The following is a 144,179-nucleotide window of genomic DNA, read 5'->3' on the forward strand; positions in this document are numbered from 1 at the left end:
AAAAAAAACGGTCCGTTTGTCTTAATCGGGGGGAGGGGACTTTTGCCTTGTTTTTGCATTTTGGTTCTTTTTCAGCCAATAATCTCCATTCAAAATAATTAAATGATAAAAAATGATGACTCCTGAGCCTTAAATCACTTTTTAAAATGCTGCCCATTCCAGACAATTTATAAAAACAGAAAATGGAGTTTTGGTTTTCTCCTACTTTTGGAGGTTGGATGATGTCTGAGCCAGAATCCACAGTCAGGGAAGTTCGTAAGCATAAAAGGCTAGTCTGGGATTCACACTACTTATAGCTGTCACTGGGAAAACACATTTGGTGATGAATTTCTCTGAGAGAATTAGGAGGACAGCAGTATCCTTTTCCTATGCTGAAAGGGCTGGAAAATGCTTGATCACAATTTTTGGACTTGGCGGCTGGTGCAATAACAGCAGCTTAATTTATGCCATTGGAGCAATAAAGTACAACAATGGTAGTGTTTGAGATAATTAATATATACAGTATTCCAAAGTGGGTCACTGCTACTCCATCACACAAACACACACACACACACACACACACACACACACACACACACACACTAAACACACCACACAAACACCCCACATATATACTTATTCACTCTCCACCCAATCTGTATCTCTTATTTCTTACAGTCATGTAGATGACTGTAACAGTGTTCAAATATGAAATTAAATGGGGTAAGGGGGTAGAAGTAGAAATGAAGAAGGTACGTTGAAGGAAAATGTGTGCTTCAGATCTATTGAAGGAATGCCAGCAAAAGAGTAAGCACCTAGGAGAAGGGGAGTAATGACTCAGCCAACACCATCTTCCAATAGGACCTTGCTACGGGTGCCATGCATGGGGCAGCTTCTCAGAAGTTCTATTTCTAGGCACTTACGGCTCAAAGGTTTCTAGGCTCATAGGATGATAGGATCATAGATCAGGAGCTGGAAGGGCCCTCTGAAGTAATCTAGTCCAACCTATAAGCTCTTATTTCACATATCCATGTTCAAGTCAAAGCCATAACCCTACAGAGCTGTATCCTCCAAAGACCTCATCCATTTTACCACAAGATGCCCTTCAAAATAGCTTGAATCTCACATTGTTAAAGAGAAAATTGTACATTTTTTCCTCCTTTTTCTTGAGTTATTAAAACTACTTCCCTGTGGCATAAACAAGAAGAGGGGAATCATCAAATCACTAGTGCCATTTTGTCAAAGACCTGGATTTTTGTCCATATGGCTCCTCCCTCCAATAAAGCAGATTGTAACCTGTTAATTACACATAGTATTCTAAGACCATATGCATGTTGCCAGAGGCTCAGAGATGAAGTGACTTCTTTGCCCATGGTCATACAAACTAGTAAGAAGTGTCAGAGATGAGATTTGAAATCAGGTCTTGCAGATGCTTCAGAAGATAATGCATGTACCCTTTGACCCAACAATACCACTACTAGGTCTATATCCCAAAGAGATAATAAAAAAGGGAAAAGGACTCATATGTACAAAAATATTTATAGCTATTCTTTTTGTGGTAGCAAATAATTGGAAATTGAGGGGATGCCCATCAATTGGGGAATGGCTAAACAAGTTGTGGTATATGAATGTAATGGAATACTATTGTGCTGTAAGAAATGATAAGCAAATGGATTTCAGAAAAACCTGGAAAGACTTACGTGAATTGATACTGAGTGAAATGAGCAGAATGAAGAGAATATTGTACACAATATCAGCAACACCGTGTGATGATCAACTGTGAGAGACTTAGCTCTTCTCAGCAATAATAACGATCCAAGACAATGCTAAAAAACTGATGGTGGAAAATGTTCTCCACAACCAGAAAAAGAACTGTGGAATCTGAATACAGATTGAAGCATACAATTTTCACTTTTGCTGTTGCTTTGTTGTTGCTGCTGTTGTTTATTCTTTCTTGCTTTCCCCCCCCCCTTTTCTTCAGATTATTTTCTTACAACATGACTAATCTGGAAATATATTTAACATAAATGTAATGTATAACCTATATCAGATTGCTTGCTGACCTCAGGAGGGAGAGGGAAGGGAGGGTGGAAGAAAAATTTGAAACAAAAAAAAAATCTCTAAATTTAATTGAAAAAAATATTAAATAAAATAAAACTTTTAAAAAGATAATGCAGGGGCACCTAGGTGGCGCAGTGGATAGAGCACCGGCCCTGGAGTCAGGAGTACCTGGGTTCAAATCCGGCCTCAGACACTTAACACTTACTAGCTGTGTGACCCTGGGCAAGTCACTTAACCCCAATTGCCTCACTAAAAAAAAAAAAAAAGATAATGCAAATAAAGATTTTTGCAAATCTTAAAAAACTACCTACATGTGAGTTATTATTATTGTCATCCTGCTATACTGAAAACCCTCCAACAAAGTGAGATTACAAAAAAGGCAAAGACCATTATTTTCCAGTTCTATTAACTGAAAGTTACTTCATATGATTAAATGAATTCACCTTACAATCTATATTTTCCTCAGGTCTAGAGAAATTTAGTAAGGGTTGTTGCCTTCCAAATCAGTGCAGTCATCCACATAGTTCTCAAATGTTTGTTATGGATGTGTTATTACTAGTAAAGGTTACTGCTTGAAAATTATACAACATTCTCAGATCTAAATACACCATAATGACTAAGTATCAGAGAGCTATTGGCAGCTGAAACTGCCTTATCAAATCATGTGGTTTTCCCTAAGGTAGATCTATAGAAAGAAGAAAAAGTTTTCTATGAACTGAAATGTCAAAGTTAGACTCACACTAGGACAACTCAGGCAGTGACATTAATGCAAACCTGGCTACACTTCTGATCCTTGAACTCATCATGTTGAAAAATAATTACAAGCAAAAAACATTGATTCAAGGGGGGGGAAAAATCACACCCCAGAGCATAAATTATGATGGTACCACAGATTTTTCTAAGCTATTTAGAGTTTTTAAAAAATGGAATTGCCTTAAATGTAACCAGGATAATATTCAGAATCACAAATTCTTAGCAATGGAAAGGAACCACAAAAGTCATGGAAGAGGTGAACTTTTCTTGACAAGTTTGCAAGTGACCATTCAGTGTTGGTTGAAGACTTTTGGTGAGGGAGGGACATTTACTATCTCCCACAGCATTACATTCCATCTATGGGTGGCTCTAATCATTGGAAAGTTTTTGTTTTTTGGATTTTTTTCTTCATTACATCAAGCCTAAATCTGCCTCTCTGTAACTTCCACCCATAGCTGCTAATTCTCTCCATGGGCCAAGCAGACTAAGTCCAATCTTTTCTTCACATGACAATCCCTCCAATATTGAAAGACCTCTAATTTCCTATCTCAGTCTTCTCTAGGCTAACATCCCTCAATCATTGTACAGCATGATTTCTAGATCCTTTATTCTGTTATCAATCTAAATATGCTCTTAAAGCATGACCATGGGCCAAAAATTTTCCATTCTTCTACATAGGTCAACTGATAGATGAACTTCAAGTGTAGGAAGAAAAAATGAAATTATTTCTAATGATGATATATTAACTTCCTGTTTGGGGTGGAGGAACATTTCTTACCAATAAAAAAAAAAAAACGTAGCTAACTTTGGGTGGGAGAGAGCCCCATAAGTAAGTACTAGCTGTAAGGAAAGTCCAATCATTAATTTTTGTCATAACTAAAATCAACATTGCAAGAATTAAACAGAAAGACATTATATTCTAACATTTCCAGATGTATGGTTGCAAGGAAATTGATTCCCAGTGGAAATGCTCTTCCAAATATTGACACATTCTGTATTAAATTACATTAACAGTCACTTTTAAGAATTGTGATGTTATTGATTATACTGTATAACCTATATCAGATGGCTTACTGTCTTAAGGAGAGGGGAGGAAAGAAAGGGAAAAAATTCAGAACTCAAAAATCTTATAAACCTGAATGTTAAAAACTATCCTTACAAGTAATTGGGGAAAAATAAAATACTATTAATAAAAAAAAGAATTGTGATATTATAAATAAATGTTTTAACTAAAAAAAATACTGTTAAGGTAGGAAGTGTCATTTTTGTCTTTAACATAACAAAAATCTTTAAATATAAAGGAACGTAAACAAGAAATGGCAAGCAGAATAATGCCCACTCTATGCTACCTGACAAAGTATTTTTAGTCTAGGCTCTCAATGGTTAATCTCTCTGACATCAGAATCTAGGTGGTTGTTTGAATTTGTAAATAATGTCAGTAATAATAGATTGCACTTGATATATGATAGGTTGAGCCAAAGAGATAATTTTCACAAGTGTTATGCATCTCAAATTCTGAGTATGACTTTTTTTATTTAAACTAAGAAAAATGCTTTATATCCCTTTATATAGAACTACCACATAAGATATAACTAAAGCATAATTTCCTTCCTGATTATATGAAGAAAAGTTACTTAATTCATGATTGTCTCTTTAACATACCATTTGCAATCTTAAGAACTGTTGCAAATACCCCCCTAGAACTTGATCCTAATAGAAAAAAAAAAAAGAAAAATCAGAGAAACAATTTTACCAACTGTACCCAGCACAGAATTAAACTTTATGCATTCTTCTCATGAAGGTATTTAAAACCCCAGAGCCTCCATGTTCCTGAAAAACTGACATTGAAATATGTATACTCATTCACTATCTTCCATTTCCTCCTACTCTGACCTTAACTTTTATTTCTTTACATTGGCAGTGACTTAAGCACAAGGGATTATAGCAAAGGTTCTCTCCTCCTTAACATAACTCATCTGCAAATTAGGCCAAATAGTACTTCCTGATCACTACCCACAGTCTGTGAAGAATTTTCATTGAGTTATGTAATCTTCTCCACTTTAAGCTTTTTTCTAGTAGAACAGCTAGGGCTTGGGATAATCACTTTGGGTGTTACCAGACAAATCAAGATCAAGATAATCGCTTGCAAAATCCCATTTACAGGTAGGAAGGGAAAAAAAGCTACTATATTTTGCTAACAGATCTGCCTAATTCACTTTTACCATCATTACCCACTCAAAAAAAATAATACTAAATATTTAAGTTTAATAATGGAGTCTCACTATCTGCAGTAAGGGAAGAGCAGATTCTGCTTCCAAATGGTGAAATCTCAGTCTAACTAAGATGGAGCTATTGGAACTTGACCCAGGGTGCTGAAATTTAAAGGATAGGCTGAACTTGAAGTTTGTTGATTTTTTTTTTTCAAATAGCTAGAAATAGCTGAGCTTAGCATCTACTTAGTAAGAATTATTGAAATAGATAGCTACTCTTAGAGAGCTTTCCCCTCTCCTTGCTGGCCACTAGTATAACAGAGCCTCCTCATGGTCATGTATTTTGTCATACTTGCTCAAGAACATTTTGTATTTTCAGTCCTGAATGCAAAAATTGGTAGTTATGGCTCTGTCCCAAGTCAGCTATCATTTGTGGCCTCATTTGAGTAAAACAAAGATCTCATGAAAAAAAATGATTCTTTGAAATAGCAAGCAATGCATTAATTTTATTTTTATTTTTATTTTTTTGTGGGGCAATGAGGGTTAAGTGACTTGCCCAGGTCACACAGCTAGTAAGTGTCAAGTGACTGAGGCCAAAGCAATGCTTTATTAATAATTTCCCATAAATCTAAAAAGCATTTTAGTACACTTTAGCATATTTTATTTTAAAACTAAAAAATTTCATGACATTTACAAAATACCTTAACAAAGTAGGCATTTAAAGAATGTTTGTTAACTAAAGTTACTGAGATAAAAAAGATGTTTTAAATTCTCTACTCAAGAAAAAAAATTTACATTTTTTTTGGTGTTTTTTATTAATGTGCTAACCATAGTTACCATTTGCCTACTGTAAATTGCTATTATATACACATACATTTATATAGCTGTGCTTGTAACATTACAGTGCATGCAATAACAAATTTCTTTATGAAATAGATCAGTCAGAAAGCACAACTATTTGTCAGGAGGCAGAGCTAAAAGAGGGTTCCAGACACAATGTAACCTGTTGTCACCTAGACCCACAAGTTTTCTAAGGCATGGTCCTTCCTCTAGTGGGGGGGGGGGAGGATTAGTTTTCAAAACATTGTAAACCTTCATTGGATGGGAATCAGGAGAGTTGGAGAACCATTTCACTTTTCCATTTTCATTTCTTTAGTTGTAATTTTGTCACAATTAAATAATTTGCTATTTGAAAAATAAAATAGATGAATCAAAATTTTATTCAATATAAAATGATCTCCAAATAAAAACATATATTTCTGAATTAGGAAGACAAGATGTCAAAAATATCAGCAACAAAAACTGATCAATTTAAAAACAAACCCAAACCTCAGTTGCAAAATGTTTCCCCAAAGAAACAAAACTTTGAATAGCTGCCATAACTTTTAAAAATTGTCAACTGAACTAAAATATTTAGCCTAGATAAAATTACAATTGCATTCTTGCATATTCATTTTCTTAAAAATGAAGTATATTTAATGTTGGTTTTGCCAATAAAATTTTGCAATAATAGCATTCCAGCATGTTCATTTTTTTTTTTTAAAGGAAGGGGCAGCTAGGTGGTGCAGTGGATAAAGCACTGGCCCTTGATTCAGGAGGACCTGAGTTCAAATCCGGCATCAGACACTTGACACTACTAGCTGCGTGACCCTGGGCAAGTCACTTAACCCTCACTGCCCCACAATAAAGAAAAAAAAAAGGAAGTATATTTGATAGTGGTTTTATCCTTGTTACCAAAGTCAGCCGGTAATGAGACATTAATTTCTATGTGAAATATTAAGATTAATCTGATTTTGGTCAATATAGTAGAAGAAAACTAACATGGGGAAGAGATGAAGAAGGAGCATTGACCAAGCAGAAACTAAGCACGTTACACTAAGTAGTTCATTACCTATGGAAACAGGTAATCAGAGGGCACCTCAAAAGTTGCCTTAGTCCAAACTTGTCATTTTATGTTTACGTGACCTTGAGCACTTCCTCACTCTGGAACTCAGTTTCCACATCTGTAAAATGGGGTCTGCCAGAGCAAGCACTAGATAGAACTCTGGACCTTGATTTAGAGAGACCTGAGTTCAAATCTGACCTCAGATACTCAACTAGCTGTGTAACCCTGGGCAAGTCACTTAAACCTCTGTCTGCCTCAGTCTCCTCAATTGTAAAATGAAGATAATAATAGCACCTATCTCACAGGGTTATTGTGAGGATTGAATGAGGTGAGGTTTGTAAAGTACCTAAAACATTGTAGGCACTAGATAAATTGTAGCTATTATTTTCAATATCATGGAGACCATATAGAGTCTAAGAATCTGGCCACCACTAGAACTTTAATTAGATGTGTAACACGAAAGAGTTTGTTAACTTCATCACTGCTTTGATTCCATTTTTTAAAGCATTCTTTTTTTTTTTTTTTAAAGAAAATTTCCTTCTTTCATTCCTTCTTCCTCTCCTGGGGTACATGTATGCAACGTAATTACACACACATTCACATGCACACATGCTCAAATACATTTTTCTGTCATTCTCTTTTCAACTACACGTCACACACATTTTCTCTTCGTGAGTGAAATTGATCTCAATGTTGAAATTACTGACAATGTTGAGGAATAGTGCTGGAAATTCTTAAACAGAATGTAAGTCTTTAGTAACAGGGGTATTCCACAGCCCTTCCCCTCAGTCTTTCATGAAAATAGACATCTTTACTCAATCTGAACACACAGAATATAAATTTGGAGATGTTCACAATTCAGCCCTTCTATTTTACCAGAACCTTAACTAACACAGGGAAACCTGGGCTTTGCCCCACATCAACCAACATTTAAACGTTTGGATGGTACCAAGATACCATCATAAGGTGTACCTCTTCTCCCTGGTACTACTCCAAAGTGAATTCCTTCTACCCTTTCCCTCCCCTCCATCCTCTAATTCACAAGTTACAAAAATTCAGAGCTATATATCCGAATTTTAGATATGAAGCAACTGAGGCTTAGTGTGATAGTTATATGACCAAAGTCACCTAGCACATTTGCGGGAGACAGGTCTAAAATTAAGATCACTTAAATCTGAGTTAAATGTTCACTCAGTATAGCACACTATTTTACTCATCTGTTGTTAGTTTTCTTTTTCAATATTATTATGTATAAAAGACAGGGACACTAAAAAAATCTGAAATTTTATCACTTTATAAAATTATTGAAATACAAAAATCTCCTCTTAAGTTAGAAACAGTGCATACAGATATGAGTGCAAGGATGTAGTCTGAGCAATTTCCCCACTTTGGTGAATCATCTTTAATGATGATGTTGGTTCCAAGAAGATGCAAAAAAAAGGGGGGGGAGGTTGATATATTCAACAGGGACTTTATTCCAGGTGATATCAGGAGGTGAAAAAACCCAGCTCTGGGAACTCAGTTATTTTCTGTGAGGATTCAAAATCAAATGGACTCATTTGGAATGGGTGAAGACCTGGATCCTTTCCACTTCACCCACCTCTCAAGGAATAAAAGGACTTTTCCCAAAGGGTCCAATTCCCTACATGCCTCTGTGCTTAAAAATCTTGACAATAAATCCTCAGAGGTTTTCAGTTCAGCACATTTGCTGAGCAGTCCTGATAAACAATAGCCCCAAAGTTATTCTCTTTCAAAGCACTCGAGAAAATGAGCCACATCCCTTCCATCCCATCCCAAATGCCCTAGGACCAGTTTATTAAAAAAGGGAATAGTGATACCTAAGCTAGTGTGGTTGTACTTGGGGAAACTGATACAGTGCAAACAAAACAAGGAGGAAGGCATACAGATTAAAGCTGTAAAATTAAGGTGTTACCCCCTGTCACTCATTCTCACTTCAGAAGAGAGCTGAGTTGCCACGTCCAAACAGCAGAGAACACTTTTCACAGTATGTCTACCTACAGTATATAAAACCATTTTGTAAAACACATAATACAGAATACATCCCACGGCCTTCAATTTGAAGACCGTAGGACTCAGTAACATAACGTCACAGAGAAAGATCATTAGAGTGATTTATCATTCTCTGTCCTCCTTCCCCTACTCACAGAAAGTGTCTGCCCCTAAAAAGAGCAGTGTGCATGGTGGTAGAAAAGCTGGTTACCAGCTGTCTACACATGTACCTAAGGCACATCTAAAATGATTGACTGTAGGTTTGAACACTTAAGAAAATTACTGTTGGAGGTACTTGTTTCTGTGGAGATTTGAGCTGTAAGCCAGTCTTGTAGTCCTTTGGAATCCCAGGAAGCGGTTGCTCATTTTCCTTTTGCCTCAGATGGAAACAGGTACAAGGAGGACATCAACATAAATCGCCTTCTTTGGAAATCAATTGATCATGACTTATCATGGTCATCTGTGGGTACCACTTCCAGCAATATTTGCAGGGTTCTGGTTATTCTATCTATAAATAATAATTTTGGGGGGAAAAGGAAAAGGAAAAGTAAAATTAGAGATAAATTGAGAAGCAAGGCTCGATAAGACAAACCAGTACATTGACAGTGCCCTTTGACTAGGCCAGAATGGAGAAAACACATAAGTGGATCCATTTCTCATTTCACTTCATTTCATTCCTCATCACTCATATGTGGCTGAGCTACCTTGGGACTTCTCTGACTGACTTCTCTAACCCGCCCTGGGAAGCTCATTATTGGGATAAATTCATCACCCTGGTCCTCTTCCTGCATCACTACTCTCTGCCTCAATGATTAGAAAGTAGGGCCATGAACTCCACACCTCCCTTTCAGGGCTGTACTACCTTGAGACTCTCCCTGACTGAGTTCTCCACCATGCCCTACTGACAGTACTTTTTTCTTCTCTTTTCCCCATCTTGCTACTAAATTTCAGCTTCCTTTTTTGTCTTCCCGAATTAGATTGTAAGCTCCTTGAGGGTAAGGACATTTTTAATTTAATTTTTTTTTTTTGGCGGGGCAATGAGGGTTAAGTGACTTGCCCAGGGTCACAAAGCTAGTAAGTGTCAAGTGTCCAAGACCGGATTTGAACTCAGGTCCTCCTGAATCCAGGTCCGGTGCTTTATCCACTGTGCCACCTATCTGCCCCCCAGGGTAAGGACTTTAAAAAAAAATTGTATCTCCAGCACTTAGCACAATGCCTGACACGTAGTAGGAACTTAATACTTTTATTTATTGATTTATATAAGAATTTATTTCAAGAGGATCTTATATGAGGTTCAAATTAACATCACATTTGCCATTTCTCTCCCTAGTCTTTCTGGGCTCCTGTTTGTTGGCAAACTCTCATTTATGAATCAGACATGAAAATATCTTACAATATAAGATATAGGAAACTCAATGCTATAAAGTTCACTGCGAGTTTAAATGAACCATTTAGCCTGTCACTTTTAATAGGGTAAAATCACTTTATATTTCCCCAGTAATCTTTCTAACACTGATTCCAAGCTCTTGCTAGCTCATCTTCAACTTCTTGGACCACTCTTTCTTCTTAGTATCTCCCTGCTGGCTCCAGAGTATCAAGAGTTTTTGTCCTTATATTCCAGTCTTAATTAATCTCTCAGTAAGGCTGATATAACTCTTTCCCCTGGCTTGGGATTTCTTTGCCAAGAATACCAGCTCCATTAGTAATACTTAATGGTATAACCAAATTTTTTTTCCACTATTTTTTTCTAACCTATGCCACCTATGGATTGCTTTTTTTCAGGGGCAAGGGCCTAGACATGGAACAGAACTTAAGAGAGCGTGTAGTCTAATTTCATTTTACAGATGAAGAAACTGAAACCAAAAAAAAAGGTGAAGTGATTCATTCTCATTTTCCTAAGTAGGTGATTTTCTATTTACTTAAAAAACAGAAAAATCCTAATTATCAGATTCAAAACATTTTACTTGTCTCTTTCATCCTATCATACCTCAACTCCTCTCTCCTATAGTTTCCTGCTATCAGCAGATCAATACCCTCTGTTCAAATATACAAATTTATTCAAGGTTTACTTTGCCTTGTTATTTTAATCTCACATGTGAGTCTCCTTTTAAGCCAAACCCAATATCGGGGTTCAAGAAAAAAGAAGAAAATATGGCCTCACAAGATATGTAGTTGGAAGATGGGGGAATACTTAGTCATATAATATCTTAATAATAATGTGAAAATAGTTTTGACCTCACATACCTCCTAAAAAAGTCTTCAGGATTTCCAGAGACCATATCTTGAGGAATTCTACCTTAGATAAAAAGAGAACCTATACCTATCAGGAATAGTCCCAGGAGGACAAAACTAGTCTCCTTACCAAGAAGACTATATTAGGGCATAGTTTGACATGATTCTATTGAAAGGATTTAGGATTGATTACTTACTCCTCTCATGTTCTCTAAGTTGCAGCCAAATTGGCCTATTTGTTATTCATGACATTATTTCATCTCCCACCTCCATGCCTTTATCTAGACTGTGCCTGATGCCTGGAATGATCTCCCTCTTTCTGCTCCTCCACCTTCTGGAATCCCTAGCTCCCTTAAAGGATCATCTTAAGGGCCCCCTTCCACAAAGGACCTATTCTGATTCCCCTGGAATATAAAAGGGACTGAAAATTCCTTTTTAAATTAAATGACCTCAGGATCCTTGGTTCATGCCATTTCTACTATAAAGGCTTGTGTCAAACTATCCACACCCTCCCCCCAACCCCCCCACCAAGGCCACTACTACTCAATGCCCTGTTGTCTAAAGGGCAGAGGCATAAATAAGTTGAAGTAGCTCACAGTTTTGGTCACTTGTAATGGACCAGGAGGATATAAACAATGGGAATAGTAGATGAATTTAGGATCCTTGCATATTCAAAGGACTCAAAGAAGATGAAACTCTATCTTGGAAGAAAAGGAGAATCAGCTCCATAAGAAATGTGTCAAGCAGTGGGGTTCTAGGCTAAAGAGCCGCAGTGTGGATCAGGGTAGGATCAGGCTTAGGCAAGAAGCAGCATCTTTTGTACAAAGCAATTAACCTCTTTCTCTCCCTCAATTCTCAATTCAATGATTTCTAAATAGCCTAGACAACTTAGATCCATTCTGGGTGGAATGAGAAGTAGAGGAAAGGCTGTGTCTATGTGTGTAAAGGGTGGGGCAGAGGAAACAAATCTAGATGGCAGCAGCACATGGGAAAAAGGGAGAGAAGAGGAAGGCTTACAGATTTCCGTCTAAAAAAGACCCTAGAGGAGCATGGTTTCTCAACTTAATTTTAGGAAATTTATGAACTTGGATGGGAAAAAGATTTTTGATGACTGTATTTCTTTTTCTTTTCTTTTTTTCCCCTCAGGTCAATGAGGGTTAAGTGACTTGCCCAGGGTCACACAACTAGTAATTGTCAAGCGTCTGAGGCTGTATTTGAACTCAGGTCCTCCTGAAGACAGGGCCAGTGCTTTATCTACTGTACCACCTAGCTGCCCCCGATAACTATATTTCTAGGTAAATGGTTTCCTTCACAACCATATACATTTTATGTTTTAAAAACATCATTCTAAGAAAAATCCATAGGCTTCACCAGACTGAGGGGGGCCATGACTCACAAAAAATGTTATGAAAATTCTAGGTCATCTAATGCAGTCCTCTCATTTTACAGATTAAGAACTGGCCTGGACAGGTGAAGACAGCTTGTTTCACCTAAGCATCAGAGACAGGCTTTGATTCTGTGACTCTGCACTGTGGTGAACAGGTCAGCTGGCTAAGACAGCTGCCTAGGAGTTGTTGTGTGTGCAGGAGTCACTTATAATGCCATTAGTCTCCCAAGCAGTGAACAGGAAATTGTAGCACATACTATGACCACTTCCACCACCTCCAAAATCGAGGACTAAGAACAAATCCCTCCACATCTTTCACTGTGTCTTGTGTGATTAGACATGACAGTCATGTGCAGTCAGTCCTGTTCTTCCCTCTGGTCCTTCTGGTGTGGTTTTTTGTTTACACCATTGATTCACACCTGGGTACAAATCATGGACTTACTGAAAACAAGAATAAAGTATTGCCTTTCCCTTTAAAGTCCCCTTTCAACTGATAGGGCCTGCTTGCAGGGATGTGAAATCTGCAGGTGTCTTTATTCTGTTTAGGGCAACCGCAGAGTATTTGGAAACTAATCTCCAACACATCTGCTTTGATTCTACACTGTGGGTCTGAATGCAACAATAGGGTGTTGAGACAAAAAGAGCAATGATGTGGTTTGGAATGAGACAGAATGAATTAGTGGCCTTCCCTCCAATCCCCAAACATAGAAAGGCAGGAAGACTGAGATCCATGGTGTAGAAAACCACCATTTTGAGCTGGAGATGGAGGAGGCTTCTCAGTAGGAGAAACTAGTACAGTAAACGTGGGTGTTAGGTAAGTGATGGTAGAGTGAAGGAAAGTCTAAGTGGAATGATGCTGTCAGCTCTCATTTCTCTGACACAGAGCAGGTGCTCAATGTATGTTGGTTGGATTAGATTGGAAGGCCACATCATGTGCACAGACACACCAATCAAAGTACATCTAGAGTAATGGCAGTGGGGAAATCATGAAAGCCTCATAAAACAGGTGGTGTCTGAACTTAAGCCAGAAAGAAGTTAGAGGAAGAAGTGAAGAAGAAGAATAAAAACATGGAAGTTAGGGACTGCGTGCTCTCTATGGGGAATGGTTATCAGGACAGCTTGGCTGGAAGATATGTACACAAAGATATTTGGGAGGCTACTTTTGTTGGGCACATGGGGGATACAGTGGATAGAGTGCCAGGCCTGGAGTCAGGAAGACTCATCTCTCTGAGTTCAAATCTGGCTTCGAACACTTACTAGCTATATGACACTGGGCAGTTTCTTCATCTGTAAAATGAACTGGAGAAGGAAATGGCAAAATCACTCTAGTATGTTTGCCCCCCCAAAAAAAAACAAACAAAAAAACCAAAATGGGGTCATGAAGAGTCAGACATGACTAAAAATGACTCAACAAGAAGTCGGGAAATAGATTATAGAGTACTTTAATTGCTAGGATGAAAAATTTGCATTTTGTCTTAGAGGTAATAGGGAGCCACTGAATCTTTTTGAATAGGGAAGTGGCATGGTCATAGCTGTTTTTTGGAATGTCAATTTGTCAACTGTATGTGGGAGGGATTAGAGAGGAGAGAATAGAAAAAGATCAATTATGAGACTATTATAAGTCCAAGTGAGAAGTGAGGGGCACAGTGGATAGAGCACCAGCCCTGGAGTCAGGAGGGCCTGAGTTCAAACCTAGTCTCAGACACTTGACATTTACTAGCTGTGTGACCCTGGGCAAGTCACTTAACCCCAATTGCTTCACCAAAAAAAAAACCACACACAAAACAAGTGAGAAGTGAGGGTCTGGGAGAGAAGGGATGGATTAAGTAAGTATCTCTTCCTAAGGTTCCTCCTTTGGTCACTGACAATGCCACCAACCCACTTTCTAATTGTATATCAATTACCTCTCTCCAAATGCTGAACAAATACGTATTTCTTTCCCTTCAAAATAGTTATAGGCCCCAAATTCTTCTTCTCCTCACTTCTCCCACCTTCTATGCATCTTCCCAGTAGAGTAACTGTAATTTGGAGGTCCCTCATAAAGGTCAGAACAAGCCTTTTCTGGCTTGTAATATCAGAGGAGGCAACTAGGTAGAGTAAAATCCCATTTTTCAAGAACAAAGTTGGGAATAAGACCAATCGACTAAACAGAATTTTCCCAGGAACACAGCAAAACTGAGGCAGCTTCTGGGGCCTTTGTAGGCAAAGGCTAGTGGCAGAGAGATGACTGATGGGAACAGGCAGAGACAGATGAAGATCAAGAGACAGGTTGGGCTGCAATGACTGACCAAATGGCAACTGGGGCTGAGGAGCCATCCTCTACCTTCCACAGTGGTTCTCTAGAGAAAAGCAACCCCAGACTAGGTACCAGATCATCTGGAAACACAGGAGAATGCCTATTTGCCTTTGCCAACCCCTCACTCCATTTTGGAATTATGATATGCCTGTCAAAGTCTCTTTCTCTCAAAGCCATCCTTTCCTGTCCATGCCTGCCTCCCCAACTCCCCACTCCCACTTTCTGCTTTTCTTTATGCCTGACAAAAGAAGCCCTTTTACCCAGAAATGATATTTCTCATTCCAACAATTCCAGCAAACACTGCCTGGTCTATCTACCTTATTCCTGAAGTCACTCGAATTCTAAAGACTTAAACAGCAAGTTTGAGTCAACTCCTTTTCTAGTGTCCCTCGCTATTCTCAGCCACTTTAGTTTCTGATCCAGAAGGTGGGGAGATGGCTAGAGTGCTGGACCTGGGGTCACGAAGATCTAAGTTTGAATCCTGTCTCCAACACTTATCAAGCTGTGACCTTGGACAAATCCTTCCATCTCTCTGGGCCTTATTTTCCTCATCTGCAAAATAAAGCTATTTAACTAAAAAAAAATCACAGTGCAGGTCAGCTTGTACTGGTCTCTTAATCAGGCCTAAAGTTCTGAGGTACACTGAAGAAGAGGGACAACTGCTATTAGATCATCATTAGACTTGACTCTAGAAGATCAAGGGGAAAATATATATACCTCTCATCTAAGCTGAAAGATAGACTTTAGATCAGAAATGCAGCATAGGCTGTCAAATATGAATAATGTCTTAGTTAAATTCTGCTTAACTATATTTCTTTGTTATAAGGGAGGAGGTCATTAGGAAATAACTGGGGCATAGAGAAGTATCAATTAAATTCTTTTTTAATTTTTAATTTTTTAAAAAAATTTCTCATTAGGGTAAAGAGTTTTCAGCCTGTACAAGCCGGCCTCCACAGATGCTTGGTCCTTGCAAAGGCTCCATTTTAAACCATGAAGATGACCATCAATCCCCCCTGCTTGCAGTCATGCCCGTGGAGCATTCTGAGGGCCATAGATTACAGCTCCATGATACTGTTCTGGCTATTAATAGATAAAGTGGAGCAGATGAGGGAGCACGTGGTGGAGATTTTGTTATCTGTAAGCTGCAGCATAAAACAGCTATTTGGGTATTTTTAGCGATACCTTCTGTATTCAGTTTACCTTGGAAGACGCTGAAGCAGTAACAGGCCTAGCTGGTTCTGATTTGCCCAGCCACATATGGTAAGAGTGTGGGAACAGCAGCAGACAGCTAATACATGGGTGAAATATTAACTGCCAGGTGCAAGGTCAAGATCTCCCCCTCCCATTCTAGGAAAATGGGATTGTAATAATACTTTATATATGAAAAGCGCTTTAAGCGTTTTCAAAAGGCCCTCAAACCCGTGCTCTCACTTGATCCCCACAGCATGTGCAGTTTTGACCACTAAGGTAGTCTAGCCAGATGTTGAGAATGGCTAAACAAGCTTAATTAATTTACAAGCCAGGGTTAGTAAGAAAAATGTCACACTGTGGACTCCACTGAAAGTCTGTCAGACGCACCCTCCGGATTTCAGGTGAGGCTAAGAAACGGATCTATACCGACCCCTTCCTGAGGACAGGTGCTCTGGGGACCTTACAGAAGCACAACATCGTCCATCAGAACAGAGATTTTAATAATTCTGCCAGCACTGCTCTAGGCTGACATAGATAATTAAGGGTTTTATTTCAAGGCGAATCTGTTGTACAGGAAGCCGGGTCCCTGCATCCCCCAGATGTTTAGCCTAAGCATTCAATCTCTTGCTGGGAGATAGAGACCACCAATATAAAAAGATTACAGCTCCCGGCCCAGCCTGTACTTTGTCACTTTCCCTGCTACAACAGTTGGATTTGAATATGTCACAGAAGTATCTCCTCTCCCCCCCTCTCCCCACCCCCTTTTTCCCCCCCTTGCACAAGAAGCTCATGTTTTTAAAAAAGAAAAGAAAGAACAGAGGAATTAGCTACTCTGTCACAGCTGGCAAGGAAAAAAAAAAAACCTTTGCATGGAGCCCACAGCTCCCTTAAAGAGCACATTTTCTTTCCACCAGAGGAACGTTATCAAGCAAAAAGTGGTTCAACACTGGCATCCTGTGGCCGGAAAGATTAATCAAATCTCCGTTCTGCAGGAGTCTGTGCTTTCCAGGCTCTGAAGATTCTCACTCTCCAAGTCAATTGCAGCTCTCTGCTACTTCCTAATGGTGGTCAGTGAAATCTCCCCTCAGGCAGAGGTACATAAGGTATACTGGGTACAACCTAACTGGAAATTCTGTGTCCCTTTAAAGTGGCCGAACAGAGGATCAAACAATCTGTTGGTTTTAGAGATGCCCACATCCGGCCTAGAAATGAGAGCCTGCAGCAGGAAAGGGCTGTGTGCTAGCACAACAGGTAATGGTCAAAAACCCTCCAGGTACCTGAGCTCACATGGGTTTCCTCTCCAAAAGAGCTTTGCAACAAGTTTTATCCATGAGGCTCAGAATATATGTGCATGTATACATGTATATATTTACAGATACACATGCACGTGTGTCTGTTTATTTATATATATGAATGTGTGCACTATGTGTACATGTGTATTGTGTATATATGTATATATTATGTGTGTGTATACACACACACACACACACACACACACACTTTTTTATTAGACCAGCAATAAATATCATCAATTTCCTTTATTTTACTGCAAAGGCATTTCATGAGAGGGTGGGTAGAAAATGACACAAAATCAGGGGAAGTCATTACTTTTTGGTACTCTCAAAAGGAAGCTATAAAGATAATGACTGATAAGATCCTGGTTTAAAGTCAAAGAATCCGGAGATACTCAGGAGAATCCAGCACCATTTCCTTTTCCAAATCACCCACTACAGTATTGCTAGTAAAAGTCAGGAAGGATAAGAGCTAAATGTGGAGGTCATGCACACATTCAGAGATCAGTCAGGAGGAAAACAATGTTACAAAGAGCTTTGGAAGGGAGGAGCCAGCAAGAAGAGAGGAAATGAAAATCAACTGAGAGAACTGCAAAAGCTGGAATTAGAAAGGAAGAGGTGTGAAATGCAAAGGCAGCTGCAGAAGCAGAATAAAACAGGAGTGGGAGCAGGAAAGTCTGCATGGCTTACAGACTAAAGACCAGAATGGGGAACGCCTCCCAATGCTTAGCAGGGCATTGAGTTTCTCTTTTCATTTTCTCATCAAGAGATAAAATACATAAATAACTCTGTAAACGTTAAACCAGCCTATCAATGCCAGCTGTTTTCCCCCCATACTTCCTTTAAGACCAGGCATTCTTCATATACACACAGATGCATGCATGCATATATACAGAGAGAGAACAGAGACAGAAGAGAGAGAAAAGAAAAAAAAGAGAAACAGGAAGAAAGAGAAAGGACAGAGAGAAGAGAGACAGAAACACCAGGAATAAAAGCATTCTTTGGAGATAAAGATACACACACACACACACACACACACACATATACACATATACCCTTATTTTTTACATGAATTTATATACATATATGAATCTCTTGATCTTATATATACTATTACATATTATCATATATAACAATCAAGGGATTCTTCTATGTCTGTACACACACTTATACACATGCATATATGCATATGTGCATGAATTAACATGCTTATGCATGTCTATATACAATGTGCATGTATAGTTTGAGAACTATATTTTAATATAAGTGGTTTCCTGTATAGTCTTATGTATTTTATGTACTAAAACATTATTCTGGAAGGATTTCATAGGTTTCACCAGACTGCCAAAGGGGCCCAAAACACACACAGAAAAACCCTGCTGTAGGACAACTCCAAGGGCATTAATAGATTTCTTTCTAAATTAAAAACAGCAATAAAGAATTTATTTAGTACCTACCATATCCTTAAAATGAAAACTAGACCCTTCCTTCAAGAATGAGCATTACTTACTATCTTCATGTTTTTAGCTATGACTTTATACCTTATTTTGTGCTCAACAAGCCTTTATTCAGCACTTACTGTATGGCACTGGTTTGGGTGCTAGAAATGTCTTAGTTTTTCATAGTGCTCCAGGCTGCTTAGCAAGAGCTAAGCTGAGTGAGAGTACACTAAAGGTAGGTGATATCCTGCCACACCATCCTAATGTTGATTGTTCAACTAGACCTTTTCAAGAAGAGATAACTTTATGAACAGCCTAAAACATGTAATAAAATAAAATTTCAAGGGAAATATTTTGACTGTACCAAGAATACTTATTAACTAACCTGTTAGAGATTTTTTTAAAAATCTAATTCTTCACAATTTTTGGAAACAGATTCTATCAAAATATTATTCAGGAAGAAAACGAGTCATAAGTTCAGACTTAAATAGCAAAAATGGGGATAGGATAAAGGCGTACAAAGTTTAGCTTGAGGAGATGGTGGTACAGGGTCTCCAGTACTGACACATAACCACATTCCCCTAACAGCGGTTAGTGGTCTTCCCCAACCTTCCATATTACCTTATATTCATTTTATACATAGTTTAGATTTACTTATTGGTGTACATGATAGAATCTCCCAGTAGAATTTAAGCTCTTTGAGGCCAAAGGCTATCTCACTTTTGTCTTGATACCCTCAGGGCCCAGAACAATAACTACCTAGTACACAGTAGATACTGTTGCTGTGAACAGAATTGAAACTCTAAACATTAATGCAAAATTGAAGGAATCAAATCTGCTCGAAACAGCTAGATTCTGAAGAAGTTTCTATGATACCATTTAGGATCCACATTTTAGCCCATTTATCATCTTTACCAGATCCTCCAACTCCAAATTTAGCCCTTTTCCCACCATGCCACAATCTGGCATTGATACAAGACAGTACAACACACCTACCTGTCCCAGGGTATGCCCGTCTTCTACACATGGCTGTGATGATACAACAAACAATACCTCCTGTGCTAGGTACTGGGTTCAATGCAGAACATTGAGAAGACTGAGTCCCTGCTCTCAAGGAGTTATAATCACAATTGTTGCCAATTATGGTTAAAGAATTAAGCACAGGGGCAGCTAGGTGGCGCAGTGGATAGAGCAGCGGCCCTGGATTCAAGAGGACCTGAGTTCAAATCTGGCCTCAGACACTTAACACTTACTAGCTGTGTGACCCTGGGCAAGTCACTTAACCCCAACTGCCCCGCAAAAAAAAAAAAAAATTTAAATTAAATAATTAAGGTCAGAAGCCATAACTTTATAGTCTATGGTAAATAAAGAAGATCATGGGTTCTTCATTCCCTTCCTCCCAAATAATTCAAGTTTTGGGGGGTTTTTTTGAGGGGGGGGATGATTTTTGGTTTTTGTTTTGGAGGGGGGCGCAATTTCAGTCAATATTTATAGAATAGCCACCATGTACAAAACCCAACCTAGTCTTCTCTGAAATGCAGCATTTTGATTAAGCTGCCTTTATTCCCCATCCTGAACCACTGTAATTAAGTTACTTAAGGGATGAGAAAGTACAAGTAGGTCATTACATAGCTAATAATATTTTTTATCTAAAAATTCTTTAACAGGGTTTTGTTAAGGGGTAAAATTCTAGCTAAACTGTCTAAAATATCTAATGAGTGGTCGCCAATAAATTATAAGCTTTAGCAAGAGTTAGACTTTTAAGCATTTATTAAGGAGAATAAGAATTTGGTAAAGAGAGAGAGAAAGGCCTAGATTTCTATCTATTAAAGGGAGAGCACATTTTTAGCTCCCTTCTCCTCCAGCGTCCCCAGGAAAAAAAGAGCGAGCCTGAGCGCCAGTCTCTTCCTTCCTCCTCCCACTAGCCCGCGTCACTTCCTGACTCCTGGTCTTGCCCTCAAAGACCTTCCCTTCATGGGCAGAACTCTTCTACAGTAAGTATCCAGCAGGTGGCGTTATTCCAATCGTTACAGTTTAATAGCTTTAAAATCTTAAAGAGCTATTCTCTGCTTGAAGTAAGTGTCCTGACAAGGCTCTTCCAACAGCGGGATGGGCCTAGCCTGAAAAGGGCTCAGTGACTTGAAATCAAATGTTTCTTTTCCTTCCAAAAATTATTCACTTCCAATGGGAGAAGCCCCCGATTTAGAAACTGGTTGTTCTGCAAAAGGTTTGGGTTTGTTTTGTTTTGTTCTTAATGTAAATAGGTTGTTTATAACTCAGAATTGACTTATGGTTTCCAAACTCCCAGCCTAGCCCACAAAAACCCCATTAACCTATTATGCAGTACATGAAATGAAGTACAGGGAAACTGAACCACCATATGTAATGATTGTTCTTTGGGCAAATGCACAGACTTCTGGTTTGAGATGCCTGAAATACAATCTTCTGTCCCCCTCTTCCTGCACTGTTGTGGTTTTTGGTTTGAAGAATCTCTATGAAGGAGGTAAAGATTGGAACTCCAAAGGATAAGAAGTGGAAATTTGAGGGACTATGAAGAAAAACAACATCTCCTACCATTGTAAACTCCCTTTTCTGGCAGGTTCCAAGGAAGTCTTTTCCTTTTGTTCCATAGGCCCTAAGGATTAGCTCACTTTGTTATGTTCTCTACCAAATATACTAGACTACTTTCTACGGATCCCCTGAATAGATTCCATGCTTCTAGCCTCTGCCCCTTCCTTATATCAGAGCTACCAAACAAGCAGTAGGCACTCTGCAACAATCCTAAATGCTGCTGGAATCAGATTAAATGTAATGGGGAAATATTTAACAAAATAAATAAAAATACAATAAAGTACAGATAACAATACATTTTTAAACTAAGTCAGTATGCTCCCCATAAGGATCCTCACTCATATGGATAGGGTTTAGTGGCCCCTGCTCTATATGAGTTTGATATCAATGCTTTAAACAGCTCCCCATGCAAAGCACAAACTGAAACCCATCCTTTTCACTGCTTGATTTAAAACCCTTCCCCTCTTAGCCCAGTTTAAATACAATCTCCGTAAGGCAGCCATTTCTGTTAACACAGATTCTGACTCATGATAGGCTTAACAGAAAAATGGGGTGTAATTATTATTATTTTTTGAATGATTGGCCATAATGTGAAAAATCAACAAGAAGTAACCAGATTCAGTGCCAGGATACTGGCTAAACTAGTCAAATGGCAACTAGATGGTAATTATCTGTGTGGATCATAGGATCTTTTTTTTTTTTTTTTGGTGAGGCAATTGGGGTTAAGTGACTTGCCCACGGTCACACAGCTAGTAAGTGTTAAGTGTCTGAGGCTGGATTTGAACTCAGGTCCTCCTGAATCCAGGGCCAGTACTCTATCCACTGCGCCACCTAGCTGCCCCTCATAGGATCTTATAAAAGAAATTTAAGGCAGGCAAAGATCCTGATTTTACAGATGCAGAAGTTAAGGAAGTTAAGGGACTTGCCCACAGTCACACTGCTACTATGGAGCAGAGATAAGACTTAAGCCAAGTTAACAGAATCAGAAATTTAGAGTTGGAAGGGACTTCAGAAGCCACTGAGTCCATTTTTCCAGATAAGGAAACTGAAGTACTGGGAAGCTCATTGACTTGCACAACATCCTTGAAGCAATAAACATCACAGATGAGATTTGAATCCAGGTCCTTTGACTACAGAGCCAGTTTTCTTGCCACTGTACAACACTCTCTCTTAGATTTATTTGCTATTGTTCAGTTGTTACAGTCATGCCTGACATTTCATGACCTTATTTGGGGTTTTCTTAGCTAAGATACTAGAGTGGTTTGCCATTTCCTTCTCCAACTCATTTCAAAAATGAGGAAACTAATTCAAACTGGGATAAGTGACTTGTCCAAGGTCACACAGCTAGTGAATATCTGAGGCCAGATTTGAACTTAGGAAGATGAGTCTAGCACTTTATCCACTGTACTACCTAGCTGCCCCCCTACTTATAGATTAAATGCATGTGGTGGTTCACATGCTGTCTCCTTCATTAGAGCTTAAGCTCTCTGAGGGCAGGGGTGATGGCTTTACCTTTTTAATGCCATTTAATTGCCATTTTAACTTGTGTTACTGTTTTATAAGGAATACATAAATCCCTACCGGTGTGACTTTAACCATAGGCATGTCTATATCCACCTTTCTTAAGCACTGGCATGATGTCAAGAGCATTACCTGATATTCTCTGGAACCACTTTGGCTTCTTGTCCCAGACAATGAAGAAGTAGTATCCCGGGACACCAGTCAGCGTGATCCCAAAGCCTATCCCAGTACTGACTGGATCAGAATAAAGGGACAAGGCCACCATGAAAAAGCACGTGAAGGAAAATAGAGCTGGGATAAACAGTGGCACCTGAAACAGAAGACAAAGATCACTTTGAGCTGTCTTTGGATGACGAACCGCTCCAGAATGTAACTTCACAAACAAATGAAAGTTGAATGATTTTCTTATAGTAATGGAGTTGATCACAACTTATGGAAGGTACTTCCATAGTGACTGCTCAATAATGGGATCACAGAGTATGTATTGAAACACTTGTTTGAAACAGGTAGTGGCAGAAATCTTCACATCATATAAAATATAAAGTTGGGAATGCTATTCCTCTGCAGATGCCCTGTCTTATATTGGTTAAATATAATTGTTAGAGATGTAAATGGAAATTTTGGCACTCAGGACAAACTTTACCAAAACCAAAACAAAATGGAACAAAATGAAACAAAACATCAGGTAAGTCATATGTAAAGTATCCAGAAAACATTTTATGGGGAAAAAACATCCACTGGGGTGGAAGTTAGATATAAAGACTGGGAGATACAGTAAGGAGCTACTGGGAATAAGAATTTATATAGGTTTTAATAACTGAAAGGAGGAAGAGGACAGCTTCTGGAAGTTTGCTTCTTTTAACTAAATTAATCTCACTGACTAGATGTTAGATTCAGTTGTTTGTACCCTGCTGAAGGGCTAAAATGTTGACACCCTGGAGTAAAGACCCAGTTGTCCTGCTGTGGTTATGGCTGTTAGAAGCAAATTTTATATTTTTGTACTTCAAACACTGAATCTTTGAGAGTCACCAACATGATCCATTTTAATATGCTACAAGTGGTAATAGGACACTTGTTACACTTAAAAATGATTAAGTGTGCATCGATTTCTTTTCTGAGATATGCCACAAGGACTGACAAAGTATAGAAGAGGCAAACTCCCCTTTGACCACTGGTGGAGATGGTGCCCAGCACTAGGCAATGCATATAATTAAAAAGCTTTCTGATGACACCATCAGTATGCTTTTAAAATGGAATAGAGGATAAGATCCAATCAATTCTATAAAGGATTCAGAGAGGTTGTGTCCATAATATTTAGCTTTCCAAAGGAAAGGTGTGATGAACGAAATAGACATTCTTTAAAAATTCTCTATCCTCCTTGAAGTCTACCCCCAACTATGAATTTAATAATAGTCCTTTTTGGGGAGTATATCATTCAGAAAAAGAAACTATAAGATAATATCAAGTAGCTATATCAATGATATTAAAATGTGCAAAACATTTCATTTGTAAACTATTTCCAGGTGTAAGGAGGAAGGCCTTTATCACATATAAGAGGTGCTTTGGGCAGATTATCAAGATAACAATAATAATGAAAAATAATGATAACAATAATGATAACAATAAGGACTAGACTTATGATTTCTTTAGTATAGAGAACTCCTAATGAAAAACTCCCTCTACCAATATTGGTCAGCATCTCCTCTGCAATTTATAGCCATAGAAAGTTGCTTTAAGAAGAGGCATCAAACTCTTAGATCCACAGGCCTATGCATCCCATAAAACTCCCAAGTATGGTGAATCAGATTAAAATATAAGTGGAAAATATTTAACAAAATAAATAAAAATACAACCCACCATAGAGAATGTGAATTTGTGGTTTTTTAAGTCAATGTGAGGCCAGTAAGGGATCTACTTCTATTTGAGTTTAACATATTACATGTTGGCTTAGAGGCTATTGCCCAAGATCAATCAAACTCTGTGTGTGTGTGTGTGTGTGTGTGTGTGTGTGTGTGTGTGTGTGTGTGTGTATTCAAGATTCAAATTCAGGACTTTTTGATTCCAAGTTCAATACCCTTTCTACAACACCACCCAGCTGCCTCTAGTCCACGGAAGGTCCTGTATTGGATACTCAAGATACAAAGGTGAAATTCCCTCAATGCCATTGCATCTATGGAAGACAAGCGTGGCACTGAATGAGAAGGCAGACATGATCTGCAGTCTGCATCAATTGGAGGGAATAACGGGTGTGCTGAGCCAGTGCCTCTTGAGAGCTGATTACTCATTTTGGCTGTGAGCATTTAGACCTCGGGATTCAGTATATGCTACGAATCAGAGGATTTATTATTTTGTTGGTTGCCAAGACTTAAAGTGATGAATAAAATGTTAATCGTGTAGATTAAACTTAAAAGCATATCAGGTATATTCACTTTTTTTCCTGGGGAGCCAGTCATTAAACATTTACCAGCACACCCATGCAATAACCAGATAAAAGAGATCACAAATCCCATAGAATAGTGCAATAATGAGTAGCTTTTCATCAATCTCTGACTCCTTGAGAGTCTTTATACCTCTTGACAATCATAAGAACTTTCTTTTACAACTTGTCACAGAAGAAATCGGGAAGGAAGTTGTCTAAATCCTAAACCCTTCAAGTCAACAGGTGTGGTCATGAGAAATCAAACCAGGGAAAATAGCCTTGTATTGATTGGTTTGGTTTTGTTTGTTTCATTCTCAGTTAAAGGAAACCCACTGGGCATGCATTTGTCAGGAAGAGTTAAGCTCTGGATTCAAGATGAGGCTCCCATCATCAGGATCATCACTGAACTGGCTCAAGTGAAGAGCTATGCCTTGGGGAGAAAGATTTATGTAAAACCATTAGAATGACTGAGGTTACCTTGAAAGGACGATGCATATCTGGCCGTTTGTATCGGAGATAAATCAGCCCTGCAACTGCCAACCCAATAAAAAGCCACCTGGCAAAACTGAGGAAATTCAAAAGACTATCAAGGTCACCGAAGAAAAGCATTATCATCGTCAAAGGGTACTGTGGGTGGGGAAAAAAAGAGAAAAAAAAGATCCCAACTGAGTAGAACAAAATGGAACACACAAATAATGAGAGCACTACAGAGCATCAGCCTCTAATTAGATTTCAAATGGCCCCTTACACCAGTGAGACACCAGCATGTTGTGAGAAACAGTGAACTAACAGCATCATTTTGCAACATTGCTAAAAGCATGGCCATCATTATTACCCCACCCACCTGCAAACAGAATGACTAAGAGGACCAATGAATAGGGCCACTCTGCTTTAATATAAGCATCTGGTTGTGGGCTTGTTCCTCTCATCTTAGGGAGGAAAAAAAGAGAATATTTTTATACCAAGTCAAATAAATTAAACTTCGAAGACAGAGTACCTGGATTCTTAGCATATTTAGGACACTTGTTACAGTTGAAAATGGTGATCTCGTTATTGATTTTTTTTTTAGATCATAGTAACTTGAGTGCCCATGGTCTAGTTATTTGATTTCTCTCAGTATCTGTTTCCTATTCTCCATCAAATGCAGGGCTTGTATTAGATGACCTGCATGTCCCCTTAAAGTTCAAAATTCAATTCAATAAGCATTTGTAAAGCACCTACTATGTTCCAGGAAGTATGTGAGGCATTGGGGATACAAAGACAAAAATAAAACCATTCCTGGCCTCAAGAAGTTTACATTCTATTTGTATGTGTTTGTGTGTGTATATACACGCATGTATACATATACATATATATACATATATACACATATATACATATATATATATATATAATTTCTCATTCTATACAAAATAACATATACACAGAGGAGTAAACACACAATTAATTATAATTTCAAGGATTGGAAGTACTAAGAACTAGTAGAATCAGGAAAGGCTATTGAGATGGCTATTGAGCTGAATTTGGAAGGAAGTGAAGGTTTCTAAGAGGTTGAGATGAGGAAGGAAAGCAAACTAGGCATGGGAGACATCCTGTACAAAGATACAAAGGAGGGAGATAGAATGTCATTAATGGGAAGAGGCAAGCAGGTCTGTTTGGCTCAAATGTAGAACAGGAGAAGGAGCGATATACAGTCTAGAAACATAAGTTGATGTCACACTGAGAAAGACTTTTAAATGTCAAACAGGGGAGTTTGTATTTTAGTCTGAGAGCAAAAGAGAATCACTGGGACTTCCTGAACAGGGCTTCACGTGGTCCAACTGCCAGTTTGGGAATGACAATTTGGCAGTTAAATGGAAGATTGGGGGGGGGCGGGGAGGAAGTACAAGCAAACTAATTAGAAGCCTATTAAAATAACCCAGGCAAGAGGTAAATCTATGGTGCTCTAAGCCTGTTTCTTTTGTTTTGTTTTTGCAGTATGACTCTATATGAGGTGATAACTACTAATAATGGCATAAGGCAGTATGAAAACCAGTGGCTCTTTCTCTATTAAAGGCTGCCCAATAAATTCCTTGAGCTACATACCTTCCATGCAGGCATCTCTACATAACAGTACCTTTGCTCCTGAATACAAACCACTGACCTTTCTTTCCCTCCAAAGTTACTCTCACTATGTGCCTGCCTTGTCTGACCCTCAAGACAGTAGAAAATAAGGAAGAAGCAGAGATCAGCACAAAGTGTCTCTGCAGCTGCGCATACCAAGGACGACCTGAGTGACAGTCTGGGCTTTAAATGAAAGCCCTCTTCACAGAATAAATAATACATTCTGTTCTCACAAGGGAAGCTTACAGAGAACATGTACTTTAGAAAGAATTTTCAGGGAAACATTTTGAAACAAATTAAATGCATTTAAAAAAAACATCCAATGCCTTATCTGGCGTACCTCACAGCAGATGGAAGTGTTGCAAAATAATAGGTAAGAGTTTATATCACATCAGCAATATATGTCGGGAGCATTTTCCATCTCATACTAGCTATTATGCCCCATCTTTCCAAAATATATCATCCTAAATGAAAGAAAATGTTGCAACCCTAATTTTGGTTTTAGTATGCATATGTCCTTCCTTTCAGGTACTCACCAACTGTCTCACTTTTAATCACAGAATCATTCCCACAGCCCAAGTCTTCCTCCATTATCTTTGTGCGTAATTGTCTATGCTTTTCATTATAAGGTGTCTATGATGAGCCTGGGTGTTCTCAGTCTACAGCACTGAGCTTCACTTTCAATTAAGTGAATCTGAGCTTCATTACTCAGACAGCCTTTTCTACAAGGCTTTGAGTCAGTGACAGGGGTCAAGCTAATCATTTCCCTTCAAACCTTCAAATTCTTAGGAAAATCATAATGAGCTGGGCTTTAGTTACCTGCCTGGGAGAGTTAAATATGACTAGGAAGAAAGATGGAGTAAAGGGAGGCAGTGTACTACACTGAAAGGAACACCCAGAGGATCTGGGTTCAAATCCCACCACTAATACCTGTGTGACCCTGGAAAGTGCCCTTAACATCCTGGGGCCTCTGTTCCCTCCTATATGAAATGAGAGGGTTGCAGATAGCTTCTGAAGTCCTTTTCAGATCCAAAACTATATTCCCCATAAGGTGGTCAATAGAAACAACACTGTATAGTGCAGAGAGTGAACATAAACTAGGCACTGATTTTAATCCTACCTCCAATACTTAGTTGTGTGAAAAAAGGAAAGTCACTTAAAACTTTCTGATTCCTTGATTTCCTCATCTGTAAAAGGGGGCTGATAACCGTGGCAGTGTCTATCTTGTAGGTTTGTCGGGAGGCTCAAAGGAGTTTATGCATGTAAAGCCCCTCACAAACCTCATAGTGTGAGATAAATGTCAACAATGAAAAAGCAATCTATATGGATGGAATGCTATTCGTGCAAGCCCTCACATGCTTCAGCAAGAAAAGAGAAGAAAGCAGCCCCTAAGAAGTTTTCTTTGAATTCATCTTTGCGAGTCTATTATCCCCAGTTTTGTGGAGGAACACTTGTTAATATGCATTACCAAAACGATGACAGCTGGTAGAGGAGTGTGCTTGCGGACATGAATCATGGAGAGGATTTCTGGAAGGTGACCCTCACGGGAAGCAACATAAAACAACCTGATGGGAGAAAAATGTGGGTTGACTTTACAAATGTTCATTCCACAAAGGAAAACTTGAGAAAACAAGAATCTTTTCATATGGAATGGGTTCAGTTCTCCCAAGGTGAGTTTTTGCATTTGTCCTTTGAGGCTGGACTAGGTAAACAGTGAAAAAAAAAAAATTAGAGGTATACAAAATCTGCCAACCCTATGCTCTTGTTCATTAAGTAGATTGTCTCATTAACGATTACTTTAAGAAAAAAAAACAGTGGTAAATAATATTGACAATGGAAAAGCTGACAGTTTTAATCATTCCAAGTTTAAACCAAGAGAGACAGTAGGACATTGGGGATTACAGTGATGGCTGGGGTTCAAACATTAGTTCTTCCTCTCCCACATACTAGCTACATGACCCTACCTAAGTCCCTTAACCTCTCAGGCAACTGTTTAAGGCTTAAATTAGAGAGGCCTTATTGATCAGCATTGGTGAAGGGCCTTTTTCACACCAGTGAAGGCACTGACAACAATTAGTCTGGAAACAACAACAGTAATAAAGATAATAGTAATATTTTATGGTGATAACAACAACAAACGGCTTTTTTCAAGACAACAAAGGACTTTGATCTCTTTGTCTCTGTGTGTGTGTCTCTTTCTGTCTCTTTGCCCAAATAGGGTTTGTACCTACGGAACTTCCTCTATCAATTTAAATTTGACATCTCTGAAACTAACTATTAGTGAGCTTTCTAGGACACTTGGAAGTAACTTGCCCAGAGTCACACAGGGAGCATGTGTCTGAGGCAGGATTTGATTTCACATTCCTGGCTCTAAAAAAAATTAAAATAAAACAAACCAGAACAAGCAAACTCCATGTCCACTATGCTTCTCCATCGCTGTCTGTCTCTCACTCTGTCTCTGTCTCTCTCTGTTTTAGCAAATGAGGCTAAACAGTAATTTCTAGTGGCCCTTTCTAAGTCTAAGAGACTTTTCAACGTGAAATAAACCTATGGCAATGTACCTGCTATTCTGTTTTGTTTCGTTTGGGTTTTTTTTGCAGGCCAGTGAGGGTTAAGTGACTTGCCAAGGGTCACACAGCTAGTAACTATCAAGAGGTCGGATTTGAACTGAGGTTCTCCTGAATTCAGGGCCCATGCTTCATCCACTGCACCACCTAGCTGCCCCCATGTACCTGCTATTCTGACTACAAAAAGATACTAATCCTCACTCATCTCCAAAAGGATATCATAAAGTAGTAGGTAATGGCTCAAGCAAAAAGCATACCTGTAGTTCACAATAAAGGAAGGAGGTCTTAATGTCTCTTTCCCCATTTGGGAATGCCATAAAATCATAGGATCTAGAACTGGAAGGAATTGTGGAGATTCTCTAATGACTCATCATTCCCCTTTTAGATGCTTATTTTGGTTAGTTAGCTCAGCACAACCAAAGAGCAGTCATCTTTTGATTAGATAGACATTTATTCACTCACCTGGAGACAGCAAAAACGCCCCCATTCATGGAGCCGAAACAGGAAAGGGCAACAAAGACTGGGACGGCTAATGAGAATTTTCCCAAAAGCCTCTCTGCAAAGGTCTAGAGAAAGGCACAATAAAGGAGATATTCAAATTGTCAGAAAGTGGAAGAAAAATGTAGCACTTTTCAAAGAATAAAGCTAGAATTCTTAATAATTCTTACCAAAATTATTCTTATAAAGTAGACCATAGTAGATTAATTACCTATTTTAGACTCCGTTGGTGATACAAGAGTACATAAAAATGTGGTAAGGGAGGAAAGGAGTGGAAGAATGAGAGGAAGGAGTCATATCTTTCAACAATGCATAGGTAAAAGAGAGAAATAGCAGGATCAGGAGGATAAGAAAGCAATTACCAAACCATGTTTTTTTGTTTTTGTTTTGTGGTGTGTTTTGTTTTTGTTTTTGTTTTTTTTGCAGGGCAATGAGGGTTAAGTGACTTGCCCCGGGTCACACAGCTAGTAAGTGTCAAGTGTCTGAGGCCGGATTTGAACTCAGGTCCTCCTGCTTTATCCACTGTGCCACCTAGCTGCCCCCCAAACCAAGCATTTTTAAACTCTTATATTTGCTATCATTGTGCTAAGTGATGGGACTACCAAAAAAAAAAAAAAAAGACAAAACCATTGGTCCTTCCCTGAAGGAGCTTAAGTTCTATTGGAGAAGACAACATAGAAACCACTACATACATTGATCTATATCTGTGTAGATATTGATTAGGTGTCTAGTTATATACAGAAATATATTTTGTGTATAGGGAAGGAGAACATTCCAGGCACTGGAGACAGCCAGGAAAAAGTTAGGAGATAGTGTTATATACAAGGAACAGCAAGAAAGTGAGTGTTAATAGTCATAAAGTACATGAAGAGAATTAAAATAAGTGTATGGAGACTAGAAAGATAGGAAGGGGTCACGTTGCAAATAGGGTATTTTGTATTAGATATCAGAGTAATAGGGAGTCACTGAATTATTGAGTAGGAAGGGGACATGGTCTGACCTGTGCTCTAATAAAAATCATTTGGGCAGTTGAGTGAGGAATGGATGGGAGAGAGGAGAAACTTGAGGCAGAGTCAAACCATAAGACTGCTATAGAATTCCAGAAATGAGGTGATAAGAATGGGAATCAGGGCAGTCTCTTATGTGACTGGAGAGAAGGGAAAGTATAGAACAGATTTTGTAAAGGTAGGAATAACAAAATAACGAGTGAGGAGGCAATTATGGCACTAATGTTGTAAGCCAGGATAACTGGGAGGATGATGATGCCTTCAAAAGTAATAAGGAGTAGGGGCAGCTAGGTGGTGCAATGGGTAGAGCACCGGCCCTGAATTCAGGAGGACCTGAGTTCAAAGCCAGCCTCAGACACTTGATGCTTACTAGTTGTATGACCCTGGGCAAGTCACTTAACCCCAACTGCCTCACCAAAAAAAAAAAAAATATGTAATAAGGAAGTTTGGAAGGGAAAAAGATTTGGGGGGGGGGCGCAAAGAGGAGTTAAGAACCAAATTCCAGAGTTTGATGTCTAGTCACTCTAGACATAAGTTCAATTGTACATCTCCTCAATTCTCCTTAACAAGGTGATCATTTTTATTTCCTTGATACCTCTGCCCACAGAAAGTCAGTTTGGAACAATGAGATTCTAATCTCATTATTAAGTGAGCAGAAAACCACTTCCTCTTTCTAGCCCACACGTCATTTCAGATACTGCATCTCCAGATCAGTTGGGTCCTGCTCTTTGTCTATAACAGAAAACTGGCAACGTTATGACCCATTTGAGAACATCCCTATATATGCAGAAGCTAAACAGGAGGGAAAGAAAAAGGTTGCTTATCACCCTCTTCCTCATTCAAACAGTCAGACCTGTTTGAACTACTGTTCACAACACGCCCACCATGGGAAGAGCTGCGGACATAGTTTTAAGGCTTCAGTTATCCACATTACCAGTAGAGAGCTGGGATTCATCCTAATGCTTCTCTCATTACTGGGATGATGATCCTCTTTGTTACATTAGTAAGTATAAAAGGAACTCAGGACAGCCTATGACACCTCCTCCAACTCATTCCAAATCAATTTTACTACTACTTCTTCTTTTTTTTTAAGTGAGGCAATTGGGGTTAAGTGACTTGCCCAGGGTCATACAGCTAGTAAGTGTTAAGTGTCTGAGGCCGGATTTGAACTCAGGTCCTCCTGACTCCAGGGCCGGTGCTCTATCCACTGCGCCACCCAGCTGCCCCCAGTTTTACTACTTCTTAAACTTAGACTCTAAAGACACAAGAACATGTCTACAGAAAACTTACTCATTCTGCTCATCCAAAATTATATACCAAGTCCCATGGAAATTAGACAAAAGATAAACAAATATACACACACACACAAATGGTATATATACACACATACACATATATACATATATATATATACACATACACATATTTCTATATCTCTATCTAAACTTTTTTTTACATTACTCCCTCAAAATATGAACCATAGCATACTTTCCTCAGTGGTATGAATGAATGAATGAATGAATGAAGCAAGAATTAATTCAGCACTTACTTTGTGCACAACACTATGCTATGTGCTGGGGATACAAATATACACAAAGATTAAAAATATCTAGCATTGATTGATTGACTCTGACACAGATTATACCTTATTATCTTAGTCCATACTAGGACATAAAAAATGTTGACAACCTTTAAATGTTAAGATCATACTGCTGACTTGAAATGAGTAAAATACATATATAATTTGAGTTATTTGATATGACTAGCTGCAGGGTGCAAAATCATTCTTAGTGCATTAAACTGCTGCATGTGACCAAAAGAGATTAGGCAGCTTATTCTTAGTAAGTGATGCTGGCTGGGTAGGTACTCAGAAGGTAGTACTGCCTATTTAAAAAGCAAAATCAGCCAGAGCTGGGGGTTTACAAACTAATCTCTGTCTCTCCATTGCCAAAGGATAGGGACTAGATATGTGATTTCATTGATATAAGAACCTCTCAGGTAAGGAAAAGGCTTCTACTGATGTAGGTTGGACTTTATTTTCAACTTGTAATTTTAGAGAGTGGCCTGGAACACTGAGAAATCAAATGATTTGCCCAGGGTTACACAGTCATTATATATTCAAAGGCAGGAACTGTACCCAGCTGTGCCTAGTTTGTGTTTGTGTCTCTGTCTCTCCCTCCCTTCCTTCCATCCTCTCTGTCTCTGTCTCTCTGTCTCCTATACCAAGCTGAATTTCATTGCTTTGGGATTCCAACTAAATGGTTTGTTTTCTTCCTTCTTCTATAAGTAAATGGTTACTTTTAAAAAATAGCACCAGTATAATTTTTTATAGACCATGAGGTTAATATCTATAAGAAGTCTTTCCTAATCCCTTTTAATTTCCCAATTTCCTCTCTTGATTATCTCCAGCTTATCCTACTTTTATCTTGTTTGTACTTGGTTGACTATGTACCTTCAGATTGCTTCAGGAGGCAAGGACTGGTTCACATTTTTGTAAAATATACATCATTTAACACAGTGCCTGTTACAGAGTAGACCTGTTAATAAACACTTATTGACTGACTGTTTCTGAGGACAGTCAACAACGGTTACATCTACAATTTGGTCAACTCCAAAATCCTTAAAAAGAACTTCAGGAAAAAGTTAGGACACTTAGTTACAGATCCCATTAGCATTCAATGATCCCAGTTTAAAATTAATTTAAATGTCAAGGATACATTATCATTTGGATTCAATTACTGTCCATATAGTCTGAGTCCCCCAGTGGTAAGCCTCATTAAAAAAACAATATTCCCCCTCCAAACATCTCCAACACCGAAACTCTTCCAAGTTCCACATGGGGGCCTATTTTAGCTATTTAAAAAAACCCTAATGTAGAAAATGCATTAAACGATCATAAAAATAGCACTTGTTTTATAGAATTCTAGCTATATAAATTAAATGGGATATGGCAAGGAAAGATGCTATAAAAATGAAGTTGTTTATTTTAACATACTTCCATAAAAGCTGATGTCCAGGATCTTTTTCACTTCCTTCCTTGCCCAGACTCCTATATTCATAGACTTTCGACAACTTTCTGCCAGAGGAAACCATCATCAAATTGCATCAGCTCCATAACCCATTTTTCACATTTGCATTTTCCCTGACTTAGACTCACCACTGCCACAGCACTAGAGAGCAGCAACTCCTCAGCACTGATGGTAGTAAAGTAGGCCACATTCGTGAGGACATAGCCAACGGTGACTATGATCATTGATATACATATTGCAAGAGGAACGTTTCTGAAATATAGAAAACAGTTATTTGTTAGCCATCTGTTACTTGTCATTCACTTCCCCCAACCAAGGCAGGTAATTGTCTCCTTCAGAAGGATTATGGGTAAAAAGTAACTCCTTCTTTATTTTATTTTCTTCCAGAATGAAAGGTCCATTTCTTGGCTTATAAACATGCATTAGGAAGAGGTACCATATGTTCAAACCTAAGTTCAACCTTGTAAAGTAACCCCACACACACACACACACACACACACACACACACACCTCTCAAAATTAGAATTAGCTTAAACAGTACTGAAAACTCTTGAACCTTGACTGCTATAGAAGCTGATAATGGTTTCAAAGCTCCATTAGTGTACAATTCCTTTCCACACCAGGAATGTACACCTCACCTATTTTAGAAGGGTGATGCCAGTGTATCATTAAAAACAAGTGACAATATGCCCTACATATTTAAAGAAACATTTTTTGTGGTACTGACTGAAAAGAGGAGAAAAGGGGAAGAAAAAAGCAGCATCAACATAGTTATAAAATAATTTATAATATAGCTGACACCAATTTTGTTCACAAGTAGAACATCCCAGAAGAATTCCCAGTGATGTCTACATCCCCACTGTGAGTTTAGTAGATCCAAGGTCCCAAGGTCTCAAGGTCCTAGGTAAGTTATGAAGCTACAGCTAAGAATCCCATTCATTCACAGGTAGCCAGCTGTTAAATGCAGAGGCTGGCTAGTGCTAACCTAATGTAGCATCAAGATGTACACAGAACACAAGCAAAGCTGTATCTTCATTCAATATGCTGAAAAAGCCAGGAAGCTGCTGACCCTTGTAATTTGATGCCATGTTCTCTGTATACATTCCTCGCTTAACATAATCACCTCCTCAGACTTTTTTTTTTTCCAGTTGACAAAACTTGGACCTTTATCTCTCTGCACAAAGGCTGCCTGTTTTGTAACCATGGTGCTTATCAACCCCAAAGAAACCTTGATACTGTTGGATGCTTCTAATGAAGACCTCAGTATAATTTCCTCCAAGATGAAAATTCAGTTCCAGACAAGAAGAAAAGATTGTGTGCTTGGCCACTGACCTGCAGAACCTCCCTGGGTTTAGCACACAGAATCGCTGCCCATTATGTTGAGCAGTAATCATATTCCCCTTTGACAGTATCAAGATTAAAACAAAACAATACAAACAAACAAAAACAAGCTAGTCGGCAGTGACTGTTCATTATACAATTGAAGCCTAGAGCCATAATTGGGGTAGGTAAACTAGTGCTTTGTTCTAGGGTATCAAAATTTAGAGAGTTCTGACAAGATAATAGCAAAGCAGGATTAAAACATCATGGTGTCTTGGTATACTTTCTCTCTGATGATGCTTATCATAGAAGCTCCTTCCTAGTCTTACCCCACCCTTCCCCACATAGTATGGTGGTGGCCATAATAAAACCAGTCTACTGGTATCTCTTTCTCTCTCCTCGACACGTAGGGATACTTGCAGTGACCATAAGGAACTGATCATTTCAACTCTCTGAGAATAGGGCTTCTTAAACTTTTTTCTGCTCACAACCCCTTTTCTCCCAAGAAATTTTTATGTGACCTCGGGTATATAGGTATGTAAAACAGGTATACATAACCTTTTATTGTTGCTAAATTTTTGTGACCACCCCCACATTGTTACACAACCCTATATGGGGGGCATGACCCACAGTGTAAGAAGCTTTGTCCTAGAAGACAAAACTTCTCATGACCCCCCCAAATCTTGAACCTTGACTGAAACATTGGCCTCCAGATTCTGAATCTCCTAATATGAAAATAGTCAATGATGCCCTCTCACAGCTTGAACAGATTTCTGTGGATATTTTCATACCACTTCATGTACTGCTGCTTGCATGATTGCCAAACATCACATGTAAATAGAGGAAAGCACTGGCTCAACAAAGGGGTGTCAGCTCTGATTTCCCTTCAATACATATAGAAAATAAGAAAAGTAAGGTAGGTGTAATACAGTTAACCATCCAACCAACCAGCCAATGAATCAATCAATGAGCACGAATTCAATGCCTACTTGTGTCAAAGCCCTGGGTATATAAAAAAAGTCCCAGGCCTCAAGAAGTTTACATTTTAAAAGGAAAAATCACCCAACATGTAAATAAATGGGTTTATGTTAGTTTATATGTGTATATATATATATATATATATATATATATATATATAGAGAGAGAGAGAGAGAGAGAGAGAGAGAGAGAGAGAGAGAGAGAGAGTAGATGGAAAGTGATTTAAAAGGGGAAGGTTCTAGAACGTGGAAGAACAAGGAAAGATCTCCAGGAAGCCACTCAGTGAGCAACATAAACCTTTGTTACCAATGATCCTTTTCCTAGGTGTTCTTTTAGTCTTTTCTGCTTAGTCATTGTCTAAGTAAGTGGCCCTGCATTCAAGTTGTACCACTGCCACTTACTTAGACAATGATCTTTACTTCTTTGGGCCTCAGTTTCATATTTACATTTATCTGTAAATTGAGGGGTTGGACTAGATAATCTCTAAGGTTCCACCAGCTTTATGAATCTATGTCTATAGCTCTTGATCATAAGTTGTTTCCATTTGAATCAGGTGGAAAACAGATATAGAAAAGGTCCACTTTCTACCTTGATGTTAACAGTCAACACACTGGAATATAATTTTAAGCACAGCAGTTTAATTAATTAAAAGAGTTTAATACTTAATATGGCTTACCTCTGCATTTCAGGACTCAAATGGGCAAGAACAGATGGGCTAGCCCATAAAATCTTGCACCAAAGGGAATGATTAGCACAGGTTAACAACTTTAGATTAAAGGAAAATAGCTAGTGATAATAGAGGGAAATAATAAACAGTCAGGGCAACTTAGAATATCTAGGAATCTTTTTTTCCTTTCGTTCTTGCTTTCAGCTTACCTTCTATAAAGGTTTTATTGTCTGTATTTGTTGATATTTACACTAAGTGATTAATTTTATCTAATGAACAATTAGAAGAGAGTGAGGAGCTAGTGCATTACAGGAATTGCGAACAGACTTTGCAAAACACAGAGATAGGAGTGAAGGGGGAGTCAATTTCCCACCTATGGGTTAACGCAATGTGACATCTCAGCCCAATAGCCCATGAGACTTTTAGGTGCCCAGACTTGCCACAAAACACAGCAGAGTTGGTGTTCTCTGGGCTGTGTATGTCCATCTCAGAGGATAGCAGAAGCTGCTATCTGAGAACAGTTTTTCATTCTGAGCCATGAAAACCCCAGAAAACCCAGCTCGGTTCTCAGTTCTGCCACAGCTCAGGAGACTCCTTGAAGGTCAGACTAACAAGAGGTCTTTATGAGATTTGTACAAGCTTATGGGGAAGTGCTGCCAACCCAAACCCTTTTTAATCTGCAGAAAATCAGCCAATACTTTGCCACAAACCAAAGCTTCCATCCAAGGCACTAGAATCTAGAGCTCAAGCCAAGAACCAACACAGTGAATCTTCCAGGCCAAACTAGAATTAGTGTAGCTTTACCCAATGCATTTATAGTGACAGATCTATAATAAGTAAATACATATATGTATGTATGTGAAGCACATTCGGATCAATGAGTTCTACTGGGTTAAAACAAAGGTTTCCCTCTGTATTTCAAGAATCAAATAGGCAAGAACAGATGGGCCAACCCATAGAATCTTGAATCTGGGGAATGGCTAGCACAGGATATCAAGTCAAGATTAAAAGTAAATATGGCAGGGGCAGCTAGGTGGCACAGTGGATAAAGCACCGACCCTGGATTCAGGAGTACCTGAGTTCAAATCCGGCCTCAGACACTTGACACTTACTAGCTGTGTGACCCTGGGCAAGTCACTTAACCCCCATTGCCCCACAAAAAAAAAAAAAAGTAAATATGGCAGGGGCAGCTAGGTGGCACAATGGATAAACCACTGGCCCTGGATTCAGGAGGACCTGAGTTCAAATCCGGACTCAAACACTTGGTATTTCCTAGCTATGTGACCCTGGGAAAGTCACTTAACCCTCACTGCCCGGCAAAAACAAAAACAAAAACAAAAGTAAAGATAGCAGACCCAGGATGTGGATAATGGGCAGAACCTGCAAATGGGCCTATAATCAAATAGTATTAAGAAAAAGGGCTAGGATTTAGCGTGCCACTTATTGGGTAAGTTATAGTGAGTATTTCTTTGGTATAAGGGGTAGACTGGTTGGCAACTTAGATACCTTCCAATTCTCAGATTCTATAACTATAATTCTGTGGTTCAGGATTGCCTTTGGGAAAAGTTGTTTTAATGCCTCCACTCTTCTCGAGGGAAACAAAGGGGCATCCTTTTTCTTTTTTTTTAATGAACCAATGGTAATGTTCCATGACTGGGAGTCACAGAAAATCTCTGAATAAATCCAAACAAAGATGAGAATTACAAAAGGTCAATGGAGAGGCGCACGGTAAGCATGAACAGTCTGCAGTCAGCAGATGGGCTGATCCCATGGCGAAAATGAGGGATAACTGACGGATAGCTTACATGATCCATGGGTAGCCATGCTATGTCAAGAAAAGACAAGGAAAGTCTCCAGCAATTTGTAGATTTATGGGAGGATATGGATGGGTTGTGATTTGCATTGTTGGAGAGAGTACCCACATGTACATACTGATGAGATCACAGATTCAATGGAATGCTTGGGTATCATCATCATTAAATTTGGAGGGAGGAGTAGGTAGTATCATTCAAACAGTAAGTATTTATTGTTTGTATTTACTAATGTTCCAGGCACTGTGCCAAGGATACAAATACAAAGGATGAAATCATCCCTTCCTCAGTGAGCTTACTTTTTTTTTTTTTTGGGTGGGGCAATGAGGGTTAAGTTATTTGCCCAGGGTCACACAGCTAATAAGTGTCAAGTGTCTGAGGCCAGATTTGAACTCAGGTTCTCCTGAATCCAGAGCTGGTGCTTTATCCACTGTGCCACCTAGCTGCCCTGAGCTTACATTCTAATAATGGAATAAGAACCATTTTCAGAAACAGAAAGACTGGAATTCAAGTCCCAAATTTTGATATATAGTAGATGGATGATCCTAAATATGTACATCACTTGGTCTCTTGGTGTCCCTGGCAACTCTGTAGAAGAGGGAATTTTTGTGTCATGGCCATCTTTCAGAATCTGGTGAAACGTCTGGAACCCCCCCCTTTTTTTTGTTTTGGTGTGGCAATTGGGGGTGACTTGCCCAGGGTCACACAGCTAGTAAGTGTTAAGTGTTTGAGGCCGGACTTGAACTCAGGTCCTCCTGACTCCAGGGCCGGTGCTCTATCCACTGGGGCACCTAACTGCCCTGGACCCCTCTTAAAATAATGGTTGTACATGCTTAAAATAAAATACAGATGAAATTTAAAGAAAACCAATTATATTGACATACAATTATCAAAATATATTTTTCTTCAAATTTCATGGTCTCCAAATTAAGAATTCCCAAGATAGGACTATAAATTACTGTGTAGTTATAGATTTGTCTTGGCAGAGGGAGTTGTTTCCTACTGGACCTCACCCCCCCCCCCCGTAATAAATCAGTCATCATCCGTAAATAAATATTGCTTTGTTAGGAAGGAAGGAAGGAAGGAAGGAAGGAAGGAAGGAAGGAAGGAAGGGAGGGAGGGAGGGAGGAAGGAAGGAAAGAAGGAAAGAAGGAAGGGAGGAAGGAAGGAAGGGAGGGAGGGAGGGAGGGAGAGAGAGAGGGAGAGAGAGAGGGAGAGAGAGAGAGAAAGAAAGAAAGCCTTAAAGAGACAAAGCCAGAAGGACAAGGTTGTTGAGAGGAACAAAACAAAGGACAGGAGGAATGCATTTAATCAAGTTTGTTATGAACCCTCCAAGGTCCATGGTTCACAGTCCAGCTTCAGAACAAGGTTTAGGGCCAAGGAAGGGCATAATGCTGTGACCGACCTGTTCTCACTGACGTGTACATTGTGGCCCCAGTTGAATTCCAGGGTCAAGCTCCTGCCCTTTATTTCTGAGTGTTCCATGACAAGGCCATAAGACTTTTGCCTGAAATTTCAGTTACCCTGAAAATTTATCTGGCATTACTAATCGCCACAGAGGGAAAATTCTACAAAGAAAGAGAGAGATGCAAAAAAAAAAAAATGAACAGACACTGATGAGAAGATGAAAAAATGAATGAAGGACATAGAGAAAGACACAGAAATTCACAATAGGTGAAAGGAAAGCAGATACCAGGAAATGAAAATACAAGAAAATGCCAAGCCCAGACTCAGTGTATATGGACTGCTAAGTCATCCCAAATGTGTTTCAATGATCTGATCATTTCTAATACTTCACCCATTGCTCAAACCTTTCAGTGGAAAGGCTGAGTCGTTATCAATTTTAAAATGAGCAGAAAGACATCTGCTTTTATCCCACATTAGAGTAAATGAGTGTAAAGTACACAAGAAGAAAACCTTAGCCTTTGTAATAATATATTCCTAGCACAATTTCTATGGGCAGGTTACATTTGCTTCCATTTCAAATAAAACGCCCAAAAAATAAAACAACACAAAAAATTACAGTTCCTGCAATTCATTTTTTCTTACTTTCAGAAGCTTGTAAAAGCTCTCCTTCATCCAAACTGTTCTTAATGTATTACGACTATCTACAATTACCATGGAAAATCAATTTCCAAAGGTTATCTCCCATGCATATCATATCCATGGGTTACATCCAGAGATACTTCCCCAGCATGATGAGATTTTGGAGGAAGCCTTTCATGAAGAAGCTAAAGGTAAATGTGTATGCTTTAGTATTTCAAGGATCCACGATTGCCTTGTTGGCAACAGGAGTATTTCCTCCAATAAAGCAGCCTGTAACTCTTCCCACAATAATAATGTGCTTTGTTTCAAGCCTTTATAAGACTTGAAAATATATATATATATATAGATAGATATAGATATAGATAGATAGATAGATAGATAGATAGATAGATAGATAGATAGATAGATAGATAGATAGATAGATAGATATAGTAGCTGATATCTTCTCACTCACCTTTCTGGGGGCAAAAATGCTATAAGTGATAGTTTTCAGTCTTTTAGAATCTTCCATTCTTTGTGATATCTTGAAAAAAGGGTCCCTAAGGGCCTTTTAGGTTAGTCAAGCCATCAGCATGGATTTCTTCTTGTTTTAAGGTTAGGCCCTACCACTTTTATCAATGCCATCTTTTTAAGATATTTTGACATTTTGAGTGATTGGGGTACAAATATAGTGGTTATACTCTCAATAATGTGCAATTTTAAAAATTAGATTTTTACATGACCTTTTTATGGCTTTTTTGCAAAAATGCTTTTCTTTCTGTTTTGTTTAGTTACAATTTGTCCGAATGATACTCTATTTGACAAATCAGGAGAGCACAATCTTATGGCCCTATGCAATGTACATACCTCCTCCCCATGCCCACTTCTTGTCTAGACCAAAGCTTCTTAAACTGTGGGTTGTAATACCATATGGGGTCATGTAACTGAATAGGGGAAAATTTAGCAGCATATGTTTGAATTGTATACCTGTTTTATATATCTATATACTCAGGGTCGCAGAAAAAGGGGTCGAGAGTAGAAAAAGGTTAAGAAGCCTAGATCTCCTTTTTGCTCAGCTTTGTTCCCATCCCTCACTGATATCTGAATGGTCTATCTAGCATATGAAATCCATGGAGGATGTTTCCTTTATCTCAGAGTATAACAAAAGAGCTTATTTTATTCTACTCAATTCAGCAAACATTTAAGGGCCTACCATATGCGATGTATGGATATGATAGACAGCTATAAAATGTTAATAATAATTTATCACATTGATATAGCACGTTAGAGTATATGAAGTACTTCTCTCACAAAAGCTGTGTTACTTGTTTCTTTTTTTTTTTTTTTTGCTTTTTGTTTTCAATTGAGGCCTGAGATTTCCCTGGCATGGAGAAATCCTGATGTAGAAGCACTGGGGCAAATAAAAAATGTACCTATAAACTATTGTCCTTGAGAGTTGCCCAGTGCACTGTGAGTGTGACTTGTTCATAGTCACACAGCCAACAGGGGCAGAACCCAGATCATATCAGGATTTCCCCATGCCAGGGGAATCTCAGTTCCAGATTAAAACAAAAACAAAAACACTTGCACTATTTGCTTGATATGGCTTCTGTGAGGAAAAATATTTTGTACACTCTAAAGAACTATATTAATGTGAGTAATTCTTATTAATAGTCTGTGGCTATCCATCATAGTGTCTTGCATATGGTAGGTCTTAAGGTAATGCACATTTTTATCCCCAAGACATGGAATTTATCATCTCCAAATTTCTACCTTCTGAAATCTTCAAATCCCAACTTGAGTATGAGTTTGGGTCCTGCTTATTTCATGAAGACTTTCCAGTTTCCCCACTCCCAGGGCTTTTCATAATCAGATTCTCACATATAAATCTAGCCATTTTTCCTAGTACAACATGGTACTTCCAGTGGAAAGGGAGACCCGAGTAATCAAGATAGTTGAGTCCAACCACAAGGCTACCTTGTATTATGCTTCCCCCACTACCACCAGTTTTTTTAAAAGTACCTGAAAAAAAACATGTGCAATTTGAATTTGAATTTTGGTAAATAAAATCATATATACTGCTGAAAGGGACTATTTAAGGAACTCCAATGATTAACACTTGTTTTCTCTTAGCAAGATTTTTATGACAAAAACTATATACTACATATGGAACTGTTTAAGACACTTTGGAAAGATAGGGTTGTCTAAATAAATACCAGGCATACTGATTATAAGTAATCCTTATGGATTCTAATTGCTCCTACTTACTCTTAGAAGAGAAAAAAAAACTAAATCAGCCTTCTATTTCCTTAGAGCCTTTTAAAATGTCTTCAAACACTAAGCCTCATAAGATTTCCTCTCTCAATTATATTTCCCAAATATCCTCTTTTTGCCTTTCATATGTGAAGAGGTGAAAGCTTAAGGAAAGAGCTTTTTGAAAAGCAAGCACTTATGTTTTCATAAATCCTTTTGCCACCTGTAACTTGACACAGGGAGGCCTTCTCAAGTCTTTGACATTACTGATCTCCTTTTCCTTTTATCAACCTACTTCTTTTCCAGGACATCCCTCATAAGAGACCAAGCAATAAAAGCCAGGGAGGCAAGGGAGCCATGCTATGACTTGGGATTGCTCTAAAACAAACAAACAAACAAACAAAATAGCCCCTTTCCTGGGCAGATAAAGAAACTCAGAAAACTTATCAAGTTCAAGTCCCTTCGAGCCAAAAGCAATTACCAGTGATGGCTCTCCTTTTCTGCTTTCTCTTCCCTAGCCATGGGACACATCTGTGCAAACCTCCCCAAAGAAGACTTAAAATAAATAGAAAGAGGCAGTCGAGAGGAGGAAAGGGAGAGTTAAGTAAATTTTGCATGGGGTGGGTTGGGGAGGAAGAAAAAGAAATGTTTTATTCCACCATATCCTCATGTGAATTCTGAATTATTGAATCTCGGAGAGCACCTGATTTATGAACAGGGTAACACTGCCCCCAGCCAAAATCATTTTTAATAAAAAGCAAGAAAGCTTCTGAAGTTCATCTCAGATTTAATATCAAACACAGCAGCCACATATGAACATTTCCCCATAAAGCATGGAAACAGCACGGCATAAGCGGCTGGCGGCCACCAGCGGGGAGCTCCAAGGTACAAACAAACAAGGATGTCAGAGCCATGGAACAAATTCAGCCCCACGAACTCTTGAGGTACCAGCCAATGGAGACGGAACACAGTAGGACATTAATGTCATCACCAGGAACGAGGAGAGGGAGCGGAGGAGGCTCATTTATACAATAAATACATCATAGCATCCAGCTCAACACGCTTCCCCTGCTCCTTGCACCCAAAGGGCTTGGCTATTTTGTTAGAATATTTGGCTGAGATAGAAACAGGTGTGAAGATGGGGCTTATGAATGATATGGCATTGGGAACTCTGAGATGAAGAACGTCCCTCCACCAATGCAGGTTGCTGCCTCCTCTCTGCAACAACAGGCTTAGGCAGTTGTCTAGGAAAGAGGTATCCAACATGGGTTTGCGACACTCCCCAGGGCATTCCAAACCAGATTAGAATGTAATTGAGAAATATTTAACAAAAGAAATAAAAGTACAATAAAACACAGATAATGTTAATACGTAGTTTTCTAAGTCAGTATAACTACAAGGGATGGTTTAATGGTCCTTCTTTCTATTTGATTTTTTTTACAACACTGGCAGAGATCACTGACAATGGGCTTGTCCAGTCACACACATCAGAGACAGAACTTTCCTAATCTTGAGGCTAGCTGTTGTCCAGATGTACCTAAGTTTTTGTGATCCTATGGACCATAGCATGTTCATACTGCCCATGGAGCTGGCAAGGATCCTAGGGAGGTCTGCCATTTCCTTCACCAGTAGATTAAAGCAAAGAGAAATTAATTGACTTGCCCAGGACTTGAAGCCAGAAAGGTCACATTTGAACTCAGGTCTTCCTGACTCCAGGCCCAGTGCTCTAACCACTACTCCATGCCAGATTGAAAAAAGGGATAAATTCTAATTTTGTAGTGATTTGTCTTGGGTAAACTAAAGATATGTGACATTGTGATCTAATGTAGGGATTTTAAAAAAGTTAAAGAAATGATATAATATGGCATTTTTGATTTTTTAAGTGAATTGCTAAACAATCAGCCACTTCATGAAGATCATAACAAGGGCAAATGACCTCCTTTGTAATTCTGTGTTGTTGTTGTTTTATATGTTTAAAATTATTATTCTGAGAAGCTATGTATAGGTTCTACAAGACTGCAAAATGCAGGGGTCCTTCACACACACACACACACACACACACACACACACACACACAGATGAAGATTTTGGAATCCATAGAAATGTGGGTTAGATGTGGCTTTGAATTCATATGAATTCCCTCTATGAACCTCAGTTTCCTCAGCTGTAAAATGGGGATTATACTTCCTGCATTCCCTACATCAGAGGGTTATAAGGAAAATAAAATGAGATAACTGATATAAAATGTTTTACAAACTTTAAAGCACAGTATGTAAGTATTAGCTCTTTTAAATATATATATATTATATATATATATATATTTCTTTTAAATATATATATATATATTTCATTGAGAAAAAGAACTATATGTTATTTCAGCTTTGTATACTCATACTCCCCTGCATGTAGTAGTAAACACTAAATGCCTGCTGAATTTCACACTGTGTGGTATTTCATTCTTGTGAGTCTGATATTACAAGTAGAAAATCAAGAGAAGATTTAAGGAACTCAAGTACTGATCTGGGTGGCCAAGTTAGAATACATGGTCTCCAGTTCTCTGTGTACACAAAATACACACATGTCCAAAAGTTAAACACTCCTAACAATCATTGCCATCTCTTTCAAGGCTTACTTAAGCTATATGTCTCTCCACAAACATTTTTAGGAAGAATGGCTTAGCATATTTATAATCCATTTATAAATAAGCAAGGATTTTTTTCAGACTTGTAAGAACCAATAAATAAATATAAATAAATGATTCTCCACTAAATACATAATAATTAATTTCTTTGACATTTATTTCCTAACAGGAGAGTTTTCACAATGACAAGGATCATCAAGGAGCGATTTGCTGTTGTGCATTAGCAGTGATATTTCAGCAGGCATTGAAATGATACTATTCAAGGATGAATGGAGCAGCTACTTGTAACAAGAAGCGCCATGGAAACCAAAATATCATTTACCAACAAAAGGTACCCTATTGCTGTCATTTATTATTTTTTTAGAGTGGGATATAAAGACGGTGGCTAGGAGGGAAGAAGAGAAAATAGCAGTGGCAGGTGCCTGGAGGGACTTTAATTAGTTAAGCATTTTTAAAACTTGGAAAGATTAAAAAATGAATCAGAGCATCTCAACAGTATTGTATTACAATAAAGGAACTGATCTTGGATATAAATAGCTCTATCCCAGAGTCTAGAATTTGTTAGAATCATTGAAGCAAATGGGTTTGGCAGATAGGCCGATGGCTGCAGCTCCTAAGGATGCAGATAATTCTAATGTGATGCTAGAAACTCCAAATGAGCAAACTTAAGACTCTGCATGTCCTAGGGCATCCTGGCCTATTCCAGCATCTTTATGAAAGGCACACTTTCACTGACCTTGCAGGAAAACCAGGGACTGGCACCTGAATGTTGTTTTCAGGTCAATTCAAAATCGCCAGCTTCTCCACAAAAGTTGTGGAATAGGGTGTTCTTATTAAGAGGAGCAGCTGATATTTCTATTAGCTTCCAAAGCACTTTCCTGTGCTTTTATCTCAGTTGTTCCTCACTGCAACCCAAGGAAGGTGGTCAGAGCAGGTATGACTAGCCTCTTTTCATAGAGGATGAAATGTAGCATCAGAGAGGTTATACTACTTGACTAAGGTTGAATAGCTAACAAGGAACAGAATTGTGACTCGGACCCAGGTTTTAGCACCCCAGGATTCATTGTTCTTTCCATCATGCCACATTCCCCTTTTGAGATTCTCATCTATTTGATGGCTATGCATTGATAATTTAAATAAATTGTAAGATATTAAAATAAACTATAAGCACATTAGAGAGGAAGCCTTACATAGTAGATAAAGGACCAACCCTAGAGACAAGGTGACCTGGGTTCATGTTGTCAATCTACACTGGAGGAAAGAAAGGTAAAATCACAGGTCAGGACCAAATATAATCACATTCTGTGTAACAGGAACTATCTTTTATGATTTCAAAGTCACTTTGGGATTTTGTTATGTATTAAGTCAGAGAAGAGTGCAACTGCTTTTATGTTTAGGCCTAGCACTGTATTTTTGAACCTAGAAAGCTCTGAGTATTGAATTGAACAGAAACTTCCTAGAATATGTAGACTTCCTATAAATGTAGACAGATGGAAGAGACTGTGAGAAGCTTCTCCTGTTGGTCTGGGGTAACAAATCCCTTATACCATTGGACTTGCTAAATGTTTAGATTCTGAATCAACAATAGTTCATCCTGAACTATTGGGGATTTGCAGTATAGGAAATATTGCTAACTCTGATGGATAATTCCCAATTACAAAAGAATGAAAAATTCGCAAACCTATAACCCACGTTAGTTATAAAACTTTGGATCTAAAGGGACCTTGAAGGGATCTCAATTTTCTGCATCTCAGATGCAGAAACTGTGGCTCAGAGAAGTAAAATAACTTGCCCAAAGGTCACGCAGTTATTAAATGTGGAAAGTAAAGGGAGAACTAGGGCTATTTCCTTTTTGTCTCTGAATCCCCAGGGCTTCACAGAGTTCCTGGTAAATAATAGGCTCTTAATAAATACTTGTTGAATTGAACTGTATTGAATTCAAAGCATTGTTATGATCTCAAGGTTTTATTTCCTCTTTTTTTTCCCCCAGGAGAGCATAGCATCATGGTAAACAACACAGCTCTGCTTTCAGGGTTATGTGCTTGGTTCACTTGGCTAAAATTACTAGCTGGCAATCTGGACTTCAGCCATATTTAAAGGGAAGAAATGGGATTAGCTGGTTAGGAGAAACACTAGAATATAATAGCAGGGTTACCTGGTGTCACTTGGTGCACCTCGGACAACAGGAGGCAAACAGGAAGCAATCAAAATGAAACTATGTGAGCCCAGGTAGGGGATTTATCATCAGTTGCCCCATGGGCATTCAAACTACAAAACACCCAGGACATTGGGAAGGCTTGCCTTTTAGAGACAGGAAACTCCAGCTGATTCTATATACACATTTCTATCACCAATGGCCTATTTCCCAACTCCCCTACTCTAAAGGGGAGTCCTTCTCTTCATTTGGTGACTTGTCATATCACCACTGGCTCAGAGAGTACAGATTCTAGACTGTCTATGCTCTGGCCTTTCTCTCTCAACATTTGCTATCTGATCCCCTTCCCTTGGCAAGAATACTTGAAAGTGGGGGCAGCTAGGTGATGCAGTGGATAAAACACTGGCCCTGGATTCAGGAGGACCTGAGTTCAAATCCAGATTCAGATACTTGACACTTACTAGCTGCGTGACTCTGGCCAAGTCATTCATTCCCGCCAAAAAAACAAAAAACAAAAAACTTGAAATTTCATGGAAATGGAAGAAAAAAATTAACATATACATTTCAAAACACCTCTAACCTCCATTTCACAAAATCTCAGTTGGCTCTGACTCACAGTTTGGTAGCTGTGAATTACAGTTTGGAGGCAGAGAGTCTGGCTTGTCATTTTTCTGTCCCTAATAAAGCTTAATTATCAGCTCTCATGTCAGTTTATCTCTGAATCCGCTCCACATCGGCCAAGATATACGAAGAAACAAACTTGGTTTTGGGGGGTTTGTGGGTTTGTTTGAACACTATCAGTGGGAAGTCAGTATAATGTCTTGGAAAGAGAAAATGGGACAAGGAATCCAGAAACCTAGGTTCTAGTCCTGGCTCTGCTACAAACACTTAATGTGATCTTAGGCAAGTTAATTATCCAATCTGGGCCTCAGTTTACTTATTTGTAAAATAAGTAGGCTGGACCTCTAAGATCCCTTGTGGCTCAAAAATCTTGTCAACTGAGGAATATTCAAGGGTACTCTCAAAAGAAAAGCCAAAGCATTCTTGAGAGTTTATTTAAACAGACCACACAGGAATAATTTTCATAAAAGCTGGCAATTTATGTGGTGCTTTCAGAATAGAAATGTACTTTACTAATGTTTATATATATATATATATATATATGTGTGTGTGTGTGTGTGTGTGTGTGTATGTCTATATTTCTATCTATATATACAGACATCTATGTCTGCATAGAGATGTATACATATACACATACATGTAAGTGCATGTTATATACATGCATGACAATGGAGATATTATAACACTACAATACACATGTGTAGACACGTGTATATATATAAAAGCATTGTACTGTGTGTATGCATATATACACAGACAGACAATACACTTACATACACATACATATACATATACACATACACATACACAAACATTCTGGCTCCTTACAACAACCCTGTATGGAAGGCATTATTTACTATCCCTTTGTACAGATAGGGAAACTGAGGCTGAGAGAGGTTAAATGATTTGCCTAGGGCCACACAGCTAGTAAATGCCTTTCAAAGATTCAAACACAGGCATTCCTCACTACCTCACTAATATTCTATTCAGTATACCACCTAGCTGCCTCACCTTATGGCTGAATTTAAAAAGAAAGCCTTTATTATAATGTGGGACCTTCTAAGTAGCAATGCTAATCCTGTAAAACCCTGATAAAAAAGAATTTTGATGACTTTACTAAGCAACAAAGCAATTAAGTTTTGATATAAGTGACATAACCCTGTCTTCAATAAGCTTATCTTCTTTTTGTTGTTGTTATTGGGGTGGGGGAGATGAGTAAATTGGGACCTGGGCAGATTAAGTGATGCCCATCATCATACATGCAATAAGTGGCAGAGCTGTGGTCTGAATTCAGACCCCGTGAGTTCAAGTTCAGTGCTCTTTCAACTGGAACATATTATAATAGACTTCTCCCCTTTAGGCATCCCCTAAAGAAACTCTGCCTCGTGAACAGACAGTTTCATTTTTGTCTTAGTATCTCATACTACTAGCACATAGTAGGCAATTAACAAATACTGACTGAATTGAATTGAATTATTAGAGGTTCTCCTTTACTGGTTCATCAATACACCACCCACCTACCCCTAAACTAGACCTGCTCGTTCCAGGAGTCTCCTGTGCCACCTCCCAGCGCTCCTCACTGCCTTGCACCTATGTCATTAAACCTTCTTTAGCCTCTGGCATGTATTTTGGGAACCAGCTTCTTAGTGCCATTCACTGTGACAATTAGCTTAGTTAATAAAGGGGAAAGGGGAAAGGGTAGAGGAAACCCTCAGTTCCTCCCACCCCAACTAACACGTTGAGTAATAATCTGAGCACACAAGCAAATGGTAAGAATTTAAAGGCAAGATATTAGGGTGGGGGGCAGCTAGGTGGCGCAGTGGATAGAGCACCGGCCCTGGAGTCAGGAGTACCTGAGTTCAAATCCGGCCTCAGACACTTAACACTTACTAGCTGTGTGACCCTGGGCAAGTCACTTAACCCCAATTGCCTCACTAAAAAAAAAAAAAAAAAAAAAGATATTAGGGTGGAGGAAGGGGATAGGGAAGAATGCCATGGGAGGAGACCAATAAGAGGGTAGGACTTTGTGATTACTCCCCTGGATCTGTGTAGCATAGGCAGCTTCCTATCCTGCATATAAAACGAACACACGGTGCTCATAAAAATACACGGGGTAAATGATGGTCCCTTTCTGATTTGAGAGTACACAAGAGGCTCACCCCTCAATAGCTGATTGATGCCAGGTCCCCTGGTTTATCATCAGTGAGGGTCTGCAAATACACTTCACATTTTAGTCACCAGCAGTCCTGGATGATAAACATCAGTATTGATCAGCACATCAACTGAATCTTTATCAAGACTGTCTCTGTCATTCCCCCATCTGTTAAAAAAGCACTTCCAACTCCTATAATTTTCACATTAAAAGAGAGACAGGAAGCAGTAGAAGCAATAGTCGGCAGGCCAGGGAAGCTTCTGATTGTAAAGTAGCATGAGGTTGTTTTCTTAAAAAGCCATTTCAGAAATATGAGAGGTTTTAAGAAAATAGCATCCAATGGCAAAGATTACCGATTATAATGGCTAAAGTGGCAATGAGAGAGAATGCCTGTTTCCCATGACCTGGAATTATAGCCAGGGGTGTTCCATCTTTGAGGACAGTATAGATTGGCTGAGAAGGCAAGGCACTCTAGGGATGAGAGAGGGGGGCAGAGACTTCGGTCCTCCTTTCTCTTCTCTAAGCTAAATGCACACCCCAGGCTAGCCGGCTTTCTAGTATAGAATTGTAGTGTGGACTTCATATAAATTGGATCCTGATAGTGCTCTGAGTCAGAGACTTCTGTTTAAATATATATATATATATAAATACACACACACACACACACACACACACAAATTGACACATGGCTACATGTGCTGCAGTACTCCCGTAAGTTCTTGGGCCACTCAGAAGAAGCTACCATAAAAACAAGGTCCAATATTGTAAATATGCCACTAGATTTATCTCCCCAAATGCTTTAGGTCCTCAGTTAGAATTTTGAAGCATCCTTTGAACATCCAAAAATATGGCTTTCCATTTTTGTATGGCAGGAGTTCTTCAGCTTTGTTGTATCATGGAGCCCTTCTCAGAAGAACATTTTTAAATTCACAAAGGTACTATATTAAAGTACTAGACTGCAAAAATGCTGTATTACATTAAAGTACTGGATTATTGGAATAGTTATCAAAGTACTTAAAAACAATTCGCAAACCCCAGGTAAAAAAAAAAGTTTGCCATGGATGTGTAAGAGTTTGGCCCTGCAATGGAATGGATGTGCCTAGAGCTACTTCAGTTTGCCCACAATCCCTGCCTGGATGCAAGGACTGCATCAGCAGGGCAGCCTGAACTCGGATTGGATGGGTGATAGATGAGGATCGTTGAAGGAGAGAAGAAAGAAACGCGGAGGGGAAGCGACAGGAGAAGAAGAGAGGGGAGAAGAGAAGAGAGGATAGGAGGGGAAGAGAAAAGAAAAGACCAACATAGAGACAGAGAGGGATAGAAACATCAGAGACATCTACTGGGCTGCTACAGTCAGGGTTGGTAGGAGACTTCCCTGCAGTTCAGGAAGAAGTAGAAAGTAGCTGATGCAGTGGAATGAGTGGGAGACAAAGTGTCAGAAAGATCTGAGTTCAAATCTCCCTCTGCCACTTATTAGCTCTCTGCCTCAGGCAAGTCACTGAACATTTCTGACCCTCAGGCCATTTTGTAGGCCTTACTTTGAGTCCTAGACACTTAGAAATCTGTGTTGGAGTGAGTTCCTATAGCAAAATTCTCCAGATCCCCTTCACATTCACTTATTCCCAAGAGGAAGCAACAAGGCACCATTGCCTCATTATAGGTAATTCAGGCTTCAGTGAAGAGGTGTTTTACCTTCCTAGATCGTAGGCCAGCAAACCAAACAGTTTAAAAGCCCTGTGTGTTATTTAAACATTCAATGCCCTTTTGCAATCTGACCCCTACCTACCAGTTCAAATTCACACGATACCATGCCTATCAATAAACCATCCAGTATGGCCAAACTCACTGCTTCCTAAACAAACCTTTTGAGCCATACCTCCAAATCTGTGCTCCTGTCATTTTCTTATTTTCCACACCGCCTTGGGCAATTCACTTCCTTCTCAGAAGCGTCTCTTTACTTCCCTATTAAATGAAGGTGGTTTGACTAAACGATGATTAATATTCCTTCCCACCCTAAAACTCTCATCCTATAGTCCTAACCCCTTGAAATCTATTTTGAAATACTACTCTTTCTTCAAGAACCAGCCAATGAATCAGCTAACATACCACCTCCATGAGGAAGCTTTCTATCATGCCCCCGCCCCCACATGAATTCCCTTTCTGCAAACTTCTAAATAGCCAGAAAGATTTTACTTTATAAAGTTTGGTGGAAATTAAAAACAGGCCCTGGAGCCTAGAAGTACTAGGTACAAATCCATGCTGTGTAACCCTGCTCAAGAGATTTTACCTCTCAGTCTTCAAGACACTCTCTAGAACACTGAATTGCAAAGATCTTGGAGTAGTTTGCCATTTCCTTCTCTAGCTCATTTGACAGGTGAAGAACCTGAGGTAGACAGGGTTAAGTGACTTGTACAAGGTCACATAGCTAGTAAGTATCTGAGGTTGATTTAAACTTAGGTCTTCCCGACTCCAGGACCAGTGCTCTACCCAGTGCACTACCTAGCTGCCTGCTTGTGAGCGCCTATAGTCTCTGTTAATGGAAAGGTTGAGGCTAGTGGATCACTTCTCAGGAGTTCTCAGCAACAGTAGGGCTAAAGACAATGAGGTGTCCACACTAAGTTTGGTGTAAATATGGCAGGCTCCCTGGAACAGAGGTCCATTAGGTTACCTAAGGAGGGGCCAACTAGCCTAGGTCAGAAAAATGGGTATTGAGTCCAAGAATAGTCCTTGTACTTCCAGCATCAGTAAGACAGGGACATCTAGTCATGAAAAATAAATAAAATAAAATAAAATAAAATAAAATAAAATAAAATAAAATAAAATAAAATATACTTACTTACAAAACAGATGCTGGCCTACATTGATAGAGGGAGTTTCCTTAGCCAGAAGCTCCTTATTACATATCTGGGCCCTATCCCTATCCTTTCTTTATTTAAAAAAAATAATTATTATTAAAAAAAAGACTGGTAAGAATTCCAAAATGGACTCTAAAATGATTGAAAACATATCATTTTTTTTTGTTTTCTCCTTTTCAAAGAATTGAAAATAAAATCTGAGAGGAAAACAAATCAGTCACCCAGATGGACACCCTGTTTACCAAGTTTCATAAAGGAGTTTCTTGGTAAGATATCGAATCCTAAAAATAGATGATTCAATGGAAATACAAACAGACCATTAATTACAATAGCCAGATCAGCCAACAGGGTGATGGCATGGGTGTGGGCAAGCAAATGCTTGGTTCTAAAAAGAAAAATGCTCCACCAGGAAATGTAATCTGATTAGGTTGAGTGAGTAAATTAAAACTCTAAGGACCTCTGAGACTTTTAAAGCAAGTGTTTTTATATCATGCACATTTTAATAACTACTGCAAGAGTTTATTTATGAGTGTTTCAACCTAACCAATGTCATATATTAAAAAAATAATAATAGCTCTGCTCCTAAAACACTTTCAGTTCACAGATTATGAAAAGTTCTAATCTTTTAAAAAATACAAGCTAATCTTCCTTGGTTAGAGATGTGCATTAATTTCAAGCTACCTTCATACTTTCTCATTTGGCATAGTTTATGCTCATACCCCAGCTTGGATGGCAGCACAAACTTCCTAATAGTGAGAGATTTCCAAAAGTAGAGAAGCCTGCTGTGCGATCTAGTGGGTACAGAAGCAAAAACTGGATGATCAGGTGTTTGGAAATGTTCCCAACGGGATTCTTCTTCACCAATGGGTTGGACTGGACAGCCTCTGAGGTCCTTTCAGACTACTAAATCGTGCAATTCTGGGATGGCAGAACAACAGCTTTAGCCCCATTTACAGATGTGTAAGTAGATAGAGAGTTTGTCAGCCTCTGAGCACAGAATGACTAGGTGAATCTGGACTAGTCACTCAAACTCTCAGTGCCTTCTGGCAACTTTTTATCACCCTGAATTGCATTACAAGATAAAGTTACTCACTGGGAATTCCCTAAACCAATGAAATAATAAGAGTTAGCATTTTGTGTAATGACATAAAAGCTAGCAAAGCACTTTACTTATGTCAATCAATCAATCAACAAAAAAACATTCAGCAAACATCTACTATGTGCTAGGCACTGTGCTAAGCCCTGTGAGCATATCTGGTCCTCACAACCACCTTGAGAGGTAGGTGCTATTATGAGCTCTATATTACAGATGAACAAACTGAAACCCATAGAGTGACTTGTCCAAGGTCACACAGCTGGGGCTGGATTTGAACTCAGGTCTTCCTGACTCCAAGTAAACTACTGTGTGAGTCAAAAAAAGAAAAAAAAATCAGAGTGTGCCATAATAAGGTTGATTATATAAGTCACTAAATATCTAGCATCAAATAGCTAGTTAGTGAGAGTGGGGAATCAAATCCTGATCTGTTTCTTAGCACATTGCTCCTGTCACTAAGAGGGAATCTTCTCTGCAATTAGAAATAGCACTGAAAGAACACTTTGCTCAGCTCCCTTTGGATTTATCTTGGTTATTTATATTAGTAATTACTTTGGAACATGTGTTGACAAGAAGTCAGAATTTGCTCAGAATTCCAGAGTTACTGGAATAGTCAAGTGCATCATAAATCCAAGATGGCTGGCTAAAATTGGCAAACCATTTCAGAGTCTGATTGGGCCTGCTGCAGATGTGTCTAGAAACATGTTTTCTCTGATAATAATGAAAAACACAGGGCACTGATCCTAATACAGGCAGCCTCAATCAAATCTAAGTTTAAATAAATGGCCTAGCTATTAGTCCTGACCTGGACCCCTCACTAGGGTAAAGACATTCAGAATGGTTCATAGTACATCAGGCATCAGAGCATAACTCTTTGTTCTTCTAACCCAGGACCCCTGGAAGAGTGTGAGAATGACTGTCACTTCTCAATCTCCCCAAGGCAAAATCGAACAATTAAGGAATATGGGTGAGGGTGACAGAAGGCTCTAGAATCAAGATGTGGGGGGGGGGCAGTGGGGGAGACGAGAGAAGGGAAGAGAATATGAATGTTTTACTGACTACTTCTAGGTGGTGAAAGGTAAATTCCCTTCCCAGCGGGTGTTGAGTCTGCCAACTCTAATCGGAACCCTCCAACGGTCCCCTAAGTCTGGCCTCCTAGGAAACACCTTGGGATAGCCACTCCACCCTACTTCTGTAACTAAACTATTCATACCATTCATTTACTACAGCAACAAGGTAAATAAATTTAAATGATGGCAGATCAAATCAAAATAATACAGTGAGTCATCCATTTGTTTTCTGAATTTAGGGGGAAAATATATATTTCCAAACAATTTCATCTCCTTCCCAGCAGGATGTAAACTCTACCTTAGTTTTGTTTGTTTTTGCAGGGCAATGAGGGTTAAGTGACTTGCCCAGGGTCACACTGCTAGTAAGTGCCAAGTGTCTAAGGCCGAATTTGAACTCAGATCCTCCTGAATCCAGGGCCAGTGCTTTATCCACTGCACCACCTAGCTGCCCCTCTACCTTAGTTTTAACCTTATCTTGCCCTTGACCAGGCCTTCACATCATTCTCTGGACCCTCCCTTCCTCACCCCCCACCCCCATTTCTTTCTAGCTTCTTTTTTTATGAACTGCCTCCCTCTCTTAGGATGTAAGCTCACTGTGGTCAAGAACCATGTTGCTTGCTCGGTATCCCCAGTGCCTGGCACACAGTAAAAGTTTAGTAAATGCTTTATCAGCAGCAGCCTTTTGTTCCATTCATTGCTTTGCAATTACTTAGCCTCTTGAAGTATTTTAAAAAGGGAACTGGATTTGCAGATTTGCCTGAAGGAGACATTGTCACTGTCCATAAAGTGTATGTGAGGACTAGAGAACCTAGAATAAAAACTTCAATAAAATTGAAATTGAAATTTGGAAAAAAAACTAAAATGAAGTAGAATATCCAAAAGTATTATTCTTCAAACTGTGCTTTATATCTAACTGAAAACCCTTATTTTTTTTTTCTTAAGCCAAATATCTTCTGGAAAGCATTTGAAGGATTAATACCTGTCCTTTTTGATCACCATATGATAAAATATTATAATATAATCCTATAATTTCTGCACCACTTGTTTGACATTTCGGCCTTACACGAACAAACTGTCTTTGAGCCAAATGTATTTTTTATGCATATGGGAAGCTGAGAAATGCAAGAGGAATTCTGATCCCAAGGTACATCTACCACGTGTTCCATTAGGCAGAGACTCTAAGTCTGAACACAGGCAAGAAAGAGTAGCTGGGGTGACCTTGCTTCCCACAGACAAAGGCGGTTCTCCCGTGACCTTGGGTCCAGTCCTTTGCCTCTCGGTGGTAGCTTATTCCTACCTGTAACATCATTCTCTCACTTCCCGAAAAGGACACTTGTGCTTCATTAGGAGAAAAACAGACGTGGAGCTGGTATGACAGCTAACTCTCAGGTATCTGAGATAAGCCTGCCTACAGTGGTTTTTATACCTTGATTACGGATTGCAAGGTGGAAAGAGGGCAGCCTTGAGGTCAGGGGGGCCAGGCTTCAAGTACAGCCTATGAGAAAGGTGAGGCAATAATTGTGTACCTAAGGCAACTCAGGAAAAGGATGACAGCTGCAGATCCGCAGGAGGAAAGGCAGTTTCTACATCAGGAATTCCTTACGCTGATGAAATCCTTGGTCAAAGCCCTCCCCAAAAGCTGTTATTAAATTTAATACAGGTATGCCGCCTTACTTAAAACAAGATGTATTCTTCAAAAATTCTGTGCAAACTGAAATTCTGCAAGAAAGCAGAAATATTAGAATCTAGTTCCAGCACTGCCACTCCTTTGAGTCTGAGTTACCACATGGGCTAACTGAGGTAAATGTGGGGCACAGCTCATTGGAGCTGTTTGTTGTTTCAGTCACTTGTCAGTCGTTTCTGACTCTTCATGACAGCATTTGGGGTTTTCTTGGTAAAGATACTAGAGTGGTTTGCTATTTCCTTTTGCAACTCATTTGACAGATCAGGAAACTGAGGCAGACAGGTCACACAGCTGGTAAGTATCTGAAGCCAGATATGGACTCACAAAGTCACTGGAGTCTTCCTGGCTCCAGGCCCAGTACTCTATCCACTGCACTGCCTAGCTGCCCCATTTGAGCTATATCCCTTCCCTATTTCCCTCTCTTCTCCCCTTCCTACTGTGTTCTTTACAACTCCCGACCCTCCAATCCAACTCTTTTGCTAACAAACTTCTCTTTATATTAGTTCTCTTTCTCTCTCGTATTCTTCCTAACTCCTTGCAACAAGTTAATCTGGGTCTCCTCAGACAACATTTTAAAAGGAGGGGTTAGATATTGCAACTTCAAATTAATTGTTCTTTCCCAGTACAATTGCACAACTGAGAACCCATGACACCCTTATGATATCATTCATGCAAAGAACACTGGCCCGAGAGTCAGCAGACTGGGAACTGCCTTTGCTTTTGCCTCTGCCAGTAAATTGCTGTGTGACCTTGGGGAAATCACTTTCCTTCTCTGGGTCTTGGTTTTTTCCCCTCACAAAATGAGGGATTTGACTAGTTGATCTTTAGCTCTGTGGTTATGTGGCAATCTCTTCTAAAATTAATCATTGGATCATAGATTTAGAACTGTAAAGGAGTCTCAAAGATCATCAATTCTAGCTCCCTTGTTTTACAAATGGTGAAATGGAGGGCAAAAGAGATGAAGCAACTTGCTTTATATTTCCATCAGAGGTTGCCAGGCAGAAGCTTGCCACCCTGGTCTTCACCAACCCCAGCTCCCTTAGACCCATCAATTTGAGCTATATCCCTCCCCTAACTTATTTTCCCCTTTTCTGCCCATTGTGCTCTTTACAAACACTCCCCTTAACAAACTTTCTCTTTTGATTATAAAGAAATGTCTTTATAATCTAAAGAGATCTCTTCCTCCCTCCCATTCCTTCCAAATCCCTGCAATCAAGGAAAACTGGCTCTCTGCAGAAGATACTCTGGAGGGTCACTAATAACCTCTTTACTGATAAATCTATTGGTTGTTTTTCTCAGTCTTCATTCTTCTTGTCCTCTCTGCAACATTCGACACTCCCTCTTCCTGGATCTTTTCTCCTTCCAAGGCTTTCCTTACATGACTGTTATAGCTCACTTTTTGCCCATCTGATCCACCCCTGTATCCTCTGCAGGATCATTGTCCCTGTGGGGACCAATTTTTAATTGGGGAGTGCTAGCTAAGCAGCTCGCCGCAGTATTGGGGCAAGGAAGGAGACCGGCAGCCTCCCTCAAAACAGAACAAGATTTATTTTAACAAGAACGAACTTAAAAAACAAACGAACCACAGACAGGATCAGTAGGATCAAGGGAAAGGAAATAAAATGGGGAGAGGGAAATTATAATACCTGAAAAAATGCCACCGCCCAGGAATCAGCTGAAAATACACAGCAGAACGCCTGTCGCTTTCCAGCTTCCAAATAGAATGCCCAATTCTCCTCCCCCAAACCTAGAAACACCCCACACAGCCCCAGCCAATGAGATGGCCGGTCTGACAGTCACATGACTGCCCTCACTAGGCTTCCAATCATTATAATTTTGCCAGGCCCATGTAGGCGTTGAGTGGTGATGACGTGAGGTGCCAGAGCCCTGGCAATGGCTACAACCAGTGGGTGGAGCAACGTGTGGTTTGCGAAACCCCAGGCCAGTGCGTGCTGAGGCTTAAAAACCTCAAATAACAATTAATTCTTTACATCCCTATCTTACCCTCTATATATGGCTGGATCTTTGTACTGTATACTGGACTCTTTTTTTTCCCCTTAGCCCTCTACACTGTCTCTCAGAGATCTCATCAGTTCATATGTATTCAACTATCATATCTATGCTGATGACCCCCAAATTTATGTAGCTAGATCATATCCATTCTTATCTCTCATCCTGATCTCTAGACATTTCCACCTGTATGTCCCATAGACATTTCAAACTCAACACGTCCAATGAGATGGCCGGTCTGACAGTCACATGACTGCCCTCACTAGGCTTCCAATCATTATAATTTTGCCAGGCCCATGTAGGCGTTGGCGAGTGGTGATGACGTGAGGTGCCAGAGCCCTGGCACTCTATCTTTACCCATAAACCTTCTCCTATCTTCCGTATATCTTCCAAGGTCATCACCATTCTTTCAGTCACTCACATTCACAACCTAGGAGTCAACCTCAAATCTTCCTTGTCCCTCATCCCTCCTCTCCAATCAGCAGTTAAGCCTTGTCTACTTGCCTTCTCTAAATCTTTCACATCGGTCCCCTTCCTTCCATTCATACCACAATCACCTCTATTGCAATAATCTCCTAACTGGTCTCTCCACGCCTACTCTGAACTCCTAATCTATTCTCCACCCAGCTACCAAGTTGGTGATTCTAAGGTGCAAAGGTAAAGATGTCACTTCTCCCCCTAGAAGCTTCAGTAGCTCCTTTGTTGACTTGAGGATGAAACAAAGCTCCTCTGCTTCACCATTTGGTTTCAGCATATATTTTTAATTTTTTTCACACATTACTTGCCTTTGTGTCCTCTATGCTCCAGCCAAACTGATTTATTATTCTCTATAAATATTATTTCATCTCCCACATGCATAACCTTACATAAGATGTTCCCCATGCCTGAAAAGGGTTTTTTTTTTTTTAATTTTTCTCCACCTCTGCCTCCTGAAACTTCTAATGCCTTTTAGAGCTCATTTTATGTTCCCTCTCTTTTAGGGGAACTTTTCTGATTCCCCCAGATATTAGTATCTCTTTAAAGGGGAAAAAAGCACTTTGTATTTATTAGTGTTTATTTTTTGTGCTTATCTGTGACTACAGTTGTACTGCCATTTTGCCACTGCCCAAGCCACCCTCACATCAACAGAATGTAATCTTCTGAGAATGGTAACTGTTTTAATTTTATGTTGGTACTTCTGGAACCTACCGTGATGCCTGGCACACAGTAAGTACTTCACACTTTAATTGACTGACTAAATACCCAAGCTAACACAGATTGACTGTCTGAGGTAACAAAGCTAGGAAGTAATATAGTCAGAATATCAACCCAGGTCCACTGACAATGTATATAAAACCAACCCTAATTTATGTTTAGCCAATCCATAGTTTTAAGTATGAGGGTCACTGAAGCAGACTTTTCTTGAAATTAGTTAAAATATTTTAAGTTCTGTGAAAAGTGAAAATATAAAGCTTTCTGGATAGTTGGATGTTGCCCTGGGATTTTTTTTTTTAATAGGCACAGATTAACCAAATTGAGAATAGTTTGTGCATTGGTAATAAATACTTGACTATAATATAAATTGGTACCTGTTCAGCCTGTTGGGATTCTAAAGCAGATTTTCTAGTTAAAAAAAAAAATATCACTTAATATAAGCAAGGCAGAAGAAGAGAAATCTCATGGTCCCTTAGTTTCTCAATTGTTCACCACACACTTAGCTGGTTTAAAAAAACTGGGGTGACAATTTTATGTTTCTCTAAATAGGAATGAATAGGTGAAAAACACTTATTAAGTGGTTATTATATGTCAAGCATCATGGTGATCCCAAACACAAAGGCAATTTAGAGGCAAAATAACTTTTCACTTAAGTGCAGGTTATAGGATATCAAAACTAGGAATCAAATGGGAAATACAGAGCTGGAACTGCTTTGGGGTGAGTGGGAGATAGGCACTAATATATGGGGAGATGCTTCTCCCTAGAATGGTGAAGGGTATCAACACTTATTCGCTTATATGCCTCCCTTAATAGCAATCCCAGGTTGTTTCCAAACCACTGCCCAGCCAGGAAATGCATGCCACATGTGTAAGGGGCCTGGGATGAGTACAGGATAGAGCAGGGGACAGGCTCAGAGGACAAAGCCGGTCATTCCTCCACAGTAAATTTAGTCCCAACCCTCCTCAGTCTATATCTTCTCCTTCAATCCTTTTTTTAAAACTGTGCCCTCTAGAACTCTCCTCGAATGTTATTGTACATTTTTTTCCTCTCACATTCTGTCCTCTGATGCTCAATGAAATCCAGTCTTCTCCTAAAAATACTCCATAAGGACTGTGAGCCAGGTAGTTTACCTATAGGGAAAAGGGAAATTGATCCGGAGATCCACAGATTACAGTGACAAGAATATGGTCAAGTTGGAGTGAAGTTTTAAAGAAGAGAGGCAGTTGTTGAACGATGGTAAGAGAGGGAGGGTCCAGAAAGTGGCATTGAGGAAAAATTAAGCCAACTCCCTTTCCTTGCCCTCTCTGTTTGGGGTTTGATAAAGAGTAGCCAGCCTTTGTAAGGGTGCCAAGAGCTGTAGGTGTATTCAGGAGATCGCTAGATTTCTTTGAGCATCAGAAAGGTACAAAAAATGTGATAGAGATCTAAGATAAAGGGGGTTTAACCCTAGATTTCCAGAAGGCACAACAGAAGACTAGGTAAAGCCGGCTTAGCTGAAGCAGCAAGGTAAATTAGGGCAGAGAGAGGAAGCAGCATGTGCACGGTGAGTCAAGCCACTACCAGTACCATACCCATCTCTCCCCAGATCCTGGTAGGGATAGTCCAAGACCTGAACCTAAGATCCCTGGGAAGAGTGATATTAAATAATGACATTGACGTAGAGATATTAACAATTTCGGTCTTGTCACTTCATCCTAAGGACCATGGGACATTTATATCCAACTTGCCTTTCATATGTGCTGTCTCCCCCAATAGAATGTAAACTTCTTGAGAGCAGGGTGGAACTGGCCTACTTTTCTTTTCATATCAGTCAGCTTTTCACATAATAAAAGTGCTTGATCCCTTTTTCATTCACTCATCTCTTACCCCCCTCTCTAAGACTGGCTGCTTCCCTCCCACCCTCCCCCAAGCCTCCTGACACAAAAGGGCCACTAGGAGCAGTCAGAATACTCTTTACTCTGTGTCACTTTTCCACTTCATCTTAGGGTACGAACACTCAGCTGCCTGTTCTTTTCATTCACAATTTACCCCATCTTGTCCTTAACCTTGTCATTATCATCCCTAGATTTGTACTTCCCTCATCCTACTCTCCCATGGGTTGTGCCTGGCTCATAACCTTCTTCTCCCCACCTATCCCAAGTCCAAACACCAGCAACCCTTAAGTTCCCCAACTCCCTCCAATTGTCCTGACTTCTGTATCCGGTCTATGTCATTCCTTAAGCTCCGCCTACCCTTCCCCACTGCTGCTCCAAATGCCAGAAGTCTTACTTGTAGTTCTGAGGATGCCCCTGAAAATTCTAATGCCATTTAACCTACTTGGCTGTCTTCCCTTCCCAATTGTCTCCAATCCCAGTGGCCCTTTGGACATCTTCTTAAAACCAAGTTTTTCCTTTTCAGATCTCATTGAGACAAGGTGTGGTGACTTTCAGGCCCTAATTAATATAAATTGGTGCTGGGCAAAGTATTAATTAAACATGACACTGAGATTATTTAAACCTGATATTAAAGTCCATTATTCAGAGCATGTGGCTGCCCTGGTTCTTCCATGACTGATGATATCAAACCTTAGGAACTTGCTGCCAGTCCACTATTTGCTGGCTCTTTAAAACAGAGGGAATAAATGAAGTGAGAAGAACACTGGAAAAGTCTAATAGACAAACTGACTGATCTCGGACCCCAAGGTCATCGCAAAGCAATTCATTTGTGGGCTTTCCAGCAGCCTCAGGTATGATTTATCAATCCCAGAGCAGGTTTACAAACACTATACATCTCAATGATACGTTCTTTGCACTGGGTAACTGCTTAAACAATGATGGATAGCTCCATCTGTACCAAACCTACTTTATAATCCAAAGTCTGAATATTTGCAAAAATAAAAGAGCTCAATTAAAGAAAATAATAAATACCTGGATAATTGTTAATCATGGCATCTTATGGAGCAGAGATTCTTACCCATTTTTTTTCATGGTCTCCTTTGGAGCTGGTAAAGCCCGTGGGCCCCTTCTCAAAATAATGTTTTTAAATAATCAGAAGAAATGCTCAATTTCAATTAGAGGTTACTGGGTATAAGATGCATTTTTTCCCCCACGCAAGTTCATGGAGTTCCTGAGCTTTACCCATGGAACGGCCCCTGAGGGTTAGGGCTGTAAAGTCCAGGTTAAGAATGTCTATTTATAGAAAGTGTTTAGGGGACCTGGGTTTTTTGTGTTGGTTTATTTGTTCTTTAAGCACAGGTGTTTCTTGAGATTGCTTTCAAGGACCATATGTTAGCCTTGCATTTATTTCTCAAAAATGTTACCCTAGCTTTCCTGAAACCAAAGTCTGGTGCTTTAATATCAGGGAAGCATAGTGCAGTGAGAACCTCTGAGTTAGGAAGTCCTGGATTCATGTTCTATCCCTTATGCACACACACACACACACACACACACACATATATATATATATATATATATATTTTTTTTTTTTGCGGGGCAATGGGGGTTAAGTGACTTGCCCAGGGTCACACAGCTAGTGTCAAGTGTCTGAGGCCGGATTTGAACTCAGGTACTCCTAAATCCAGGGCCGGTGCTTTATCCACTGCACCACCTAGCTGCCCCCCCCCCTTATGCATATTGACTGCATGACCATAGGCTATGCACCTAACATCTCTGTTCACAAAGCAACTTTCTAAGATTTTGTAAATTACAAAAGAGTTGCCATTCTTCATTGTTACATGTTATTTCCTTAGAGGGAATTTCCAATACCAATAAAGTAACAGATCCAAATAAAACAAACTAACCAATGGGGGGAAAAAAGGAAGGGAGGGAGGGAGGAAGGAAAGAAGAAACAAAGAAACAAGAAACAAACAAGGAAAGAAACAAAGAAAAGAAAAGAAAGGAGGCTGCAGAATTGGAAAGACCCTTAGAAGTCATCTAGCCCAAAGCTTCACAAACAAGGAAAGGCCTAGAGAAAGTAAAAGAGGTGTGTGTGTGTGTGTGTGTGTGTGTGTGTGTGTTTTGTTTTGTTTTGTTTTTTGTCCAAGGTGACCTAAGCAATGAGTGACAAAGCTGGTCTTTGAACCCAGGTCCACAGAGGGGATTCCATTATTGATGCAGCATACCATATACTTAGAACACTCAAAGATGACACTTTAGGAATCCAAAATATAACTACTCAATCAAGAATTTGCCCAGAATGGTGTGGCTGTTCCTTCACAAGCTTCCAGGAACCTCAAGGTGATCTTTAATAGCTAGTAAGGAAATAACGACTTTGACTCCATTAACCTTTATATTAATGTCCTAATTGGTCTCCTTGCCTCAAGTTTCTCCCCTCTCCAGTCTATTATATACACTACTACCAGAGTAATTTTTTTTTAAGTGAGGCAATTGGGGTTAAGTGACTTGCCCAGGGTCACAAAGCTAGTAAGTGTTAAGTGTCTGGGGCTGGATTTGAACTCAGGTCCTCCTGACTCCAGGGCCGGTACTCTATCCACTGCGCCACCTAGCTGCCCCCAAAGTCATTTTTTAAAGTACAGATCTGACCATGCCATTCTTACTCAATAACTCCCCAGTATCTTTCTATTATTTCTAGAATAAAACATAAAACTCCTCAGTTTAGTTCTGGAACACTTACACCACCTGGGCTCCTGCTTATCTTCTCGCCTCATTGGACATTAGTATCCCTCCTCCATTTCTCACATATGGCATCCGGTCTCCTGTTTCCAAACTGGTCAACCCCCATCCCTGTGAGGCATTCCTGCCTTAGCTCTACCTCCCAGAATCCTTCACTTCTTTCAAGGCATGGCTCAAACAATTATCTCCATAAAGCCTTTCCTGATCCCCTCTCCCATTAGAGCCATCCCTTTTAAAACTACCTTGCTTTTAATTTGTATTTATTCTCCTTCCATTTATACTATCTATACTTGTGTTTGTCCTTGTTGTTTCCTCTGTTGGAATGTAAACTCTTTTCAAGTAGGGATCATTATATTCAGGGGGCAGCTAGGTTGCACAGTGGATAAATCACTGTCCCTAAAACTGGGAGGACCTGAGTTCAAATCTCACCTAAGGCACTTACTAGCTGTGTGACCCTGGGCAAGTAACTTAATCCTAATTGCCTTATTCATCCAGGGCCATCTCCAGTCATCCTGATATCTATCTTGCCACCAGACCCAGATGGCTCTAGAGGAGAGTGAGGTTGGTGACCTTCCACAGCCCTCCCGCACTTAAATCCAATTCACTGCAAGTCATGACATCACCCTGATGTCATGGTCCTCTTTGAGAACAAAGGACTAACAACAACAATTATATTCAGTGTATTTGTACATGCAATGTCTAGCAAAGTGCCCAGCATATAATAGGTCTTTAATAAATACTTCCTGATTGATTGATTATGTCTATTACCTATATCTTCTGAGGGGATTTGGCTACGTTTTATCCATACAGGAAGGCCAAGCATTGTAGATAGCTAGGTGGAACGGTAGATAGGGCACTGGCCTGCGATCAGGAAGACCTGAGTTCAAAACCAGTCTCAGATGCTTCCTAGCTATCTGAGCCTGGACAAGTTGTTTAACCACTATCTGCTTCAGTTTCCCCACCTATAAATTGGGGATAATAACAATCCCTTCCTGCAGGGTTGTTATGAAGATCAAATGAGATTATATTTGTAAAGTACAAAAGAAAATTTCAAATATTATACCACTCTCCCTTTTATAGACACAAATATGCCTATTATTCAGTGATGCTACTTTTACAATATCACTCATATCTCCTCACAGAGCTACCTCTGTAGTTCAAGCCTTCATAATCACTTATCGGGTGCCTATGGGTGCACAGTGGTACTTAATCGATGCCTATTCTCTTCCCTTCTTTACTTTAGTATAATTTAATCTGAGAGATTTTGATTGGAGTGAAGTTAGGTTGAAAGTACAAAGAGCAGGACCAGCTAGGTGGTATAGAGGATAGAGCACCAGCCCTGGATTCAGGAGGACCTGAGTTCAAATACGGCCTCAGACACTTAACATTTACTAGCTGTGTGACCCTGGGCAAGTCCCTTAACCCCAATTGCCAGAAAGAAAGAAAGAAAGAAAGAAAGAAAGAAAGAAAGAAAGAAAGAAGGAAGGAAGGAAGGAAGGAAGGAAGGAAGGAAGGAAGGAAGGAAGGAAGGAAGGAAGGAAGGAAGGAAGGAAGGAAGGAAGGAAGGAAAGAAAGAAAGAAAGAAAGAAAGAAAGAAAGAAAGAAAGAAAAGGAAGGAAGGAAGAAAGAAAGAACAAAGAGCACTGGTTTCACTTGGGGACTTTTCATTTTGATGTCTAATTATGCAATGAACCTTGTCATTATAAATAACACACCTTATTTCCTAGGGTAAATCCCAGTTGTATTTCCTGTATATTTTGAACCCTCTCCCCTCCGCCTTACCACCATAGTTGCCATCAAGTATCCTTTTAAAGAACACCTTCTCCCCACCAAGGAGGTGGAGGAGGCTAGTTAAAGGTATTGAGTCATTCCACCCTGGGGCCAGATGCATGTTGCAGCATACCTGGAAATGCACAATTGTGACTCATTGTGAAACACATTTGCCCCAGCAAGTCACAATGAGGAAGGAATCATCATTATTCTCCCTTGTTCCCAAATGCAACTTGGACCTATCTCATTATAAAATATTACAAATTATACATCTGGACTAGATCCAGACACCTCTGTCATTTGTTCTAGACTCCAAACCTTAAATATTTCCAAAAGCACAATGTATACTTTTTAAAGGCAGAATTTTTCTTTAAATAAGTTATTATCCTTAGCATTTCAGAGCAGATTAAATAAATGTCAAAATAAATGTAAGATCTAGAAAAGAAAAAAATGAGACCTTTTATGCCTGTTGTTGTGTAACACATTCTATGAGAAATTAAAATGATTTCACTGTTCATTAAGTAGTTTCTTGTACAAACTTCTCTATATTTATATTGTGAATTTGCAAATACAACTACCATAGTCAAGTTTTACTTGTGGCTATAAAAGTCAACAAGAAATAAATGAATCCAAATATTCATGAATGTACTGTGATTTTCTCAATGTGGGGAACTCTCTCCAACAACTTCTTAATGACAATGGAGATGTCCTTTTAGAGGGCCCTGATTCCATTCCCAGAATTCCATACATTATGCCACACTACGTTTTATTGTTGCAAATATACCTAATGTTTTAAATAAACCAGATTTCAGTGGTTACAGCTTCATTGTTTCCACAACATTCATCTCATTCCCTATAGTCACCTCTGTAGTTCAGACCTTCATCACCCCTTATGCAGACTATTGCAATGATCTCCTAACATAACAGTTCTCCTTGACTCCAGTCTCCAATCCATCTTCCACAATACTACAAAACTGATAGTATTAAGGTTCCAGTCTGACCACATAACTGCCTTACTCACTAAGCTCCAGTGGTTTTCTATTACCTGGTTTCCTAGGATAAAATGCAAACTCATTTATTTGGTGTTTAAAACTCCTTACTGTATGTCTCCATCCTATATTTCTAGACTTACCTCCCATTGCTTTCCCTCACATACTGTATTCAGACAGTCTGCCCTACTTCTTCTTCAGAGACATCATTCTATCCTCAAATGTCTTTGACGAAGTTGTCCACCATGTCTACCCTTCCCAAGTCTTCCTTGTAGCATCCCTAGCATTCCCCTATGCTTAGCCTACATGAGGTCTTTCCTGATCTTCCTGATTTCCCCAGTTTTTTGTGCTCTTTTGTTATGCCCCAAATTACTTTATATTTACTCTGTGTCTATTTTGTGTACTCTTACCAGTGTGCATGTTGTTTTTCCCTAGACTAATGGGATCACCTTGAGGTTCTTTTCTGTTTGTCTTTGCTAGTGTCTGGCACAAATTTGAACATTCTGCAGAATATTAATTTTTATTAGTATTAAATCAAATATTGCCTTTTAAGATTTTTAAATGTAGGGGGCAGCTAGGTGGTGCAGTGGATAAAGCACTGGTCCTGGATTCAGGAGGAGCTGAGTTCAAATCCGATCTCAGACACTTACATTTCCTAGCTGTGTGACCCTGGGCAAGTTACCTAGCCCTCACTGCCCCATAAAAAAAAAAAAAATTTTAATGTAATTTAGCTAATTATGGCATACTTAAAATAATGTGCTGATAATATCTATCTCTTTCACTTGTTAAAACTATACTGAAAGCTCTGTGAAAACAGGGATCCTGCATCTTCTATAGTGCCTCAAAAAATATTCTGCATACAGTGGGCATGCAGTAAATGTTTGATGAATAGAATTGTTAAGGGCTAAAATTCTAGCTAGTCTGTCTAAAATATCTAATGAGTGGTCGCCAATAAATTATAAGCTTTAGCAAGAGTTAGGCTTTTAAGCATTTATTAAGGAGAATAAGAGTTTGGTAAAGAGAGAGATAAAGGCCTAGATTCCTATCTATTAAAGGGAGAGCACATTTCTAGCTCCCTTCTCCGCCAGCGTCCTCAGGAAAGAGCCCCAGACTGAGCGCCAGTCTCTTCCTTCCTCCTCCCACTAGTCCGCGTCACTTCCTGACTCCTGGTCTTGCCCTCAAAGACCTTCCCTTCATGGGCAGAACTCTTCTACAGTAAGTATACAGCAGGTGGCGTTATTCCAATCGTTACAGAATGTACAAGTGAAGAGGTACCAGCCGAGCCCTTCCTTCAACATCACCCTTGCCAGTTTGTTCATTTCTATGTCCCCCAAATCCCAGAGATTTCACATCTGAACTTCTATATTAACATCATTAATCAATGCCCCCTAAATATTCACTTTGAATGGAAGGTATTCCAAGGTTATCTGATGAAGTTTCAAATCTTGATTTACTGGAAATACAAATGTCCCACTTTGCCTAACCATTAATGGTTTATCTAGTGCAAATCAGTAGGGATAGAATAATTTGTTGAATTGGTTTGGAGTCATCATTATTAAACAATTTAACTGGAAAATCCATGTTCCCATTTCTTTCCTCAAAAATATACCTGACACATAATCATGTAATTCAAAGATCTAAGAAAGCCTCAGTATAAAGTAATTGATTCAACTAAGGAGATTTCACTAAGGTGAGCAATAATAAACCTCGAAATGATACCTATTTTTAAAATTCCAGATAGTGGAACCTACTATTGATAAGGTTCTCCAAATGCTCCTAGCCATAAATGACATTGTACTAATTGTGTCAAACCCTAGAACTTTAAAAGCAACCTTGCTGAATATTAATTATTCTCATAAAAATTTTATAGATGACTCAATGATCCTGCTACTGGGCATGTACCCCAAGGAGGTCAAAGATAGAAACAAAAGTCCAATATATAACACAATATTCATAGCAGAACTCTGTGAAAGCAAAGGAATAGAAACAAACTGGTGATGGTGAATGGTTGGGAAAATATTTATGATACAGCATATGAATAAATTGAATATTATTTTGTAAAACATAACAGAGATGATGAATTTAGAGATGCATGGAGAGATTTATATGAAAAAAGCTAAAACAAAAGGGAAAAAAAAATACCTACCTGACTGGATGACTACAACAATGTAAATGAAAAGAATAGTGGCTCAGTGGTTATTTAGGGGCATAAAAAGTCTGTGGGGGACAAAAAGGTTTCCACATGGAGGCTGTGGGCTTCAGATTTGGTGGATATATATCAGAGTTGACATGAGTCTCTACATGAGGTATTTCCATATGGAGATGAAAGGGGTTGCATCTGCCAGAGCTAAGGGCTACTGTATATCCTTTCTCTGTTAGAGCTAAGTATACTTCCTTTTGTTAATTGCTCAATAACCTATGAAGGTTTTATTTCATTCCAACATTCAGCCTAAACTCACAGGTACAAGCATCAGGCCTGCCTCTAAGAGTATGATTACTTCAAAGGGGCTCCAGGGGAAAAAGGCCTTTGTAAATCTTTAAGCATGGCACAGGAGCAGGCACAAATGTGAGATCTTTTATCAGGAGTGCTGAATTTAGAGTCAGAGAATCTGAGTTTGAACCCCAGCTCTATCACTTTCTATCTCTGTGACCTTGGACAAAGCATTTAACCTCTTGGTGTCTCAATTTCCTTATCTGAAAAATGACGTGGTTGGACTAGACAGCCTCTAAAATCATCCATCTCTAAATCTATGCTGACATGAGATTTTGGAAAAGTTGTGCTAAAAGTTTTTATTTGCTGGTGTTATTTGACCTTCTATTAAACACCATTTAAATTCCCTTGGATTGGTTAAAATCACCTGAGAAAAATTGGTTGACACTGTTTTGGCTTGTTTGTTTATAATTATGATATTCCAGGGCTTTCTCATCCTATAATCTAAGTTAGACTAGTTTTTTTTTTTTTCCTAAAAGCTTTCCCCACTAAGCTTTAATTGGGCTGGAGGAGCAAAATTCAAGCCACCAGACTGTAGAGACATTCTCTCTAGGGGCCTTCATGTGACTTCCCAGTTCGTTAAAGGGGGATAAAGATGCTTGGCAATGGGAGGGAGTTAGCCCCTTACAACTTGTTGGATGTCCCAAGGTACCACACAGAGTCCTGCTTATCACGTGCATTTTCCTATGGAATGAAAAATTACCACATCTACCCAAGCTGGAAGCTGTGTCCTTGGTTGTCTTTTCTATGAAATCTTCTTTTGTTAAATAACGAATGACCTGTAAGTGTCTCATTTTATTCCAATGTTGGAAGTAAACTACTTGAGAAATAGCCTGAGAGAAGTCCAGCTCACCAAAATACTTAATTGTCTTTGTCACATTTGGGTTCCTGATATCTTGGGCAATGTATAATCTTATCTTAAAAGAATAGGAATCAGGGGGCGGCTAGGTGGCGCAGTGAATAGAGCACTGGCCCTGGATTCAGGAGGACCTGAGTTCAAATCCGGCCTCAGACACTTGACACTTACTAGCTGTGTGACCCTAGGCAAGTCACTTAACCCCCATTGCCCCACAAAAAAAAAAAAGAATAGGAATCAATTAATAAGAAGTCCATATGTATTTTGTATAATATGTATAATAATGTATGATACAATTTTTTTTTAAATTTTTGCAAGGAAAACAGTGCAATGCTACTACTCAAGAATTACTACACGGGGGCAGCTAGGTGGCGCAGTGGATAAAGCACTGGCCTTGGATTCAGGAGGATCTGAGTTCAAATCCAGCCTCAGACACTTGACACTAGCTGTGTGACCTTGGGCAAGTCACTTAACCCTCATTGCCCCGCAAAAAATTAAAAAATTAAATTAAATTAAAAAAAAAAGAATTACTACAGAGAAAAAAGTTATCTTTTGGGGGGAGCTGTTTTTAGTAAATATAAAAACACAGTAAGAATTATAAAAAATGGGAGGCAGCTGTGTGGCACAGTGGATAAAGCACCAGCCCTGGATTCAGGAGGACCTGAGTTCAAATCCAGCCTCAAAGACTTGACACTTACTAGCTGTGTGACCCTGGGCAAGTCACTTAACCCTCATTGCCCCCCCCCCCCCGAAAAATTATAAAAAATGGGGAAGGAAAGAGTAGATAATTCAGGTCAGCATCAGAAGTTTGAAAAATAATTTCTCCCAATATAGAGTTTTTTTCTATTCTTTTCAAAAGCTTAAAGAAGTGAAGAATATATTAGGAGAAAAGGGTTTGGAAAATGCTACTGTTCAGATTATTCACTTTGCTATAGAAGTAATGGCAGACTGTTCCTTAGTTACTGTTGTTCCAGTGCCTCACTAGTGTTTGGTTAACCTGAGTCATGGGAAGTAATATTCTGAGTAAAACAGATACAAAAAACAATGTGAAAAACAATCCATTAAACCTTACTTCATTGCCTCATGGTGGCAAGAGGTTGTTCTGGCTTCTCAAGTGCTATGCCAATAGAAAGCAACATCTTACTATTCTGGCTTTGTATCCATGCTAAGTGATGGACTATTTCTTGTCTGAGAACCATTCTTGCTAAGTTTAAAGAAATTCACCACCAGCCTGGACTCAGAGGCAGTGAGTTTGTCATCAACAGCAACTCCCAAAATGTATCTACTCATTGTTGGTAGAAGGGATACAAATACAGACACAATTACCAATCCTTGAAATATTGAACTGAAGAAATGGAGTATTATAATGGAGAGAACACTAGTTATAGGCAGTAGACCTGGGCTTTGTTATCTACTATTAGTGTTAGCTTGGAGAAATTATTTCACTTCTCTAGAGCTCAGCTGATTCATCTATAAAATAATGGGGTAAGGGGTTGGACAAGATGATCTTTTAGACATCTTCCATCACAAAAGACCATTAACTGAATCTAGGCCATTCTGTACACCCCTAGACTAGAGGAAGACAATTCATTTCAAAAGAATCTAACAGCTCACATTTGTATAGTATTTTTAAGGTTTACAAAGCCCTTTCCATACCTAATTTCATTCAATCCAAAGTTCAAACTAAGATAAAGTTCCTAGAACACAAGAGTTTTCACAGTTAACTATTCTCCTAAAGTCTTTTCCCAGTTCAAATCAGTACCTGACATTTTCAAATGTAGTTATTTCCACAACCTTAGAACACGTTACAATACTTCTTACCAAAGGCAGTGGGTGAATCTACCTTTTCTACCATACCCCAAATCATGAATCTATCAGTCCACTCATACATTTACTTCAGTCAAGGTAGTGCCATGCCACATTATTTCAAATATAAATGGATCTAAATGGAAGTCAGTTCAGACGATGTGAAATTTATAACACTATCCAGGTCTTCTGGTTGAGTTGTTCTTGTGAATTGCATATATATAATAATTTTAGTAAGAATGTCTCTAAGGAGTCAGAGATTTGTGTGTCTACAACCAAAAACTAACTGGATGATTGTACTTCAGTCATAAGCATACCACTGGACCTGGAGTCAAAAGACCAAAGATTTCTCGCTCCATTATTTAGTGTGACTTTGGATAAGCACCATAAGCTTCAGTTTCTTCCTTTATAAAATGGAGATAATAATATTTATGCTACCTATTTTATCAGATTGGCTGTGAGGATCAAATGAGATAATGTATAAAAGGTACTTTGTATCTGTAAAATGCTATGTAAATATTAAGTATTATTAATGTACCACTGTGGTGAAGGCAATTCAGGGGGAAAATGTTAACATTTGTTTCCCCACATTATATATTACAATTTTTAGGTCATGTCATTTAAAAATTTTTAAAAAGCTATAATAGCTATAAAATAAGGTGAATTGGTATTTTACACTTCTAATAATAAAAAAAAATGATTTGAGGAAATGATTTGAAGTAATCATTTAAAAGCAAACCCTTAACTTTGTTGTCATTAAAACTCATACATGAATGATCCGTTAAACCCTTAAGGAAAGAACAGATGACTGAATGATTAAGGATTAAGAGGACAAGGCAGCTCCTAGAGATATTGAAGAGGAAGAGCAGGTAGTGATGCTGTCTGGCAGTGAAGAATTCTTCTCCAAGCCATTCAAAACCACAAATCTATCAATCTATTGAGCAAGGCATGTACTTTTATCAGCTCTTCAGGCACTATGCCCTGGTCTTCAAAAATCAGTATATCTGAATGAAAACTAGTTTAGACCATGTGAAACTGTTAATGTAAACCAAGCCCTCTAGGTTGAGTTGTTTGAAAACATTGGCAAACTGTCCTTTGCCAGATTTCTTTACTAGCTCATAATATAACATGTCAAAATTGTATAATTTGCCTTCTTTGGATTGAGAAACCACAGGCACTCAAGCTTTTGATCCAGCTTTTCACTGAATCTCAAATTTAGACAAGACCTCAAGAGCCATCCAGTCCAAAAAATATCTGAACAAGGATCTGTTCTACAAAATGCCCAACAAGTGGTCACCCAGCCTTTACCCAAAGACCTCTAGTAAAAGGAACCCTAATCACCACCCCCGCACACACACACCAAGGAAGTTCATTTTCTTTTCTTTTTCTTTCTTTTTTTGGGGGGGAGGGATAATCTTAGTTGCTAGGAAGTTCTTCCTTATGTTAAACCTAAATCTAGCTCTCTACTATTTCCACTGAGTCATCATAGTATAATAGAGAGAACACTGGACTTGGGAGGTAAGGAAGGAATGTTATAAGACCTTTTACCAATATAGCATTTGATCCTTATTACAACCCTGGGAAGTAGGTGCACTTTGGGGGTATTAGTCACATTTTACATTTGAGGAAAATGAGGAAGGCAGTGACTAAGTGACTTATCCAGAGTCACACAACTTGTAAGCCTCTGAGGCTAAATTTTTGTTTGTTTGTTTGTTTTGCGGGGCAATGGGGGTTAAGTGACTTGCCCAGGGTCACACAGCTAGAAAGTGTCAGATGTCTGAGGCTGGATTTGAACTCAGGAACTCCTGAATCCAGGGCCGGTGCTTTATCCACTGTGCCACCTAGCTGCCCTTGAGGCTAAATTTTAACTCAAGTCTTTCTTATTCTAGGTCCAGTACTTTATCCACAATCCTCTTCCTTGTCATCTTACCACCAGCTGCTGGGTTCAGTTCCCAACTTTGATATTTACTATGTGATCCCCAGGTCAATCACTTAATCCGAGTTTCAGCTGTCTTCTTTGTAAAACGGAGGCCAAAAGGGTTAATAATATCTCATTACCTCACAGGGTTATTTTAAGAAAGTGTTTGGCAAATCTTAAAATCCTATAAGAAATGTGAGTTATTATTATCATTCAACTAATTGATTCTAGTTCTGCCTTACAGAGCCAAGCAGACTGTCTAATCCTTTTTTTTTCCAATTGAAAACCCTTCAGAAGCCTAAAGATAGATTTCTAATGATCCCTAAGGCTTCTCTTCTCTCTGCTAAACACATCCTGTTTCTCCAACTGACCAGCATGCAGCACAGTCCAAACTGAATATGGTATTCCAAATGCAATCCTACAAGGCAACTAATGTAAAATCTCAACAATGCTTTAATACATTCCATTAGATAAAGCTTAAACTCAACAAGGCCAAAACAGAATTCATTTTCCTCATGAATTCTTCTCTCTTTCAAACTTCCCTGTTGCTTTTCAAGGTCCTGCCCTCTCTTCCAAGTCATCCAAGCTCAAATATTGTTATTATCCTCAGCATGTGGTTCCCAATCATCCCACATCTCCATTTCTTGCCAGGACTTTTTGTCTCTCATTTCATAACATATCTCACACATGTCATCTCTCCTCTCCTCACTCATACTGCTTCCATCCTGGTGTAGACCCTCATCACTTCACTATTGTAATGCCCTTTTGATCATTCTCCGTGCCTCAAGTTTGTCCCCACTTCATTCCATTCTCCACTCAGCTGCCAAAGTTATCTTCCTAAAAGCACAAGACTGACTGACCCTCCCTCTTGCCTCCAGGACCAAATATAAAAAACTTCTTTTGGGCTATTAGAAGCCCTTACAACTTGGCCTCTTCTTACCTTACCAATTATCCTATATTTTCTTCTCCTCCGTGTATTCTACAATCCAAAGACACTTTTTTTGGTATTCCTTGCAGAAGACATTTCATGTCTTTTCACTGGTTGAACCCTATGCCTACAGTGTTCTTCCTTCTCATCTAAGCCTCTTAGCTTCTCTGGATTTCTTCAGATTCAGCTCAAATCCCACTTTCTTCAAGAGGCCTTCACTTGTCACACATATACATACATACATACATACATACATACATACATACATACATACATACATACACATATACATAGAAAACCCCATCTTGTACTTGTTCTGTGCTCTCATATACCATTAGTCATTGTAATGACCCCAATTTACTGAAAAAGACTAATTTTCCATAAACACTCTCAATAATTGAAATCACTATCTGTAGGAACTCTCCTTGCCTACTGGGTTATTTTGGTGGTAGGGGGCCCACAACTAGACATGATATTGCACACATAGGAGCCATTGGTCAATATTATAGCGACATAAAATAGACCTCTGTCCATTTGGGTTTTGCTCCTTCCAGAGCCAGGCAGGAAAGTAGAATACACAATGAGGTTACTTTATTCCAAAAATAACAAATCTCCCAGGCCAAATTCAAATAGATCTCATTTACCTTGGGGATGGAGGGAGGGGAGAGGGTTGGAGGGAGAGATAAGCAGCATACAGAATTGCCTGTGGTCTAAGCTGGCATGCTAGCTTTAATAAATGTTTTTAAATGAAAGTAAATATAGGTACTTACCTTTCAGGATTTTCTACTTCTTCAGTAACAAAGTTGAGATAAAACCTATCAAAGAAGAATTCAATGAGTGGGGAAGAGCAACTAATGATATTTATATACCAATGTAAAGTCTACAAAGTAATTATAAACTCCTCTAGTAGAACTTAATCTCCTTGAAGGCAAGGACTGTTTCATTTTTCTCTTTGTATTTGTCTCTGTATCCCCAGCCCCTAATACAGCCCCCAGTGGAGAAAGTTGCTTAATAAATGTTTGTGGAAGTGAATTTATTTGAATCGGATTAAATTGAAGACAAAGCATTATCATTTGAACCTCACTCCAAACAGTGTTGCAGTTACTATGTGGATTAAGACTTACTTTGAAAATGTATTTAAAGTGAAAAGTCACCTTTTCTGTACATACTATTTTGCTCATTGCAATTCCTTACAACCAAAGGCTTGACAAGATGAAATAACCATTAACTGGGTGAATGAATGTGGCTACAAATTCTGGGTATGTGGAGGTGAAAAATGTCTTGAATTTCTGCTTGTGAGGGCTCAATGTGCTTATAGCCTTCCATTAGCCTAGGACAAAAATCATCAGACTTGTCGCACTCCATCTCTGTTAAATGTCGAACTTGATTCTGCAACAAGCAAGCAACGTTCAAAGATCCAAGGGCTAAACATTTGGCAAGCTCTGCTTGGAGATGTGACTTTGATGTAAGGACATTGAATGGGTGAGTCAAAAGGGACAATGAGTCAATTTTAAAAGTTAGTGCCGAAAGTGGCATCTGTTCATTTTAATGACTAAAAAGCAAGTTTCAGAAACTGAAGTTCTAGCCAGATAAGGAAAGCGAAGTGTGATAAATACTTCTCCATGGGATATATCCTCAGAAGGATGTGATGCAATGGTTATGGACTACAGAAACTAGAAAAAAGTGGATGAAAGGGGAAGCAACAGTTTAAACTTCACATGTTTGAAAAAAGTAGTCAGTTCCTACTTTATCTTTGTTTTTTGAAGATGACCTTTACTTTACTAATATGAAGAACTCAAAAAAAATTGGAAAGACTAGCATGAAGTACTATAAAGCCATCTACGAATTCCAGCACTCTAATAAATATCTGGTGGTCCTACTCCAGTTATTTTCTTTTTTTAATAAATAATTCCTGATGCTAGCTTATCATCATCATCATTATCTTCATTTTTTTCATCATTATCTTTAAACTAAGGCTTCTAAATTTCAGTCCCATTTCTAGTCTATTCCAAAACTTATGGGAAGGATGGATTATTCTAAGAGATATATCTTCACTCAATCCTCTAATTTAATTTATCATCCAGTTCCTTATTTCATACACCTTTACTTCTGATCTCAGAAACCAAAGACTTCCTCTCTGATCTGGTTATAACATATGTTCTTTTCTCAATTATTGAAAGCCACAGCCTACTGGCCCTGAGTCTTAGGAGTCATGGGCGGACCATATTTTGCCCAAAGTACCTTCAGTTCTGACAAAATTCTGTAGTACTTAATGTCCTCTAAATTCCCTTTCAATTTTAAGTTTGGTATTATATTCTATGTATCAACAAGTCAGGGAATATGCTTCAGGGAATCCAGAGAAACATTGGGCTAAAAGTAAGCCGAAATCTGTAAAGGATCAAAGAAAAGTTTTACACTTGAGTTCAAAAGATCAACTTTACAAGTATAAGATTGGATTGGCTTGACCAGAATAGTTATTCACCCAAAACAGATGTGGAGGTTTTAGTGGACAAAAGCTCGATAAGCCAATTGTGGATTATTGTAGCCAAGAAAACTACTGTAATCTCAGGCTACATTGAGAGTCAGTGTCTGGGACTAGGAAGGTTGATACTTATAGAACCAAAGAATTATAGATACAGAGCCGGAAGGGACCTTGGAGACCATCTCATTCAAACCTATCCTTTTGTGAGACATGCAAATTTAGAGACATCTCTAGTCCAAATGTTCATGTGGTAGAGCCCTCTGAGCTCATATTGGTCTGCAAGCAGCCACAATCAGATGCACTGTAAATGACCCTGACACTATGATGTCATTTGGTTCCCTCTAAGAAGGACAACAACCAACCATCCTTTTATAGAACAGGAAACTGAGTGGAGGGGAAATTGAAACTAACCCAAAATCACACAGGTGGTAACTGGCAGTGAGGGACACATTCCTAAACCCCAAGGAAAACTCTGTAGGGTTCAAATTACACAATGTCTTTCCAGAGCTTTTCCTACAAACTAGCACCCCTGTACCTAGGAGAAAGGGAGAAAAAAAGACTAGTAAGCAGATTCTTTAAAAGGCTCAAAATTCTGACAGTGATGCCAATCTAAGACTTGGGAGTCTCAGAGCTTAATAGGATATCCATCTCAGGTAGGATTGGGATGGGGCTGATTCTTAGAAGCAGCTAGGTGGCCCAGTGGGAAGAGTGCTAGGTATAGAGTGAGGAAGACCTGAGTTCAACTCCTGACTCTGATATTTACTAGCTCTGTGAACCTGGGTGAATATCTAGACTTCTCTGTACCTCAGTTGCCTCAGCTGCAAAAAGAGAAGACAATGTTTTATCAGGTCCCTTTCACTTTTAAATCTATTCTCCAATGACTCTAGGGACAAGAACAGTAACAACAACGACAACAAAGCCAATTAAGGAGCAGAGGAAGCAAAATCCTTTAGACCATGAACACTTCACAGAAGGATGAGGGAGCAACTAGAAAGAAGACCTCTACAGATTCCTTCCATTGCTTTTTATTTTATGATCTGCCAAGTCTCTTTTGGGTAAGGACAACAGAAAGCTTAAAATCCCTGAGGAGAGTTGGATGCTTATTTCAGAGACAGCATGGTCAGGGCAGAAAATGGAAACTGGCATGGAGATCTGGAGGAAAGGAATTTTAGGGGGAAAAAGGCTGTGTAACAAGGAAGGCAAGTAAGAAAGATCTGCATTCATGGAGGGAAGCAGGTAGAACATGGAAAGGAATCAGGAACTAAATATAATGTCCAGGGATTTAATACTGAAAGGAGAGCCATTTTGGCAACTGACCTAATGACCAAAGTTATAGTTTCCCTTCCCACAAGGAGTATTTAATGCCCACTTGATCATGGGAGTTAATAATAATGATAACAATAGTTTAAGAAATCCTGACCTAGAGAATGTGAACTTTTTGTAATTTTGTTTTGTTTGGGGTTTTTTTTTGGGGGGGGGGTTGTTTTTCTGGGGCAATGAGGGTTAAGTGACTTGCCCAGGGTCACACAGCTAGTAAGTGTCAAGTATCTGAGGCCGGATTTGAACTCAGGTACTCCTGAATCCAGGGCCAGTGCTCTATCCACTGCACCACCTAGCTGCCCCCAATAATGATAACAATAATAGTGAGCTGTTGGTGAGCAGGTGGAGACTGCCATTTTGAACATTTCCATTCTTGTGTAAACTACTCTACCCAAGTAATTCTACTTTCCATGGATCTGGCATAATATGACATGGATTCAAATCCTAGTTCTTTCTACTAATGACTTGTATAAATCTGGTAGACTCTCAGTCTCAGTCTTGTCATCTATAAAATGAGGAGAGGTGGATAAGGTGACTTTCCTTCCCATTCTAAACCTATGGAGCTATTACTCCACATGGACACTATCCCAGAAGTAAAAGAAATAAATAAATAAAAGAGGCATTTCTGTTTAAACAAGACAGAAGTCAAACGTTCAGACACTTTTGATGCATCGAGCAAGAATGTAAAGCCTGAAAAAGTTACAGCAGCGAGACAGGATTGCTTAGAACATTGCAGGTGACATGAGAATGTGTCAGGAAAGGAGATTGCTTCAAGGCTAATGCACATACTTGAATAGCAATGAAAAAAATGCCCTCAGAATATACAAGCCAATATTTCACATGGCTTCCTTGGGAGCTTGACAGTATTCTTCCAATATATTATAGTACTTCTGTTAGGAGACCTTCCCATTGCAAACCCAAATTAAGTAAGGAAAGCTTTTTTCAGTGCATTCTGCCTAGAGAGGATTAAAAATTTTTGCAACCAGCTATAAACCTCAAAAGGCATTCCTAAAGCCCCTAGAGTCAGCTATTAAAGCCAGAAGGAAATTTAAGGATCTGCATTCGAGTCTCTGCATTGTGTAAAAGGGGAAACTGAGACCCAGAGAAAGGAAATGGCTAACCCAGAATCTGACAATGAACCAGTACCCCCACCATTCCTGTCATTAACCCAGACATGGAGAAGAGCTAGATTTTAAAACCAGATCTCCTGACCACAAGATCCATGGTTTTCCCCCATGCCCCATTGTAGCTGGAGTGGACTGTTCTGCCCTCCTCTCGGGCCTCAGCCTCCCCCTCACCACAAACACACACCACCACCGCCACCGCCACCACAAAGTGTCCCTATTACAAATATTCCACATTGATAAGTTATTATCTACCATTGTACCTCGTTCTTTTATTCCTCTAACATGTGATTTTCCTATTTCCAAGATATCTGTATTACACTTTCCATTTATTTGTCCAGTCATCTCCTGAAGGGACAGTGTTTGCCCCCTCAGGAAAGGGTGGAAAGAGGTACTAGATTTGAAGTCAGGAGGTCTGGATTCAAATTCTGCCTTTGCTACTACTAACTGTATGACTTTGGATGAGTCACAATCTCTCTTGGCCTCAATTTCTGCATTTATTAGGCAAGATGAACTTTTTAGGTCCTTTCCAGCTATCTATGACCCCACCTATGAAAAGTGCTCCACAAACTTTGATGCATTATAAAAATGTCAGTTGTTATTACTACCTACACACCTGTTGTATCTCCCCCCACCTATGAAAACAAACAAAAAAAATTCTCCATGTCAAATATTAAAATTAGTTTGGACATTACAAATGCCAATGGAGACAGGCTGCCCAATAGGAGGGGTGGGGCAGGGGAAACCAAACTCAGTGTAAATTTTTTGGCCGTGGTCAAAGTCCATCCAGCTCAGTGGGGAGTTCACAATAATGGCTTTTATGTTTACAGTCTCTTGTGTGATCTGCTGGGCTCACCTGGCACTCTCCTAGAAATACACAATCATTTTTCCTATGCGTCCTAGTACAGCAAAATAGAAAGGGATTTTATCTGTGATACTTGTTATTCAACTCTCAACTAATAAAGTAATAAACACAAAGTCCCATGTCTTTAGCCACATTGTTGTCCTTGTGGGAAGCGCATGAAAGGCAACATCTCTGTGATAAATAAAGACTCTAATCAGTTTTTGTGCATATTTCTATTTCCAGGCATTTAAGAAACTTAAGAAACTTGTAATGGTGCTTTGAAGTAGAATTGGTCTGTCCTACACGACTGAGCTTATTATCTCGGTTTCCAGTCCCTGTCTTTGAATGTCATCTTACCTCTTGGGAGTCTGACTGATTTCTTAATCTGAAATATTTTTTCCTTTCTCATGGGAACGTGAAGAGAATTAATCAGTATCAAAGACTCTTGAGAACCTCAGATAAAAGATATTTTTGACAAGCAAGGTATTAATATCTATTAAGAATAGTCACAGGTAGCATACTGGACTTTGAGTCAGGAAAGTCTGAGATCAAACTCTGTGTCTGATACTTAATACCAGAGTCATCCCAAGCAACTACTCAGAACCTTTTTGAGCCACATAGAGCTCGTTAAGACTCTCTCTGTGTGATCTATATGAGTGATGGAAATTCTTCTACTGACAAAATTAGAGGTTCTTGGCCTTGATGAAGGAGCTGTTGCTCCTTCCCTGCCCCCATCTTGTCTTACCATTTACACAGATAGGGATTTACACAGAAGGTAAACAAAAGGGGCAACTAAGTGGCACAGTGGATAGAGCATGGACCCTGTAGTCAGGAGGAGCTGAGTTCAAATCTGGCTTCTGACACTTACTAGCTATATAACACTGGGCAAGTCATTTAATCTCAATTGCCTTCAAATAAATAAACAAACAAGCAAGTAGATAGATAGATAGATAGATGAATAAATACATAAATAAAATAGGAACAAATACACACATTGGATGCAACCTACAAATCATAGAGAAATCAACTTACCAGCCAGCATATGCATACATTCCATAATAAAAAGCCAATGGTAATCTCATAATACTGGCATCATTTCCTGAAAAGGCATCTTTAAAGTGCTGGGTTTGACCTAGAAAAATCAAATAAAAATAAATATGTGAAAAATTTTTTTAGAGAGATAGATCGGCACAATGGATAGAAAGAAGGCCAGCCTTTGGAGGAGCCAGGAAGGTTTGATACTACCTATATGACCCCTGAATAAGTGACACAACCTCCCAGGGACTATCAGAGAACAAGTTAGAATTCTGTATTAGCAAAGGGAGTTTCCAAACAACACCAGAGGTCCCCGAACTAATGAAATCATACGCCCAGAACAACACTAACAATGAAAATATGATTCAATCATTGTGGCTGAAGCACAGATGTTTCATATTTTAAGGAATATTAGAAAAAAAAAGTAATATCCCTAAGTAGTAGTTCTCAAGGCACCTGGGTTAAGTATTTCACCCTGCTTGAATATATTGAATGAGGTCACAGAGTGCAGTGGAACAAAGATTTGAAGGTAAATCCTAAGACCTGGGTGTGAGTCTCACCTCTGTGAACTACTATAGGCTTAGCATTGCAAAATAAGTTACTTCATCTCTCTGGACCTCATTCTCCTCATCTGTAAAATTAAAGAGGCTATAATGGATGACTTCTGGAATTTCTTCCATCTCTAAGTCTATGGTTCTATGATACCTGTTGACACTATAAATTACCCTGTTTGGCAAAAACATACACCCCACCCCCCACTCCTACCCCCAGACCCCATGTTAGGAAATGATAGCCAAATCTGAACTGAACTGACCACTAGATGTCATAGTCTCATAGATCTAGAGCTGCAAGGGATCTCAGAGGTCATCTGGTCCATAGAGGTCAAACACACAAGACTCAGAAACACTCCTGAGTACAGCCAGAACCAGATTAAAATGTAACTGGGAAATATTTAACAAAATAAATCAAAATTCGAAAGAACATAATGCTAACATGTAGCTTTCCAAGCCAATGAGTCCTAAAGGAATCTTTATGTATGTATGGTTTAATGGCCCCATTGTACCCAGTGGCCTATTTCTATTTTATTTTGGCACCACTGATCTAGTCCAGTGACCACATTTTGCAGATGAGGTAACCAAGGCCTATGGAAATTCAATGACTTATCCAAGGTAATACAGGTAGCAAAAGTCAGAGGCAGGACTTGAACCTAGGTCCTATGGCACCTGCTCATCTCAGATGGAGAAAACTTAGTAGCAGATAGCCAATATTTTCCCCACAAAGGCAAAATTCTTGCTCATATTATATTTTGAAAGGTTTCAAAATGAAAAAGTATCACTAATGTTATTCTCTCTCCTCACCCTTGGAAATTACTTTTTTAATATATTGTATATTTATTTCAATGTGTGCCCATCCCTCACTTCCCTTTCCCTCCTGTGTTCCCGCTCAGAAGAGAATTTAAGCTCCTTGAAATCAAGTGCTGTTTTGTTTTGTTTTTATTTTAATCATTATCTATTTAATGGGCATAATAATAGCACCTAGTTCTTATTGTTATGATCAGATGAGATAGTAGTCATAAAAGTGCTTAGCACAGTGCCTGGCACATAGCAAGTGCTAAATAAATATTAGCTCTCATTGTCACCATCATTTATTTGTGTTTGTTCATTTCTAATCCCCAGTGTCTTATATGTTGTAAAAATTTAATAAATGTTTGTTGAATGAATTTTTGAATTGAATGAAGTTAATCAAGACATCCCTGAGTATGTATATATTAATATATAAAATTCTTCTGGGGTATTTTAAGCAATTCAGTCTAGCTCTGGCCTACCTTTCCTGGCTCATTACTTTTTGTTCCTTTGCATATACTCAACATTCTGGCCAAACTTGTTACTCGCACACAACATTTCATCACCCATGTCCGTGATTTGGCACAGTTTGTCCCTCATGTTTGGAATAGACTGCTGCTTCTTCTCCACCCTCTAGAATCCCTAACTTCCCTCAGAGCTCTGATCAAGGATAATTCCTGGATGATGCATTTTCTGATCCCTCGAGCTGCAGTGGCTCTACCCATTCACACCCCTCTCAAAAAAAGACCCAAAATCCAACTCAGCCTCATATTTATTGAGGTATAAAAATATATATTCATATATATATATATATATATATATATACACACATATATATATACACACATATATATATACACACATATATATATACACACATATATATATACACACATATATATATACACACACATATATATACACATATGTAGAGAGAGTTTGTTTTTATACTTATGCCTGCATATTGTTTTATAGATATAATATAAACTCCTTGAGGCAAGAACTATTTCATTACTGTTTTTGCACTGCCCCCAGACATCCCCTCCCCTCTGCCTAGAATAGTGTATGAAACATAGTATATATTTAAGAAATATTTTTTGAATTAAATTCTGTTAATTAGGATCTTATGTGAGTCAGATCCTATAGAGTAGACTTCTGCATTTAATAAAACTAAACAAGAAAGGTCCCAGACTATGCTTCACATGCCCATCTTGCCATCTGCCATGAAATCATTATGTATCCAGTTTAGGCATCTAGACTTTTTTAAAAAGTTTATTTGTGGGCAGCTAGGTGGCACAGGAGATAAAGCACTGGCCCTGGATTCAGGAGGACCTGAGTTCAAATCCAGCCTCAGACACTTGACACTTACTAGCTGTGTGACCCTGGGCAAGTCACTTAACCCCTATTGCCCCGCCCCCCCAAAAGTTTATTTGTGATATATAATTAAATTTTATACATATGTCAAACACAGATAATATATATATACATATATGACATATATAATAGTTTCTACGTTACTATATTTAGATATACTTAGATATATTCTAATCTTACTACCACATTGTGTGTCCCACAACACATTCCCCAACCCCTTTTAACTTCTTGCAGACCTAGAAGTGGTCTGCCAAATCAGTGCTACCATTCCTATGGCAAAAGTTTTGATGGAAAAGAAGAGGGGACAACATAGCTGCTGGTTTGGTGGGAAATGGCTAAACAAAGTGCTATACATGACAATGGGATATCTTTGCATTAGAGAAACAACAGTTAGGTGAAATTCAGAGAAATGTAGGAAAAATGTGAACTGATGAAGAGCAAAGTAAGCAGAACCAGGAGGATAATATATACACTGCTAACAAGAAATGTAAAGAAATAAGAAGAAACAAAATGCTCTATTTTGAGAAGGCAGGAAGCATCAATAAAATGCACAATACAAGCCCACTTGAATTCATCTTAAAGGATCTTACAGGTACTAAAATTCTATGACCCCTTAGAGAAGTTTCATTCCAAACATTTTCCCCTGGGAGAATCCAGCATGGCTTCGTTTTCAGCGCAGGGTCCATGCTTCATCTTCTTGTTATAGACTACAGCTGTAAATACATCTCACCCCCCTCCCCTTTCAAATCAACTAGATCATGGTACAGAGCTTAAGTTTCCCAAACAGAGTCTAATTGAGAGATTCTGCAAGTGCTAGCTTAGATTTGATGGGAGAAGACAAAAGCAAATAAGTAGTTAAAAAGAATTTACTTTCCAGTACCTACCTTTAATTAGCTGCATAATTCCAGGGACTATAATTATCATAATTGCTGTGAGCTTGCAAAAGGTTAAGAAAATCTGGATGCGGGCACTCCAACTGACACTCATGCTATTCAGGACCATGACTGTGGCTGTAAGGAAAGAGGAGGAAGAGTTATGTGAAGGAAGTTGTTATCAGAATGGAAATATATACCTCCTAGTTGTGTGTGTGTGTGTGTGTGTGTGTACACGCGCACGCGCGTGTGCGTGTGCTGCAAACATGTACACAGAAGCAATCTTTTTTTGGGGGGGGAGCAGGACAATGAGAGTTAAGTGACTTGCCCAAGGTCACTCAGCTAGTAAATGTCAAGTGTCTGAGGCCAGATTTGAACTCAGGTCTTCCTGAATCCAGGACCGCTGCTTTATCCACCCTGCCACCTAGCTGTCCCCGAGAGTGATACTCTTGCTCAAACAAGACACTTCAGACATTTTTGCTAGTTGTCCTCATGTCTGCAATTCTCCCCTCCTTATCTCCACCTCCCAGTTCCCCTGGCTTCCAAGTTTCAACTAAAATCTCACCTTCTACAAGAAACCTTTCCTGATCCCTCTTAATACCAGCTCCTGTCCTCTGCTGATTATTTCTAATTTACCCCGCCATGCCTATAATGTACCCCCAAAATATTGTTTGTATACAATTATTTTCATGCTGCCTCCACTATCAGACTGTGAGTTTGATTGTCAAGGACTGTCTTTTGCCTTTCTTTGTTTTTCTGGGCCTTAGCACAGAGCCCTGGCCAGGCTCTGGCCTCCTGGTCACTTAATAAGTGCTTATTGACTGGCTATATGACAGTCCTAAAAACAATTGCTGATATGAAGAAGTGGAGTTTCTATACTAGGAGATCCCCCACAATGAGGAAGTACAACCTTAGATTTAAAGCTGAAAGGGACTTGAAAACTAGTCTGTTTCATTTTATAATGAGAGGTTGACTTGTCCAATGTCACACAAGTAGCCAGTGGCAGAGCTGAGATCAGTAGTCTCGGCCAAAACAAACAAATAAACAAATTAATTTATGCTTGGAAAAAACCTTAATGGTAACCTTATCCAACTCCCTCATTTTATAGATGAAGAAAGAAGGCCCAGTAATTTAAGTGTTTGTCAATTTCCTTCTGCATTCATAGAGCACCAAATGACCTATCCTTTTAGATGAAATCTTTGCTCTACTCTGGTCCTACTTTGGTCCTGGGGCACCAAAGATTGTCTTTCCTCTTCCCTCCCAGAGCTAGGCTGCTGTATGTCAATGATGAGAGTGATCTGGTATACCCCACAGAACATGTACAGGGATAAGCTTTCAGGGGTCATCAAACCAACCAGTGTGGACTTAACGTTAATGAGTAGGGACCCCCCTTGCTAAAGGAAATGCACATCCAGAGGTTTCTAACTGGTCCCCTCTATGAGCCTTAATCTACTATCATACCTGGAGAGAAGGGAAACTGCTAAGGGAAGACTAACTGACGACTGAGTAACAAGAGCTGCCCGCACAGTAAACTGAAAAGGGAAAAGCAATTTTCACTCTCACTCTCACTCTCTCTTCTTTTCTGGGACTGTACGTCCTTGGATTACTCATGAGCTATAGTGTTTATCATGGCTTCTGCTCACAAATTGCAACAAGCCCATGGGCCAGCCTATGTGGCTCTAATTAAGACAGAATCTCAAAGCTCTAACAACCACTTTTGCTCAATGTTCCTTTTCCTGAGCACAGGTAAACCAAACCACAACTGTGAAGACTGAACTTTTGGAACCCAGGGGCTACCTCAGGAATTGGGAGCTCCAAGATTCCTTAGATGGTCCCGGACCATCAACAGAAGTTTTCTACAACCCTAGAAAACATGTTCTCCAAACAGGCTTTCTCAGAGTAGAATGTTTCCAACAGTTTTTTTTTTTTTTTAAATAGCCATTCTTGGGGGCAGCTAGGTGGTGCAGTGGATAAATCACCAGCCCTGGATTCAGGAAGACCTGAGTTCAAATCTGACCAAAGACACTTGATACTAGCTGTGTGACCCTGGGCAAGTCACTTAATCCTCATTGCCTCCCCCCAAAAAAATCCCCCCCCAAAAATAGCCATTCATCTCCACTGCAGATGGAGAAAACAGAGGATGACATTTCAAACTGTATATCCCAGAGACATCTCAAACTTAACAAGTTAAAAATCATAATTATTTTTCCCTTGAACCTTCCCTTCTTCCAAACTTCAGTCTTTCCAAGGTTTCCAGTCTCCTAGGTTTGTAACGCTGGCATTATTCCCAATCCCTTATTCTTCTTTACCCTACATATCTAATATACTGCCAAATCTTTCCATTTTCCCCTCCATCTCATCTCTCCCACCTGACCCCTTTTCACCATTCTCCATTATCACCTGAGTTCAGGACCTCATCATCTCTTGCCTAATTATTGAAACAGATTCCTAATTAGTGTCCCTGCCTCCAGTCTCTCATCATCCCAATATATCCTACACACTGCTGACAAAGTAATTTTCCTAAAGGACAGATCTAATCATGTGATTCTTCCACTCAACCAACTCTAGTTACTTTCTATTATCTATAGGATAAAACAAATTCCTCTTTAGCTTTTAAAGCCCTATACAAGCTAGCTCCAAACATTTTTTTAAAGCCTCAATGGACATCAGTCCCCCTCCTGTGGTCTGTGATCCAGCCAAAATGACCTTCTCTTGAGATCCCTCAGGTATGGCCATTCCTCTTTACCTCTGCCTCATAGTCCCTCTTCTTTCAAGAAGCAGCTCAGGCACACTTCTGCATGAAGCTTTTCCTGATCTCTTCTCAAATTCAAGTGTCCCCTCCCAGTTCAAACTACCTTGTTCTTAACTACTCTGTATACGTTTATATTTGTTCACTATGTATGTATGTATATATGTGTGTATATATATATATATATATGTATATATATATATATTTATATTTACACATATTATATGTGTGCATTTATAATATATATTCATGGGAGGGGGGGAGAGAAAGAGAGAATAAGTCCTTGTTATCTCCCCCTTTAGAATGTAAGCTTACATTCCTCCTTTGTATCTGACTCTAACAATCAGCACAGTGCCTGGCACTTAAAAACTTGTTTAGGCACTTATTAAGTAGGCACTTAATAATTGCTTACTGATTGATTGGATAGGTAAAAAGCACATTTCCAAGATTGTTTTTCCATGCTTAGGTGGACATGATCTGCCATTATTCACCTGGGAAGGGAGAACCTCATTCTAGTGAGAATTAATCTTGGTTCCTTGAGTGAAATTAACCGACCTTGGTCAAGGTCGATCAGGCTCTTCCATTGGGAGTGGTGCCCTTTAACAGAATGCCTGTTTAGGAGCACTGGTACTTAGTACTCACCTGTAGTTGCCTATAATGTATCGAGCCATCCCAAATTCCCCTTCCTGAAATGGGTGATTTTCACCCCATAGTCCTTTTGGAACTGGAATTACAGTAGAGAACTATATACACTACCAGTTACTCCAAGTTTCCACTGTGGCAAGTGGTCTGCCTTTTTTTAAACAACCATCCAAAATGTTATCTGGCCCTTTGCTGAAAAGGGAATGCTTTAATAAGAAACAAAAAAGTGCACATGGGAAATATTTAAGGCAACTAGGTAGTACAATGAATATAGTCCTTGGATAGAGTTAGGAAGATCTGAGTTTCAATCCTACCTCAGACATTTGATCTGGGACCAAGTCACCCAACCTTCTTCACCCCAATTTTCTCATCTATAAAGTGGGGATAATAATAGCACCTTCCTAAGAGGATTGTTTTAAGGATCAAAGGAGATGACATATGTGAAATACTTGGTAAACCTTAAAACACTATGCAGATTGCTTACTATTATGTTTTTGATAAAGTCTTAGATTTAAAATCAGGTTCAAATCTTTACTTGGAATACTATGGTAATCAAATAATATAATGTCTATAAAGGACTTTGCAAGCATTAAAAGGACATAAAAGTGTCCCTTTTTGTTTGGTTCTTATGTTTACTTTAACAACAATAAAGGCTCACCCCTCAGAGTTTATACAGGGCTGCTGTTTGTTTGGGCAGACCTTATGGCATTATGATTTTGTTTTGTTTTGTTTTTGTTTTTTTGCAGGGCAATGAGGGTTAAGTGACTTGTCCAGGGTCACACAGCTAGTAAGTGTCAAGCATCTGAGGCCAGATTTGAACTCAGGTCCTCCTAAATCCAGGGCTGGTGCTTTATCCACTGTGCCACCTAGCTGCCCCTTTTATGATTTATTTTTATGAAAGAACTATTGTGTGGAACTCTGGGAAGAAGAAAAGCAATAAGACAGTCCAGAAGATCTAAATCATGATTTTGAGGGAAGGGGTTGAGGTGGGGGGAAGGGTTAGGGGCCTCAAGGGAAGAGACTTAGTTCTTCCTAAATAGAAGGCAAGCCCATGTTGCTGACTAAAAGAGGAAAAAAAGTTATTTCTGTGTGTCTGGGATTGGCTTTAGGTTGTTTTTGTTTGTTTGCTTTTTAGCTTTCTAGTAAAAAAAAGTAGGATCCCACAATTCCATGAATTGGTCCTCTCTTCTTCCTGGGAAATAAATAAGGAAGGATTCACAAGGTAAAAGCTGGTTCATTTCAAAAGATTTTTAATTCTTTGATGATAATGAATAATATTAATTATTAAATGAATAATTTTAAATTTAATTAATAATAAAAGTATTGGTTTATCTGTACTTCTCTGTCTTTGTTTCTGTCTCTCCTCCCCCCATCTCTTCCTCACTATTAGCTATACAAAACTTTAGTTTGAAAAAGCCTGTATAGAATATGTAGCTCATAACTTAACAAGTAGGAAGGAAGGCAGCCCACAGGCCCAATGGAGTGCCTCCAGTGGATATAACTGCTATTTTATCAGGCATCTTTGTAGTCAGATTGAGTCCTAGGAATGATACAGCCATAGATGCTGATTTAGAGCAACAGAGATTTATCTGAGTCACGGATTGCCTTTTTCTCTAGCTGCAAACATGGTAAAAACCCAAATAAGCCAATTCAGACATGGCTCTAATTTAATGAGTCATGGATGAGGTAAGAGAGCCAGTTCACAGTGATCTTTCTTCGCTGTAATAATTTCTGATTTTATGTATGATGGCTACTATGTTTTGATTGTGGCCAGGCTTGAAAGAAGTTAACCTTTGCTGAAGTGAAAATTAAGACTGACCCAGCTTTGGTTTTCTCATATGCTATTCAGTTATCTCCTTACTTCAAGTGATAAAGGCATGATAACAAATATGGGGAAATGGTGAGAACTAATATAGAAAACACAGGTCATTTCCCAGGATGCTGCTGAGTTCAGCAGCCATCTATGATGAGTGAGTAGGATTTGGATCGGGGGAAAAATGTTCTTTCTATGCTGGGCCCAAGTCTGTCCCCTGGGTTTACAAGTATCATGTGTGTGCTTGGAACTTTGCTTAAAAGTTTTGTTCTTCATGATGATCCTCCAAAATATAAACTAAAAAAATCCACCACACTTTTGGTTGCTTATTGTCAATCTGGGTTTGCCATGGATGCCTGCAATGCCCACCGTTCCCTGTCACGCCAACTAAATTCAAATCCAATCTTTTATCACTTCTCCAGTTCTACCGGTTTAGAACAACTTCTCCTCCACTTTGAACCTTCTGACGTTTTGTTTTGTTTTGTTTCTCTCTGTGCGTGTATCTTAGCTCTCTATTAGACTTCAAGCTCTATGAGGGAAGGAATTGGGTTTTATCTAAAGTTGGTATCTTTCCCAGGGCCTAGGACCATATCCTGGTCAAACTAGTCCCTTAATAGATCTTTTTTTTTTCTTCACTGAAATGAATTTAATTTCTGTGTAGCTTATGAGCAACCATAAAGAAATAGTTAATAAACATAGATGTAGCTTCTATAGCAAACACAAGCCGACCACACCTCTGCAAATCTTCATTTTGATCTTGGCTTTTATGCAACATTGACCCTATGTACTATGTAACATTCTCCTGAAGGATATGGCAGCTTTAGTGGGATTGTTTTCTGCTTCCATAGCAATTCAGTAAATAGTGGGTTTCCAACACAATTTAGTTAACATGAGAAAAGGGCAGGTAGAAACAGAATGCAGTAGGAAAAAAATATTTCTATTATTATTCCCAGTCCTGAATAACACATCTTAGGTGTTAGTGCCAAACTAGTGCAAGTGCAGAGAAGGGAAAGGAAAGAAATCAACATTTATATGGTGTCAACTACATGTAGGCTGTGCAGAGTACTTTTTACAAGTCTTATCTTATTTGACCCTCGCAACAACCCTGGAAGGTAGATGGTATAGTAATTTTACAGATAAGGAAACTGAAGCAATCCACAGTTAAGTGACTTGCTCAGGTCACACAGCTAGTAGGTATTCAAGTACTGGCCTCAGGGGGCAGATTTGAAATCAGGTCTTCCAGATTTCAGACCTAACACTCTATTAACAATGCCACTAGCTATTTCCCGAAATGTAACCAGTATGTTGTAGTTACCAGAAATCATGGTTTTCGTGTCATCTTTGATGGAAATGAGGATGTTTAGTTTTAAGAAAAAGAAGTCTTTGCCAATACAACTCAAATATTTAGAGAGCTGTCATGTGGAAGGAGATTAGACTTGTCTGGTCTCATATAGAAGAACTAGAAGGGTGTTAGATTTCACTTGGACCTAAAGAAAAGCTTTGTTCCAATGAGAACTCCCACATAAAGGAAGGGCAGCCAAAAGAGGAAGATGAATTCCCTATCATTAGAAGTCTTCAATCAGAGCTTAGATGAGCCCTTATCAAGAAACAAGGGATTCCTGCTTGAGTACAGATAGGTTAGGCTAGATGACTTCCCTTTCAACACAAAAGACCCTGTGATGCCAAGGACTCTAATAATTGTTGTTACTGTCCCAGAGTAGTTTTTAATTTATTTCCCTTCACAATTACTTTTTTTTTTTTTCTGGCAAGGCCATTGGGGTTAACCCAGTGACTTGCCCAGGATCACACAGCCAGTAAGTGTCAAATGTCTGAGGCTGGATTTGAATTCAGGTCCTACTGACTCCGGGGCCCATTCTCTAAACATTGTGCCACCTAGCTGTCCCACCTTATCTATTACTTAATGCTACTAAGGAAGGTCACTTTATACTTCAAAAAGACCCAGTTTAAGTAGTTCAATTAAAAAATAAAAGTAATATATATCATGTGATTCTAAATGTTAAATTGCCTCCTTCATATATTTACTAATAACAACAGTGAGGTATGAGATTAGAAATCACTGGTTTCGGGGCAGCTAGGTGGTGCAGTGGATAGAGCACCGGCCTTGGATTCAGGAGGACCTGAGTTCAAATCTGGACTCAGACATTTGACACTAGCTGTATGACCCTGGGCAAGTCACTTAACCCCAATTGCCTCACCAAAAAAAAAAAAAGTCACTGGTTTCCCCCAAGTTTAAGCCAAGGAAGGGGGGAAAGGGAAAGGGGGAAGAAATCATCCACACACAGCATACTAAGAGAGAGCCCCCAGAATGCACACCTATAGAACATCCAAAGAAATCATTTCTAGAATAAGCCTGGAAAGGGGCCTGATGTAGGTTCCCAATCCAGGGCTAATGTATCTTGTCAGCCTCACCCCCAACACCATCCTTCTCAGAGGTGATTCCTTTCTATAGAATAAGCAGGTTTTCAGGGAAGCAGGAGCCTTTAATCTTGGCTGAGTTCTGCTTGGGATGTAGTGACATTTTCTAAAGCAAGAGCTGGCAAGACTAGGTTCCCCCCTCCCCCGTTTCATTTCTGGAAGCTGTTAGCATTATAAGGGCCAGTTCTCCATTCCTTTACCCTCTTCCTATGAGTATTCTAGAAACTCCCCCCATGGCCTTAATTCCCATGGGCTCACTAGGAAGCATTTTTTTCTCTATTTTCTGTATCTCAACAACCTTGTGCCCCCAGCAGGCATGAAATCACCCACACTACCTTAGAAGAATGAATGATCTTCCAACTAAAACCTGCAGTCAAAAAGGTATTTACCTTCAGGTACCATGATCCTTTTCATTCAACTCTTCCAGCCTTAGGCATAAATTTTCCTCTTAAGATATGTGCTCGCTTTTCCCTACAGATCACGTTTTAAAAGAACCATCTGATACCAGGTTTGGGTTGGTTTGGTTTTGTTTTCCTTCCAATTCGGTTAAAATTTCCCTTGCATTCTCAAGTTTGTAGAAGGAACACTAGAATTTGTGAACCTGTGTTTTAAGTCAATACCAATAATATCTCTATCCAAACCAAAACAAAAATCTCTAGCTTTATCCAAGTTCATGCTCTCTACAAGGTTTTATCTACCTCCCTCCTGAGAGTATCATTGTTTCAGAGCAACTCCACCTCCTTGAACTAATACCTCACTGTTCATTCCTTCAGTGAAATTCTGATTTGTTGCCCAGTGTGTCCAACTCAACTTTATTCTGGCTTCCTATTTTTAACAAGGAGATCTACTTGAAGAGGTCTTTGGAATAGATGGGAAAGAAACCACTTAGATTTTCCAAAAAATTAAATCAATTATCCAGACCCTTTCCATTTCCAATTCCAGAACCAACACCACAATTATTTCTGGACTGGTGGTACTCATCTAGATAGAGCCTAATTTAAGCCTCCTGTTTCTAGCTCCTATTCAGCAGGGGCCATTGCTGAATGCTTCCCCTCCCCCCCCACCCCCAACTCTATGACTAGTCACTGTCCCTCCCTCCCTCCCTTGATTAGAATGTTCTCCCTCTTCACCTTGCCTCTGAGATCCCCTGGCTTCCTTTGAGACTCAGTATGACTCTCACCTTCTGTAAGAGATTCCAGGTCCCCCCACTGCTATTACCTTCTCTCAAGATTCTCTTCCACTCACTCTGTATCTATCTGTAAATATTTGTTTGCATATTGTCTTCTGCTTTAGAACGTGAGCCTCCTGAGGACAGGGACAAGTATTTTTAGCCTTTCTCTGTACCCCCAGAACTTGGCACAGTGCTTGACATATAATAGGTGCTTATTAAATTATTGCTGACCTGAGTTCACAGACTCAAGTGCTGCAAGCTTGCAGATCTCCTTGTAGGATAGTCCATCTCTACTTGCATGGAGGAGCATTAACCCTGTCTCAAATACACCCTTTCTAGATCATAGACTTCAGGTACCATTTCCTACCTAGGGCATTTCGTGACCCTATTACTAATTGTTAGTGGTTCCTCCTTATATAACCTTCAAGACTGCAAGGGTTCTTATCCTGGGTTCCATGAATGTTTTTTTTTAAATATTTTGATAACTGTGCGGGTTTTTTTTTAATTTATGGAATAAAACAAAAATTTCCTGTATTTCGACATAATTGGCTTCCTTCGCAATCAAGCATATTTTATTTGTGCATTTATAAAAGTTATTCTAAGAAAGGGTTAATGAGTTTCACCCAGCTGTCAAAGGGATCCATAGCACAGAAAAAATTATGAAGCTCTGCTCTAATGTCTCCAGGAGTACTACGCTCTCTTCCATCCAAGTCAACGAAAACTATGCAATTTCCTATTGTGGTCTTTGAACATAAGGCCCTGGATGATTTAGCAAGGCAGTCTATGGCAATAACTACACCACACTAACTTCCAGGATGGTGACTAAGTAGAGGATGTAGTGGCACTCATCCCTCCAAAGACGATTTTCCTACCAACTCTGAATCCAAAACATCTGTTTACCCACAACCATGCACAGGCAATGTGGTGAGGAACAAACTCCCTAAACCATTAAAGTTCTTATTACTATGAAGCTCCATGAGAAGCAACCAAAGAAAGTCTGTTCCACAAGCCTGTTTGCACAAGGTACTTCCCAAGTATGTTTCATATATAGAAAATTATGGGCATTCAAAAACGTCACCACATGTCTACAGTAATAAACAGGGAACTTGGAAAGAGTGACGACTGAAACAATCATACGGTAAGTGGCCACAAAACATTTTCCTAGTTGGGTTAGGGCTGGGGTTGGGGTTGGGGAGTGGAGGGGATTTTTTATGCTTTGTCGTCTTCTCAGTATATTTATATATACTGAGATTGTTTTATTTGGGGAATTTTTTTTTGTTTGGTTATTTTCACCAATCAATCTATAAGTATTTATTAAGCATGTACGTATGTATGTGTGTGTGTGTGTGTGTGTGTGTACACACACACGTGCTGTATTAGGCACTGGAGATACAAGTACAAAGTATCAAATAATTCCTACTCTGAAGGAATTTACACTCTAATGGGAAAGACAAAAAATACATACAAAAGTAAATGTAAAAATTAATATAAAAGGATGAATACAAACTAATTAAATATCATGAGGTAGTTTGGGGCAGCTACTTGGCACAGTGGAAAGAGTGCTGGACCTGCAGTCAGGAAGACTCTTCTTCCTGAGTTCAAATCTGCCTTCAAAAGCTTACTAGCTGTGTGACCTTGGCCAAGTCACTTAACTCTGTTGGCCTCAGTTTCCTCATCTATAAAATGAGCAGGAGAAGGAAAATGCAAATAGCTCTAGTATCTTTACCAAGAAAATAAGGTCACAAAGAGTCAGATATGATTCAAAACCCACTGAACAAGAAGTTGGGGGTGAGAGAAAGCTGGCAGTTCTGAGGAATAAGTAATGGCTTTATGTAAATCAGGAGTTCTTAATCTGGTCCATAGACCCCATAAGAGTACATGAAGAGATATTGGGAGTCTCTCTTTTTCTTTTAAGCATTATGTTAACCTTACTTAAATATAAATGATTTTGTTTGTAATCCTAAACATTTCATTTCATGTTTTTAAAAATAGTATCCTGGGGGCAGCTAGGTGGTACAGTGGATAAAGCACAGGTCGTAGATTCAGGAGGACCTGAGTTCAAATCCAGCCTCAGACACTTGACACTTACTAGCTGTGTGACCCTGGGCAAGTCACTTAACCCTCATTGCCCCACCAAAAAAAAAATCGTATCCTTAGAAGGGGTCCTTAGGCTTCACCAAACTGCCAACAAAAGGCTAAGGATCCATGATGTAGAAAATGATACTTGAGCTGCATGTTGAAGGAAATAAATGCTTCTTGAAGGAAGAGGATTTTGTAAGGCAAAGGTGAGGAAGAAGGTCATTAGTGACATGGAGTATGGACAAATCAGGGCACAGAGGAGAGAGAAAAGCAAGCAGAAGAACAGCACAGAAATGCATCCCTGTTTCACATAGCTGGATTCTTCATTCTCTACTATTAATATTCAGATTCTCCAGTGTAATTATGACATCCCAGATTCTGATTCTCCTGACAACAGTACAGACCACAATCCAACCATTCTTGCCCAACCTTACCTATGTACTTCTGTAAGTTCTCACTTGGTGAATCCAATATGACCCATAACCCCATCTACTGAATCTCTACTATTAACACCATGAAATCCACACATCTTCATCTGGAAGCTCCCAGGTGTTCTCTTCAACAAGACAATTACCCAGGGGGCAGCTAGGTGTCATAGTGGATAGAGCACTGGTCCTGGAGTTAGGAGGACCTGAGTTTAAATCCAGCCTCAGATACGTGACACTTACTGTGTGACAATGGGCAGGTCACTTAACCCTGACCCCTCCCTGCTTTCAAATGTAGGTTTTTTTCCCCTTATCATTCACCAAATTTAAAAATAAATGTCCCATCTTATTGTTTGTTGTTCTTCAGCCATGTATGACTTTTCATGACCCTATTTGAGGGTTTTTTTTAAATTGAGGGGCAATAAGGGTTAAGTGACTTGCCCAGGGTCACACAACTAGTGTCAAGTGTCTGAGGCCAGATTTGAACTCAAGTCCTCCTGAATCCAAGGCCTATGCTTTATCCACTGCACCACCTAGCTTCCCCCCTTGAGGTTTTCTTGACAAAGAAACTGGAGTGGTTGACCAGTTCCTTTCCCAACTCATTTTACAGATGAGGAAACTGAGGCAAACAAAGTTAAGTGATTTGCCCAGGGTGACACAGCTAGTAAGTGTCTGTCTGAGGCCAGATTTGAACTTATGAAGATGAGTCTTCCTGACTCCATGCCTTCCACTCTATCCATTGCACCACCTAGCTGCCCATTATCCACCATATTTCCTATCAAATGCAACAGAGGAAAGTAGGTAACTAGCAACAAATCCTAGCAATGCCTGGCATTTCATGAGCTCATTGATTCAGAGCTAGAAGGGACCTGAGAGACTATAGAGTCCAACCCTCCTATCAAAGATCAAACAACTACTAAGTGTTGTATCTGAGGTTGAATTTGAACCCAGTCCTGACTCCCAAGTCTAGTTCCCTCTCCATTACTTCATACTGCCTCTAATTTCAACTTTTCTTCTTAACAAATCTGATAGAACCAGTATGAAAGGAAGAGACTTGTGTGAGTAGAGGTCTATGGTGAAAAGATACTGAACATGGGTTAAGCTAATGACTTCTACTATTACTTTATGCACCATTCATGCTAATGCCTGTGATACTTACTGATGCCCACGGCTGTAATTAGCTTGATTGAAAGTTCTGGGATTTCACACTGAATAAAAAATGGTTCCAGGATATAGCGTCCAAATGCCAAGGATATCACAGCAGTGGCAGCAGGGCTAGATAACATAGAGAAAACGGTCACAATAGGAAAGGGCAGAGAGTATTTGCATTTAAGTTGTGTTGCTTTGATTCACCATTCATTAAGATAGGAAACACTTGTTTCTTTTTATGTTGGAAATCTTTGTTGTACCTCATAAAATCATGGTAATAATGGGAGCTGGCATTTCTGTGACTGTTTAAGGTTTGCAAAAGACTTTTCCAAGTTATGCCATTTCATCCTCACATGAAAACTGTGAAGCATTACTGTCCCCATCTTACAGATGAAGAAATTGAGGTTTAGAAAGAATTAGGGACCAGCTTGTGGTCCTGACAAAAATCACAAAATTTGAGAGTTAAAGGGGATTTTAGTGGCCATATAGTCTAACCCACATGTAAAAGAAGTCCCTAAGCCATTATTGTTGTTGAGTCATTTCCAACTTATTATAACCCCATTTGGAGTTTTCTTGGCCAACACACTGTAGTGGCTTGCCAATTCCTTCTCCAGCTCTGATGAAGGAACTGAGGCAAACAGAGTTAAGTGTCTTGCCTGGCTAGGAAGTGTCTGAGGCTAGATTTGAACCCAAGTCCTCTAGATTCCAGGCCCTGCTTTCTATCCCCTCAGCCACCTACCTGCCTACTACTAAAACACCCATCAGGTATTCATCCATGCTTGAAAACATCAAGGAGAGGAAACCCATCACTGCCCACAGTGGCCCATTCAACTTTTGTACAGTTCTAATTGTCATAAAGGTTTTCCTAAGATCAAATCACAGAGTATGCATGTGTATGTCTGTATTTAGAGATCTATTTGTAAACAACACACATGTGTATGTGAATATGTTGTATGTGTATCACAGTACTTAGTAATAATAATTATATCTATCATTTTATAACATTTTTTAAGATTTTCAAAGAGCTTTACAACAATTTCATTTTATCCTTACAACCACCCTGGAATGTAGGTGCTATTATTATTCCCATTTCACATATGAGAAAACTGAGGTAGACAGTGTTGCTTCAGTGACTTGCCCAGGGTCACAGAGCATATAAGTGTCTACAACTGGAATAGAATTCAGGTCTTCCTGGCTCCAAGTCCATTGCTCTGTCTGGTAGACTACCTAGCTGCCTGCATGTACACATGCCCATGCATAAATGTGAATATGTACATTTATATTATATTATATTATATTATATTAAAGTGTTTTACGTACTTGCAAATACATACACACATGAGCAGAAATGTGAAGTAGGTGAAATTTACCTCCTTCTCCTCCCCCACAGTACTAACATTCAACCTTCCCCTTTCAGCATCTTTCCCCCATTTTGGTGCCTCTCTCAAACAGTTACCTCTGAGAGGTCCAAGAGAGGCACTACAAAATCTATCCATCTCCTTTCTGATTATCCTCCTAATAAGTAAACGTATTTATTCCTTGTCTTACTTCTGCTACACCCTACTATGATTCCAGGAAACAGTTTGGCATGTCAACTAATTTATGCTATTATTTAGAAGGTTCTAATACAATAAGAGGAGGCAGCTAGGTGGCTCAGTGGATAGAGCACTGGGTCTGGAGTCAGGAAGACCTGAGTTCAAATCCAGCCTCAGACACTCACTAGATGTATGACCCTGGGCACTACTTAAGTGACTACTTAACCTCTGTTTTCCTTCCACTGGAGAAGGAAATGACAAACCATTCCAGTATCTTTGCCAAAGAAAGCCCAGGGAACATCCAGTCAGGAAGAGTCAGAAGGTTGAATGACTAAGCAATATAACCAGATATTAAAGGCCAGCTTTTGTAACCTATTTGCATTTTAAGGATAACCAACAATCATGATAGTCTGGCACAGAGGAGTGGTTAAAGGTTGAGGCCTGAAGACCTGGGGTAGAACCCCAGTTTGCTACTTCCTATTTGTGGTGACCTAAGGCTCTTGTGGCCTCAGATTTCTTATCTGCATAACAAGCAAGTTGGGCTAGATGGTTTCCACATTCCGCCCCAATTCCAGTGAAATCAGATAGTAAGATAGGTTAGTGAGTGGAAAAGTTATAGACATCTCAGGACCTCTCAAATCAATCCAAGTCTGTCGATTCTTCCTGCATCTACCTTACAACCAGATTTTATTCCCCAAAGACTTAACAGAGTCTGTCAGACCTAATCTAATCTATTTTTGTAACACTAGGGTTCTAGGAAAGAAATTTTATTTTAATGGATTCCCAAATACTTATAGGACACAATATACATACATATGTGTATTTGTGCGAGTCACTCACTACTCCCTCTCCTTGGCACTAGTGTTACAGTGCTTGGCTGAAATGTCAATGAGCATTAGGCCAGCACACAATAGTCCCCAGGTAATTGGGCAGAAAGAGGAGGAAAAGGATGGTAGAATCCTGGATTCGTACCTGTCAATTACCTCGCAAGCAATCTAATCTACCCCCATCCTTTACAGACTCAGTAAGTGACTTATCCAATGTCAAACAGATAGTAACCATAATAATAATGGCCACAGTGGTGGGTTTAAATCCAGATTTTGTGACTGTAAACCCAATTCTCTTTTTCATTCTATGGTGATGCCTCTACCATCTGATACTAACAGTTCAATCAGTCTGTTTCAATGGATGAAGGAAGGAATACTGGAGGATGATCCTTCTGCTCACACACACACACACACACACACACACACACACACACACACACACACACATCACAGAGGCTCCAAGACGCTGACTTTAATTACCAAATGTCTACTGCTTTCTGGACACACAAAAACAGCAGTCTAATGTATCTTCACAATGCTATTAATGTCTACCTCATGGCTTTATAAGTATGAAATTTGGGAAAGAAAGGATGGGTTTCCAGCTGAACAGGGGAGTAAGAATGTAGAAATGGGCACTACTCTCATTCCCCCCCCAACCTAGACAGGTCTAGGAGGCAGTCAGCCAAAAAGCAGCCCAGCCCTATGATCCATCTATCTACCACGTTACACGGAACTACTCCAGGAAGATACTCATCAACTATCTTCTTTAAAATCCCTTGAGATGATTAAACAGCCTCCCTTGGTAACAGATTCCGGAGTCTCACAATGATTATCACTGAAAAAGTCATCAAAATGTCTAACCTTTTCCCCTGATTTCCAAGAGCGCAGACATTTCAAATTAATAGTGTCTTCCTACCATAAGGGGGAGGAAGAGATAATCTGACATTTCAAGTATAGCCTATAACTCTACATAAGTCCAACATTCATATGAAAGCCTAAGTCTCCTGGATTCAAAATATTAGAGCTGAAATTCTTAAAGATCAAAATCCATTAAAAAATAGAGATTGGACACCTCTTTCAAGGCACTGTGCTATGAAGGGAAAAGGGATGTTTTCAACTACCAGGAATTTGCAATTAAGTTAGAGAGAAGGGATAAGAAGAAACCCAAACTCAAGGCAGAATTAAAACCAAACTAGAGGCATAGGAGAATACACAGGACCAATCACAACTAGGTGGTGCAATAGATAGGCCTGAAATCAGAAAAGACCTGAGTTCAAATCAGGCCTCAGACACTTACTAGCTGTGAGACCCTGAGCAAGTCACTTAACCTATATTTGCTTCAGTTTCCTCTACCATAAAATGGAGATAATAATAGTACCTACCTTGCTGGGTTACTGTGAGGATCAAATTAAATAATATTACAATAGCAATGATAATAACATTTATAAAGCACTTTAAGGTTAACCAAGTGCTTTACATGTGATAACTCACTTGATCCTCACAACAATCCTGTGAAGTGGGTACTATTGATTTGATATGGTATGGTATGCTATGCCCTGTATTATATTGTTATGTTGTATTATATTATGTTATTACATCATGTCATGTCACATCTATTATATTATCATATTCGGTTAATAGATGAGGAAACTGAGATACAAAGAGGTTAAGGTCCCATAGTGTCTAAGGCAGGATTTAAACTCAGGTCTTCCTGACTCCAAGCCCAGTGCTCTAATATGTCACCTTCTAAGGTCACTGTAAGCTCAAATTTACCATCCTATGTTCCCTTCATAGCTCTAGAATTTGATAATTCTCTGAGGTGGGTCCGATCATGTCACTCCCTACTCAATAAATTCCGAGCTTTCCTATTGCCTCTAAGAAAAAATACAAAGTTTTCTGCCTGGTATTCAAAGTTTATTATAACGTAGCCCCTTCCTACTTTTCCTATACTCCCTGACACATAGTGACAATGGCCTCCTGGCTGTTCCAAGAACAAAACACACCACCTCTTCGATCTTCCCTCTGGCTGTCCCCCATTCCCTCCTCTCTGACTACAGACCCCACCTACTACATGAAGCCTACCACAACTTTTAATTCCAAAGACTTTCATCCTCTTTATTTACTATTTATCCTGTTATTTTTTTTCCTTCAAAAGACTTTCTTTGGGGGCAGCTAGGTGGTGCAGTGGATAGAGCACTGGCCCTGGAGTCAGGAGGACCTGAGTTCAAATCCAGCCTCAGACACTTAACACTTACTAGCTATGTGACCCTAGGCAAGTCCAAGTCACTTAACCCCAATTGCCTCACCAAAAAAAAAAAAAAAAAAAGACTTTCATTGGTATGTATTAGTTTGTAAGGGTCTCCCCTATATGACTGTAAATTCCTTGAGGGCAGGGATTGTCTTCCGTTCCTTTTTGTGAACCCAGGGCTAAGCACAGTGCCTGACAAATAATAATCACTTAATAAATATTGATAGATTGACAGAGTTAGTTTTTAAACAATGGGTAGGATTCAGTTAGAGCAGAGTGGAGAGTCAGGAGAAAGTGCATCAAAGATTCCAGTCTGGGAAAAAGACCTGAGCAGACCTTTAGAGGGAGTAAAGGAAGTATTTCCTCATTGTGATTACACTATGACAAAGTTGAAATAATGTAAAAGCATTTGAAATGGAAACAAACTCCACTAAGAAGGCACTACTCTTTTGTAACTTTTGTTGAAAGAGATTCTTTTGACCATGGAAATCATCATCCCTGGTGCCAAGTCCATTCTCTAACAGTAAATCATTTGCCTCTGAGCTGTGGGAGAAAGAAAAGATTCCATGGGAACTCAGCAGTACATTTCTGATAAATTAGACACTCAGTGCATGTTTCTCCTAGCTATTGTGGAAGACTTTGGAATTGGAAAATCCTGGTTAGATTTTGAAATTGTGAAGTTTAAGATGATGAAGACTATTTTTTAGTTATGAGAAAGATGTAAAAGGTTAATTATTTGGTGGGTGGGTTTGGGTGTATGTTTTCAATGCAATTCAGAGTGACTTAGCATTATTGGTCTGCATTTCCAACCAAGAAGTCAGGAAGATCAATCTCAACAACAATACAACTAAAGGCTGATTACATAACTGGAGCTTCTTAGATTCTTTATGGGAGGAAGTGAGTCACTACAAATAAGCAAACTACTCACGCAGCACCTAAGGGGACCCAGTGACACACCAAGCTAGCTGGGAAGGACACAAAAGCTTCTTAACCACTAGAATGGCGTAAAGTTATATGGGCTTAGTTGTGTAATTTGGAGTCAATGAAAGTTTCAAGTCATGCTAACGTTGCACTCTTGTCTGGGCAGGGTGGGAATAATCCATACTCAAGGCATTGTTTTGCTATTACAAAGGGGAATTTCATGCTCTGTAGCTTTAAAAACCAAATGTATTTGCTACAATTGCAAACTAAATCATTGAAAACTTGTGAAACACTGGGTGCTTGTGATGCTTTACCGTGTTTAGAATAGCAGCAAATAAAATAGAAATGTCTTTATCAGATTGTCTGGAATATATCAGGCACTTAATGTTTGTTGTCTGTTAAAATTCAGAAAGCAAATATCAAGTTTCAAGTATAAATAAATGCTACACATACTTTCTTTCATTTTTTAAGTCTTAAACATGTGTGATTTTTTTTTCTTTAAGTGAGGGAGGGTCCATACACAAGATTTTGTTAATGAATGAAAGCCTTGGTGGGCCAGCTGCTTCCACAGATAAGTTTTGACTGCTGTTTTAGAGTTGTCTAAGGCTCTTTAAGATTGAGGGACTTGGCCAGGATCACAAAACGAGTAAGTTTCAGAGGCCAAACTTCACTCAGGTTTGTATCCTCCATACTTCCTGTTTAAAACGCATGTGCCACAAACTCCTTTATTAGTTGGAAATAATCCAGGTGATTCAGAAGTACACCACAGATGAATGCCTGAAGATAAGTAAAGCAAACCAGTGTGCTCACCGTATTATGAGTAGCTCCACCCAGACTCGGACAAAAGCTGGTAATGGGCCAAATACTTCCAAGATATAAGTGTAGTGACCTCCGGATTTCTTTATACATGTCCCCAATTCAGCATAAGACAAAGCCCCTGTGAAAGAATATTCATGAAAAAAAAAAAAAAGAATTATAGTTTGAAAAACTATAAAAGTATTCAGGTGGCCCCAGAGCAGAATCTTTAGGTAAAGGAAACCCTTGAAAATACCTCTACTTTTTGGACTGGATATGGACTCAGAGTAGCCCTGAGTTCAAATATAACCACTAGGACTTACTATGTGAATTACTAAGTCAAGTTACCTTTCTGAAGAAATGTTTCCTTACAATAGGCTAATGTCTATAAAGAATTTTGTATGATTTAATATAAGAATATTAAAAATCTTAGTGCAGTTTCAAGCTTCCAAAATTTACATATCCTTAGCATTTAAATTTTAAATGTTAAGCTATTGAAGCTTAAAACTTTACTGAAGTTTTGGGATACACCAAATACATATCAGTTGTTAGCCATATTATCTTTTTAAATGGGAAAATAAATCATCTTATTCAAAGCCCATTAGTTCCTCTCATGGAGACAGCTAGATGGTAAAGTAGATACAGTGCTATGCCTATAGTCAGAAAAAACAAAGTTCAAATCCTGTCTCAACCTTCTTGGCTCTGTGACTCCTGGTAAATCACTTAATCTCTGCCTGTCTCAGTTTCTCCAATTATAAAAAGTTAAAAATGATTTGGTTATAAATTGATATATTAAATAAAATTGTTTTTGGCAGACTTGAACCTGAAATATAGAGTATATTATTAGTATTAATATTTTTTTTCCTTCAAAAGGCATCATAATTTAACCTGTCTGCAGACATACATAACCTTGGATGATAAATTACTTGCAGTTGACCCCATTCCTCCTTTGAGATTGTTTTGAATCATCACCTTCCCGTGTCAACGAGTTATAAAGAACACTTGATAGCTTTTCTTTTTTTAAGAGAGTCCCAAAATTCTACCTTTTGACAATTTTAAACTCGAAAGACACAATTTGTAAATCACATAACTAAATCACTAACAAGATTTCTCTGAATTATAGCTAGGCCAAATCTTTTGGATTGATACCTCTTTCTGGGAAAGTTGAAAGGGCATACAAAAATATGTCCTGCCTTAATTCATGTTCCTCTAGCTTGGGTAAACTAATATGAAACAATACTCCCATTATTTTGCTAATATAATTCAAAAGGAAATTATTTGCTTAGTTCTAGAGTAAACATCATATGACCCTCCACAATATGTTAAAAGCTAAAGGCACAGTAGAGGTCTTTATGGTGCCGGAGAATCACCATTAGGAACTGTCCGACATGAGTATCTTTTGGCTATTCAGAGGATTTGAGAATCCCATTTATTGCATCTCTAGTATGACAGAAATAGATGAGCAAACTAAATGTAAAGAGTTGTAACCCAGGTACAGTTGAAAGGTATTCATGCTATTGGTGATATCCTGGAGATGCGGTTAGCATTTCTATTGTTAAGGGCCAGCAGGAGACCTGCCTGCTGCCAGAGGAATCAATAAGTAGCTAAACCTATTCTGTTAGCACACCAAGATGATTGCCCCCAGGTTTAACCTGGTAAGCTCTGAAGGAAGGGCTTTTGCAGTCAGAGGTCTCAGGTTTCCCAACTGTCAGAGTCCAGATGTGGGAAGTTCAGAAGAAGATGTGTAATCCATCTATTGACACTAGACCTTTAAAAGGTCCTGAGCTAAAGCTTTGGCCTCCCATAAGCCCAGTTCCAGAGCTTTGGAGCATTTGGGGGCAAGTAAAGGGTTTTTTCCTTTTTTGTTTTTTTTTTATTTTGTTCAGTTTCCTGTTGAAGTGGCACTCCCGTCAAACTCCTAGTAATACAGAGATATATGGTAGGCAAACAGAGATAAGTTGATTCAAGTCAGAACGCACACCTAGCACTCAGAGAACACAAGTTAAATTGGAACCAAAGCTATATGCCAAGAGCAGAGTTTTCTTGGTGGACCTCTTCTGCTTAAGATGTGATTCAGTTCAAGAAATGTTCATTAAATTCCTCAGTTTCTTCCTTTATAAAACAGGAATAATAGTGCCTTGCTATCTTAAAGTGATTCATGAGGATGTCAATCTCAGCCAAGTTTGTTATCTCTTTCAGGGAGTTAAACTGTATCACATTTATCAGTGTATGTGTTTAACCCCACCCCAGCATACCTCCCCGGAATGGGAGCTCCCAGAAGGAAGGGACTGATTGAGTTTCCTTCTTTTTATTTCCCAGAGCCTACCATAGTATCTGGTAAAAGTAGCCACTTAATAAATGCTTCTGTAATTGGACTGAATTGAAATACCTACTTATAGACATATTTTCATGGTAAAATTGAACAGAACAAGCTTAGAATGCATATACATGTATGTACAAATGATAATTAGATATATTCAAATTTACAAACATATATATGTATGTATAGATGTGTGTGTATTATTGCATTAAGGATCTATGATTTATCAAATCTTAGGGAATTCCTACTGTCTTCACCCACATGTACCAATCTATGACTTACTTAATAGGTAGAACCTGGGAAGTTGCCCCACACACAGTAAAGATATTAAATGACTTAACCAAGTTTGTCCAGATATGTTTTTTGTCCCAAAAAGAGAGTGATTTAAATACAAGTTTAAACAAAAGTCTATCTGACTGTTAGTCCCATAGTCTATCAACTTTTCCACACTGTTTCTAAAAAAAAATGCCAAAGACCCATTAGTGTTGACTATTTTACATAGCCACCTCAAGGATTCATCCAAGTTAAGAGACTGAACCTGGGCTATGCTTCTGGACATCTGGAGAAAACTCCTCCAGCTCATAAGATCAAGATCACCAAATACATAGAGATAGCAATCCGCCTATTGCCATGTGCTGATGCTTGCATGCTTGAAGAGTAATACAGTGAAGGAGCCCAGGTCTTTCTAACATTAAGCTCAGCACACTATCCAGGTGAACACATTCCCTCTGTGTATATGGGAACACACACATACACACACGCACATATGTGTGTGCACATGCAAATACAAGTACCCTGATAAACATTTAACAACTGGCTCTCTCTAAAAAGAAAAAGTATAATCTTTATTAAAGTTTAATCTGGGGCAGCTAGGTGTTGCAGTGGATAAGCACATGCCCTGGATTAAGGAAGACCTGGATTCAGATCCAGCCTCAGATACTTGACACTTACTAGCTGTGTGACCGTAGGCAAGTCACTTAACCCTCGTCCCACCAAAAAATAAAGGTTAATTTAAAAACATTTTCTCCAGTCTAGACAAGCAACAAAACAATACATCAAGGCTTGATTCATAGCATTTGCTGATTTTAAAAGTGTAAATGCTCACAATGAAAATTTAACAACTGGCTAGGTATGAGTTATCTCCAGCGCAATTCTATTATAAATATAAATAGACATAATATTTAACAGGTACAGAAATATATATGTATGTGTCATGTTATGCACATTCTATTATATCATATATAATAAATAAAATATATATTGTACACACATACACATTGTATCTTATGTATGTATGTATTCTACATATTTATATATACATTGTCTACATATACAGGTGCATTATATGTGTAATATGTGTGGACATGTATATGTATACATATGTATGCTATATTTAATTTTATACATAATTATTTCATATTCATTTTGCATATATTATATTGATATATATGCATATGAGGCCTTCCTCAATAGAATGCAGGCTTACTTGAACGAAAAGGCTGATTTTTGCCTTTGTATGCTCAGCACCTTGACAGCTCCTGACATACAAGATCATAAGACCACAGCTCTAGAACCCGAAGGTCATCTAGAGTAAAACCTATCATTTTACAGAAGAGCAAACTGAGTCCTAGAGAGGTTGAGATTTGCCTGAGGTCACATTGGTAATAAATGGCAAACTGGGATTCGAACTCAGATACAGTAATGCAATTGTAAGTTTGGAGCTCTTCAGTTCTTAATAGATATTTCACAATCGATGTTTATTCATCCTTAATATCTCCTCTATACATAAACATAATTAATGGAATTATATATGCAAAAGCATTTTTTGATGCAGAAAACAAGATAGTTGTCTCTTTCATTAGTGATCTTCGTTTATATCGACTATAGTAGATGTTGTACCAAGGTTATAATTCACAGTGTACAATTAAGAAATGTAATGGTTACATTTCTCTGTATTCAGAGGAATTGTGTTATATAGTGAAAAGAGCATGAGGGAACAGCTAGATGGGACAGTAGATAAACCACTGGCCCTGGATTTAGGAGGACTTGAGTTCAAATCCTACCTCAGACACTTGACACTTACTAGCTGTGTGACCCTGGGCAAGTCACTTAATCCTCATTGCCCTGCATAAAAAAAGAAAAGAAAAGAAAAGAGCATGAAATAGGGAGTTTGAGGGGCTAGGTTCATATATCTGCCCTTCTAGTTAGCCTGTAATCCTGGGCTAGTCCTATTAAATCTGGATAGCCATGTTCTTATCCATAAAATTAGTTTTCTGCGATTGCTATTAGTTCTCAATCTTACAATCAATAAAGAAAGACACATCATGGAATCGTTTTGATACAGTATACTATCCCAAAGACTCTATACTCTTTAGCAAAAAAATCATCAGAATCATATAAATTCAAATCTATCCTGGTAATCCACAAAGATAGACTACAATTATGTCAGTGAAAATGATGTTATAATAACCGCTAAGACAGGCAGGCTGTAGTAGTAGGTAGAGAGAGAACTGGCCTTGAAGCCTAAGAGACCCATAGTAAAGTTCTGCCTCTAATATGTGGCCTTTGTGACCTTGTCACTTAACCTTTAGCATCCCAGACAAACCTATAAGATTATAAATGGCTAACATGAGTTGCTAGAAAGAGCTTCCACAGCAGAAATAGCCTAGACTGAAGAAGTCACAGTTGTAGAAAGAAAGAAAGAAAGAAAGAAAGAAAGAAAGAAAGAAAGAAAGAAAGAAAGAAAGAAAGAAAGAAGGAAGAAAATATACACGTATATATGTGTGTATACACATATATACGTGTATATACATACATATATGTATATGTGTGTATATATATATAACTCTTACAAATTTGCCCTAGAATACTCCACTCCTTTGTTTAATGGTAGAGGTATGGATCCAGTCAACTGGTTTTCGTGTCCATATAAATATCCTTATAATGGAACTTTTGAGTTCTGAAGTTGAATAGAAAAATTAATGGAATGATATATTTCAGAGTCCAGAAAATGGGTCAGCAAAACCCCCAAAAAAGTGATTTAGTGCATATTCTTGGATCAGTTAATTGGTTTTAATGTGAAGGTCAGGCCATTCACAGAATCATAGAGTCAGAGCTGAAGGGAATTTAGAGATTATCTAATCCAACTCCTTCATTTTACAGACTAGGAAACTGAGGCTCAAAGGAAGATAAGTGACTTACCCAAGGTCACATAGATAAAAAGTGGCAGAATCAGAATTCAAACCCATGCTCTCTGACTCCACTTCCAGCGCTCTTTCTTCTGCATCACTCTAGAATCAAAATGTACTCTACTTGATTCTTTACCACACTTAGGACTTACCTTTCTTTAAAAGGACAGATTTAGCTTTCTGTTCCTTGTCAGACCATTAACTGGTGATGCTTCATGTACTGAACATGACATTGCATGCATTTGACACTTAATGGGACCTTGAACAGACAGGTTCACTGAGTTTCGCTGAGAGCATCTTGTCACCAAACTCTTTGGGACAACAGATGGGCAGAGGGGAAGAAAATGATCCTGGATAAACCACTTAGACTCCCACCTAACCTAGCTCAATATTTAGGCCACAGATAATTGGAGTTGGGGGGAGGTTGGATAAGAAGAAAAGTTATAGTATACTAATTATAACCTCTGCTCATGCAAGGGCAGACCTGTTACATAGCATGCCCTACTATATCTTTCTACAGATCAGTGGTTCACAAAGAAATGTCAGGCCCACGAAGGTGTATGTGTGTGTGGGGGGGAACGGTGCATTCGTGCATACACACACACACGTGTGTATGCATGTGTATGTGTTTTAAAGAAAAGCACTGCCTTACTATTTCTTTCAGGATAAAAAATCAGGAAAACTCCTATTGGACAATTCAGCAGAGTCTAACTAGACCAACCAGGTTTTACATTTCACAGAGGCTTCAGGGTCTCAGCTCTAGCATTGCCCAGACAAGCACAAATGTCCAGTGCTTGCCTTTTTATAGGCAATAAAAATGAGTGCTTATTTCCATCGCTATGAAGAAAAGAAATAGAAATATTTTCTCTTCATCAGGAAAGGAAAATCCAAGAGGGGGGGGGAAGGAAAGAGGGGACTCTTCAAGTCATCCAGGAACTCCTAGATGACTTGAATAATTTCTCCACATTACTACTCACCTACTCTAATTCTACCAGCAGAAGCCTCCCCAATCAGCAGGCCAGGCTACAAGCCCAGCAGCACCCTCCCACTTACATACCCTCAGGGGCTCCACTTTTAAACGAACTCACCAAACAGGGATAGGAGCCCACAGACGGTCCAGACGATCAGAGACATGCCCACTGTGCCCGTATTTTGGAGAACTCCTTTGGGGGAGATGAAGATGCCAGCTCCGATGATGGTGCCAATGATGATGGAAATGCCCCTCAGCAGCGTGATCTTTTTCTTCAGCATCACCCTTTCCTGCCCCGGGGGCTCTTTGCCATCTGCGGAGGGCAACTGGCCATGGGTTTCTCCTTGGAGGTAGCCTCCATTGGAGATGGCGGACATCACAGGCTTCCTGACCATAGTGAAATTCTGCCAAACTCAAGGGGAGAAACAGAAATAAAACAGCAAAAAGTACAGAAAAGGAGAGAAGGAGAAGGAAGAAGAGGAGGAGGAGGACGAGAAAAACTTTCTAAAACAAGGTCTGCTCTGCCTGATCCCTGAGTTCGAACTGTTTCCTTGTTTCCTGTCACGCTGCTCTAGTGTTCACAGTTATGGACCTCAAAGGTGAGTTTTACTCTTCCAGCCTCTCTAATTACTCCTCAAGAACACCTGTGCCTTCTCATTGCTGCCCGAACATTGGGCTCTGCCCCTACTGCTGCTGCTGCTGCTGCTGCTGCTGCTGCCGCCTATCATTAGAAACTAGCTCAGCTTCCTCTTGCGCTTGTATTTAAGCTCCTGTCACACGAACTAAATGATGATGCAAATTCTCCAGGTTTGCATCAGCCACATGAGAAGACTCCAGCATTACTCAGCTCTTTTTTTTTCCCCTTTTCCCAAACAGTAGCAGCATGTAGCACAACTGACCTGCGCTTTCCAGAGAACAAAGCCCTTACTTAAAAGGCCTCAGGAGCCAATCCAGGAGGAGGAAAAACACACAGACCCTCCCAGAGGTGGAGAGCAAGTCTCGGGGAGGCCCCAGGGTTCTTCAAAGGGAAAGAAAATGAAACACGAAACAGGAAACATCTACTTAATTTTTATCTGGGACCGTCACCCCCCCTTCCCCAATACGCACGCAGGCGCGCACACACCCACACCCCTCTTATGTGAAGTAGACAAGAGTTGAAGGGAAAACCAAGCTACATTAGTGACCAAAATATATGGAATTCTCAGCGTGGCACCCTCCCCAACACCTTTTTACTCCCTTAAAAAAAGAAAACTTTAGGTTGCTTGGCAACACAACCAACTCTCTCTTGTTGGGGGAGGAGGGGAAGAGAGACAGAGAGACAGAGACAGAGACAGAGACAACAGAGAGAAACTTTCTGCAGCACCTTTCTTATTCCTAAAGGGATTGTGACTTTTCTTGGCAAAGTTACTGGAGTGATTTACCGTTTATTTCTTCAGCTCAGTTTACAGATGAAGAAACTGAGGCCAAAAAGGGTTAAGTGACTTGCCTAGGATCACATAGCTAGTAAGTGTCTGAGAAAGACCTGGGTTCAAATTTTGCCTGTCATAAAATTTTATGATCTTAAGCAAGTCAACTCACCAGGCAGTTAAAGACTTTCCTTAGTGGAGGGTGTTTGGAATTCTCTATTCCCATTGTATTCTTTTGTGTTTTGCAATTATCCTGTGAGATTAAAACTACAAGTATTACCAACCCCATTTCACAGATGAAAAGAACGAGTTTCCAAGAGGGGACTGACTTGCCCACAGCTACTAGGTCTATTGTGGGAAGGTGGGAGTGAAGAGAGCTATAATCAGATTTTCAAAATTAGCTTTGATTTGAATAAAAATGTTCACATGGAAAGAAACATTAAAAAGTGGCAAGGATTTCCAAGCCCTCTAACTCCCTCTATCAACAATCTCTGAAATTGGTGCCAAGATTGGCTGCTGTTACCTGTGGTTCGGGATTCCGGAGCAGAAGTTACATTATCATCACCCCACTTTGCACTTATCACTCAATTAGCTTCTGAGGAGCTAGACAAAAATCAAATAAAACATGTCAGAGAGGTGTGAAGGGGAGGAGAGAAGGAAGGAGACTGGAGCAAGCCCAGGGGATCATCCTGGAATGCTCAGATCTGCTTCTGGCCAATTATCCTTTGGGGTATTATTATAGCCTTAACCACCTGGATACTAAGAAGGTGAGTTCAATAGCCTCAGATTATTTAGAGCTGCAAGGGACCATCTAAATGATAACAAATGACTTCATATAGCTTTTACACTTTTTAAAAATTTGCAGAAACGCAAAAGTCTTTACAGAAATTATTTCTTTTAGGTCTTGCACTAACCAGCTGAGCTCCGAACCACAGGTTTTATCAGCTCCATTTCACAGATGAGGAAACTGAGTTTCCAATAGGGGTTAATCCAACTAAGTACCACAGGCAGGATTCAAACCCTGATCTTTCAGATCCCAGGTCCAATAGACTATTCAGCAAGCCACGGTGAATGTCAGAATTGGAATGGACCTCATGGAGTTAACCCCTCCCAAGGACAAGAATTTCCTCTTTATTATTCTTAAAATGTGATCTTTTAGTTTCTGCTTTAAGGTCACCAGGAAAGAGGAACCCATTACTTGAGGCAGCCCATCACATTTTTAGATAGCTCTGAATGTTGGGAAGATCTTTCTCATATAGATCATGTGGTTCAAACCCTCCTTTACTACTACTACTTCTACTACTACCAACAACAACATTTATACAACACTTACTATGTGCCAGGCACTGCACTAAGCCCTTTAATGATGATTATTTCATTTGATTCTCACAATAACCCCAGAAGGGCCGTACAATTTTTACCCTCATTTTACAAATAAGGAAAGTTAGGCATAAAGAGTTAAGTGACTTGCCCAGGGTCACACAGCTACTAAGTGTCTGAGACCAAATTGTGAACTTAGGTCTTCCTGACTTCAGACCCAGAGCTCTATTTACTCTTGCACCTAGCTGACCCCATATTACAGATGTAGAAACTAAGTTTCAGAGAGAGGAAGTGCCGAGGTTATACAAGCATCAGGTACCAGAGCCAGAATTCAAATGCAGGTTTACTTGTGTCCAACTCCTTGCTCTTTGCTCTGTGTGGGAAAAGCCTCTATTTTCCTTTCCTACTCCAGGTTTTCATTGCTTCCATACTATGAAAACTTTGTTCCGGCCTAAATTCTTTTGACAAAATTAATTCTTTGCTAATATGTGGGCTAGCTATGAACCATCAACCATCAATCAGTGTCAAACACACACACACACAACAACAACAACAACAAAAACAACAACAAAACTTGGCATTTTTTAAAACTCTAAGACTCTTTGCATCTCATTTGGTCCCAGATGGTAGAACCAGGAGTAATGGCTAAATGTTGGAAAGAGGCAATTTAGGCTTGATATCAGGAAAAAACAAAACAAAACAAAAACCCAACTTCTTTTTTTTTTTTTACACTTTGTTTTTTGTATTTTTTTTTTTGCAGGGCAATAAAGGTTAAGTGATTTGCTCAGGGTCACACAGCTAATAAATATCAAGTGTCTGAGGCTGGATTTCAACTCAGGTCCTCCTGAATCCAGGGCTGGTGCTTTATCCACTATACCACCTAGCTGCCCAAACCCAACTTCTTAACATTTAGAGTTATACAAAAGAAGAATGGGCTGTTTTGAGGAATATTAATTTCCCTCTCACTGGATTTTGTGACTAACAAAAAGTTTGAGAGACATAATTTCAGAGTAATTAATCATGTTATCAACTATGGCTAGAGAATAATTAATAAAAAGGATGGTCATTTGGCTGTTTCTTGTAAAGCAAAAATAAACCATGGAGGCCTCTCAATGCTTACATGCCCTTGGAAGACTAGGTGTTACAGTTGGCAGTCGACTCTGATTAGTTAATGAGGGAACGAATATTATAAGGAGAGGTGCCCCTATTCTAATAAAGGAGTGGGGAATTCGACTTTGATTATGTCTCTCTTACTCCCAGCAATGGGTAATCTAAACAAAGGATTTATCAACCCCACTCCCTCCCCACTCCCTCACATGCCTATGACTGAATAGAACTCAATGGGCCAGAATTCACCTGTAAGGTTTTTCTAGTTGGGTGGGGTAACAATTCCACCTAGATAACATAGTCTAGGAAGGAGTAAATTTTTGGTCAAGGTCGGTAATTTCCTTCAAAGACTGACTGTATTAACTTAAATGGGTTTATTTCTGAATGAAGATATAAAGAGAAAAAAAAAACCCTTCATCTCAATTAATAAGAGAGAAATACTGTTATCCCTTCCACATCAAGACTTATCCCACAGAGGTTTCAACATATCGCAGGTTGACATAAGAAATTAGATGGGAATTTGGGGAGAGTTTTACAGAAGCCACAGATGATACTTGAAGACCAGCAGACAGTATGGAAAAAGTTTAGAAACTCAGAAATGCAAAATATATACTTATGGTATTGTATCATATCAACCCAAATTTTACAATAAGGTACTGTAAACAACCCATACAGGAAAACTCATTTAACCTCTGTCTGCCTCAGCTTTCCCAATTGTAAATGGAGATAATAACAGTACCTACCAGCTAGGGTCATTGTGAGAATCTTTTAATCCCATTTTTTTTTTCAGGCAATGAGGGTTAAGTGACTTGCCCAGGGTCACAGAGCTAGTAAGTGTCAAGTGTCTGAGGCTGGATTTGAACTCAAATCCTACTGAATCCAGGGCCGGTATTTTATCCACTGTGCCACCTAGCCACCCAGTCATTTTGAGAATCAAATGAGATAGTATTTATAAAGCACATAGCATAATGCCTGTCACATAGTAGGTACCTATTAAATGCTTGTTTCTTTCCTTATTCTACATTTATTAATGTTTATTCTCTTCCCTTTCCCCACCAATTCTGCAGGACAATGCCCATTCTCCATGATTTTCCAGAAATTTCTCACAGCAACTAAACAATGACTTACCTAGCTCATGCTGCCTCCCATCTCTCCTTCAGGGTGTTTTGTTGCTTTGGCTAGGTTGCCTTACCTGTCCTGTGAAGATTAAAAAGCATTTATCAAGCACTTATTATCTGCCAAGCAATTTGATAGGCACTGGACAGAATACAAGAGGCTAGACAGAAGCTACATGTAGGGTAGTGGGGGACTAGAAGGAGAGTTCTGTCTTGTGGATTAAGAAATCACAAAGATGGGGGACAGCTAGGTGGTGCAGTGGATAAAGCACCGGCCTAGGATTCAGGAGTACCTGAGTTCAAATCTGGCCTCAGACACTTGACACTTACTAGCTGTGTGACCCTGGGCAAGTCACTTAACCCCCATTGCCCTGCAAAATAATAATAATAATAAAAATTTAAAAGAAAGAAAGAAAGAAAGAAATCACAAAGATGATGAATTGAGCCATAGGGCAATTGACTGACACATACATTCCAGAAATGATATTTATTTGTTTTTGTTCCCAGTCCTAGATATGCAAAGGGGCTGCAGGCAGAATGGTAGATTAGCATCAGTTTGTTGATGCAGTGCCCCACCCAACCATGAGCTCAAGTAAGGCCCTAGGATGGGAGTTAGAGATTTGAGCTGAAGGCAAGAAGTGATGGTCATAAACATGAATGAGCTTCCAGCAGTATGGTGGGTCTGTGTTGGGCTGAACTTTCACCAATCAGGGCAGACAACCATCAGCTCTTTTCAGAGTTTAGGACTCCTGACACTAATCTGTTAAAATAATGAGAATGCCTCTTGTACCCCTCAGGTCTTCACTTTCTTTCAAAGGACTTTGTAATCTGTTGCAATGGTATCTGGTTTCCTTTTGATATTAGCATTTATTCCCATATGAGTCACATCATACCATGAATATATGAGCCAGGAAGACAGTAAACCCATATCTTGTTAATCATCAACCTATGCTCAGTGTGTGACCAGTAGAAAAGAGTTACTAACCAACTACCACTACCAGGCTCTTCTTTCTTTATGGAGAGAATCTATGGCATCTTCAGAGTCTTGTTATCATTCCTTGAATCATGATAAACTACTTCTTCCTCAGTCTCTAGCTCTACTCCCAATCCCTTGCAGTATGTGTGTATACACACACATACATACACATGTACATGTTTGTACATATATATATACACATACACACATGTACATGTTTGTACATGTATACACATACATGTACATGTTTGTACATATATACACACATACACACATACTTATATACACACAAACATATATAAACACTATGGTAATGTATATAATGTATAAAGGTAGTATATGTCATAATGTAAAATGGTAGTTATATATACACATAGGTGTGTATGTATATTTACTTTACATATATACCATACAAATAATACTTTATATGGAAAATAAATCATTTGTGTGTGTGTGTGTGTATGTAGTTTTTGATATAAAGTATTTCTTCCAGCTAAGTTATACAAATGATAGAGTGCTGGGCCTGGAGTCTGGAAAACCTCAGTTCAAATCCAGACATTTAATAGCTGTGTAACCCTGAGCAAGTCACTTTACTTCTGGATGTTTTAGTTTCTTTACCCATAAAATGAGGATTATAATAGCATCTATTATTCAGGGACATTGTGAGAATCAAATGAGATAGTCAAGCATTTAATACAACGCCTGGCAAAAAGCTATTATTGTTGGGGTAGCTAGATGGCACAGTGGGTAAAGCACCTGCCCTGGATTCAGGAGGACCTGAGTTCAAATCCAGCCTCAGACACTTGACACTTACTAGTTGTGTGACCCTGGGAAAGTCACTTAACCCTCATTGCCCCACCAAAAAAGAAAAAAAGTTGTTATTACTTTTATTTCAAGAAACATTTTGTTCTCTCTGATGAACTAGAGAATAGAGAAGCTTTGTTCTAATCCTAGGGTTCTTACTGTTTTGTATATCATGGACCCCCTCTGAAAGTCTGAAGTGGACTATGGATCCCTTCTCAAGACAATGTTTTTAAATGCATAACATGAAATACATAGGATTATAAAACATAACTTACACATAGCAGCAAAGATAAAGGCATGTACCTTTTCCATAATGATCACATGAACAAAAGGAATTATGTCTACTAACTGGAAGCCAGCTACTTTAAGAGAGTTTTCTGAATCCATTCATCTAAGTACCAAAATAGAGGGATGATTTTATAGTAGAGGTGAAAGGCCTATCAAGCTAAATTATAGCTGGTTATTCAAAACTTGGATTTCAGTTCACTTTTAAATGTAAAGTCTGATTTAAATATAACAAATTTAAAAGCTAATCAAAAGGAGACCATTCTTTTGATCATGTAACTAAATTTTCAGAGGCCAATGCCAATATAAATAATAGGGAACAAAAAACAGCTGCCAAAATATTAAAGCTTCAACTCATTTCTAACTTAATTTCTAAAATTAAGTCTAAATCACTAATATTACATTGTATGATTCCATTTCAATTACATTGAAATATGGTTATCAAAATATTTTTTAAGAACAAGTTCCTAGACACACCCCTCCCTCCTCAGGTTAATAACCCCTTTCTCCTCTAATAAGATCCACTTATATATATACATATACATATATATATATATATATATATATATATACACATAAACACACATATACACATACACACATATACACATACACACATATGTACATACACACACACACACATATATATTTCCACATATAGTTACTTGGTCTTGGCAGAATCAAGCATAATTTAGTTTCTGTAGTTCACTATAAATTTCCCCTGCCTTTTGTACTTGCTGGAATCAAAATCTTTAGTTCTCTGTTTTTCTTGGGGTTAACTGCCACACTTGTACCAGCAGGGCACTCTGAAGTTTACAGAATAAGCCTTTATTTATAGTTGGTCTTGTTTCCCATAATTAGCAGGTTCTTGCCAATGTCCTAATGCAAATAGAAGTTGCCCTCTATACCAGAGGGCACCCACAGGGCCATAGTCATAATCAGGAATGCAGGGATTTGGTTTAAGTTCAGTTGATTGTGCTGGACAAGGTGAAGGAGAGAGGGAGTTTACTTTGAGGGAAAACTGAGATTTCACCTTTACTGCCACACCCAAACATTTCTATTTATCCAGATATTCCTAGTGAAAGGCAGGATGTGGCTATGCAAATGCTATGCAAGGGGAACTCAATCAGGTACAGTCATGCAGAGGTGGGGGTGGTCCCTCCTCCAGAGAATATAATTGCAGCCTAAGTCCCTACCATCCACCCCTCAGTGCCCTAACCCCAAGGATGAAGATGTAGAGAAGAGGCATGGTCAGAGTGATGGGAAGAGGGGTGGCTCTAGGAAAGATGCATGATGCTAATGGAATAGGAGACTTGGAGATGGACCAGTAAGTAGAGGTGACCTGGTCTCTGATTACCAGTGAGAGAAATGGCCGGGAGGTCTATTTCAGGGAGGGAGTGCCCTTCCCCCAAATGTGCACTTCATGTTTATACCCTAGGCAAAAATACCAGGTTACTCTGCCCCCATAGTTAAGGCTTTTTACAGTGCAAAGCCCTGTATTAAATGGTAGAAATACAATTGATATGAGACAGCACCTGAATCTTTTTTTTTTTTACTCTTTTTAAAATTTATTTTTATTTAGAATATTATTTTTCCCAAATTACATATAAAAACAATTTTAACATCTATTTTTAGAACTTTGTGTTCAAAATTCTCTTCCTCCCTCTCTACCCTTCCTCTTAAGATCACAAGCAATTCAATATAAGTTATACATGTGTAGTCATGCAAAACATTTCCACATTAGGTTGTGAAAGAAAACAGACAAAAAAATTTAAGAAAAAGGAACTAAAAAAAAATATGCTTCAATCTGCATTCAGAGATCATCAGTTCTTTCTCTGGGGATAAATTGCATTTTTCTTAAGTCCTTCAGAGTTATCTTGGATCATTGAATTGCTTAAAACTGGTAAGTCATTCACAGCTGATCAACTTATAACATTGCTATTACTTTGTATACAGTACATCTCACTTTTCATCAGCTCATGTAAGTCTTTCCAGGTTTTTCTGATAGCATCTTGCTCATCATTTCTTATAGCACAATAGCATTCCATCATAATCTCATCCCACAATTTGTTCAGCCATTCCCCAATTGATGGGTATCTCCTCAATTTTGAATTTAACCTTTTGGTTTTTTATCTCTTTTTGGATACTGACCTGGTAGTGTTATTACTGGGTCAAAGAATACACATGGTTTTATAGCCTTTTGACCATAGTTCCAAATTGCTCTACAGAATGTTTGAATCAGTTTACAACTTCACCAAGGGTGTGTTAATGTCTCATTTTTCCCCAAATCTCCTACACCATTTGTCATTTTCCTCTGCTGTCCTATTATCCAATCCAATAGGTATGAGGTAGTACCCCAGAATTGTTTTAACCTGCATCTCTCCTATCAATAGTGATTTAGAATATATATAGGTAGCTTTGATTATTTCCTCTGAAAACTTCATATATTTTGAATATCTACCAATTAGGGAATGGGACAGCACCTGAATCTTACAATTTAGCTTGAGACCTAGGATATGCACCTAAAGTAATAATTAAGAACATGATCAATCAATAAACATTTAGTAATTGCCCAATATGTGTAAGACACTGTGTTAAGTGTTGGGAATACAAAAAGAGGCAAAAGACATTCTTTGCCCTTAAGGATCTTGCCATGTAATGGTGAGACAACATGCAAACAAGCACGTGTGTGTGTTTGTACATATATGTATACAAACCAGTCTATATACAGGATAAATAGGAAATAATTAATGGAGGGAAGGCACTAGAATTAAGAAGGATTGGGGAAGACTTCAGTGAAAGAAATTTTGGTTGGGACTTGAAAATCTTTTTATAAAAAACATTATTATTGTCTTTGTATTCCTAGAATCTACCATTTAACAAATACTTATTGAATTGAATTGAATGCAATAAGAAGAGGGTAAGATTACTGGGGAATAAGGTTCAATCAATATTAGTCATCACTTGCATGTGATTAAGTCACATCTGTGGTTTCCTTATTCTTGGTTGAAGATAGCCTTACATTTTTTCACATTGTTCCCTTAATTTGACCAAGGTATGCTTTGAAGGAAAAATAGAATTTAGATCAATAGGGGCAGAGGTTGATATTACAGTCAGGGAAATTACTGAGAAAACCCTACTTCTGTGGAAATGTACATAGCACTTGAGGGAGTCAAGGAGCCTGGCCCAGCTAGGACAGAAGATTCTAGCTGTTAAATAAAAAGTAATCTACCTGGGATGGTTTGTATGAACTGATACTTACATAATGGCTATAACATTGAAAAGGACAAAACTTTGAAATATTTAAAAACTCAAATCAATGCAATGACCAATAATCACCCTCAGACTACTGATGAAGTTAAGCATGCTTCCTGCTTCTTGGCAGAGAATTGATAGATTAGAGATGTAGAATGAGACATGCATTTTCAGCTATGGTCAATATGTGGAGTCGATTTGCTTAGCTGTACTTATTTGTGAAAAAGGATGACTTTTTCGGAGGTGTGAGGGGAAGGAAGAAGGAGAGTTTTGGTGTTTGTGACAGAAATTTGCCCTCCCCAACAAGAAGAACATTAATGAAAGTTTTTAAATAGAAGAGAGCAGAAGAAAGTTCAAAAAGAAAGGGGATACACATAGGGAAGTGTTGGTGCTACCATGTTAAATTCCATATATCTTTTTAAAAATAAACTATATAATAGAGACTCAAAACTTCATTTGCAAACCAATTTATATTCTTTTTATATATAGATATTCATTCTTGTCTATGCCTGTCAAGTTCATAATTTTAAAAAATTTAAAATACATTAACAAAAAAAAAGACATCAGAATAAGCTATTTTCTTTGAAGCTGTCAAGGTTATATAACCAAAGATGCTCTCAAAGGCAGTGAAGGTGAGGGGTAGTTGAGGAAATTGCGATCAGCACCTATCAGCATTTCTATTCCTGACTATAGCTCAATGTCTTCATTCTTCAAAGAGTTTGCTAATAGAATAGTTAATAATTGCATGTTAGTAGAAGAGCTTAGTTAATAGAAAGGATGTAAAAGTGTCCCAGGTGGGACTCCTTGACTTCCCTAGAGAAACCTTTATTATATAGAAGAAGACCACCATCCTGGGAGTTAAAAATCCTAGGTTCTTATTCCAGCTCTGACAACCACTGTAAGATCTTGGATAAATCACTTACCTTCTCTGAGCCTCAGTTTCTTCTCCTTTAAATGGGCCTAATAGCACCTGGGACAGGTAGGTGGTGTCCTGGATAGAGCACTAGCCTGGAGTCAAGAATACTCATTTTCTTGAGTTCAAATCTGGCCTCAGACTTACTAGCCATGGAACCTTGGGCAAGTCACCCAATCCTGTTTACCTGTTTCTTCATCTGTAAAATGAGCTGGAGAAGGAAATGGAAAACCACTATAGTGTCTTTGTCAAGAAAACCCCAAATGGTGTCATTAAGAGTTGACATGACTGAAACAACTGAACAATAATAGCGCCTATCTCACAGGGCTGTCAGACTACTCATGAGAATCTGTATCTAGAGGACTTGGCAAAACTTAAATATGAACTGTTACTATAAGCATGATGCTAATAGTGATGCTAGTGTTTGAATGTTCTTAAAGGTCCCTCCCAGCCCTAACTTTCTATGATTCCATACTTTTAAGTTAACCCCAACTCTACCCCTAGCTCTGTCTCCATATCACACCCATCTCCCAAGGTCATTATGGAATGTGGGGGTGCTAGAGGTTAGGGAGGAGAAATCATCCTCTACTAGTTCCTTGTTGTTATCCAAACCCACTAGCATCTTTTTTTTCAAGATCAGGCCTCACATCTCGAGGATGTCCCAGGATGACACTAGGATGAAGTGCTCAGTTGATATTTGAATATACTGAACAATCGTTCCTTGACCTACATGAAGTAGGAGGTTAGGATATCTCATTACCCACTCTGGTCACATAGCTGGATCAAATTGACCTAAGCAGTACAGTATGATGAAGGGGAAAGAATCAAAGGCTTCAATTCTACTTCTGATAGTTACTGACAAGTCACATAAATTTCACTGGGCTGTGGAAGTTGGGTTCCTTCCAGTTCCAGATCTGAGATACCATAATAACATGGGTCTACCGTAGTTGAACCATTGGAAGGAATAGAGTGTCCACATCAGTGAGATCTAGGATACACTAATTTGTTGAAATACTTGTTGTTCAAATGGCAAATAGAACCAGGATATGACTTCTCCTATCTCTTTCCCATGTTATCATCTGGGATCAATCAAGAAGTATTTCTTAAGGACACATAGGTGCCTGGCATTGGACCAGACACTGGGGATACAAGGACAAAAGAGAAAGATCCCTTATTCTTTTTTTTTTTTTAGAATTTCTATTTTTGTATTTTGTGTTCTAGTACATGGTCAATTTTTTTGGGGGGGGTGGGGGGAGGGCAGTGAGGGTTAAGTGACTTGCCCAGGGTCACACAGCTAGTAAGCATCAAGTGTCTGAGGCCGGATTTGAACTCAAGTCCTCCTGAATCCAGGACCTGTGCTTTATCAACTGTACCACCTAGCTGCCCCCAAAGGATGTTTTTAATATTTCTATTTTAAGAACCCTTATTCTTAAGGAGCTTCCAGTCTAATGGCAGAGACAACAAAGACATATATGAGAACAGACAAAATAAATGAAAGAGAAAAAATATAGAAAATACAAAATAGTCAATAATAATAACTAGCATTAAAATATTCCACATGTTCTCTTATTTGATACTCACAATAACCTTGTCAAATAAATGCTATTTTTAATAACCACTTTACAGATGAGGAAATTGAGGTTGAGAGTATCATTAAATGACATCCCTGAGGTCAAACAGTAAGTTTCTGAGGCAGGATTTGAACTCAGGTCAGGTCTTCTTGACTCCAAATCTAGAGTTCTACCAATTATACTTTCTAGCAAAAGAGGATAAAAATTAGCATTTAGGGATCTGGAAGTTATTGTGGTAAAAAATGAAAGCTTCTAACTAACATTTAAGAGTGGGCTAAACAATAACTGAAGGATGCCAGTTTTTGAAGGACCACCCTTTCAGGGAGGAGACCATGACGAACAGCCGTGCGCCTGGTAATACTTGGGAGAGTGTGACCGAGCACTCCACTTCTGGGGCGCGAGCTTAAAAACAAGGAGAGAACAGAAGTGGTCTCTCTCTCTCTCACTCTTGCTCTCGCTCTGCACACACATGTTGACTCAGGTTTGATGGCGTGCTCTGGTGATCGGCCCTGGTCCTCTGTAACAGCATATGCTTGACGCGGTTCTCAGCCTCAGAGGTGGCCTTGGGATTTGGTGAGTTTTATAAGGAATATAGACTAATCTTAGATCTAAGACTATTTATTTGTATTTCTACTTTCCTATTTCTCTAATCAGCATCACCTTGTTTGTTGGCTAATTAATTCCCAAACAATAAAAGCTAACTAAAGCTCAGAGGCTTCTTTCTCTTACTGGTCTGGGAGATATATAAGGGAAAGGTTAAAGGGGAGTTTAATGCTCTTATATCCAATTTTAAATCTCACATTATTCATGTAGATAGATGGTGAGACTTAAGCATTATGTTAAAAGAAGAGATGAACATTATAAAGTGGTGGTTAGGGGGCGGCTAGGTGGCACAGTGGATAAAGCACTGGCCCTGGATTCAGGAGTACCTGAGTTCAAATCCGGCCTCAGACACTTGACACTTACCAGCTGTGTGACCCTGGGCAAGTCACTTAACCCCCATTGCCCTGCAAAAAAAAAAAAAAACAAATAAAGTGGTGGTTAAGGAGCAAGTATGGATATGGGGGATGGTCAATGCAAAGGCAAGGAAGTAGGTGATAAAGTTGTGAGAGAAATCCAAATAAAGGCCAGTTTGATTAGATCACAGAGTGTGAGAAGGGAGTAATAAGTAATATATTCAATAAAGCTGGAAAAAATGGATTGGTACTGTCAAGAATTAATTGTTATTTGAGGTTTTTATGACCCCATCTTTTGGCTAGGGCTCAGGCCCAGAGCCTCTGCAAACGGCACAGTGGTCTACCCACTGGTTATAGTTGTTGCCATGGCGCTGGCACCCCACATCATTACCACTTGCGGACACCTACTTGGGCCTGGCAAAATCATAATTACTAGGGGCAGCTAGGTGGTACAGTGGATAGAGCACCGGCCCTGGAGTCAGGAGGACCTGAGTTCAAAGCTGGCCTCAGACACTTAACACTTACTAGCTGTGTGACCCTGGGCAAGTCACTTAAGCCAAATTGCCTCACTTAAAAAAAAATTTTAAAAAATAAAAATTTTTAAAAAAATCATAATGACTGGAAGCCCAGTGAGGGCAGTCATGTGACTGTCAGTCAGGGCTGCCAGCCAATTGGCTTGGGGCTGTGTGTGGTCAGCCTGGGGTCTGCTGGGAAGAAGGGAGGAGTTTCACCATTCTAGCTTGAAGCTAGAAGACGACAGGATGCAGCCATGTGTTCTCAGCTGATTCCTGGGTGGAGGTGTTATTCAGGTTGTATCATTTCCCTTCCCCCATTTTATTTCCTTTCCCTTAATTCTACTGATCTTGCTTGTGTTTTTAAGTTCGTTCTTGTTAATAAATCCTGTTCTGTTTTTGAGGGAGGCTGTTGGTCTCCTTCCTCGCCCCAATATTGTGGGGCGAGCTGCATAGCTAACACTCCCCAATTAAAAATTGGTCCCTACAGTGCCAAATTTATATTTCACCCTAAAAGTAATAGGGAGCCATTGGAGTTTACTGAATAGGGGAGTGATGTGGTCAGCTCTGCACTGAAATAAAGCACTTTGGCAGAAAGAGTACAGAGAAAGATTTGTGACCAAGAAACCAGATAGGAGGCTATTGGAATAATCTAGGCAAGAGCTGATAATGACCCAGATTAGAGTGGTAGCTGTATGAGTACAAAGAAGAGGTTGAATTTGAGAGATGTTCTAGAGGTAGAGGAGGCAAGTTTGACCATTGCTTGGCTATGTGGAGTGAGAAGTCGAAGATAGTGCCAAGGTTATGAACCTTAGAGCCTAGAAGGATGGCTGTGCCTTATGTGGAAATAGGGGCATTTGGGAGAGGTTACCTAAACAAATTATCTTTAAGTTGATGATACCTACTCCCTCCCAAGTCTAAATCTTACCTAATTCTTCTTTGTTGCTTTGGGGGAAGAGGGAATAAGTCAGTCAGTCAAAGAAACATTCATTAAGAGTCTACTATGGGGGGCGGCTAGATGGTGCAGTGGATAGAGCACTGGCCTTGGAGTCAGGAGTACCTGAGTTCAAATCCAGCCCCAGACACTTAACACACTTACTAGCTGTGTGACCCTGGGCAAGTCACTTAACCCCAATTGCCTCACTAAAAAAAAAAAAATAAAAAAGAGTCTACTATGGGGCAGGGATTGTTGTAAGCACAAGGGAAAAAAGAAAGGGGTGGGAGTGAGGGGATAATGCCAACCCAAGACCCCACTCCCAACTCTCAAGGAACTCACAGTCTAATAAGGGGAATGACATATAAATAGCTATGTACAAATAAGATTGATCCAGGATACACTGGAGATAATAAGATAGGTAAAGCACTAGCATTAAGGATGACAGGGAAATGCTTCTTGCAAGAAGTTGGGGTTTTAGTTGGGATCTGAAGAAAGTCAGAGAAGGCAGGAGATAGAGGTAAGGAAGAAGTACATCCCAGGCAAAGGGGACAGCCAGAGAAAATTCATTGGAGAGTTGGAAGATGAAATACCATGTTTGAGAAGGAGCAAGTCAAACAATGTTACTAAATCAGAGTACTAGGATGTAAAAAGACTTGGAAAGGTAAGAAGAAGCCAAGTTATCAAGAGCTTTAAAAGTCAAACTGATTATTTTATATTTGATTATGGAGATAAGAGAGAGCCACTGAAATCCACTGAGTAATGCCATGACATGATCAGAATAGCAGTAGATAACTTATTACAGATAACTATGAGAACTAATTGGAAGATGGGCTTTGAAGGTAACTTTGAAGTGGAGATACCAACCAAAAAGCTATTACAATATTCTTTGAGGTGGAGGCAGCAAGGTGGCACAGTGGATAATGCGCCAGTCCTGGATTCAGGAGGACCTGAGTTCAAATCTGGCCTCAGACACTTAACACTTACTAGCTGTGTAACCCTGGGCAAGTCACTTAACCCTCATTGCCCTGAAAAAAACCAAACCAAAACAAAACAAACAATAATCTGTGAGGTGAAACAAATATGAATCAGGGAAGTATCAGTGAAGAAAAGGAACAATTAAAAGGACTTGGCAGGGGGAAGAGGCAGTGAAAAAACAAGGAGCTAAGAATAACACCTAAGTAACTAGGACAATGGTGGTATCCTTGATACTAATACAGAAGTTGGGAAGACAGAAGAGTTTTAGGGGAAAGATAATGAGTTCAATTTTAGATAGGGTGAATTTAAGATATCTATGGGGCATCCAGTTCCAAATATCAAATAGGCAGTTTGAGATGTGAAGCTAGAGCTCTGGGGAAAGGTTAACTCTGGATAAATAGATTTGAGAATCATCAACATAAAGATGATAATTGAATCCATTTGATTTTAGTAGATCATTAAGTAAAATAATGTAGAGGAGAACAAAATACAAGACAGAAGCTTGGGACTTATGCTGCTCAGTCTTATTCATGGTTAGTGCGGGCACCGTGGATGAAGATCCAGCAAAGGTGTCTGGGAAATGGTCAGACAAGTAGGAGGAGAAGGAGAAAGAACCATTGTAAAGTCTTCCCCACTCTCTTTGGCAGACTTATAATTAGGAATTCTGTTCCTTACAGTGAGTTCATTTGGGGTTCCCATCACCACCACCACAAACCAACCAAGAACTGACTGGGTACATTGCTGTTTTGTAACTTCAATTGGAAAAATATTCTTTCTAGGTTTATTTGACACAAATGCTGGAATCTAGACATCTGGAATGTGGATAGCAGGGAGGATGGGTTCCTTAAGCTGCTCAGTTTTATTCTTGGTCATATCCTTTAAATGTGTACATGTGTACTTGATGTTAAATAAAAACACTGTGCCACAGTGGGTATTGATATTTGGGAAAACCCTGCCTTAAATGACCTGGACCAAGTCATTTAACTTCTCAGTGTTTATTCTCTAAGACTATAAGCTGAAAAACAATTGCTCCTCAAGGTAATTCCTAATACCATGAAAATCATAAGTAAAGAGCAAAATTAATTAATTAATTAATTAAATAAAAGCAATCCTTAAAATAAAACTTTCCTCACCTTTATAATATGTAGATTTCAAATAACTTAAACCATTCAGAATATTCTTCAAATTTCCTTTGAAAGACTTTTGAAAACATAGAAGTATTTTTTTTCTATTTTTAGATGCTTAATAATTCCAGTAACTACCAAGATCATTCTCTGTGAATATAGGAAATCATAGGATTATATACCAGAATAGAATTATGAGCTGGAAGGGACCTCAGAGGACATCTAGTGCAACCCACTCACGTAAGTAGTGAAAAAGCCGAGACCCAGATAAGTTAAATGACACATACAAGGTCACATGGGTAATAAGCAGAAGAGGCAGGTTTTGAACACAGTTCTTCTGAATCCAGTACCAATACTCTTTCTTTAGTACCATTGAGATTAATTTTCTATTTATATGTGAAAAAATTGTGCCAACAATTGAGTATTAGCATCTCAAGTGCTATTAGAAGGATTCTAAATGCCTACAGAAACATTTCACATTCTCCCAGGCAACATTTTGATTATAACTAAATTTTATACCTGAATTTCAATCCTTGAATTTTTCATGTCTGTGATATTGTATAAAGCATGACAACAAAATCTACTAGAAAGTTGGAAAATCATAAGCTCCAGTCTTTGGGTTTGTAACCTGTTTTGCAGCTAAAGACAGGAAATCTTTGTGACTTCAGCCCCGGATACATCCTTCATCACTTTTGGCTGCATAGACACTCTATGACTTCTGTTAACACTTCCTAGAACCAGTTTATATTAAAATTCCAATGACCTGACTTCACTTTAGTGGAAACTCTCAGGCAAAGTGAGCACTTTCTTTTTTTTTTTTTTAGTTTACTTTTTTGGTGAGGCAACTGGGGTTAAATGACTTGCCCAGGGTCACCCAGCTAGTAATTGTTAAGTGTCTGAGGCTGGATTTGAACTCAGGTCCTCCTGAATCTAGGGCTAGTGCTCTATCCACTGCACCACCTAGCTGCCCCTTCAAAGTGAGCACTTTCAAAGAAGAAAGTAGAAACAAAGTGAAAACATTAGAAAAAGCTTGTAGAAAACCACAGTATCTCTAATAGAGAGTAACAACACATTCAGTTGAACATCTGAAACTATCCATGTTTCCACTATACTGTAGAGTATAGAATATGGGTATTCAGCCTTAGGGCAAATACTGTTATGACTTATGAATCCCTATATTAAGAAACCACAAAGATCCCAGCATTTTGGGTGGGCACTCTATGGAAGATTTCTGGGAAGACATGAAAAAAAATAGCTTTAAAGTAGGTACTATTATTAAAGATGAAGAAATCAAGGCTGAGAGAGGTTATGACCTGCCCAGGGTCATAGAGTTAGTAAGTGACTGCCAACTCCAGGATTCCTACACACTTAGACCCATAACTGTTGCTAACAAGAAAATATAGTCATGGCAAGGCAAGTCATTTTACAGGGTCTACCACAGCTTTGCAAGGACTTTTCATTAGACAATGAGAATTATGTAGTAGAAACAATGGTGGATGTTGGGTGAGGAGAATCTGAGGCTCAAACCTTACCTCTGATATTTACTTGTTGGCTGACCATAGACAAGAAACAACATTTCTGACCCTCATTCTCCTCATCTGCCCAATACTGATAATAATTCCTGTGGTGCCTACCTTTATAGATGCCTGCCTTCCTTCTTTCTTTTTTTTGTAATGAAGATCAAATGAGGTTGTATGTAAAAAGTACTTTGAAAACTTCAAAGCATCATATCAATGTCAGGTGTTGGTAGAAGTAGTAGTAGTGGCAGCAGCAACAGCAGCAGTTAGTAATGGTGGTGGTAGGGCTGGTGGTAGTGGTACTAGTAGTAATGATAGGGGTGGTAATTTTTCCAAAAGATTTACCTTGATCTATCTATATTTGCCTTACTCTCACCCTGGTCCTTCTCCTTTCCTTTTAGTTTGAGCTATAATTTAGGAATTGTATAGTTGAGGGCAAATTCAATTGATCATTGGGTATGACTAGGGATCATATAAGTCATCTAAGGAATGACCATTCTTTCTTATGCATTATTGATCTAGACTGGTGACATAAATCAAGGAAACAAAGGAGGTTGAGAAACTAGGAAGCCCAAACTTGGAGATTTTTGACAGTAACCGCCTTCCCTTATCTTCTCCCAGGATCTCCTTTCTCCATTGAAACCTGAAGATTACAAGGGCTGGTAAAATAATGTGATGCTTGAAGCTCACTTATGGCATTCTCCAGACTATAGTGGGAAGAACAAAGAATCTCCTCAGATATTGGTACCTGGAGGTGAAGCCCCAGATGACCCGCCCCACTTACAGTTCTATTATTTTTACCACCTTTATCTCTTTCATTTACTGACAAAGCTAATAAGCCCCAAAACATCATATAATGACATAACTGTAGTTTATATATTTACAGTTCTTCTACTAATTTAGGTTTCTATGAATACTAAATGGAAAAAGTAATAGAAATGAAAAGCAAAGAATACAGAACAAATCAGCAATATAATGAATATGATTATAATAAAAAGTTCATGGTTACATTGTTTTAAAAAAATGTGTTTACAAGTCCTGGCTGATGCCCCCATAGTCATGCTGCTGTGTTGATCCAATTACGTGGGAATTCTCTAGAGCAAATAATATTATATAGCATTTGTTCTCAGGCTGTGCCCATTTAACTGTCACTTGAGCTAATGAAAAAAATATCTAAGAAGAGAAATCACATCAATGCAAAGACAAAGGAGAATAAATGGGTCCCTGCTCATAGTAGTAAAACAGAACATGCGTGAAAACTGTTGCTTTTGAAAACCACATACCTTGGAGCTTTGCCCAATCCAGAAGTGGGATGGGCATGTGAGGGTGGAATAGTGACCTTTAGAATCCTATCCTAAGTAACTGCTACACGAAACTCTAAAATGTACCAATAAATATGATAAATTAATTTCAGAAGCCAACGAATCATAGGCCAATTCCCCCAATTAGAAGTCTAATAAATCAATGTCTAGCATTTACTTTCCAGCCCTCAAGGAAAAATTGGGTGACCTACCATTTCACAGGCAAATAAACCTCTACTTTTCTCCTCTTTATCTTAAGAGAAGGCCTGGGGGCAGCTAGGTGGTGCAGTGGGTAGAGCACCTGCCCTGAAGTCAGGAGGACCTGAGTTCAAATCCAGCCTCAGACACTTAACATTTACTAGCTGTGTGACCCTGGGCAAGTCACTTAACCCCAATTGCCTCACCAAAAAAAAAAAAAAAAAAGAGAAGGCCTGGAGTATGAGGCTAGGCCCCTACTGACTAAACACATAGATTAGGCTCTTTTCCAATAGGAAAAAATTCTATCCTGAAGAGCATGATGATAAAGAAAATATACTTAAAGGACTTTTTGTTTACATTGTATATCTATATACATAGGTTTTTTTCTCATTTAATATTCACAACAAAAAAGTTGCTAGCATTAATAGCACTATCCCCATTTGTTAGATGAGAAAGTAGACTTAGACTCAACCTTGAATTTGAGATATATACCCAACAGCAACTTTCTGCCCTTATTTCATAACTAGTTTTCACTAGGTCTTTGTTGTAAAGATTTCTTAATATGAATAACAAGAAATTGGGCCAATGATAACTTTTATGTGTTGACATTTAGCACGCTAACAAGGAAATAGTTCAAACTGTACCTTTTGTTTTCATGTTGTTTGTCGAGGAATTTTCTCCCAGGCTGGGTCAATACTGGAACAGTCAGTTGATTTCAATTAGGAAGTCAATCTTTAAGAAAGAAAAATATAGAGAAGAGCATACACATGCATATTATTCTGATGGAAAATGGCAATAATCACTACCTCTGTCTAAAATATTTATGATCCCTTCTTAGATATAAAGTGTGGAATAGATGGAAGGAGAAAGGGAAAAAGAATTTTTAGGCACACTGTGCTAAAAGTTTTACAAATAATTTATCTCATTTGATCCTCATTACAATTCTAACACGTAGGTCCTATTATTACCCCCCTTTTTACTGTTGAGAAAACTGAGGCAGACAAAGGTTAAGTGACTTAGTCTTATAGCTACTAAGAATATGAGACTGCATTTGAATGGAATCAATCATTTTGCATAGTCTTTTCAGGATCACAAAAATTTTTTTTTTCTATGACACATGCATAGGCAGTTGGCGGCATTGTTATTAAAAGCACAGGTGAGATGGTTTCCAGTGGCATCACAGCTAGGGAGTTCTTGAGGTAGAACCATAGGCAAAAAAGGAAAATGAAACATAAATTTCTTTGGCAAGGATGGGGGCAAGATGTGGGAGAGAAGCCAGAAGTTGCCTGAGCGCTCCCAAATTTCCCTAAGAAACATTAAGTCAAGTCTCTAAATGGATTCTAGAGCTACAGAACCTACAAAAAGACAGACTCAAACAATCTTCCCTGTGCTAGCTCTGGGAATATAAAGACAAAAAATATTCCTTGCCCTCAAGAAGCCTACATTTTATTGTAATTTGCCCCTGTTTCATAGTATTTTTTTCCAGGAGATCCTATAATACTGTTATATCAATATAAGATATAGATATATCAAATATATAACTACCATGAAAGAAGCTATTCTTCCAACTTTATTTACTGAGTAGTCTTGTCAGCACTCTTCTGGCAACCTACTGGAAAAAGAACAGAAAGCAGAAATAAGATACGGGGAACAGGAGGGATTTTTTTTTTTTTTAAACCTTAGTAACCATTGAAAACAGTCTGGGTTACTGATTTCTATGCCTTGTTCAATCAGATATATAGGGTATTTAAAAAAACTTAGGACAATTTTAATCCACCAAAGCTTAAAACTGCCCTAAGCCTTTTTTGAACTCTCTGTCTTAATAAATTTGTTGGCCTGTTCACAGGATTAGATAAAAGTGTTAATGAGCTCCTGGGGCATTGCTTACATCCCTCTGGAGCCCAGTAATTGAAGGTATCTGTTCCAGTGGCATAGACCACAGCCCTTGCCTTGTATCTTGAACCTAACAGACAATGAAAGGGTCAATTCAAATCTGTTTGTCCTCCAAATAGCCTTTATTTTGCTAAACAGAAATATGAAAACTCTGTGAATTTCTTTAAATTAAATCTTACCTTTTCATGATCTTATTTTATGAAATAAGAGATGCATTATTACAGAAAAAGAAAACCAAGGAGTGATTATAGCATGGCATATTTAATAGAGCATAGTTCTTGTAGTCAAGACCTAAATTCTTTTTCTTTCTTTTTTTTTAAAGGGGGCAATAAGGATTAAGTGACTTGCCCAGGCTCACACAGCTAGTAAATGTCAAGTGTCTGAGCCTGTCAAGACTGTAGGGGCCAAATCTAGTATGGGAAGAGTTAGTTGGGCAGCTCGCTGTAATATTGGGGTAAGAAAAGAAACAGTCTCTTTCAAAAACAAAACAAGTTTATTAATGAGAACAAATTTAAAATACAAGTGAGGTTAATAGAGCTAGGAAAAATGTCTAAATCTCTGGGGTAAAAAGGCCCCAGGCACCTCAAATCTGCCTCCAGCCTAGCCAGCTCCAAAGAGCTAGCTTTGCCTCAAAAACACAAACTCACCACCACCTGAAATCTGTAGCTCTAAGGAGAATGAGCTTGCAGTCTCTTCTGTTTTGGTCTGAAGGTCAAAAACAACAGCTCCTCTAACTGTCTCTACGTTCCTTCCTCGTTCCTCACAGAAAAACTCTCTTCTCCGTCCAACTGCCTCCAACTGTCTCTCCCACAGGAAGGAACAGTTCTTAGTCATGCTGAGTCTCCAATTGGCTCAGCACACCCACATGGGTTGTCCCCATTATAATCTGGTCAGGCCAATGTGGACATGGGGGAGCTATTAGAGGAGGCTTAGTTACTTAGTTTCAATAAATGTTCCCTGTGGTCAGAGTTCCTCTTGTTTGTTCAGATATCCCTCAAAGTACATACCCATCTTCTCTTAGGCTTTTCAAACTTACATTTTTTTTTCAGTCTGACCATAATAATGCAAAGATAGGGTTATGAAAACTCCAAATCACAATTAGTTCCTTACAAGACCTAAATTCTAATCCTGCTTCCAACAGTTTTTAACTATGTGTCCCGAGATGAATCATTTAACCTCTCTGAGCCTCAGTTTTCTTTTCCACAAAATGAGGGGATTGAACATAATGATACCCAAGACCCCTTGCTGCTCCAAATCTGTGAGACTATGTTTGTCAGCTATAAGTATTTATTTGATGAATGTATGCCAACCAGATATTGAACATGCATAACATACGTAAAATATTTGCTTGGCAAACAGTATGGTAAAGGTGAACTAGCTTTTGAAGTCCGAAGACCTGGGTTCAAATCTTGGTTCAGGGATTTACTATACACAGTGCAGTGGGCATGTCACTGAACTTCTGCAGACCTGAGTGACTGCATCTGTGAAATGAGATTAGACTAGATGACTTCTGAGGTCTTTTTTTCCACTAAATATGGGATAATACACTATGTATTAACCAAGAAAATGCTAAGCCAGAATCTGAGAAAGCAAGGTGATCCTCCCAGCTTGGGGCGGGGGTGAGGGGCACAGTTCCTGGTGTGGATTTAAAAACTAGAACCTGTCTATGGTTTAACAGATAAGTTCTTGGGCATTTCCCAAGACACACAGACAAGTAACTTGTCCAGAATCACAGAGCTAGTAAGAAAGAGGTGAGATCTGAACTCAGGTCTTCTACCTCCAACCCCACTACTCAGCAAAAGAATTACACCTGCCTAAGAGCTGACCAAATCTCTGGACATTGCAATTGGCTCTGAGAAGCCTGCTAGGGCTTAGGAACCATTTTTAGCCCTTGGTTGTTTTTCTTCATTGTTATCTTTAGAGGTCCTTTCATATCAATCAAATCTAGAATTCCATATCTTAAGGAACTGTAGAACTTTCATACTTGGGGAACCTTATTTCCAGTCTGCCTTTAAACTTATTATTTATAATGTTTAATAGACTTGAATTGTGCTGTCTCCCTTTGGCACCAAGTATATGGCAAATGTATGATGTGCTGTGGCCTTAAAAGTCTCTAGATTAAGGAAAGCATGTAAGATTTCCAATCAAGAGACCCAAAGACTCATCTAGTTCAGTGACTCACAATCTTTTTGAGTATAAAGATCTTCTTATGCCATTTAAAAAAATGTCACACACTCCCCATGTGATAGTAGTTGTATTAGTTATTAGTACCCAGTGTTTGGTAAAATACATGACTAGACAAGAGGGGCAGCTAGGTGGCTCAGTGGATAGAGCACTAGCCCTGAAGTTGGGAGGATCTAAGTTCAAATCTGACCTCAGACACTTACTAGCTGTGTGACCCTGGGCAAGTGACTTAACCCTAATTGCTTTTAACATCTGGGGCTATTTCCAGTTGTCCTGGTATATATCTTGCCACTGCACCCAGATGGCTCTAGAGGAGAGAGTGAGACTGGTGACTTTGCACAAACATGCCTCACTTAAATCCAATTCAGTGCAATTCGTGACATCACCCTGATGTCATGGTCCTCTTTGAGAACAAAGGACAAACAACAGAACAGAACCTGATAAGAACTCATTCAAGTGTTCTGAAATCTGTACTTAGAGGAACTGTGCTCAATCCTGGCTCTGTTTCTTTTCTTCTTCTTCTTCTTCTTCTTCTTCTTCTTCTTCTTCTTCTTCTTCTTCTTCTTCTTCTTCTTCTTCTTCTTCTTCTTCTTTTTTTTTTTTTGGCCTTTGCATCACCAGTGTATATAGTAGGTGCTTAATAAATGTGTTGGTTGATTGATTGGCATGTAATTCACTTCACCTGTCTTGGTTTCAGTTTCCTCATCTGTAAAATGAGGAGGTTGTACCAGATATCCACTAATGTCTCTTCTAGCTCAGCTCTGAGCCATTAATCCTGCCATGTGTTGACTGAGAAAATTGACAGTGACTGGCAAAGACTTGGAAATCAAAGGGATGCCCATCAATTTTGGAATGGCTGAACCAGTTGTGCTATATGAATGGAATGGAAAACTATTATGCTATAAGAAATGATGAGCAGGCAGATTTCAGAAAAACCTGGAAAGACATGAACCAATGCTGAGTGAAGTGAGCAGAACCAGGAGAACATTGTACACAGTAACAACAACATTGTGTGATGATCAACTGTGATAGATTTAGCTATTCTCAGAAATACAATGATTCAAGACAATTCCAAAAGACTCATGATGGAAAATGCTCTCCACATCCCCAAAAAGAACAATGAAGTCTGAATGCAGATTGAAGCGTGCTATTTTCACTTGTTGTTTTCTTTCTTGTGGTTTTCCCCTTTTCTTCTGATTCTTCTTTCACAAATGGCTAATGTGGAAATATGCTTAACATGTCTACCCCTTCTCAATTTACTTTGCAGAATCCTCATTCAGGTTGTACACACCTACTTTCGGTGTCCCAAAAGACTCTGTCCTGTGCCCTTTTCTCTTCTCCATCAATACTATTTCAATTGGTGATCAGCTCTCAAGTATTAAATTATACATATGGTTCATAGATCTATCTATCCAACCCTAACCTTTTACCTGGCCTCCAATCTAGCATCTTCAATAGCTTATCTAAAATTTAATATCCTATAGACAACTTAAGATCTAATATCAACATGTGTAAAAAAGAACTCATTATCTTTCTCCCCAAACTCTCCCCTTTTCCTAAGTTCCTAAGTACTGTCAGGGCTACAAATATTGCCCCAGTCAACCAGGCTCACAAGCTAGGTGGAATCCCTGAATCTTCACTTTCATTAACTCCCTACATCCAATCCAATGCCACATCCTATCAATTCTACTTTCACAACTTCTCTCATATATTCCCTCTTCTCTCCTCTGATACTGCCTGCCACCACTTGGTCCAGATCTTCATCATTTCCTGCCTAGATTGTAATAATAGCCTTCTGGTTGACTTCCCAACATCAAGTCTCTCTCCACTCCACATCATCCTTCAAAATAATCTTCCTAAAGTTCAGGGCTAACCATATCACCCCTCTATTAAATAAACACCAATGGCTCCTTATTGCGACCAGGGTCAAATATAATTCCTCAGTTTGGTTTTGAAAGTCTTTGCTAACCAGGCCCCTTCCTTCTTTTCCAGTCTTTTTACATACTCTCCTCATTTCCATGATACAATGACAATAGCCTTGAAGAAGATATTCCATATGCCATCTCTTCGAATTTCACTGGCTGTCCCCCATGCCAGGAATTCTCTCTCTTCATTTCTGTTTCTTTTTTCTTTTCTTTTCTTTCTTTCTTTCTTTTTTTTTTTTTGTGAGGCAATTAGGGTTAAGTGACTTGCCCGGGGACACACAGCTAATTAGTGTCAAGTGTCTGAGGTCAGAGTTGAACTCAGGTCCTCCTGAATCCAGGGCCAGTGCTCTATCCACTGCACCACCTAGCTGCCCCTCGTCTGTTTCTTAGTTTCCCTGGCTTGCCTTCATAATTTATTCTGTATAAAACTTGTTTGTACATAATTATTTTCATGTTGTCTACCCCATTAGATTGTGAGCTCCTTGACTGCAGATTATTTTTGTAGTTCTTTGTATCTTTAGCACTTAGCACAGTGAATATCACACAATAGCCATTTACTAAGAGCTCATTTCATCTCTGCCTAAAGGGACAAAAAAATGTAATGTGCATTGGAAGAGGCAGTACTCTTGGCAGTGGTATCACAAGTCCAGATCCCTTAGATAATAAAGTTTTGTTATCTTGACTCTTCTAGAAAAGGTGGAGTAAGATTTTTTTTTTGGTAAAAATACAAAGCATGTGTCCACAAAGATCAAAACAAAACAAAAACTAGAGAGTGATTTAAGTCAATAATATTAGCCAACATCAATGGAACACCTGCTATGTACAAGACATTATAATTAGTACTAGAGAGGTCATGTGCTTAAAAGACTTTTCACAAACTATTAAGGATTCCCTTAACTGTGACACTTTTCAAGAGATATGACACACTAGATGGAGGCCAGGCTCTTTTGTCAGAAGAAAGAAGTGGGGCATGTAGAAAGAAGTAGCTGGAATGACTGATGAATCCATTGGTCTTGCCCTTGCTACCAAGGGAATTCTACCAATCCTTATGCTTAGCCTCATCACAATTTTCCATGACAGCTCTAGTTCAAAGGTTTTAACTTTTTCTGGGTCATGGACCACCTTGTTGATCCAATGAAGCCTAACACTACTGGCTTGTTGCCTATATTTATCATTGAAGGAAATAGTAAATTTCAGTTAGAAGTGAGTGAGAATAAAAATGTAATTCCCTCATTCAGGATGATGGACTTTCCGAAATCTATCCATAGATCCCACAGGGATCCATGGACTTAAGGTTAAGAATCCCTAGTCAAAGGTGTCTGAGGACTGCTTATCCTAAGCTAGTGGATTTGGGGAAATTCTAGCTAGTCTGTCTAAAATATCTAATGAATGGTTGTCAATAAATTATAAGCTTACCAAGAGTTAGACTTTTAAGCATTTATTAAGGAGAATAAGAATTTGGTGAAGAGAAAGAGAAAGGCCCAGATTCATGTATCTATTAAAGTGAGAGCGCATTTCTAGTTCCACTCTCCACCCAGAGTCCTCACAAAAGAGAGTGAGAGCACCAGCCTCACCCCCTCTTCCTCCCACAAGCAAATGTCACTTCCTGATGCCAAAGAAAAGTCACATGTCTTGCCCTCAGGCACCTTCTCCTCATGTTGGAGCTTTCCTACAGTAGCTCTCCAGCAAGTGGCATCATTCCAATCCTTACAAAAAGAATGAAAAGAAGATGAAAGAGGAATGTTGGAGGGGTAAGAACCAAATACTGTAAAAGCTTTCAACTTCAGGAATATAGGCACATCATATTAAATCGGACATTAGCAGGGGGCAGCTAGGTGGTGCAATGGTTAAAACAACAGCCCTAAATTCAGGAGGACCTGAGTTCAAATCTGGCCTCAGACACTTGACACTAACTAGCTGTGTGACCTCAGGCAAGTCACTTAACACTCATTGCCCAGTAAAAAACTAAAAATAAATAAAAACTAGGACATTAGCAAATTACTTAATCTGTTCAAATGTGTCCAAACATTCTTATTTCGATTTTGGGACAGCTATGAGGAATAAGCACATGGCTTAGAAGTTTACCAATACGACCCAATATCTAGGGTGAGAAACTGGGTACCATGCAGTTGCTTATCAGTTTGAGAACCATCTTTACAGGTCACCTCAATTTATCCTGAGGTCTAAATACCCCCAAAGCAGCCCTTCCATACATCTTCCTGAAAAAGGAGAGAAGGGCAAGGATGCCTACAATTACAAATGGACTTCCTGGGCTATTTACTAAACAAATGCTGAAGTGAATTCAGAAAGCTGTGAACAGATTGGCAGATTAGCTTGCAGGTAGTCGTCCAGATATGCCAAAGGGTTGGTGGCATAGCTCCACACTATCCTTTACTGTACAGCACCTGCAAAGAGCAGGTTCACCCAGTCTCAGTCCAGAGGGACTTTGATGCTGTACCTTCCTATAAATAAACTAGACAAGGGAAAACCAGGTTAACGCTTGGAATGGGGGAGCTACAGTTCATCTCTCTGAAGGAAATTTGACTTATATTGAGATCAGATTAAACAAAATCATAGAATCCAAAATATTGATCTGAAAGTGACCTCAGAGGCTGCTAGTCTAACACCTTCATTTTTCAGATGAAGAAACTAGGGTAACAGGGTTGTACAGGTAGTAAGTATCAGAGGCAGGATTTGAACTCAGGTCCTTTCATTCTGAGAACTACAAAATTTACTGAGAACTGATTCCCCACCCAGTCCCCTCTTTCACAGACAAATGAATTGCCTGGGGCTGACTGTCTTGGTCATTTCCAGACTCTAGATGGACTTATGGACCTTCCCCCAAGTAACTTATGCCCTCCCAATGTTCCCCACCTCACTCCCTGGAGTTTATATTATTATGTAAAAAGGGTCCACCTACATTAAATAGTTTCTATTCAGAGTCTGTAATGCCTATACTTAACTTAGGAGCAGTTCTATTATTTCTTTTGTCAAAGGTTCATTTACATTAAGTAGTTTATGTCACTCTGGAGCAATCTTTTGGTTCCCTTTTTGTTCTGTTACCCCATAAAAACCCTGTCTTCTGTTCCCATCTTTGGGTATTCCTAGCTTCTGAGCTTTGTGATACCAAGAGCTATAGTTCCTCTGCCCCAATTAAAGACCTTATTTCTCCTATATTGATTATTTCCTTAATTTCCAGGTTAATATATGGGGGCTCTTTCCAGGATTTGAAGACTCCATGCTTAGCCAGCCACCGTTTTTGACCTCTGGACGCTCAGCGACAGCAGGAATCTTTTGTGTTCCAGTCTGGACTCAAATTCGGAGGCCTGACCTGAGTAAGGGTCTCTCAAATTCAGAACTTGCATCCTTTTGGCTTGAGTTCCCAAAAGCTCTTTGGTCGGAGGTCTGGTTATATCCATGGATGATTTTTGTAACAGATCCATTCTGACAGGTCCCTCAAAAGGGGATGGCTGCAGGTTTTTTTGTTTTTTGGGGTTTTTTGGCAGAGCAGTTAGGGTTAAGTGACTTGCCCAGGGTCACACACCTAGTTAAGTGTCAAGTGTCTGAGGCCTGATTTGAACTCAGGGAGTCCTGAATCCAGGGCCAGTGCTTTATTCACTGCGCCACCTAGCTGCTCCTCCTGCAGGTTTTTTATGGACCATATGTGGCCACTCCAACAGGTCCTAGAAAGGATAGCTGCCGGGTTTTGTTTTCAAATCATGGGCCACATAATTGTAAATACTAGCAGAATCCAAGTCTGACCCACAGCACTGATTGCCACAGTGGGGTCACCCCTTTTTGAGTTTGGTCTTGATTCTGCCAACTAAAGGCCCTGAGTGGGACTTTACTTTTTTTTTCTTTCTCATTTTTCAATGGCATTTTGAATCAATTAAGCAAGAATCTAAATCTGAACCCTCCTCCCTTTAAAAGGAAAGGGAGGAAACTAGGATTTTTGATAGGACATTTTGTCCCTCAGAAAAAGATCTAAAAAAAAAAACCCAATTGATCTGGCTCAAATTAATAGGTCTTTGAAGTTAGAGAAGAACTTCGTTTGTACATGCTAAATTATCTCAAGAATATTTGCCATTATTGTTTTTGTGTCTGTCATTCTAGAATGCTATTTGTGTTAAAATGTTCTATATATGTATGTGTGTCCCTTGCTATTCAAGCTGAGTCCTTTATCTTGCACTCTGTTAGCAATCATCTTTGCCACTCAACATAGAATTGTCAGAAAAATGTGTAAAAAAAATCTACACAGAGGCAGTTAGACTATAGCTTGATTTAATTTTTACCTGTTTTTAAGAAATTTGTTCAAACTTTAGTTGAGAATTTATCTTCAATATTAGTTTAAAACCAGCTTTTATGAATCCCCAAATCAAGGTTAGTCAGGTTCTTTTTAAATTTGGGGAACTATCTGGCTTCTCAAGTTATCAATGTTTAACACCAGGTAAAAATGAGTTTATTGATAATAATGGTTTGATATTGAAATGCTAATAAATGGGCTTCAGATAAATTGAGAGTTTTACTATTTGGGAATAGTTCCAGTTGTAACTGAATTTATTCATCCTATTTTAAGTGAAATATGTCTTCTAATAAGATATGTGGGGTTTAAAGTTGCAGTTTATTTTGAAATTTGCATTAAGATAAATTGTTTAAAAATTTGGATCTGGAAATTTGTTAATTACATGATCTTAAAGCAAGTTACTTCAGTTTATCAATCTGTAATGTGGATATTTGATAATTATAGAGCATTCTTTTGGGCTATAAATTGTCATAGATGGCAACTGTTAAAGGAATGTCAAATACTTAAAACTGTTTGCTTAGAAATGCAGTACTACTGTGAATTCACAAAGAAGTGATCTCAAAGTCTGGGTTTAAGTTCTCCCTCTGGGATACTCCCTATCCAGGTATAATGAATGTTTGACTCTGGGAAAAATAAGAACACCTTTTAAAATTATGAAAACTGGAGGTTTCCCTAATATGCCAGAAAAACCTCTTCCACTTAGCAGTGGTGCTGTTTCATAGCTTTTATCAATAACTGTTAAGCAGTAATAATTACATGCATAAGTAATGGTATGATAGTTAAAAACAACTTTATTTTGACTTTGCTAAACTTTTACTGTTTTCTTTCTTCAAGCTTCACAGGTATTTCAAGTTTCCATACCACTAGCAATTCAAATATTATGATGACTTTGAATGTTTAATAACTTTTAATAGATGTTTGAGTAAGTTTTATTTCAAAACAGGATATTCAACTGTAATTTGTTTTACTATCTGGTTTTTGTTAAAACATGCTGTTTTAACCTTTTTCTTTCCCTTAATATTCTATTTCATTGCCAGGATTACAAACTTCCATAGCATTCATCTACCATTTAAATGTTGTCTTAACTATTAATGGTATTTTTAGGCAAAAGTGTGAATTATTAGAGCCAACCTCAATGAGGTATTGTCTATTTTTTTTTTTTTTGCTGAAAGATATGATTACTGTTTGTGAGAAATGGGTAATATGGATATGGGTAATGTGGATATAACAGTCAGTCATACTCCCCCTGACCTGTTTGTAGGACAAAGGTCTCAGATCCCCTCCTCCCCCTCAGGTTAGCAAGGTCACATGGTTCAAGGAGCCCTGGTCTCAATTAGGTCCTCTCCAGAGTTCTGTCCATATAAGGAAGTATAAGGTCCACTCCTGAGTTATGCCCATACAAGTATCTTGCTCTCAAATTTTAAGTTTTTAGGACATCTGATATTAGCCAATAGTCTCTGTCTTGAAGGATTAGAGATCTCTCTACTTAACAAAACTGAGATAGAAAACACAGATTAATCCTGGTACATTGATGGTTCCTGTCTCAAATGATGCTGGCTATGTTATCACCAACACAGAAGAGGTCATTGACA

At 39.0% G+C, this 144,179-nt stretch overlaps 1 protein-coding gene across 1 annotated transcript; it reads right to left on the reverse strand.

The window, feature by feature from the left end:
- Positions 1 to 6,331: 6,331 nt before the first annotated feature.
- Positions 6,332 to 112,878, reverse strand: SLC7A11 (solute carrier family 7 member 11). Its single transcript, XM_043969716.1, has 12 exons — positions 112,129 to 112,878; positions 105,548 to 105,674; positions 99,217 to 99,332; positions 86,755 to 86,880; positions 83,151 to 83,250; positions 77,119 to 77,163; positions 34,579 to 34,702; positions 30,379 to 30,482; positions 28,818 to 28,914; positions 25,724 to 25,873; positions 22,960 to 23,137; positions 6,332 to 9,406 (listed from the first exon to the last, which is right to left on the reverse strand). Exons 1-12 carry the CDS (start codon positions 112,403 to 112,405, stop codon positions 9,339 to 9,341), a joined length of 1,512 nt encoding a protein of 503 aa, XP_043825651.1. The 5' UTR covers positions 112,406 to 112,878; the 3' UTR covers positions 6,332 to 9,338.
- Between the last annotated feature and the right edge of the window lie 31,301 nt (positions 112,879 to 144,179).

This window comes from Dromiciops gliroides, chromosome 6 (genome assembly GCF_019393635.1).
Source record: "Dromiciops gliroides isolate mDroGli1 chromosome 6, mDroGli1.pri, whole genome shotgun sequence".
NCBI lineage: Eukaryota > Metazoa > Chordata > Mammalia > Microbiotheria > Microbiotheriidae > Dromiciops > Dromiciops gliroides.

Coding starts and splice junctions, on each gene's coding strand:
- SLC7A11 (XM_043969716.1), bottom strand. CDS start 112,405: ATGGTCAGGAAGCCTGTGATGTCCGCCATCTCCAATGGAGGCTACCTC. Junction 23,138..25,723: donor ATATGCATCGTCCTTTCAAG/GTAACCTCAGTC, acceptor CTTCTGTTTCAG/GTGCCACTGTTTATCCCAGC. Junction 9,407..22,959: donor GTGGTTCCAGAGAATATCAG/GTAATGCTCTTG, acceptor TATTATTTATAG/ATAGAATAACCAGAACCCTG.